The sequence below is a fragment of the Sorex araneus genome, chromosome 3 (genome assembly GCF_027595985.1).
Source record: "Sorex araneus isolate mSorAra2 chromosome 3, mSorAra2.pri, whole genome shotgun sequence".
NCBI lineage: Eukaryota > Metazoa > Chordata > Mammalia > Eulipotyphla > Soricidae > Sorex > Sorex araneus.
Genome location: NC_073304.1, coordinates 99,268,315 through 99,408,526, shown reverse-complemented (window position 1 = coordinate 99,408,526; position 140,212 = coordinate 99,268,315). Strand labels below are relative to the sequence as shown.

Sequence of the window (140,212 nt, the reverse complement as noted above, 5' to 3'; positions counted from 1 at the left end):
GGAAATATAATATTCCTCCTCCCTTAGTCAATGCTTTTTTGTTAAGGGGGTGGGGCCTGGGGCTGGAGTTATAGTACAGTGGGTAGAGCATTTGCCTTGCATATGATCGACCCGAGTTTGATTCCCGGGACCCCAGATGGTCCCCTGAGCCTGCTAGGAGTGATCTCTGAGAGCAGAGCCAGGTGTAAGACCTGAACACTGCTGAGTGTGGTCCAAACCTAAAAAAAATTAAAAATTATCTTTTTTTTTATAGATAAAGAGGTGGGGATAACAGGGATCAAACCAGAACTGCACGTGTGGGGCATACACTTTCCCTCTGAGCTCTATCCAGGGCCCTCCAATGTGCAATTTTGAACATCTAATTCATTTTTAGGGGCTGGGCTGACTTAGCTCTTGTCAATGTCTTTGGGTTGGATTACTATTTGGATGTGGGAATGGAGTCTGATGAGTGTGTGTATGTCTGTGTGTGTGTGTTTGTGTGTGTGTGTGTGTTAGGAGCACTTGTAAAAGTGTTCACAGAATGCCATTTGACGGCTGTGGCCTTGGAACTCAGGGTAATCCATCAGATGCAGTAATCTCTTGAGCTTCAGAAACCAGATGCCCAGGACGTGTCCTTGAATCAGATCGGAAACCTGTCTGCAGAAAAGTGATTTGGAGAGAGAGCCTCTTCCCTGGCCACAAGCATCTCCTTGAGACCCGCTGGGCTGAGCGCCATCTTAAAGAATGTTAGAGAAAGTGGGTGCAGACAAAGGGACAAAGGGAGGTAGGCTTTTCTGAAGAAGGAGCAGCTGGAATGGAGACCATGGCTTCCGGTTTTGGGGTCTGAGCCTCAGCCCTCTGGGACAACCCAATAACAACTTCCTGACTTAATCTCATGTTTCTAAGCATCGCTTCAGTCAGGAAATGTTTGAGCCCGTACTCCCTGGTGGCTGTGAAATATGCTTTGTGTTCCTGGAGCTCGAGGAAGTGTGTTTGGGTAGGTGTGAGAAGCAAGTGATGTCTTGCTGGAAATGCATTTCCCGGCCCTGCTAACATTGGTGCTCCAGTTAAGATGCTCCAGTGGGAAAGGGCTCTGTCTGCACCGCCGGAGACACCCTCTGGCCAGAAAGGAGCCCGGTTACGTGAGTGCAGATCACGGCACCCAGGGGAACTCGTTCTTTCTGGGAGGAGAAATAGAAAACGCCAAGCCCAGGTACCGGGGGCATAAGAGGGCCCATTTAGAGAGGCATAAATGGCTCACATATGACCTAAGACATTCCTTTACCCTGGGCATGAAAGTATTGACAAGTACAATTCTGCTGAAACACTGGGGATAGAGAAAGCCGAGCCTCTTCAGCTGTAATATGTCAATTAATTGATTGCATTTGCAACACACCCACCCACACATGTGTGTTCAATGACAAGACTTTGCCTTAGGGCTCAATAGAGAGTGACATGATATTGCAAATGAAAGATCCGCTGTGACTGGCATATAAAACAGATTGAATTACCAATTGTCTTACAATATCAGTGTTGAGTTTGATTATGGTCAGTGTCCCTAATGATACTTGATATGCAGGGGGAAAGGCCATCTGAAGACCCTACCTGGGTAGTAGCTGAAGTCTTTTTCTTGGGTTAAATCAGTCGGAAAGACCGTCATCCCTTGGTTCACTGAGCCGTTTGGTTCATTTGAGCATGGCCTGATATTTTAAATTGTGCTAATTGCATGAGCTTTGCCTGGACATGTGAACGGACGTTTAATAATGAAGTTTACGTCCACATGGAGTAAGAAGAGTAAAAGTGTTTATATTTTTTTATCAACTGTTTACTGCCTAAACATGCCCCCTTGTGTATTAGGAGTTAATTTGGTTTTGGCAAATTAGGTGCATTTTCTCCATAACACTCTAGCAAACTGGCTCTTTAATTGAGTCTAAAAGTCATTCAGAGCTTCCAGCCATGTGGGAGGGAAAACTGCCACAGTTCTAGAGATCAGAGTAAAATTGTAGTGCTGAAATTGGGAAAAAATAAGGATGGGGATTAATTATCAATTTTTATACTTTATTGTTTGTTTTATTTTGGGGCCCTACCTAACGGTGCTCAGGGCTTATTCCTGACTGCACTCTTGGCTGGTTTGGGGGACCATATAGGATGATGGGGATCAAATATGGGTTTGCCACAAGCAAGGCAAGTGCTCTACCTGCTGAACTATCTCTTCAGCCCCATCAATTTGTTTTCTGTTTTGCTTTTGTTTTTTTGCATTTTGGATCACACCCGGTGATACTCAGGAGTTACCCCTGGCTTTGCACTCAGGAATCACTCCTGGTGGTGCTCAGGGGACCATATGGGATGCTGGGAATCGAACCTGGGTTGGCCTCGTGCAAGTCAAATGCCATCACTCCAGTCCCCTCAATTTTTTTTTTTTTTTTGCTTTTTGGGTCACACCCGGTGATGCTCAGGGGTTACTCCTGGCTTTACACTCAAGAATTACTTCTGGTGGTGCTTGGGGGGCCATATGGGATGCCGGGGATCGAACCCAGGTCGGCCGCATGCAAGGCAAACGCCCTACCTGCTGTGCTATCACTCCGGCCCCTTTTTTTTTTTAATTGAATAACCATGTGGAAAATAACAATGTTTCAGGCTTAAGTCTCAGTTATACAATGCTGAAACAACCATCCCTTCACCAGTGCACATATTCCACCACCCAAAAAAACCCCAGTATACCTCCCATCCCCCCAATACCCCACCCCACCCCCCCACCTGTATGACTGATACATTTCACTTTACTTTCTCTTTACTTTGGTTACATTCAATATTTCAACAAAAAAACTCACTATTATTGTTAGGAGTTCCCCACTAGAGTCAAACCTGCTGTGAAGAGAAATGAGGTCTCGCAGCTGCTATTGCATATCAGTTTTGGATTTCTGTATTTTAGCAACTAAGTCCAGGGAAATTTCTTCCAGAAATTGGATCATTGCAAGCTTGTAACTCTCATCTGTGGTCATCATAATATGGCGGTCGCCATGCCCTTCCCCTTCCCCCTTCTCCGCCCCTCCTGCCCCCCAACCCCGCAAGGAAAAGACAAGAGAGAAAAACCTTTCCCCTCCTAGGCAGGCGCGGTTTAGTTCTCGGTCTGGAGACATTTTGCAAGGAGCTGCCATTATTAAAAGTAGTTTAGCTGGCCTCTGGAATCATGCTCGTGCAGCTGCGGTGAGGCCACACACGGCGGCCCCCAGGATCACATCTCGGCAGAGAGCCTCAATTTTTTAAAGATGTGTCTCTTCACACATTTTGGCTGGCTAAAAATGCTAATGGTCAGAGGGCTGGAGAGATAGTGAAGGGAACACTTAAGGCATATGCTTTGCATGTCACCAACAAGATTCCATTTGGTCCACAAAGACACCACATGGTCCCATTTCTCCAAACATCTTTGGTGCAGTCCCGCTGATCCCTGAGCATCGTCAGGGTGTCTGAGGCAATCCCTGGCACCCAGGAATCAAGCAGCACCGCACCCTTGGGTGCTAGCATTGTCTCGCCAGTCTGGCTGGTTACGGTGCATGATTTGCCTGCTAGAATCCTGGGTTCAATCCCTGGCACTTCAAGGCCCCCTGAGTATCACCAGAAGTGATCCCAGAGAATGGAGCTGGAATAGCCTAAAAACAAATAAAAACAAAATGTTAATGGTTATCTGCTGTTAATATCATTGTCACTGTCATCCCGTTGCTCATCAATTTGCTCGAATGGGCACCAGTAACGTCTCCATCGTGAGACTTGTTACTGTTTTGGGCATATTGAATATGCCACGAGTAGCCTGCCAGGCTCTGCAGTGCAGGTGGGATACTCTTGGTAGCTTGCCGGGCTCTCCGAGAGGGGTGGAGGAATCGAACCTGGGTAGGCCATGTGCAAGGCAAACGCCCTACCTGCTGTGCTATCGCTCCAGCCCATGCTGTTAATATAAATATGAATAATACCAACAGTTCAATAGTTCATTGAACTCTTTCCATCTCTAGGCAGCTACTATGGAGTAATTCTTGCAGGAATATTCCAAGGTGACAATATTATAATTCTAATTTATAGACAAAGAAACGGAAGAGCTACAAGGGCAGTAATCTCCTGAAGGCTTGGGGTTTGTACTTTGTTGTCTGACTTTGACTCCAGTGTCCCAAGCTACCAAGTCACACCCTGCCCCCCCCAACTTCTACACATCAGATTAAGTGAAGGACAATATATACTAAATATTGTCGATGTGCTAATTATGTTTTTTTTTAATTTCACAAATCAGTGGGTTCTCTGACTGTGTCTCATTTCTTTTATTTTTATTTTTGGGGTCATATCCGGCAAGGCTGGAGCTGTTGCTGCTAAGATAACTCTTGTCTCTTCAAAGAGCTTTAATTTTTTTGTTTGTTTGCTTTGGGGGGCACATCTGGCAATGCTCAGGGCTTATTCCTAGCTCTGCACTCAGGAATTACTCCTGGTGGTGCTCAGGGACTATATGGGATGCTGGAGATTGAACTTGGGTTCCCAGTGTGCAAGGCAAGTAATTATTGCTCTGACTCCTGTGTCTCATTTCTTTTTTTTTCTTTTTGGGTCACACCTGGTGATGCACAGGGGTTACTCCTGGCTCTGCAATCAGGAACGACTCCTGGCAGTGCTCAGGGGACCATATGGGATGCTGGGAATTGAACCCGAGTCGACCGCGTGCAAGGCAAATGCCCTACCTGCTGTGCTATCGCTCCAGCCCCTCTTGTGTCTCATTTCTTAAAACAGTGTTTCCCCTTTGTCCTCTCTCTCTGTTCACTGGGGGTGGGGCCGCCCAAGAATGGCTCAGGAGGTGCAAGGGTTGTGATCATTGTAAAGACCCAAGAGTGTAGTGTGGTGGGGCTGGAGTGATAGCACAACAGGTAGGGCATTTGCCTAGCACGCAGCCAACCTGGGTTCTATTCCCAGCATCCCATATGGTCCCCTGAGCACTGCCAGGAGAAATTCCTAAGTGCAGAGCCAGGAGCAACCCCTGTGCATCGCCGGGTGTGACCCAAAAAGCAAAAAAAAAAAAAAAAAGTGTAGTGTGGGAACTCCCACCACTGGGCTGCACCCAGGGATGTTTGGGGCACCATGTGGTACCAAAAAATCAAACCTGGGTCAGGTACATGCCAGGTCTATGCCTTAACCCTGTTACTGTCTCTAGCCTCTTGCTTATTCACTTTGCTGAGTGGGGCCTCAGTATGTCCTTTTTCTTTTCTGTTTTTGACTGTTTAATTCACTGGCATGAAATCCTCTTCCCAGCCCTGACCTACTTCTCGGGTAACGCTGGATGGTTCTATTTTAATTAATAACAGTTCTATTGTCAGTGTCCACTGGTTTAGTTTGTGTTTTATTTCGTTTTGTCCATTTATCAGTTGTATAGCTTTCTAGTACACACTTGGGGGATGCCATCCAATGCTTATCGTTCCCTCTGACTTATTCTGCTTTGCATAATTCCCTTGAGCTCCTGCCATTTGGTTGCAAATGGCAAGATTTCATTTTTTAAAAATAGCCGAATAGTACTTCCTTGCATAAATTACATACATGTCTCATATATTTATGAGTCATTGAAAGTCCCAACATAATGCATCAACATGATCTTACCCATTAAAAAGAGAAATTCCTGGTTAAGATCATAGGGGATGGTTTATGGAAGTTCTTCACCTTAAGCAGGTTTACCGAGAAACACTTCACTTTCGAGTTTAGATTTCCTTTCTTTAGTTTGCTATAATGGACATTCATTGATTGGAACTTACAATGATCAATTGGACCCAGTTTGTTCCATGGTTCTGGGTTATTCTTTTCTGCAAGGGGACATACCCAGAAGAGCCCAGAGATTATTCCTGGCAGGCTCGGGGGGACCACACAGGGTGCTGCGCTAGAACCCTGGTCAGGCACATGCAAGGCAAGTGCCCCTCCACCGTCTTCCCAGCCCTTTCTGTGTTATTTTTGGTTGTTTGTTTTGTTTTATTGGCCACACTCTGTGGTACTCATAGCTTACTCCTGACTTTATGCTCAGAAATCACTCATGGTAGTGCTCAGGGGACCAGATGGGGCTCTGGGGATCCAACCCATGTCGACCATGTGCAAGGCAAGAACCTTACCCACTGTACTATCACTCCAGATTCTTTTTTCTGGGTTATTAATATTTCTGTTTCAAATGATATCTGGATGCAACAACAGCAGACAGGTGGCATTTAGCTCCGGGGCTCATGAAGCTTGGGCACTTCTTAGATGGCTATGCAGTGCGATAGCTAAATCCCTGAGTGGGGAAGAAGAAAGGTCCAAATCTGATGGTGCTCAGGGGACCAGTTGGGGTGCAGTGGATCAAACCCAGGTATGTTGTATCCAAGGCAAGCACCTTGCCCACTATACTAGCTGTACTTAGTCTCTCTAGTCCCTAGATAAATGTTTTCCACTGAACCTGTGCACATTCCCAGCCCAATTTTTAACCATTTTATGCCTGAGAATGAGTGGAGGTCTGATTAACAGTTGAAAATGTGTAATGTCTCACATCTTTACCTATCTATTGATACTTTGGTTTCTTCCACATTTTACCTATTATAAATAAGGCTCCAAGAAACACTGGGGCAGATGTAATTTTATCTTTACTCACAGCTGAGTAATATTTCATTGTTTGCTTTGCATACAGCTGACCCGAGTTCGACTCCCATCATCCCATATGGTCCCCTGAACACCGCCAGGGGTAATTTTTTAATTTTTTTTGGTTTTTGGGTCACACCCGGCGATGCACAGGGGTTACTCCTGGCTCATGCACTCAGGAATTACTCCTGGCGGGGCTCGGGGGACCATATGGGATGCTGGGAATCGAACCCGGGTCGGCCGCGTGCAAGGCAAACGCCCTGCCCACTGTGCAATTGCTCCAGCCCCGCCAGGGGTAATTCTTGAGTGTAGAGCCAGGAGTAACCTCTGAGCGTTGCTGGGTGTGACCCAAAAAGCAAAAAAGAAAAAAATGTTTTTGTTTTTGGGCCACACCCAGCAGTGCTCAGGGTATACTCCTGTCTCTGCACCCAGGAATCATTCCTGGCAGACTCAGGGGACCATAAGGTATGCCAGGGATCGAACCTAGGTATGCCACATGCAAGGTAAATGCTGTATCCACTGTACTATCACTCCAGGCCCACAGTAATTACTTTTTTGGCTTGGTTTGGAGGTCACATCCAGTGGCGCTGAAGGACTACTCCCAGCTCAGTGCCCCTAGCTCCTGGAATTTCTCAGGGGGCCAGGCAGTGCTGGATCTCAGACCCAACATGCAAAGCCTGGGCTCCATCCATCTAGCACTAACCCCTCTGACCGTGGAGTATGTAGCCTTCTGGACCATTCTCGCACGCATTGGGAAGCAGGCGTGCAACCTGATGGGAATGTGAGGTCATGTCGTCAGCACCGACAGGCCCATGGACCGTCCACTGCTTCCACTAAGTGTGTTCGCCAGTGTGTTTGCTCTGCTGTCCACACGCCTCGAGGGATTAAGCTCTAGTCCACCTCTTGGCTCCTGTGGTCCTGGGAAGGTTGCCTGGGCCAAGTCAGACAGGGGGCCAGCCACAGTGTCTGTGCAGAGCTGACAGGTGCTCGCGCTGCTGTTGGAGCAAAGCTCTGACTCAGAGGAGCCTCAAGTCCTTCTGGGCCGGGCTGAGAGCTTGGGACAGGTGGGTAAAGACTGGGAGACCAGCTGGCATGGGAGGGCGGTGGACTCAGCTTCCACTGGGCATCTGTTCAGGGAACAGAGGAGCAGGGAACTCTTGTGAGGCTGTCCAGGAGCCCACTGGTAGCAACATGCCGTATTTCTCTTTGGGGAGCACTGTAGGCCGTAAGGCAGAGTCTCACTCTGATTCAGAACAATGCCGCTCTGTGTTTACCTTATACAATTTATTAATTTATTCATGGGAGGGGGCTCCTAAGCGATGCTTAGATAGCCCTAGGACCACTTCATTTTTTAAAAAATGATAAAGTTTTATTTTATATTCACTGTATTACTGTCAACCTGTTGATCATTGATTTTCTCGAGCGGGCACCAGTAATGTCTCCATTCGTCCTAGCCCTGAGATTTTAGCAGCATCTCTACTCATTCTTCCCAACAGTGCCGCATTGGAGGCTCTTTCAGGGTCAGGGGAATGAGACCCATCATTGTCACTGTATTTGGCATATGAATATGCTAGACTCTGTCGTGTGGGCAGGATGCTCTCGGTACCTTGCCAGGTTCTCTGAGAGGGAGAACTAGGCTATAGGAGGTCGCATGGCCGTGAATGCAGCTGTGTGCTTCCGGAAGCATTGTCTTATTGTCTCTGGATCGAGAGATTAGAGAGAGACTATTTAATATTATGTAAATTTTATTACAGTTAAATATACTACAGTATACTATATTGTATTAAAATGATTTGAATTTTCTTACTTACATAGATTAAAATCACATAGCAATTAATCATTTCAAATTGACTTTTATTGATCTGTTTTCTTTTTTTTTTAGCACTGTAGCACTGATCTTCCAGTGTTCATCAATTTGCTTGAGCAGGCACCAGTAACATCTCCATTGTGAGACTTGTTGTTACTGTTTTTGGCATATCCTATACACCTTGGGTAATTTGCCAGGCTCTGCCGTGTGGATGGGATACTCTGGGTAGCTTGCTGGGCTCTCCGAGAGTGACAGAAAAATAGAACCCGGGTCGGCCAAGTGCAAGGCAAACACCCTACCCACTGTGCTATCACTCCAGTCCATTTTTTAAAATTATTTTTAATTTTTTAATGAATCACCATGAGGTACAGTTACAGACTTACAAACTTTCGTGCTTATGTTTCAGTCATACAATGATGGAGTACCCATCCCTCCACCAGTGCCCGTTCTCCACTACCAGTATTCCCAGTACCCCTCCCATTACTCCTCCTCCCCCCACCCTCTCCTCCCTCACCTGCCTCTGTAGCAGGCACATTCCCTTTTACTCTCTCTCTCTCCCTTAGGGTGCTGTGGTCTGCAATGCAAGCATTGAATGGCCATCATGTTTGGTCTATAGTCTACTTTTGGCATGCATCTCCCATCCCGAGTGGGCCCTCCAAACACCCTTTACTTGGTGGTGCCCTAGGACCACTTCTGATGGTACGTGGCCAACCAGAGCAGCAGTTCAATGTGGGGAATGCGGCTCTGTTGGGCCCGGCAGTCCCTGGCGTCATCTCACTGATGGTGCTGGGGTGAAGACATGTGGTGCTGGAACCAAACCCAGATCCCCACCTGCCAAGCCTGCACCCCTGACTCCCTGTGTTTGCCTTTTGAGTTCAGTTCTTCAGTCATTAATTTTTAAAATTTCCTTCCTTCTAATATATGCTTTTGTAGCAAAATGGCCCTCTAGGACCCATTCTAATGTCATCCTCATGCCCCAGTATGGAGAGGAATATTTGCATACTCATCTGGTTTTAAATATTTGATTTCCATGAGATTTGTTCTTTGTCTCATGAATTATGTAGACAAGTACTTCTAAATTCACAAGCGTCTCTATTTTGGTTGGTTTGTTTTTCCCCCTGCCACTTTTGGGATTAAAAGAGAAATACTTATTTTATTAAGTTGTTTTCAGAGAATATGGACTCTGTGATATTGGTAATTAGATTATTATAACTTGCCCTGAGGGGGCCAGAGAGAGTACAGGGGGTTAAGGTGCTTGCCCTGCTTGCAGTCACCTCCGATTCCATCCTCAGCGTCATGCGTGGTATCCCAAGCACCATCATGAGTGACTCCTGAGCACAGAGCCAGAAATTGCAGGCCACCCCACCGAAACTACAAGGACTAGTATGTAGCTGGTAAATGTCCAGACATATTTGAAAGAATGCCGATCTAGAGCTGTTAGGTTTGCTGTACTTTCGTGTCCACATGTTCATTGGATCCATAGGTTTGCTTCCTGTGTTGCTTATCGCCTGTAATCTCCCCACATCTTTGGCTTGCGACTTCGTTCATTTGGGACCTCATACTCACAGAGCATGGGCCCTGCCCTGAACTTGTCTCTCAGGCCCATTTCTTCATGCTGTTGTTGATAGACACGTGAGCCGCTTCCAACTTGAAGCCATGAGAAATAACGCTGCAGCAGCCTTCCTGTACCTGTTTCATGGGGGATTTACAGACTTTTTCACTTCTCTGCCTTGGTTCCCTCCCCCATTCTGCTCTAGGTCTCTTAGGACTGCTGTTAATGTCCATTGGTTTGTCATGTTATTCCATGTTGCCAGTTTGTCTTTCTATCACATAGGTGGAATCATCCACACTCTTCTTTTCTTGAGCTCTCTCTTGCTCTCTTCCTTTTTCTCTCTTTCTTTCTCTCTCTCATTCTTTCTTTTTCTTACTTCCTTCTTTTCTCTCTTTTTTCTCTCTCAAAACTTTATTTTTTAATTCGAACATTGTGTTTTACAAATTGCTCACAATACAGCTGCTACCGGTATTCAATATTCCAAACCCAGTTCCACCACCAATGTGCCCAATATCCCACCTACCCCCCAAGCCTGCTCCCTTAACAAGCACACAATAATTTGTTTTATACTGTTTGTTCCAACATGTATCTCCTAATGGTGCTGTGGAAGTCACGGCCTGTGGATTTACTGAGCAGTTATGTGGTGTCTGGCTTTCTGTTACTGTTTCCACTCACTGAGCTTAGTAGGCTTCTACTCAATTTTCCCATTTAATTTTCTTGCTTTCCCCGGACTGTCAGTCAATTATGGAAAGTTTGGAGGTCCTATGCAGCCGCATACTTCAGGAGCTTTGGAGCTGAGAGGATCAGCCGCCAGGGTCTTTCTGAGATCAGTCCTGAAGCTGCGCCATTTCTCTGGCAGCTGCAGGAACTAGGTGTGGGTGGGTGAAGCTCTGGGCTGGGTCTTTCTTTTAAACTGTAGTTGAGGCAACACGATTACAGTAACATTAATGTTTTCCTATACAAAGTAACTGTATCTTTACCACCAGAAAATGTGCCAAAGACTGTCAGCCATTGTCCTTATGTCACTTCTAGCCCTCCTCTTCCTTCCTCACCAGTACCCAAAATTCTTTCACAAAAAGAACCTTATGGTCATTATCCCACTGGCCTTTTCTTTTCTTTTCTTTTCTTTTCTTTTCTTTTCTTTTCTTTTCTTTTCTTTTCTTTTCTTTTCTTTTCTTTTCTTTTCTTTTCTTTTCTCTTCTTTTCTCTTCTTTTCTCTTCTTTTCTTTTCTTTTCTTTTTCTTTTTCTGGCTTTTTGGGCAACACCTGGTGATGCTCAGGGATTCCTCCTGGCTCTGTACTAATAAATTACTCCTGAAGGTGCTCAGGGGACATATGGAATGGAATGGGGATTGAATCCAGGTCGGCCGTGTGCAAGGCAAATGCCCTACCCACTGCACTATCACTCTGGTTCCCAATCTTTTTTTCTCATTGATTTGTAGGAGCTTTTTACATATTCAGGTATACTTTGCATATAAAATATCTCTTCCCTCAGAGAACAAAAGGGAATACCTGCCACAGAGGCAGGGTTGGGTGGTGGGGGTTGGTGTTTTGGTGGTGGAAGGGATACTGGGAACATTGGTGGAGAAGAATGGGCACTGGTGGAGGGATGTAAATGATCACTGTATGACTGAAATGCAAACATGAAAGTTTGTAAGTTTATAACTGTACCTCACGATGATTCACTAATAAAAACAATTTTTTAAATATATCTCTTTCCTCTTTTTTTTTCCTTTTTGGCAATGCACAGGGATTACTCCTGGCTCTGCACTCAGGAATTACTCCTGGTGGTGCTCGGGGGACCATATGGGATGCTGGGAACTGACCCCGGATTGGCTGCATGCAAGGCAAATGCCCTACCTGCTGTGCTATCACTTCAGCCCCTCTCTTCCCTCTTAAGGCTTCTATTTCCACTCTTCCCACCCCCTTTCCTTCCCTTTGTTGTGGTGGTGCACTGGGAGTCACACAGAAACACAGACGTGCACACACACACACACACACACACACACACACACACACACACACACCTCTTGCTTTTGCTGCTCTCACACTCTATTGTGGCACCAAAGATCACACCAGCAGAACCAGGGATTGCCTCACACACAGAGCTGTGAGGCAATGCTAGAAATCAATCTCATGGCCTTATGCATGCAAGGCACAAGCTGGTACCCTCTTTTCTGTGGTCCTCTTCTGCGCTTTTCAGAACAGGGAGACTGGTAGTTGGGCCACACCCAGCTGTGCTCAGGGACAAACTTAGGAATGCTTAGGGATCACTCCTGGTGGAAATCATATATGGTGCTTGGATTGTGTTCAAGGCAAATGCTGTTCCTGCTTTACTGTCTCTGCAGCCCTTGCCTTTCCCCCTCTTTTAATGGTGCCTATTTATAAAGAACTGCTCTTAATTTTACTCTAAAGCAAGTCCTCACTTCATATCAATTGGTTCCTAGAAAATGTCACTGTTTCCAGAGGCTGAACCAGGCGACATTCCAACCAACAGTGAATGAGGATTCCTTTTTACCACATTTCTGCCAGTGTTGGCTCTTTACAATGTTTTTCATATATGTCGCTCTCACTGGAGTGAGATGATAGCTAATTATTTTAATTTGCATTTCCCTGAGAGGAAGTGATGAAGAACACTTTCTCATATGTCAACTGGCCATCTGCATGTCTTCTTCCAGTAATATCTATTCATCTTCTCTGAACCCCATCTTTGGATGGGATTACTATTTTTCTAGTTGTCAAGCCTGGTGAGTGCTTTATATGCCTTGGATATTAGCCCTTTATCTGATGTATTGTGTGCAGATATTTTTCTCCCACTCAATAGGATACCTTTTTATTTCAGCCTGAATTTCCTGTACCATAAGCATGCAGATTCTGTACATATTTTGTTAAGTTTACATGTATTTTGGACTGGAGTGATAGCACAACAGGTAGGGCGTTTGCCTTGCATGTGGCTGACCGGGTTCAATTCCTCCGTCCCTCTTGGAGAGCCTCGCAAGCTACCGAGAGTATCCCGCCCACATGGCAGAGTCTTGCAAGCTACCCATGGCGTATTCGATATGCCAAAAACAGTAACAAGTCTCACAATGGAGACGTTACTGGTGCCCGCTCGAGCAAATCGATGAACAACGGGACAACAGTGCAATGCTACAGTGCTACATGTATTTCATTTTCTATGGGGTGGTGATAAAGAGCTTTTTAATTTGGGGTTCTTCATGTTCATTGTTTGTATGAACAAATCATCAAATGTGATGATTTGGGGGCTAGAAGGTCAGTACAATGGTTAAGGCACTTGCTTTGCATGCCAGCTATGGCTGAGAGCCCTTTTGGATTGCCATGGTGCACATGCCCTCCACACATACCCTGGCCCACAGCACAGAGCCAGAGGTGGCCCCTCAGCACAGGGCTGGGTATGGCCAGAGCAGAAGGAACAGTGTGATGACTCTGGTATTTTTATTATTTTATATTCTATAATGCTGCTGAATTAAGTTATTTTTCTAGATTTTTTATAGGCATCTTAGAATTTTTTGATAGATATATACATTTTTATTTTAATTTTCCACATGCTCATGTTCTTATTATCATTCTTCTTTTATTTATCTAATTATATGATATATATGATACATATATATACACACACACTTGTTTTGTTTTGTTTGGGGAACATGTTGGCTGGCTCAGTGTTTTTTTTATTTTTTTTATTTTTAATTTTTTTTGCTTTTTGGGTCACACCCAGCTATGCTCAGGGGTTACTCCTGGTTTTACACTCAGGAATTACTCCTGGCGGTGCTTGGGGGACCATATGGGATGCCGGGGATCGAATCCAGGTCGGCCTCGTGCAAGGCAAACGCCCTACCCACTGTGCTATCGCTCCAGCCCCTATTTTTTTGCTTTTTGAGTCACACCCGACGATTCTCAGGGATTACTGCTGGCTCTGCACTCAGGAATTACTCCTGGGGATGCTTAGAAGATGATATGGGATGCTGGTGATTGAACCTGGGTTCATGCAAGGCAAACGCTACATGCAAGGCAAACGCTCTATCTGCTGTGCTATTGCTCTGGCCCCTGGTTCAGTCTTTCTAGTTTGGATTTTCTCTTTTACTAGAAAGATTTAATAAGGATATTTAAAACTCAGGTGGTTGGTTTTATTGTTGGTGTTGCCATTATTCATTTGTGTATTTTTTCAATTTATACATTTTCTGTTTCAGGGACCATATTGGTGGTGCTCAGTGCTGACTCCTGGCTCTGTGCTAAGGGATCACTCCTGGAAATGCTCTGGAGTGATGCTCATGTGTCGTGCCAGGGATCAAACCCAGGTTGGTTGTGTGCAGGCAAGTGCTTTACCAGCTATTTTATCTCTCTGGACCTAGATTACTTTTTTTTTTCTTTTTGGGTCACACCCGGCAATGCACAGGGGTTACCACTGGCTCATGCACTCAGGAATTACTCCTAGCGGAGCTCAGGAGACCATATAGGATGCTGGGAATTGAACTCGAGTTGGCCGTGTGCAAGGCAAACGCCCTACCCGCTGTGCTATCGCTCCAGCCCCCCCTAGGTTACTTTTTAAATCAAACTGCCTAATTATTACCAAAGCATTCATATTCTTATTTATTTTCTGTCTGGTCTCTGGACTTCTGAGAGATGTTAGAAATTGATCACTTTGTAGTTTTGGCTTCTCCTTAGATTTCTGTCAAAGCTGTGTTGGTGAATAAATAAGCGTGCTTGTCAATTTTATCTTCGGGGTAGACTATATTGTCTATTAATAAGAAATACCCTCCTTGTTCTTTTTAATAAATTTTTCCCTTCAGTATTTTTTTCCTGAGGTTAACATGGCAACATCTACTTTAAGAAGGTATATGCTTAATATAACTTTTCCAATTATTAAAATTTATTCACAGTGCATCATATTCAAAAGCTTATCATGGAAAATAACTCCTGATTTTACTTCCCTCAGTTAATCGTTCAACTTTTCAACCATCTCTTTCAATATTTCTTACCATATAAAAATGTTTTTGTCGGAGTGGAGCTATAGCACAGTGGGTAGGGCATTTGCCTTGCATGCGGCTGACCCGGGTTCGATTCTGAGCATCCCATATGGTCCCCTAAGCATTGCTAGGGGGTAATTCCTGGGTTCAGAGCCAGGAATAACCCTGAGAGTCGCCGGGTGTGACCCAAAAAGAAAAGAAATGATTTTGTTATTTTTCAGTGTATAAATTATCTTTCTTTAGGAGATAGATTTTCTACAGACATTAAAGATTCAAATCACTTTCTCCCCCCACACTCAACTCACTCTATCCTTCCAATGTGATTAAATTATAGTTTTTGCTTAAATCAGTGCTCATTGAGGCTTAAATCAGCTTAAATCAATGTTTACATTATGATAATTACACAAACTTTCACAGCTGGTCCACGTACTGTATTGTGCTTCCATTTCTTGTACAACCTTTTGTTCTCCTTGGAGTTGATAATTACTGTGTGTGTGTGCCTGTGTGTGTGTGCATGTGCCTGTATGTGTGTGTTATTACTTGTTTTCTCTGTTTCTATGATGGTATCTCTAAAGTATCTTCAGAAATATAGATTTCCTCTCAATACATTTTTGTTTAACTTGGCAGGGTGCAGGTTGGTGGGTGTTTCCTAGCAGTACTCAGGGGTCAAGCAAGGGGCCACTGCCGGAAACACTCAGTGCCTGGCTGCAGGTCTGATGGCTCCATGGCTGGCCCTTCGATGCAGTTCTGCTCAGTCTGGTTTGTTCAGGGGTCATCAGGACTGCACTTACCAGAGCTCAGGGCTACCACTGGTGGTGGCAGGGAACAAACATGATGCTTCAAATATGCAAAGATGTGCCCTACCTTTTGAGCTGTCATGCTGATCCCTCAATATATTTTAATGACATATTTAAAAAAAAACTTTTCTGTACTTGGTTACACTCCCCTGAAGCCCTCCATCCTTCCACCCCCATCTGAGTGGTTGTTCTTTAGAGCAGCAGTACAATTGCTGTCTAAGTCTTTTCTACATCCTCACCTCTTCAATTACCTTTGTCCTGTTCCACATCAGACCTCTGAGTGCCTGGATCCTCTCCTGAGCTTACTGACTCTTTTGGGGGTGGGCCATGCCTGGCATTGCTCAGGGCTGACTACTGACTCTGAGCTCAGGGATCACTCCTGAAGGATTCAGGGGACCATATGAGATACCGGGGATTGAACCTGGGTTCGCTGCAAGCAAGGCAAGTGCCCTGCCCACTATACTGTCTCTCTTACTGCTTACTGCCTCATTTTAATGATCCACATTCTCAAGAGAAGTGGAAGAGGGTACTGGTGTTGTGGAGGCTAACACAAGCAATTATACAAAATGATACACAATAGAGAATGTTAGAGATTTTTCGGGAAAAGAAATCACAGCAATTTATTTATTTATTTTGTTTTAGTAACTCTGCACTCAGGAATTACTCCCGGTGGTACTAAGGAGATTGTATGGGATGCCAGAGATCAAGCCTGTGCTGGCTAGGTGCAAGGCAAGTGCCTTATCCACATTGCACTATCTCTCTGGCCCCCAGCAATTTCTGGTTTCTAAAAACAGTAACACATACCATGAACATCACAAAATCTAGCAAATTGGTTGAATAAATTGCATGGCACACCCCTATAACTTTTCTTGTGATGTTTTCGCTGCATCTCTGATAGTTTATGTTTGCGGAGGTTGTTGTTGTTTTTTAAAAAAATCACACTTGAAGGAAATTTTTTCTCTATCCTTTATTCATCTATTCATTGAATGTCAATCTGTTCTCTACCTATGTGGAGAACACCTACTTATCTATCCATCCATTCACTTACCGAGGTACCTACACACAGAACAATTTATTACTCTTCTTCGGCCTCACACACTGTAGAGAAGCTAGTTATGCCTGTTTTACAAAGCTGTCAACTTTGCATCAGCAGCCAGAGCTTAAAGTGTGCAGAGAAGAAGGGAGGAAAGTAAACAACTACATGTAAAAGAGGGCAGGGGGAGTGGGAGGAACCGAAGACCCTGTTCTTCCAGGACAAGCTGCAACTGTCTCTGGCTGGTGAGGTGGGCGTCCTGCGAGGGAAGCATCCTGCCTCTGAGCCGCACACGGGCATGCAGCTCAGGAGAAGCAGAAACTGGCCCACACTAAGGAAGTAAGCCAGCAGGAAAGCAGAGCTCCAACTGTGCTGCCTCTCCTGCTTCCAAATCTCCCCTCGCGGGACTACTGTCATTGGAAACGGATAAGAGAACCTGGACATAGTCTAGCCAAGCAGATACAATCCGAAGCCAACCATTCTGCTTAAAGGGAATGGCCTGGAAGATCTTTCCATTTTTTCATAACAGGAATGAAAAACGACTCTCCTTGAGTCAATTGGTCCAATATGTGTTTTTTGAAACTCCCATTGGAGATTCATAAAACACACAGACACATACATTTCACATACATAGATTTCACACACATGGACTTGATGTTTTTCATATTGTTTGTTTTGGTGCCATGAATATGGGGACTGGGACAAATTCTGTTTTAGTCCCACTCAACAAGGGAAAAAATGTAACCTCTTGTTTAATCAATTCTTTGGCTGGGTATAGAATTCTAGGTTTGAGACCATTTTTCCTTAGTTTTAGTCTATTTGGTGAAGTTGAATATATATTCCTGATGGGAAAGACACTGAGGAGAAACTATGCCTCTCCTTATAATTTTATAGTCTTATGGTGGAACAATATTTTTACAGACCAGTTTTGGGTTCTATAGATCTCAAACCTTATTTTGTCTCTACCCCCCACCAACTGAATTGCCACACTCTGTAGAATAAATTCATATTATAATAAATTTGGACCTATTCCTCTAAGTGACAATGCAGGCAAGTGGGCCCAGTTGGCAGTGGGCATGATACCAAACTGAATTCCTACCTTTAGATGACAAGCAAGAGTGCGTCCATGTGGAAGTGACTGAACCATGCAAACACCCACCACTGAGCCTGAGGCAGAGGACCAGAAGGCTCGCTATTTTACTCTGGCCGTCACAAAGATCATAAAAAAAATCCCCCTGCACTTTAGAGTTTGGGTACCTGACTCTGACAGTTTTCACCTGCTTTTAGACCTACCCACCAAAAGGTATTTGAAAAGCTCTCCCATCCTATAGGATAACATTGATTTGTCCTTTCTGTCTTGCCACCAGGAGCTTAGGTTTACTGGGTTACTCCCATCACAGTGCTCCCATTCCTCTGTGTTTATTTGTAACCTCTTCCTTTGTGCTGTGCTTCCCCAACCATCAATCACCTTTATCTCCTAATTAGACTCTGTTAACTTGTAAATATTGCTTTTCTCTTTTCCATAAGTCCTTTGCATAGTTAATTCAGAGCAATGTTCTTTTTGTGTGGACACAAGAAGACAGTTAATGTTATGCTTTTATAACTCAGGAGTTAATTGACTCTAAATGATATTTACTCCTGGGCATCTGTTCTCTTGACTTAAGCCTCAGTTGCCCTTACTTCCTAGATCCCCAAAGGCAGGGTCCCAAAGAGGGACTGGATGGACCCAGGGCAAGCTGTGAGTACTCTAGCATCAAAATAGGCCAAGCCAAAGTGCCATAGTACTTAACTATAAGAGCACGGACAAATTCTGTCATGATCCAAAAAGTAACAACTACATTAAGATCCTGTTAGGGTTAGGAAAGAGTAATCTGGTCTGAGCACTGTAGTCTGAGATCTATAGTGAGATGTCCCCAGGAGAGCCACCCTACAAGCTTAATGTATCTCTTACTGTGTCCATGCAAAATAACTAGTATTCACTGTATCACCGTATCACTGTCATCCTGTTGCTCATCCACATGCTCTAGTGGGCACCAGTAATGTTTCCATTGTGAGACTTGTTACTGTTTTTGGCATATTGAATAAGCCACGGGTAGTTTGCCAGGCTCTGCCATACGGGCGAGATACTTTCGGTAGCTTGCTGGCCTCTCCAAGAGGGGCAGAGGAATTGAACCCAGGTAGGCCGCATGCAAGGCAAATGCCCTACCAGCTGTGCTATTGCTCCAGCCCATAGCTAATATTAAGAAGTAGAATTAAGATGTTAATTAAGTTATTGGGCTAAGGAAAGGAGTAAAACCCCTAAGTGGCATTTTGCCCTGAGCCTGATCAGGATCAGAAAGGGCTTTGATATGTTGATTGTGCTACCTCCAACGTGGATAGGGGAGGGGATATGTGGAGAGAGATTAGAGTGAGACCAAGGAGGCAAGCAGGAAGGAGGACAGCCAAGCGAGGGAGACAGGAGGAGCCGGGAATGAGGGGCTTAGTGAGATCGGAAGAGACGCGTGAGGAGAATGGAATAAACGGTAACTGATCACCAACCAGCCTGGCCCTCGTTTCCTTCTTTGTCCGCCCATGGGGAAGTGGCCTGATACCACCAAACGAAGGCGGTGAGAGAGAGCGAGCCGGGATTCCTAGTCACCCGGTGATTACACAACACCCCCTGCCCAAAGTTTAATGCCTTTAGGGAAAAAAGAAAACCACCATTAAAATTCATGACCCAAAGTCATGGGCACCTGTATAACTAAAACCAGAATGTCAACATGACTTATCTCTGCAGCCTGGGTCCTGGCCTTTACCCGTCCCAGTACATGAGCACAAATGTGACCACTAAAAGATTCATCAGTCACTATATGCTCATCATAAAAGCTAGTGCTGTGAGGGCCGGACTGATAGTACAGTGGGTAGGGCACTTGCCTTGTACATGGCTGACCCAGGTTCAATCCCTGGCATCCCATAGGAATCCCTGAGACCACCTAGAGTGATTCCTAGTGCAGAGCCAGAGTAAGCCCTGAACATTACTGGGTGTGCTCCTACCACTAGATCCCCAAAATCAAACAAACAAAAAAATCTAGTGTTATGGTTTTACCCTCCTAAATCGCCATGACAGTTTCAAAACTGCCAAACAAGGCAAAGAATAAATGGGGGTAGATGGGAAGGAGGACACCCTGATTCTTGAAATGGGCCTGGGTATTCCTAGACTAGACCTCCCATAATTACATACATTCCATTGCAGCGCCTTATTACTAGCCCTGTGGGTGCTGTTTGCCTGAACTTTTGCTCTCATCCATCCCTCCAATACCCACTTCCGCTTTGCAGTAGCTGTTACATTTTTCACTTGCTTGCCTCCCACATGGAATTCTTTCTTGCGTGAGGCAAGAACCTGGAAGAGGGGCTGGAGTGATAGATAGCACAATGGGTAGGGCGTTTGCTTTGCTTGCGGCCGACCAGGGTTTGATTCCCAGCTTCCCATATGGTCCCCTGAGCACCGCTGGGGTAATTCCTAAGTGCAGAGCTAGGAGTAACCTCTGTGCATCACCGGGTGTGACCCAAAAAGAGAAAAGAAAAGAGAAAAGAATCTGGAAGAAGTCCCCTACCACGGGAACCAGCCCAAACCCAAATGTAATGCCAGCTCAGTAGAGGCTTCCCCCAACCTCCGTGTCATTCTGATATGAGCTGATATGAGCTCAGTGCCTGGCTGCTTTGCCCAATCCCTTCTGGCAGGAGTGAGCCCTGACTTCTGAGCCTGGGTCTGATGTGGGCTCACAGCTGCTTCTCTCCCCTTCTGAGACTCCTTGATCATTATGCGGGGGAGAAGCCTTGTCCAGGCCCTGTAGGAAGACAGGTCACAGGACAGAATCAAGGGGTCCCAGCCAGCAACATCCCCAAGTGAGGCGTGTATGAAGGATACTCTGCTTGGCAGCCCCTGAGTCACCTCAGGGAAGAGCATCAAGAATTTCCCCAACCCCCTAGCCAATAAACTTGTGAGAAATGGGGACCCAGAAAGATGCCACAGGGCTTACGTTACTTGCCTTGTGGGCAACTGACTCCAGTTCAATCTCTGGCATGGCATATAGTCCCCTGAGCACTTCTGGGTGAGATCCCTGAGCCCAGAGCTTGGAGTAACCCCTGAGCACTTTCAGGTATAATCCAAACCACCGTCCCTCTCCCCACCTGCCACCAAGTTGTGAGGAATATCACAATCGTCTTAGTCTTTAGCTACTAAATCTTGGACTGGAGTAATAGCACAGAGGGTAAGGCATTTGCCTTGCACACAGCCGACCCGGGTTCGATTCTTTTGTCCCTCTCAGAGAGCCTGGCAAGCTACACATGGTGTATTCAATATGCCATAAACAGAAACAACAAGTCTCACAATGGAGATGTTACTGGTGCCCGCTCGAGCAAATCGATGAACAATGGGATGACAGTGCTACAGTGCTATAGCTACTAAATCTTAGAGTGACTTGTCTGGCATGAGGCACTCTGTAAATCACACATTATTGGATTTTTTTAAAGTCAGTCTGAATGCCTTCCTTTTCATGAATAACAATTGAATCACAATTTATTGGACTTCACAAACAGTTCAGATTGCTTCCTAAATTCGTATTCTGAGTTTTCCATGCTTTTCTTTCTGTGAGAGGAGGTCAACTTTTGTTTGTTGTCACCTATTTTTTTCCTTTCCTTTCAGGATCTGGGAATTGCAAATTCTATTCCCATTCTTCTGGCTTTTCTACTCAGGAAACAGTGGCCTATGACAGAGCCCCTTTCATTTTCCTTTGACTCTGGGGTATACTTGGAAAGTCATTAGGTGAGTTCTTTTGTTTTGTTTTGGGGGCCACACCCGGTGATGCTCTGGTTATTTCTGGTTCTGTTCTCAGGAATTGCAGCGAACCTGCTCTCAGGAACGGGCCTGGGGGAGACCACCTGAGATGTGAAGATAGAACCTGGGTTGGCTGCAGGCAAGGCCAGGTGAGACCAGCACCCCACCTGCTGTACTATAGCACCAGCCCCCTCTGTAGGTTAAATTTTACCCATCAGAAGGGAAGCTATTCTTTGTGGTCAAGGAAAATACAAAATAGAGAGTAAAGTGATCAACATCTCCACAGGCTCAGAGCACTGGGCTCGAGAGCCTGCAGCGTGTGAGCAGCTATGCTTGGGCGATGGCCCAGGACTCAGCCCCCAGCACCACTTCTCCCCACACACCATCTGGTGCTCAGTACAAGCATTGGGCCCCGGAGCTAGACCGAGAGTCTGCATACCCATCACTTCCCCTCTGCTTTGCCTCCTGGACCACACTCAAGATTTTTCTTTTCTCCAGGCCTTGAACTCTACTTCTCCTCAAGCCTAAGGAAGCCCAAGAGGGAGAAAATGCAGACTGCACTTGTTTCTTTTCTTTTCTTTTCTTTTTTTTTTTTTTTTTTTGCTTTCTCGGTCACACTCGGCGATACACAGGGGTTACTCCTGGCTCTGCACTCAGGGATTACTCCTGGCAGTGCTCAGGGGACCATATGGGATGCTGGGAATCGAACCTGGGTCGACCGCTTGCGAAGCAAATGCCCTACCCGCTGTGCTTTTTATTTATTTATTTATTTATTTATTTATTTATTTATTTATTTATTTATTTATTTATTTTTTGCTTTAGACTGCACTTGTAGTGCACTTCTTGCCAGGTGGTAGGGTCATTTCAGGCTTTGCTGGGCTTTTACTCAAAGATTCTGCTTGCCTCTCTTCTGCCCAGTGAAAGGAAAGGCAGGCTAGGATTTCTGGATTTGGGGATTTCTAGGACTGGATTGTCCTTCCTGTGGTCCCTGTCTTTCTCAATAAGGCCTTCCCTAGCTGAGTCTGGATGTGGTTTGAGTTGGCCGGATGTAGTCTTGCTCACAAACATGTGGCCGAGGAGAGAGTTCAACAGATGGGTGTGCTTTGTATTCAGGAGGTCCCAGCACTGCATGACTCTTGACCACTGAGCTGGGCCCCCCCGAGTACTGCTGGTGTGGCCCCCTCTAAAACACCAATAACATGGACAATAACAGAACCCCAGAGGGCAGACTGTGGGCAGCTGGAGGCCTGGGGCCCTGTCTGCTTTTTCCCTAACATGGAGGCCTGGGACGTGTAACAGGTGTGGGACGTGCACTTTCTGAACGAGAGGGTGAATAGACGGATGGTCCAAGAGGGCCGAGTGAGGGCACTGGGGGGCTCCAGAAGTGCTTTTAGAAGATAGTGCAGAGGCTGGGAAGCCCCAGGTCCCGCCCGCCTGGCCCTTCCTTGCCTAGGAGCTAGGATCTCCTTCTTCACAGTGGTTGTCCCAGGGATTCTGCAAGCCATCCTTTTCCTGGAAATAAATGTAATCACAGAGAAAAAAGACTTAGTTCCTCTTCTGAGACAAGCACACCAGTTTGATCTCTGATCAAAGGGCTGAAGCTCCAGGTCCCATCCCTGGCAGACACAGTTCCCAGGTCACCCTGGGGAAAGACTACAGAGTGCTGTGTTGGGAGTCGCAGCCAAACACTGGGGGGCTTACCCCCCCAAAAGAAATAGAAGGGAGACAGCAAGTCCTGCAGAAGTCAACGATGGATTGTCCATAGAGCTAACTACATCACTGTCCCTTACAGCTGAGACAACAGGCTGGAAACAGCAAACTCCAGGCACTTGAGTTTCCAGCTAGCCACCGGCTTGCTCTCCCCCTTATTTCCCTTCTTCTCTGATTTCTTGTGGCTTGACAGATCCATGGGTTGTAGCAACTGCTGACCTGTACTCATCGTGGGGACAGGAAGTAGTTCTGTGCATCTCAGCAGCTCTTTTTTTTTTTTTTTTTTTGCTTTTTGGGTCACACCCAGCTTTGCTCAGGGGTTACTCCTGGCTCTGCACTCAGTAATTACCCCTGGCAGTGCTCAGGGGACCATATGGGATGCTGGGAATCGAACCCAGGTCGGCCCGTGCAAGGCAAACTCCCTTCCCCCTCCCCCCCTGTGCTATCGCTCCAGCCCCTCAGCAGCTCTTTGTGGGAGATGGGGTTGTGTGTGTGGGGTGAGGGGGAGCAGTCACACCCGGCAATGCTCAGGGCTTACTCTGTTCTGCACTCAGGAATTACTCCTGGCGGTGCTCGGGGGACCATATGGGATACTGGGGATCGAACCCAGGTCGGCCATGAGCAAGGCAAGCGCCCTACCCGCTATGCTTAGCAGTTCTTGACAAAGCCCAGTCACTGCTGAGCCAAACACAAACCTTCCTCTGTGGCTGGGGGAAGGCCAGTCCCCACCTCTGGCGCACTTGCAGCCCTGCTTCTCTTTCCTCTCGGCGCTCTGGGGAACTATTTCTGGATTCCTCCTCTGTTCTCTGGCACATTTCCACCAGTGTCTGGATGTCTTGATGCTGGAGAGACATGCACACTGTGTGATGGGACCACACTCTCACCGGCCCCACTAGCGACGAACCTGCAGCCCTTGGTCCCCAGCAGCCTTCTTGGTGACCGGCCCTGTGGGTCTGGCCCAGTCTCTGTCTCCCAGGGTTCTGCCTGGTCCCACTCAAAGGAGATCCTGCCAGAGAGGGTCCCATCTGTGCACCCACATGCTCCCTCTGCCTTGATGGGGAGCTGCTTCCAGCCGCGCATCTGTGCATGCTCCTCCCCCAAGCTGAGAATAGAGGCTTTTCTGGGAGTGAAGCCTTCAGCCCTGCCAGCAGCTCCCTCCACCCCATCCCCCTTCAGTCCTGCTTTAAGCCTACAATTCTTGAATCCCAGGATTGCAGCCTCCTCGTGTGCAACTGATGAGCTGCATCAGCGGGGTAGAATCACCCTGAAAACCAGCTCTGATTTGGCCCCACTCTGATTTGTTCGCAAACACGTTTCTCTTCTGTCCTCGCCATCTGCTGTGGACCTCCAGGCTGGTTGTGGGGGAGGGGTGTCCACGGGGTGGGGGGCGGGGGGGAGGCTGAGTGCCCCCAGCCAGACTCGAGCTAGTACAGTGGAGAAGACACTTGGGTTACATGTTGCTGACCTTAGTTCAAATCCCCAACATCACATATGATCCCTTAAGTACCACCAGGAGTGATGCCCAAGCACAGAGCCAGGAGTAACCCCGGTACCCCTTTGGTTGAGGCCCCAAAACAAAAGAAAGCAAAAGCAAATATATTTAGCTATCCCCAGGCACTCTTTCCACCCTAATAAGAAATCAAAACTAAACAAACCCCAAAAATGCGCTGAACTCTTTAAAGGTACGGAAGCTACTGCAAGGAATAAATCTCCAGGTGGTCTTCAAGACTAGAGTTTATGGGCAAAGGTCAGAGTGTTAGTACAGCGGGTTGGACTCTTGCCTGGTGCTCTCGAGTTCAATCCCCAGCACACCATATGGTCCCTGAGCTCGCCAGGAGCAATCCTGGAGCTCAGAGCCAAGAGTAAGTTCTGAGCACTGCCGGGTGTGGCCCAAAAACATACAACAGTTCACGAAGAATTTCAATGTGTAATGTGACCTAATATATGTGTGTGTATTTATATTGGATTTATATTTCTTTCCCTTCTTTTCCCCATAGGGGCCACTACAAGTGTGGGGTGCCAGAGCCTGGCAGTTCATGCTCTCCCGGCAATCTAGAGCTGCTCAGCCTGGTGGTGCCCGCAGGGCTCTGCAGGGCCAGGGATCAAGTTCAGAGCCTCACGCGTGCTCTGCATTGTTCTGTCACTAATGCTAGCTTCTCTTTCTCCTTTTTCCATTTATTCATCATGTATTCACCCCCATCCAATTTCCTTTCTTTTGCACTTGTGTCATGGCTCTGGGGCCTGGCTTGGCATCTGTGGGCAGGGTGGGGATCAGACTCTCAGGGTCCCAGGGCTGAGATGCTGGTGCTTCTGCCACTGAGCTATTCCCAGGCCCTGAGGATTTGTCACCCTCCCCCGCAGGACACTACTGCTCCGTTGAACAGAGCAGTCTCTCAACTCGCCTGGACCTATCACAAAGATGAACTCGCCTTATGTTGTTTCTCTGCGGCTTTATGAAATGGAGTTGTTACTGCAAAAGTGGATTTTCCCCGTGCTGTGGATTCTCTATGGAAGTTATGCATGCAAAATTCAGAAAGTGAAGAAGCTAGAGGTTTTTGTAGAGTTCAAGTACACCCCCACCACCACCACCACTAATGTCCATGCCTCTCCTTTTACCCATGTACAATGTCACTTGTCCTATCTCACGATATCCAGTATATAATGTCCTATATTCTGTCGCTCGCCCTCTGTTTGCCTCTAATGTACAATGACCTGGTCTGATCCCTACGCTGATCTCTGTCCAGTGCGTGCTCCCCTAGTCTGAAATCGAGCTGCTGGACCTTTTGAGGACTCTGTCCCCAGGGAATCCCTGTTGTCCCAGTTGTCTTGCGCATGGCCGCGTGCACAGGGTTGAGACCCCTGAGCTCAGTGCTTTGTCTCTGTCCTGGTGTTCGAGCCCAGCTTGATTCCGCTCTGAACAATCCCTCTGGTCCAAGCCAGTCCTAGCTCATTCTGCCTCTGTCTGGGCCAGCGACCCTACCTGACTCTGTCATCTGTCTGGGAGTAGGTGAGTGGTGGGGGGCTGACTTATTTGCTACCATCTCCCACCCAGCCAACCCACTCCTATTTTGACCAGGTACCTTTTAAATGGGTGAGTTTTCACCTGACCAACTAAATTAACTAGTTCCCCTGGTGCCCCAACCTTTCCCTGTCTCCATATCAGAGGGAAATCACCTTCCCTAAGGCACACTGGTAGCTAAACTATCCTGTGGGGAAACGGGAAGCCAAGCTGGCAATCTTGTGATAAATGTGTTTTCTTCTGCAAAAGAGCAGAGTTTGTGTCAGGCAGGCTTTGCCACAAGTCTGTGTTCTGTATTACATTAGGCAATGTGTGGGGACATGGCAATGAAATGTTCTTGGGGCTGGAGCGATAGTATAAGTGGAAGACAATTGCCTTGCAAATGGATGACCCAGGTTTTATCCCTGGTTCCGCATATGGCCTCTTGAACCATGCCAGGAGTGCTTCCTGGGCACAGTCAGGTGTGGCCCAAAAAACAAAACAAGAAGGAAAGAAAGGATGAAGGAAAGGGGAAAAGAAGGAAATAAAGAAAGAAGGAAGAAAAGGAAGAAAAGGAAGGGAGGAAAAGAGAGAGGGAGGAGGGAGGGAGGGAGGGAGGGAGGGAGGGAGGGAGGGAGGGAGGGAGGGAGGGAAGAAAGAAAACCAAGTATGAATGACCACAAATCCTTGGACTCTTACCATAGAAATTAGGCTACCAGGTGGGGGTGGGAGGTGGGGGCGGAGCAGGTAATTGGAAAATGGGGATGTAGGTGGGGGTTAGAAGTGACAAAAGACAGGGCTGGGGGCCTTGGGCACTTTGGTGGTTGTGTAGGTGCAATAAATTTGTACATCAAAGCCACAAATTTTAATTACACTATTTGAACACCACTTCAATAACAATACAGTATAGCTTTTTTTGATTTGGGACATCAACCATCTGTATTCAGGGCTTACACCTGGCTCTGTGCTCAGGGATCACTCCTGGCAGTACCAAAGGGATTATATGCAGTATGAGGAATAGAACCAGAGTCATCTACGTGCAAGGCAAACGTAGGGCCTATGAGACATGTGGGTAAGGCACTTCCCTTGTATGTGATTGATCCTGGTTCAAATCCCAGGCATTTCACATGGTCTCCTGAGTGACTCCTGAACAGAGAGCCAGGAGGAAACTTCCCTCCCTAACTCTCATGTATTTTGACTTGAAATGTGGACTTTCCTATTACGTTTCTGATTTCTTTAAAGATTTTCACGAAATCACTGAATTTGTAAAAGAGGAGAAAAAAAAAAGATTATTGATATCTCATCCAAATGAAAACATCTACATATTAAGGAAATGCTATGCAACGCTGTGATGGATAAGAAACATATCTGGTCCTTGAGTGTAAATAGAATAAATAGAATATATTTATTATAAAACTTGATCTTCATTCACAGTTCCTGGTGTTAGGGCGCGGATCGAGATCTCCCTATAACGACAAAGAGACTCCAGAGACTGCAAACAGCAAGCAGGGTTTATTGTAAGACTGGCTAGCCAGGGTCCAGCCGCCTACACGGACACGCAGGTCCAGCAGGTTGGGCAAAAGACCCCGAGCTTCTCCAAAGGAGATCTTATATAGGCCTTCCCCGGCCGTTACAGCAGAGCCCGCGCATTTCATAGCCAATAGATTTGTAATATTGCAAACTTTCTTAACCAATCCATTTAAAAGGACATCACTCCTTAGCCTATGGTTTTAGAGATCAGTATTCGCGCCAATATTCAGGAATGTCCCGGTTCTGGGGGCAGTCCTGGGTCTTGTGATACGGGTCATGTGATATGGGTCTGGTTATCTGGTCTGACCACCACCCTTCTTGCGAACCGGGGTGCCTGTATCTGAATTCCTTGCTCAGGGGCAGAAAATCAAGTTATTCTAGAATTCGGGCTCCTGTAAAAAGAGTCTTAAGAAAGCTAAATAGATTCCTGTGGTCTGTCCTGGGCTAGATCCCCACACTGGTTAACAGCATACAAACCCCCAGAAATTTCCTGAGTGTTTGATAAGGTGTCTTTTGTCATGTAAATGATAGGAACGTGAACAGCTCCTCAGCTGGGAGGCTGGTTGCCAAGAGAACCAGCCTCACGTGATGAGAGGGTGTTGAAACTTGCAGTTACCCCCAGACCTTAGGAGAGGGAGAGGGGCTTAGAGTCCAGTGGCTAATGGCCAGTTGAGATCACTAGCCACACTTTCAGAATGAAGTCTCCATAAAATGCCCCCAAGGTGGGGGGTTTAGAGAGCTCCTAGGGGACTCACACAGTTCCCCCAGGTATGACACAAGGCTCCAAGCTCCACTGAGACCTTGCCCAAGGATTTCCTGTATCCCACAGTTGATTCTGAGCCTCTATTGTCCTTATTAAAAAACCAGTGCCCTGTAAATTAGCAGGGCTCCTGCATTCTGGGAGTTTCTTTGAACAGTGTTTCTTACTTCGAGGGCCACATGAGCTGCTGTGAACTCCTAGGTTACCCCAAAGGGGCCACAGGGGAAAAGTCACATTAATGGGGGGCACGGCGTGAGGCTAGGGGCCATGGTATGAGCCTGGGGTCCAATCAGTATGGCAAAGATTGAGAAACAGTGCTCTAGCACAGTCATCAAGGCAGACGAAAGCTTGATGATCAGAAAAATGCAGATTAAAAACTAGGACTCACCATTGGCAGCTGAAGTCTGCACAGGTGTTGTGGGTGATTGGTCACTCCAGGGACCATCCTGGAGGGTGGAGAGGATTGTCTCCGAAGTCAGAGCCTTTCTCCTCACACTCCCTGAGTGGACACTGGGAGAATTGAGATGGATTCTTGCATTCTCGCTGGGGTCCTGAGAGAGTAGGGTGTCTTCAAGCACCCTGGAATTGGGCATGTCTGGACCCCTCTGTACATGTGTGAATATAAATTTTAGAAAGTAATGTTCAGTCTATAAATTTCTTAGCAAAGACAGAATTTAATATCTTGTTCGAAGGACTAAAGCAATAGGACAGTTAGTAGGGCATTCGACTGCAGCTGACTAGATTTGACCCCTAGCACCCCATATGGTCCCCTGAGCACCAACCGGAGTGATTCCTGAGTACAGAGCCAGGAGTAAGCCCGAGCACTACTGGCCCAAACAAAACAACAGCAACAATAAAATCTTGTTTGTTGGAACTTTTTTGTTTTGTCTGGCAGGATGTCATACCTGGCGGTGCTCAGGGCTCACTCCTGACTCTGTGCTCAGGGATCATTCCTGGCAGTGCTTGGGGTACCATATGTGGTTCCAGGATTTTAACTGGGGCCAGCCGTGTGCAAAACAAGTGCTTTAACCCCTGTAATATCTCTAAGCCCAGAATTAAAAATCTTCCCTGCTGACTGTGCTGTCTTTTTACATAATACTGCTAAAAAGAGAGGGTCTGTCTGTGTGACTAAGACATCCCTTACTGCCTTTGGGAGACTTTTCCATTTCCTGGAGGTATGCAGAAGCACTTAATGAGCTTTTCTTATTTATAGAAATGGAAGGAGATGGACTCCTTAGACATATGCCTAGGAGATGTTTTTGTAGAAAAGATGTTAAAATGTTGGCCTGCTTTAAAGTAATTTGAAAATCTATTAAGAGAAGAAAGGGTCACTGTGAAATAGATCTTTATTTGCTGCTTTCCAAAAAAAAATACTTGGTGATCTTTGAAGAGACCCTAAAAAAGGGTGACTACGTTCACCTGTCAAGTCCCAGATAGGTTTAGTTGTGGCCCAGAATTTTTCAGTGAAAAAAATCTCATTTCTTAGAAATAAAGTTGCTTCTGATCTTAAAAAATTATCCCCAGGGGGAGGAGGAGATAGGATAGGGGATAAGACGTTTGCTTGCCTTGTACGCGGCTGACCCAGGTTGGATCCCTGACCACCCCAAGCCCTGTCAGAAGTGATCCCAGTGCACAACCAAAAGTAAACCCTGAGCTCTTTTAAACCAGGTGTGGTTTAAAATCAAACAACAAAAATTGCTTCCCTCAACACTGCTCCACCAAAAAAATGGGGGCAGGGGGAGAAGTGTGTGTGGAGCGATAGCACAGTGGGTAGGGCATTTGCTTTTCACACGGCCAACCCAGGTTCAATTCCTAGCATCCCATATGGTCCACCCCAGCATGGCCAGAAATAATTCCTGAGTGCAGAGCCAGGAGTGACCCCTGAGCATCGATGAGTGTGGCAAAATAAATAAACAAATAAAAAGACAGAACACACAGTGAGGGGAAAAAGGCCTCAAAGGGGCCGGAGCACAAGCCTTGCATGTGTGAGGCCCCAAGTTTAGTCTCTAGTCCTGCAAAGCCTCCCAGCACCCGAGGCCTGAGCTCCAAACAATAAGACTTGCACAACAGAGCCACTCTGGGCACCACGGCATAAATTAAAAAGAAAGACTGGGCTGGAGCAATAGCACAGCGGGCAGGGCCTTTGCCTTGCACAGGGCAGACCCGGGTTTGATTCCCAGCATCCCATATGGTCCCCTGAGCACCACCAAGAGTAATTCCTGAGTGCATGAGCCAGGAGTAACCCCTGTGCATCGCTGGTTATGACCCAAAAAGCAAAAAAACAACAAAAAAACCAAAACTCAAAACCCACAGAAGCGCCCATGTGTCAATAAGGAACATAATTAAGGAATTAGGGTCTTTTGCTAGCAGACCACGTCAGCACAAGGAGGTGTGTGCAAAGCGGGGTCATTTTGAGTATTTGGCGAAGGCACATTATTCTTTTGACAACAAGAATAAAGAGAGCAATTAGAAACTGCAGGAAATTCAAAAGCTTTACAGAAAAGCCATCTCCCAGATATAAAGGAAAAGTAACGAGGCAAGTCATTGACAATTGATGGAGCCTACGAGAATGAAATGCATTTATTGGACCTCTCGCTTCCTTCCTCACCCTGCAGGCAGCCCAGGTGCTGTGGCCTTGGGCTGAAGGGAAAAAAGGTAAAGCATGGCTCTGTGGCAGCCACACTCACAAGGGCGTGAGGAGGGCGTATTGACTGGTTTCTTTCTTTCTTCTCTCATTCTAGGGGACAATATGGGATTGAACCCAAGTTGGCTGCATGCAAGGTAAAGTGCCCTACCTGTTCTATCACTTTGGCCTGCTGTTTTTGTCTTTGTTTTTTGATTTTTGTTTTTTTACTTTTTGGGCCACACCTGGCGATGAACAGGGGCTACGCCTGGCTTTGCACTCAGGAATTACCCCTGTCGGTGCTCAGGGAACCATATGGAATGCTGGGAATCGAACCCGCTGTGCTATTGCTCCAGCCCGTTTTTTTTTTGTTTTTTTTTTTTTAACTTTTAAAGTTCTTTCTGAAGTCTCCTAGTCTGCCAGGTAACCCCACACATATCCACATGGTACACGCTCACACACACATGCACACATGTGCAGTCCCAAGTGCCAGTAGAGTGACTTCCAGAACCCCCTTTTCTCAAAAGCCCAGGCCAGCCCCTCTCCCAGGAGACACATGGGTGTAAACACCCATCCTTTCCTGAAAGCACCAATTAGGATGTGGGAGGGGGAAGATCCAGACCCCTCCAGGACCCAGACAACAGGACAGGGCAAAGACACTTTCAGAGCATGCGGCCCACCCGAGTTCGATCCTCAGGCTAGGAGTGATCGATCCCTCAGCACAGAGCTAGGAGGAAGCCCGGAGTACCTCTAGGTGTGGGCCAAAACAAAAAATAAAACAAAATACCCAAAAAATACTCACAAGACAATCTCCCCCTTTTGGCAGGAGGGCAATAGCCCACAAGCTAAGGGGGTCACACAGCTGATCCCACCGGCTCCTTCCCCGTGGGGCTATATAAGGCTCCCGCACACCGGGCTCTCTCCAGCTCCCTTGCTGGTCCTGCTTCTCCCCAGGCCTCTCTCCCCCTCCTCTCTTCCTTCTGCTTCTCAGTCTCTCCAGTTCTTTCCCTGCTGGATTCTGTCCCGAATGCTCTATTCCTCTCACCGCCTCCCTCTCTCTGTCTCTCTCTCCCCCACTCCCCTTCAGATCTCTCTCTCTCCCTCCCCACTCCTCTTCTGGATCTCTCTCTCTCTCTTCAGAATCTCTCTCTCTCTCTCTCTCTCTCTCTCTCTCTCTCTCTCTCTCTCTCTCTCTCTCTCCCACCCCACTCCTCTTCAGGATCTCTCTCTCTTCAGGATCTCTTTCTCTCTTCAGAATCTCTTCCTCTCTCCCTCCCCCACTCCCCTTCAGGATCTCTCCCTCTCTCCCTCTCTCTCTGCCCCACGCCCCCTTGCCTTCCAGGGAAAGCTGACGTGGCACCGCCACCCCTGGTCAGCGGGAGAGGGGCCTCTTTGGGGTGGGGGAGTCTCGGGCGCTCGCAGCTGAGGGATTGGTCGAGTGGGAGGAGAAAGGGCGGGCCAGGGCGTGCTGGAAGGGGGAACAGGAAAGAAAACTGTGGAAGAGTGAGCACATCCCCCCTACTGGGATGGCCAATGGCGGAGGTCCGCCTGGATTTTAACCCCCAACGTGCCCTGTCCTGGGAAACCTCTCGGCCTGCTGCTCTGGGCCGGGTCGCAGGGGGTGCTGGCAGGAGCTCCTCAGCCAGGGCCACCCCCATGTCCGGAGGGACAGGCGCAGTCCAGACTCCCCAGGGCCCTTCCTGGCACCCCTCCCCTCAGCTGTTCCCCGGGCCTGCTCTCGTGGGACAGGCTTTTCACGGGCAACTTCCAGCCTGTGGCAGCCTAGGGAGAGTGGAGGGGCTGTCTGGGAGGTAAAGACCCCCATCCTTGGAGGGGCCTGAGCGACGGGAGGTGTATGCGCGGCCCCTCGGACTGCAGAGCTTGGCCCTTGGCCAAGCGTCCTACTGGGAAAAGTCTGGGGGGAAGGGGCGGGGCCTCGGGAAGGGGTGGGGCCTCAGGGGAAGAGTGGAGCCTCAGAGGAAGGGGAGGAGCCTGGAAGGAATAGGTGGAGCCTCAGTGAAAGGGGTGTGGCCTCATATGAAGAGGAGGAGCCTGGGGTGAAGGGGTGGAGCCTCAGGGAAAGGGGTGGGGCCTCAGGGGTGGGGTGGAGTCTCAGGGAAAGGGGTGGGGCCTCGGGGGGAAGGGTGGAGGTTGGGAGTAGGAGTTGGAGCCTCAGAGATTGGGGTGGAGTCTCAGAGGAAGAGGTGCGGCCCTTGCTAGTTGATTAACTGGAGCATAGCCGCCCTAGTGGGCAGAGGCGGGAGCTGGGTGGATGCTGGAGGGCTATTAGTGACACCCTTTCCTCTGGGGGTGTCCCCTCTGCTCCCGCCCTCAGCCCCATGCAATGTTTGGCTCTCATTTCTTTGGGAACAAGGGTAGAATAAGCAAGGGGTCCCCTCCCCAGTACTGCCAAGACTCACTCTCCACCCAACAGAGTGCAGGTCCCTCACTTGCTGTGGGCTGTGGTGGGGAGCAGGGTGCTGACGGGGCCGGCTGGCACAGCGGTTTTTGGAAGTTTCTGTGTCTGGTGCCTGGTGTTCATCCAACTCATCAGTTCATTGAGTCAGGGGTGTTTCCTGAGATCCTGTGCATACAATTTTAATTGAACCCTTCCTCTGCGTCCTTTTCTAGTGGAACATCAGTGTATGAATGATTGCAGAGGACAGTAAGAGCCCTGAAGAGAAAACAGGATTTCTTGGAGGGCTCTTAAAGGGGCATCCGGCCCAGCGTGGGTGGTCTCGAAGGACTGCTGTTACACGGATGCCTGAGATGCCTCAGGGAGTCAGCCACAGAGGCAGGGCTGAGGACAATCTTTCATACTTGACCCTGCAGTACTTCAAAGAGGGTGACAGGGTGCTTGTCTGTGAGCTCCCTAGAGTCCCTCGGAAGTGGTATGGCCCCTGCATGAATGAGAATGGTGTGGTACACAGAAGCACAGTGAAGCCCCTCCATCAGAAAGTCCACCTTGACTGGCATTGAGATGGCTGATCGTCCCTTCTCGTTTATGTGCTGGCTGATCTACCACGTTCAGAACTGTCTCAGGAACTCTCCCTCGTGAGGACGATGCTGGATAGAGCATAGCACCTAGAGTGCGAATGGAACTCATACCACGAGACTATCCCTGGCATCAGAGTGGGGTGCTGTGCTTCCCAGGACTAGTGCAGACTTGCTGGGGGGCGGGGGATATGCCTGAGACAAGCTGGGAGGAAGGGGTGGAACTGCTTTCAGCTGAAGATCATGGCTGTCTGTCTCTGCCCTGCCAAGAAGGGAAGTGGAGTCATGAGTGGAATTCAGCCGGGTACACAGACGGGAGGCACAGACAGCATGGAGCTGGGGGCTGGGGAATACAAGAGGGTGGTGCTGTGGGGACAAGATTACTCCATCCACAAAGTTCCTGCCAGGGGCTCCCTCGTCCTGCGTTTCCTTCCAGCTATCTGGTCTGGAACCTTCTCACCATCTCATCCTCCTAGATCCTTCTCCCTGGGGAAAGAGATTCATTTTTATTTTTGTTTATTATTATTATTATTATTTCTTTTTGGGTCACACCTGGTGATGCACAGGGGTTACTCTTGGCTCTGCACTCAGGAACTACTCTTGGAGGTGCTCAGGGGACCATATGGGATGCTGGGAATCGAACCCGGGTCGGCCGCTTGCTAGGCAAATGTCTACCCACTATGCTATCACTCCAGTCCTGGTATTTTAAATTTTTATATATTTTTATTATTTAATTTTTAAAAATTAAATCACAGTGATACACACAGTTACAAAGTTGTCCCTGATTGAGTTTCAGTCATATAATGTTCCAACATCATGGATCTTTTTTAAAAAATTTGTTTTCAGGGGCTGGAGGTTGGGGTCACATCTGGTGGTACTCAGGGCTTCCTCCTGGCTCTGCGCTCAGGTGTCACTCCCAGTGGGGCTTGGGGGAATCACATTCACTGTAGGGAGTGGAACCAAGTCTGGCCACATGCAAGACAGGTGCTGTTACCCCGGTACTAGCTAGTCTGGTGGTAGAAATTTAGGACCTGTGTGGGGGCCACAGAGAATATTCCAGAAAGAATAAGGTCTCTCCTCCACACCACTGCCTGATAGATGAGCAGTGCAGGAAGACAGAGCCAGCTCAGAAACCCTCATGAGGAAATTGATGGCCAAGTGCTTCCGATCCTGAGCTTTCAGTTCCTCAGTTTTTCTGTTTTGTTTTGGGGGCCACACCCTGTGATCTTCAGGGAATTCTCCTGGCTCCGCACTCAGGAATTACTCCTGGAGATGCTCAGGGGACCATGTAGGATGTCAGGGATCACACCCACTCGGCCCCGTTCGAGGCAAGCGCCCTGCTCACTGTGTCTGTCTCTGGCCCCTGCTCTGCAGCTCTGAGCCTGTTCACCGGGTCCTTCCCCACCCAGCACAGTGGGAGCCCGGCTGGGACCTTGCCCCGTGGGTCCCCCTGCACCTCTCTGTGCACTCTTGTCTTGTCTTGGAGCTGTGAGGGTCCTAACAAGCTGGTTTCTCAGAGGTCTTGGAACCTTGGGAGGGTTTCCTGCACCTTCTGATCTTCTCAGCTTTTCACTGAAAGATACAGTTCCTCCCCCCTTTACCCCCCCACTTTTTTCTGAACGCCATAGTACACACATACATACACTCCAGCCACACAGTTTCATACCTATATAAACACACACACATACACACACGTTTCCTTACAGCTACACCCATACTCATCAACCACCCACTCACGCATACACACACACACACACACACACACACACACACACACACAGTAGTCCACACATATGGTCTCATACACAGTCACACAAACACACATGCAGAGGCCTGAAATGATAGTACAGGGGGGAGGGTGCTTGACTGTGCACAGGGCTGACGGGGGTTTGATCCCCAACACCCTATATGGCCCCCTAGCACCACCAGGATGATCCCTGTGTGCAGAGCCAGGAGCTAGCCCTGAGCACAGCTGGGTGTGGCCCAAAAACCAAAAGAAAAAACACACACAACATTGCAAACACAAAGCAGATGCATGTATGCACAGGAGAGTCACAATACGCGCACACAATCACACAGTTTGGAGAACACCCCCAAGCCCCCAACCCCTTCATCTTTTTCAATTCTTCTTGGAAGGGAGGTTAGAGTCTGTGGCCTTCTGTAAGATTCCGTTTCACGCCCTTCCCCCCAGCAAAAACCTCCTGGCCCCTTCTTTTCTTGGGTCCTGTCCAGATGGTGCTGTGTCTTTAAGGAAGTTGAAGCTGCTAAAAGTGAGTGAGAGAGAGAGAGGGGGGAAAAAAAACCACCACCGAAAATTTGGCATCTCTTCCCCCTCAAGTTTCTGGTGTCACTTATGAAACACGGCGGGTCCTTGTGGCTGGGGAGAGCAGTTGTTTCGCTGAAGGAAGGGGGTGCAGGGTTCTGGGCGCCCCCTGCCCTCTCCGCAGACTCCTCTCTGCGGGCTCCCAGGCACCCGAGGGGGGACAGGGCCAGGGAAACTAACTGAAAGTGGGACTCGCACCCACTCACCGCCCCTCCCTCCGGCTTTCCCGGGGCCCGGGTCCTGCAGTCTCCAGGGTCAGCCGCCTCCATTGCTGCCCTTTGGTTCCATCTCAGAAGCTCCCTCGGACGAGAGAGAGGTGATTCTGAAGGTAAGAAGCCCGCGGGAGGAGCTGCAGGGAGGCCCCTGCTGGGCTGAGGGCCCCGGGACTCTCCCTGCCTCGCATCTGCCCGGGGCGTCCTTCCCTTGACAACGGCATTTGTCTGTGGAAATACCAGAGGCATTTGGGCCTGATCGCCTGGCCAGCTTCACCCAAGCCAGCTGAGGGACCCCGGTGGGAGTTTATTTGGGCGGTTGCCGGGGGTCCTTTGAGCCCCACAGGCCGAGGCGTTTCCACGGAAGAGGTTTTGGGCTGCAGGAGCAGGAGGGACGGCGGGATGGGTGGGGGTGGTGCACACTGCACAGGGGGCCTGTCTGGGCCAGCCAAACCTATGGGGGCTTTGGGTGGGAGGGACGTGGGAGGGCAGAGGAAGGGTCTGTGAAGTGCTGGGGGAGGGGGCGACCGGGAAACAGATTTCAAGTCATAAAGTCAGCAGCAGGGGAGCGCTGCGGGGTGGAGGGGCCAGTCTGGGCCTCAGTTTCCTCTTCTGTCCCAGGGGGGTGGTGGGTCTCTGCTGCGTGACCTGGCACGGGTCCTGGGAGGGGCGAGTGTCCTTCGGGGCGGGGGGTCACCTGGGCGTGTGGCCCTTTCTGCAGGAGCGAGGATGCTGGCGCTGCGCCTGCTGTGTGGGGCCGTCCTCCTGGGCCTGGCACGGGCCTGCCCCGAGCCCTGTGACTGTGGCCAGAAGTACGGCTTCCAGATCGCCGACTGCGCCTACCGGGACCTAGAGGCCGTGCCACCCGGCTTCCCAGCCAACGTGACCACACTGAGCCTGTCGGCCAACCGGCTGCCGGCCTTGCCCGAGGGCGCCTTCCGGGAGGTGCCCCTGCTGCAGTCGCTCTGGCTGGCCCACAACGAGATCCGCAGGGTGGCGGCGGGCGCCCTGGCCTCACTGGGCCACCTCAAGAGCCTGGACCTCAGCCACAACCTCATCTCTGACTTCTCCTGGAGCGACCTGCACAACCTCAGCGCCCTGCAGCTGCTGAAGCTGGACAGCAACGAGCTGACCTCGGTGCCGCGCGACGCCTTCCGCAGCCTGCGTGCCCTGCGCTCGCTGCAGCTCAACCACAACCGCCTGCACACGCTGGCCGACGGCACCCTGGCGCCGCTCACCGCCCTGTCCCACCTGCAGATCAACGACAACCCCTTCGACTGCACCTGCGGCCTCATGTGGTTCAAAACGTGGGCGCTGACCACCGCCGTGTCCATCCCAGAGCAGAACAACATCACCTGCGTCTCGCCGCACCTGCTCAAGGGCACCCCGCTGAGCCGCCTGCTGCCCCTGCCCTGCTCGGCGCCCGCCGTGCAGCTCACCTACCAGCCCAGCCAGGACGGCGCCGAGCTGCGGCCGGGCTTCGTGCTGGCGCTGCACTGTGACGTGGACGGGCAGCCCGCGCCCCAGCTGCACTGGCACATCCAGACGCCCAGCGGCACCGTGGAGATCACCAGCCCCAACGTGGGCACGGATGGGCGCGCCCTGCCCGGGGCCCTGCCCTCCGGCGGCCGGCCGCGCTTCCAGGCCTTTGCCAACGGCAGCCTGCTCATCCCCGACTTCGGCAAGCTGGAGGAGGGCACCTACAGCTGCCTGGCCACCAACGAGCTGGGCAGCGCCGAGAGCTCGGTGAGTGTGGCGCTGGCCAGCCCCGGCGAGACGGGCGAGGATGCGCTGGGCCGCAGGTTTCGCGCCAAAGGCGCCGAGGCCAAGGGCTGCTACACGGTCGACAACGAGGTGCAGCCCTCTGGCCCCGAGGACAACGTGGTCATCATCTACCTCAGCCGCGCAGGGAGCCCCGAGGCCGCGGGGCCTGTGGGAGACGGGCCTCTGGGGCGGCCGTCCCCCGGGCTGCTCCTTCTGGGCCACAGCCTCTTCGTCCTTCTCTTCCTCACTTCTTTCTAGCCCCCCGCCACCTGGCAGGGGCTGGCGTGGCCCCAACTCCTCGCCCGAGCAGGGCTGCCCCCGCGCAGGGGTACGGAGCGCTGGGCTCCTGAGGTGCCCTGGGGCCCCACAGCTTCCTACCTCCCCTTCTCGGCTCCTCTGGAACCCTCGCCAACCCCTGTTTCTAGCTCAAAGCGAAGTAGGACAAACTTCCTGCCACCAGCTACGAAGCTCACTGCTGCTGGCGACAGGCCCTGGTGGCCCCCACTGGCTAATGTGGGAGTGCCTGGCCCCCGGGCACCAATGAGTGAGGGCACCAGGGGACGGGTGGCACCGAGGGGCTTGGGATCAGCCTGCAGAGGGGCCACAGTGGGACCTGCTTTAGCGCTGACCTGGCAGCTTGGCCCACATCTCTCTGGGACGGGAGGCCCCCAGGGGGGCTTCCCCTCCTCTGTCCCTCCGGTCAGCCTGCACCCCTCTACCCACTGACCATTCCTTTCTCTCAAGCCTGCATCTGTAGCCCATCCTCAGCCAGCAGGTTGGGGCTAGCGGAGGAATAAACAGTGTTGCTGATGCTTCCTCGTGTCTGCCTGGACTTCTGTCTGGAAGCCCCCCCACCCTCCCCCCCCCAGAGAGAGCAGCAGGAGGGGCCAGTCTGTGTGCACGTGTGGCGGCTGGGGAGCTGCAGATGTCCCCTCCGGGAAACCGCAGAACTGAGGTGTGGGTCTGAGCGCCTTGCTGGGCTGGGGGCGTCACCGTCCAGTACCCTGAACTGTAGCCTGAAGGGGTGTTTCTAGGGGAGGCTTGGGTTGTGGCCCCTTTTCCCAGCTCAGGAAGGAAAGGGGAGAAAGGCCAGGCCAGAGGGAGGAGGTGGGGGGCATAAGGGGGAGGAGGAGGAAGAGAGGGAAAGAGGCCCAGGGACCCCAGGTGCCCCCAGAGTTCCTGGGAGGGGAATCAGTGATTCTGCAGTCGATGAATCGGAAGCTGATGGGGTATAGGGGACATGGGGTGAGAGGGCATGTGAATGGGGTCAGACCCCGAGGCCAGCTCTGAGTGGGTCTGAACTGTGTCTCCTGCTGCCTCTGTCCTTCCCCTTCCAAATCCAGGTGCTCTCGGGATTAAGAAGCTCAGGAGGGGCTGAAGGGATAGCACAGCGGTTAGAATGTTTGCTTTGCATGCAGCCTACCCGGGTTCGATTCCCAGCATATGGTTCCCCGGGCACCGCCAGGAGTAATTCCTGAGTGCAGAGCCAGGAGTAACCCCTGTGCATTGCTGGGTGTGACCCAAAAAGAAAAAAAAAAAAGAAGAAGCTCAGGGCTGGGCTGGGGGCTTCTATGGCCTCTCCCGGAACCCCTCGAACTGGGAGCCCAGCTGGGAGGCCAGGGCGCCTGGGAGATGAGTGGTGGGCTGGCCCCCCTGCCCCCTCTGCTGGCTCTCAAGCCCTGCCCACTGGCTTGCAGGTCCCACTGGGCGGATACTGGTGGCAGGGACAGAAGTGGCGCCCAGCTGTGGTGAGTCTGCGCTTCCTTGCTGGCCTTCAGGGTCTGACCGACTTCCGAGTTCCTCCAGTGGGCAGCCGCACTCAGACGGGAACCCCGCGTCTCTGACTTAGTCTCTTAGAGGAGGACCTAGACCTCCTGGTGCTGGGCTCAGCGGCTGTGGGGAGCAGCTGTGGCCTGAGTTCAGAGGCCCACCCCCGTCCACTGCTTTCCAGTGGCTGGTGGTCCCCGCTGCTCTTGGGGTAAAGCCGGGGCTCCCAGCGAGGGCCGCCAAGGGACCTCCGACTCTGCCCCCTCTCCCACCCTGCTGCAGACGGACTGTCTCCTTTGTGCCTTTGCTTCTGCTGCGCCCCAATTCTCTGTTGCTCACTTAGCTATGTTGGCTCAGGCACCACCTCCTCCAGCAAGCCCTCCCGGAGGCTCTGCCTCCTATGTGGGTCAGGCTCCCTTGTGTGGCTCCTGGTGGTCCAGTGATAGTCCAGTGACCCAGGGACTATCCCTGTGTCCAGCAGAGACTCCAAGTGCCTTCACATTCCCCACACCGGGCCCAGGAGGACAAAACCCTTCCCAGGGGGCTGAGTGGGACCCGATCCTGTCCTCAATGGTCTGGCCCCCTCCCGCCACCCCTTCCGTTCCCCCTCGCCCGCCCCCCAGCCATCCTCTGCCTTTACTGCTGCCCACCCACCCTTTAGGCTCCATGGACTTCCAAACCCATGCCTGCAACCTCAGGGGTGGCACTGCAGAACCCCAGCTCCCCCCGCTCCCCAGATGGATGCAGCCACAGACCCCTCTCTACGGGCACCCAGTGCCCAGCCCAGCCAGCACCACCCGGGCCTCATAAACATGCACTTTCCGCCCAGGCAGGTTTCCCTGCGGCCTGCCCGTGGAGGAGGAGTTTCTTGGGGACACGTTTATTACAGGGAGGACACTGGCTCTTTCATACTCTCAGAGGTGAACCAACTCCAGACAGAGCGGGCCTGAGCGTGGGGGCGCTGGGGCTGCCAGAGGGAGCCCAGGGTGGGGCGGCCGGGTGGGGGGCGGGGAGACGGGAGATGTGAGCCTGGGTCCGTGGGCTGAGGTGAGCAGCGGGTCAGGCAGCCCCGTGGGGAAGGGCCTTAGCTGGGGCTTGTCCAGGGCTCCCTGCTTGCCTGGGCCAGGGTGGGCGCACCAGAGCCGGCCCCCAGATCCACAGGGGGCAGTTTGCTCCCGCCAACCTGCCCACACCGGCTGGTGCTGAGACGGGGCGAGTGGGAGGAGGCGGGGCGCCTCCAGCTGCGGGCTCTGCCCTGCCCTTCTCAGGACCCGGTGCACGTCCCTGCCTGGCTGCCCAGGGGCCCGGGCTTCCGCCAGGCCCGCAGTGCCGGGTTGCGCAGCAGGGAGTAGGCCAGGCCCCAGCGGGCTCGGCTGCGGCGGGCTCTGCAGGCGGCCCACTGGGCCACCGGGGCCTTGGCCTGCAGCAGCTGCATCCCTGGAAGGCAAGAGTGTCAGTGAGTCACTCAGCAAACAGCAGCGCCCCATACCCAGACCGCAGCGCAGGGTGACAACCTCATGTCGGGCGGGGAGGAGGCTGGTGTCCCAGGAGCCAGGAGGGGCGCAGGGAGGAAGGGGCACAGTGGCAGTCCTGGGTGGGGGGTGTCAGGCTGGGTGAAGGGGATGGAGGCAGGGCTGCCCCCGCCCCCTCACCACTCTCTGCCCACGGCAGGGAGGGCTGGGCGGCAGGCTCCTGAGAGCAGGAGGGATGGCGGGGAATGGGGGAGACGGGCTCCTGGGGGGGAGGGGCTGGGGTGCCAGGGCCCTGAGCCAGGCTGTGCCTTGTCTTCTGTGTGAGGACTGGGCTGTGACATCCAGAGGAGCCGGGAGTTGGTGGCTGAGGGGGCAGGAGAGGGGCAGTGGACAGGGGCAGCAGATAGGATCATACTCTAGTCCCCCTACAGCCGACGGGCACTGCCCGAGTCCTCGCCTGGCCTCCGCATGTGCTGGACGGGGGGCAGGGCGGCCCAGAGCCCCCCTTCCCAGGGCACGGACGCACCTTCCTCTTCCTGCCCTGGTTGGAGTCTGTCCTGGGGGCCGGCCGGGAGCTGGGGGTCCCTCCTTCGCAGGAGCAGGGCACAGAAAGCCGTCACAGCCGGGTGTGACTGACTGGCCTCCATCTTCAAGAAGCTGCAGTAGGCGTGGTAGCCTGGGGGGCGGGCGAGGGCAGTGCTGGGTGGGTGGGGCCCATCCCCACCAGCCCTCGGACTCCCGAGCAGCCACGGACTCCCGAGCAGCCACCGGATGTACCACGCACCCCCCCAGCCATGCGTGGGCCTCACATGGCCCCTCTGAGCATCCTGCGCCCCCCAGCCCCTGGCCTCACCGGGGTCGAGAGTGGCAGCTCTGGGAGGCAGCAGGCTGAGGTCCATCTGGCCGAGGTGGACGGCGTTGTAGAGGGCGGACAGGAGCACCCTCCAGGCCGCCACCATGGCGCCCACGAGCACGTTGATGGGGAAGAACAGGAAGGTGAGAGCCGAGAGAGCACGCCTGGGAGGGGAGACGGGGCTGTCCCCTAAGTCGGCCAGTGGCCCCCGCACCCCCTGGGACAGCCTCCCTCCCCTCCCCTCCCCTCCCCTCCCCTCCCCTCCCCTCCCCTCCCCTCCCCTCCCCTCCTCTCCTCTCCTCTCTCTTCTCTCCTCTCCCCTCCTTTCCTCTCCTTTTTGGGCCATACCTGGCGGTGCTCAGGACTTACTCCTGACTCTGTGCTCAGGGATCATTCCTGACAGTGCTCGGGAGGCCATATGGGACACCAGGGTCAGACCCAGGCCAGCACGTGCAAGGCCAACACCCTCCCTGCCACGCTATGACTCTGGCCTCATCCTTTCCTTTTCCTGGAGCACACCATGCACCCACCTAAGCATCACACCCATTCCTATCATCTCATGACAGCCTTGTGCACCCAAGCTATAGAGGGGAAACTGAGGCATCACCAGCAGCGGGCGGGGGAGAGGGGGTAAGCCGAGGATCTTCCTCAGACTCTGTCTCCCTCCTTTCCTCTGGGTCCCTTGTCCTCTCACTCCCTCCCAGATCTGATATTCTCCCGTGGCCTGGCCCTCTCACGTGGAAGTACTGTTCCTAGTGGCTTCCTCCCTGCAGAGCTGGGACCGAGATCTGAGGGGGCAGAGGAGCGTGGCACTGAACCCCACGCAGGAACAGCTCCCGAGGGGGTGCCTGGCCCCCTAACTGCTGTATGGGAAACTGAGCTGGCTCGTGCAGGGCATCACCTCTCTTTGACCTAGGACCTCCCGGAGGGGGAGGGCCCAGAACCCGTCTCACCGGTTGGTCAGCTCCGGGTGTCCGTGGCGAGTGTCCAGGAAGCCCCAGTGGGCCGCCAGTTGCTGCAGCATCACGGCCAGGGCCAAGGTCAGCCAGAAGGGCCTGTGGGAGGAGGGAGAGACTGTGATGCAGGGAGGCCCCTCGGCTGGGGGGATCACGCCCTGGTCCCTTGCCTGTCTCACCACGAGGACTCCAGGGACCGGAGGAGCAGCAGGTTCCTGCCGTAACGCACAGGCATGAACACCAGGAAGGTGAGGGCCGAGGTCCCCAGGAAGAAGATGACCTGCTGCAGCACGAGCCCTGCGGAATGAAGGCCGGGACAGGCATCAGCACCGTGGGCCTGTGGGAGCTCGGGTTCAGGGGGCCAAGGACTCGGGGCGCTGTGAGACCTGCTGTGTGCCCTTGAACAAGTGACTTTGCCTCTCTGAGCCTGGCTTTGCCTCCCCCTGTAAACCTGGTAGGGGCTCCCGGGCAGGGGCTGTTGTGATGACTCTTTGGAAAACCACCACGAGCTTTGCAAAGGCCATTTCCTCCCAGCTGCTCCAGTCCCTGGGGCAGGGCTGCCCTCCCGTGACTAGTGCCCAGAGCCTGCCGCCAGGGGGTGCTGTGGGCGGTGTGCAATAATGTATCAGAGAGGGGAAGTATCAAGACTTGCAGGGACCGCAGTGGGAGCTGGGAATTCCTCGGCTCCTTCTGGCCTCCTTGCCCTGGGAGGTGAGAACCCAAGGGCCGGCAGCCCTGCCCCCACTGCTGTCTCGGGGGAAAATCAGGGCTGAGAGCGTCCTGGGAGTTCATCTAGTCCAACTCCCACCATGGAGAGCCCATTTTCTGCTTGTTGGGGGAGGGAGAGCACCTAGCAGTGCTCAGGGATTACTCCCGGCTCTGAGCTTAGGAATCACTCCGAATGGTTTTCAGGGGACTGAAGCCACGTTGACTGTGCGTGAGCAAGTGACTTAACCTCTATACTGTCTCTCTGGTTCTAGGGTCTGCTTGAACACCGCCCCCCTCTCCCCGCCACACACACCAGTGTAGCGTGTTTGCATACCCCCAGTGACAGGGATCTCACTACCCTCCGACACCACTGCTCATTACTTCCTACTCACTATCCTCACTACTTCCCTAAGAAATTCCAGCGTGGGGTCCCCTCTGTGTGATCTCAGTCGCACACGGGGTCCATTCTGTTGCCCTGAGGGAGCTTCCTGAGGGCTGGGGAGTCAGGCTGGGTTGACCCTCTGGCCTGCCCCAGCAGCCAGGACCTGCCGAGTCCCCCCTCCTGGGCCCGCTGACACTCACCCAGGCAGGTGAAAGCAGTCTGGTACGCGCTGAAGCTCATCCAGCAGAATATGACCTGGCGGGAGGGGCAGGGGCTCTGGGCCAGGGGGCCCAGCTCCAGGGCAGCCCCTCGGTGTAGGATTCGAAGGTTGGCCCTGGGGGGGTGGTAGGGGGGTGGGGAAGGCAGCACCTCAGGCTCACTCACCGGAACTCCCAGGCTGAATACCACCCACAGTCAGGATCTGAGAGCCCAGAGGTGTCAGGAGGGCTTCCTGGAGGAGGGGATGTCTGGGCAGAGTCTTAAAGAGTGAATAAGCTGGTGGGATGGGTGGGGTCATGGAAGGAGGGGAACTCAGGCAGAAGGTGCAACCCAAGCCCAGTCAAAAAAGTGAGAAAACAGCAGGAGTGGGCAGGAGGCGTGTGGAGGGGGAGTATAGCTTGGCCCCTGGGGCAGGAGGCAAGTTCCAAAGGGCAGAGACTCAGCCCCTCCCCCGTTGCTCAGTTGGGCCTGTGCCTGAGGGTCGGTCCCTTAGGGGCTGAACCTCTGAGGCCTGACATGGGCACAGGGCACGTAGCTGAGTCTCCGGACACCCCCTTCCCCTTTTTTCCAACCTGTGCCCATCTAGAACCTTCTCTCTCTGTCATGATTCCCTGGTTCTCCCTGTCACGTGGTTACCAGGTGGCTGGGCAATCTGTGTCCTCTCGCCATCTCTTAGGTGACCCCTCTCGCCTCACCTCCCCCCAAGCCTCAGGGTCTCCCCTCCCCCCTCCCTGTGCTCTCGCAGCTCCCTGGGCCACTGTCCACCCCAGAGACCCCTCCCCGGGGGCCCAGCCCACCCTGCGGCAGCCATGTCGCAGACTGCCCACCCTGCCTGGCCGGATGGGCTGGGCAGGTGGACTCGGGGGAAACCTGGGCCTGCAGAGCCGTGGCTGCTCCCCGGGCCTCGCGCAGGGCTCCCACAGCTGTCCGAGCATCAGCCGCACTGACCTGTGTGCCGCCAGCGAGCGGGTCAGCACCAGGCAGCTGAGTGAGCAGGACAGGACCAGCGCGGAGACGTAGCACACTGCGGAGTGGAAGGGGCGAGGAGGGAAGCTGGGCACAGGGCCGCCTGCTGGGCATCCCTGTGCCCGTGCACACCAGCCTCCTCCTGCCCCTCTGGGCCACGCCCCGTGTCCTGCTGTCTCTCCAGGAGGATGGCCGCGTGCTGCAGCCGGCCTGGTGTTTGGACCAAGCAGGTGCGGGGCTGTCTGCACCCCCAGAGCAGCCCCCCAGTACCCCCCAGAGAAACAGGGGTCCCGAGGGAGCTGGGGCTCCCAGAAGCTTAGGCTGCGCTGCTGAGACGTGACGGAGGGAGACAGCGACCTTCCCGGCAGAGCAGGATAGCATCACCGGGGCTCCTCCGGGCACTCAGGAGCACGCTGGCGGAAGCAGCCTTGGGCCCACGGGCCTACAGGGGCTGGAGTGGGCGGGCCCTCGGGGGCACTAGCAGGACACCTCCTGCGCTGTCGGCCACCCACTGTAGTCCTGTCTGTCACTCAGGTCAAAGAAGTCAGGACCTCGGGGCAGGGAACCGATGCCCCAACTTTTGTGGAAGCACCCCAGGGAATGCCAGGGTGCAGTCAGGCTGAGCACTGACTCCCGAGCCTGGCTCTGACGCGGGGAGCCTGGGTCTCCCGTGGGCCCCACATGTGCCCTGAGGCGCACACACTGCACGCTGCGTGTGTGTCTCTGCCACGGCGCCCAGAAGGGGCGAGGGAGGCTGGCACAGGGCTGAAGGCTGAAGGGTCAGTCTGGGCTCCTGGGTCTGACCAGGAAGGTAAGGAAGGAGAAGGGAGATGGCCCTGCGAGGGCAGGGGGTGAGAACACGTGCCCCCACCAACCCCACCACACCCTCCCGCTGGGATTCGCTGCAGGCTTGGCCAGGTCCCTGTCACAGCGCCCCACCCTCACCCAGCAAAGACCCTGCGCTGTCCCCACAGCCCCCACAGTGCGCAGCGGTGCTGCTCTCGGGCCTAGAGGGGTGGTGCAGGTCCAGGGCTGGGGGTGGACACCTCACAAGGGCGGCTGAGACGAACCCCTAGGCCAGAGGCTTGGGACTGGAGGTCCCGGTCACCCCAGTTTGAGGATGAAGAGATCAGAGAGGGAAGGGCAGTGCCCACATGCTCACCAGCATGAATTCTGTGGGGTGAGGGGGCAGCTCACAGCCCGGGCCCAGCGGTCAGTCTCACCTTCCAGTGCCCACAGGTGGTGCTTCACCAGCTCCACCACCTCCTGCTTGTCATCCGACAGCTCGATGCCGAAGCCGGCCAGCACGTAGGCCACGTCGGTGTCGACGCCTGCCCTCACCTTGTGCACGGTGGGCACCACGCCCACCAGCAGCAGCAGGGCCACCTGGAAGGGCCAGGAGCGAGGCGCCCGCCTCAGGCCAGGGTCAGCAGCCCCCTGGGGAGCAGATGGGACATGGCCCCATGGCCCCCACCAAGCTCTGTGTCCCCGGGGGCTGAGATCAGCCAGAGGGTGTGTTCCAGGAACCCAAGCATGTGTCTGCCCCTCTATCCAGGAACCGCTCCGCCCTCCACACCACAGAACAGCAAGTATTCAGTATTCCCAGGGGGAGAGAGCCAAGCTGAGCACCGCCCCTGAACTGAGGCTCAGATTCTGGGTCTGACCTGGCCACAGGGGATTTCCCGCTCTCAGAGAAGCAGAGGAGGAGGAGAGGGGGCAGAGACAGGGATGGGGAAGAAGGAGAAAGAAGAGGAGGGGAGGAAGAGGAGGAGGAGGAGGAGGAGGAGGAGGAGGAGGAGGAGGAGGAGGAGGAGAAGAAGAAGAAGAAGAAGAAGAAGAAGAAGAAGAAGAAGAAGAAGAAGAAGAAGAAGAAGAAGAAGAAGAAGGAGGAGGAGGAGGAGGAGGAGGAGGAGGAGGAGGAGGAGGAGGAGGAGGAGGAGAGGAGGAGGAGGAGGAGGAGGAGGAGAGGAGGAGGAGGAGGAGGAGGAGAAGAAGAAGAGGAGGAGGAGGACGATGACAACGACGACGACGACGACGACGAGGAGGAAGAATCTCAACCATGTGGTCAAGGGAGTGGGGCTGAGCCTGGGGAGGGGCCATCATGATAAATGACAGCCCAGTGGCAGGACCTACCTGGTAAATGGCCGTTCCCATCAGGGTGGCGGAGAGCACCAGGCTCAGAGGGAGTCGGAATCCTGCAGACCCGGAAAGGATCGGCCACGTGAGCGCCAGCACCCCAGGCCTGAAAGCCCCCGAGAGCCAGGAAAGAGTCTGGGCCCCCTCACCACCCAAGCCAGGGGCTTCCCCTGGGCCAGAACTTGAGCTGCTCCGCCCGCTGTCCAGGAGGGGGTATCAGGAAGCAGCTTCCCTCTGCACTGTTCAGGGGGCACCTGCCCACCCCCGGGCGTCTCGATTCCTCGAGGGCCCCTCCTACCTGCCTGCGGAGTGTAGGCACAGCGTCGGAGGCAGCCCCGGGCCTGGGCCAGGAAGCCCTGCTTGGTGCTGTGTGACCTGCCGAGAGACGGGCGGTGGGGCCTCAGGAGAAGCCCCCGCGCTGAGCAGAGCCCCCGTGTGCGGTCCCTTGTCTGCTCACCTTACTTTCCATGCTAGCCCCTCGAAACAGACATCCCCCCGCAGCCTCTGCCACGGGTCCCCACCGGCACCCCCCGGGGGCACCTCAACCCTCACCTGGTCTCCAGCTTCTTCCCACACAGGAGGGTCCTCAGGTAGACCTCAGACTGGTCGCCCTGTGGCCACTGTGGGCAGACAGGAAGGAGGACTTCAGGTGTGGGGTGTGTGGGGGGGTCCTGGTTCAGGGAACCCCAGCGTGAGACCCTCTAACCATGTCTCAGCCTGTGAGCACCCTCAGAGCTGGGGGTCTCTCTCCATCCCCCCAGGTCCTCCTGCCTCTGTCTCCTGAGCACATCCCAGGCAGTGATGGGCACAGGAAGGGGCCATTCCGGGTCAGATCCGCCCCTGTCCTCCGCCTCAGCTGAGCCCAGGGGGACGGGATTCTGTCTAAGCCACATTCCAGGCTGCTGGCCGCCTGCAAGCGGCAGAGGTCCAGGGAAGGCCCTGGGCACTGCTGCAGGGACAACAGGGCCAGGGCCAGGGCGGGTCAGCTCCAAGCTTGGCCGGTGTCCTTCGGGGCTTCAGGGCAGCAGTGGCTGGGGTGGGGGACACTTAGTTCTCTCGAGGCTTCTCCAGGAGAGAGGCTGCCGGGAAGAGGGTGACACAGCCCTGCGGGAGAGTGGTGGGGCTTGGGGCCAGCTGCAAGATAGACAGGTGGCGGCTCCCCAGAAGCGAGAGGGCCTGAGGATGGCAGTGGCCACCAGGACCAGGCACTGGGCACCCAAGCAAGCATGGGAGGGACGCCAGCAGCTCCAGAGCCCCTCCCCGGGACGGGGTCCCCACCTTCTCGGCTTCAGTCCCTGAGGAGCACACACCACAGGGTACCTCCATGCCCTGCTCGCCCCAGGCCCGGGTGCCAGACACCAGCCAGGCCACACCTGCCAGCTGGCGCCTGTCCTGCAGGCCGGGAGGCCGCCTCTACGGCTGCCCCTCCCCCTCTGGGAACCCAGCACCCAGTACCCCCCTGGCCCTGGGCCCCGCTGCTTGATTGGCTTCTCCTCCTTGAGGCCCCGGGGAGCAGAACAGCGTGGGCATCACCCCCACTGTGCCCCCTGGCCTGGGCACACCCCGTGAGCATCGGACATGGCCTCCAGCTCGCCCCGCTCGCCCTGGCAGCTCCTGAGGTCAGAAGCAGGTCAGTGGGCTCCAGTCGGGGGCCCTAGCCCGGGGCCTGCGCGGAGGTGCCGAAGCATCCCAAGAAGCTTATCATATCTTGCAAGAATCCTCGCCCGCTGTGACGTGTCCACCCGCCCACCTGCCCACTCCTCCGCCATCCAGAACTTCAGAAGCATCTCCCGTGTCCGTAATGTGCTAAGACCTGCCCAGCCCCGTGAACCAGGCATGAGCAGAACAGACACGCCCCATGTTCGCCCTTCCCTTGGCTCTTCTTCCATGCCTGCTGTGCCTCCTCTTATTCTCCACCCCCTCCAGAGCTTCCCTGCCAAAGGCCGCCTTCTCCAGGAAGTCCTCCTGACCTGCCTATGGATTCCTAGCCCTCGCTTTATCAGACGTTATCCAACCTAGCGTGCATTCCCGGGACAGTGCTACTCTGGGTGCGTGGGGCTTGGGCCAGTCTCTGCAGGGCTTCCAGGACACCCAAAGCTTGTGCTCCCTGTGCTACCCGGGCCGTGGCTTTCCCGTCTCCCAACCCAGTTCTCTGCTGAGAGTCCCCTGGGCAGGCCTGGGGAGGGGAGACTCTGGTCCCTTGCGGGAGCCAACACTGGCGTCTGCTCTGTGCTCGCCCCCCGACCTCCAGGCAGGACCAGCGGGGCAGCATGAGGCTGGGGGCCCCGTTACCTTCCAGCCCGCTCTGGCCTCGTGTCGGAAGCTCCTCAGCAGCTGCACCGGGTACCAGAGGCTCAGCAGGGCGAGTCCCAGCAGGACAGGCAGGGAGGCCAACAGGGAGTAATACCTGTAGATCTGGACACACACACACACACACACACACACACACACACACACACACACACAGAGTTTTCCTCCCGTGACCTGCCTCTCCCAACCCCACACCCGGACTCACCACCCCTGCCTTCATGCAGGCTCTGTCCAGGGGCAGGCAAGGTGGCTGCTTCTGGGGCCGGACCCTCCCCCACATACCTGGCACTAAGGGGAAATGCCCCACTTGCCCCCCTCTGCCCTCCCCCAGGGTCCCAGCTCTTAGGAAAGCCAGAGAAGATGGAATGTTCCAGCCCCAGGGACCAGAGTGGAACCCGAAGTGGGAGACACTTTCTATGTCCCTACAGCCCTGCTGCATTGAGCACGGGCCCCTGAAGCCGAGACGGGACCTAATTCTGTCTATGGCCGTAGGGACCCTGCGTGCCTTGGCTGGGTCCCTTCTCTCATCTGTTGCTATGGAGCTCCTTAAGCAGCGGATGGAGGCGGTGGGGACCAGCCAGGAAGGCCCCCCCATCCCCCCGTCACAGCTCGGGTCAGGCACAGGCCTCGCATTCCTGAGGCCCCTAGTCTGATCCCCAGCAACACACACAAGACATAAAAGAGGGGCTGGAGTGAGAGCATAGCAGGGAGGGCGCTGGCCTCCACGCAGCTGACCGGCTCGATCCCTGACATGCCGTATGACTTCTGAGCCCCACCAGTAGTGATCCCTGGGCCCAGAACCAGGAATAGCCTCTGAGCACTGCCAGGTGTGGCCCCAAAACCAAACAACCAAACAAAAAGGACCAAGGCCAGAGAGATAGTACAGCAGGTCGGGCTCTCGCCTTGTACCCAGGAAACATGGACGCCTCATACGGTCCCCCGCCAGTCCTACCAGGAGTGACCTCTGAGTGCAGAACCAGGAGCAAGCCCTGGTGTGGACCCCAGAACACACACACAAGGACAGAAGAGCAACCCAGTCTCTGCACTCAGCAAGCACCAGCAAGTCTCTGTCACCCCAGAGCACTGGCACAGGAGTCGCTCCATCTTCCAGGACGGAGAGCCTGCGGGACCAGGGTGTGGCCAGCTCATCCCCAGGCCACTCGGCTAGTGTTCTGATTCTTTGTTTCCATTGTGTTTTTCCCACTTGGATGGGCAGCTCTTGGGCTGCGGAGTCTGTCTCGTTCATGGTCAAATCCTAGTGCCAGGTGCTTGGTGTGCACTGATAACGTGGCTGGACTGTGTTCAGCGAATGAATGAATGAATGAATCAATGAATGAATGAGTGAAATTATAAGCTGGATTCAGAGCCAGGGTTTCGGATCACCCCACCTGGCCTGTAGCTGGCTTCTGGGGCTCTGGGACGCTCTCGTTAGCCTTCTAAGCCGGCGCCCCCATTCCCTGCCCCCACGCCCCCACGTTTTCTTACTGCCATTCCCAGGGAGGGGGTGAGGTGTGGGGGGACTTCAGCCTTCCTCTCCCTCCTCTGTGCCCTCCCTCTGCCCTGCCCCGCCTGAGCCCGGCGTGCAGGGGCTCCTGTGCCGACACAGGCAGAGCGGGCCCCACGTGCGCAGATGGAAAGAGCCGGGCTGCCTCTCACAGGCTCCCCACGCGCCGCGGCCCAGGGTGCCCGGCTCACCTGGGGTGCCTCGGGACACTCTGCTCTCTGCCACACCTGCGCCCCGAGGTGAGCCCAGGAGAGCGCGGTGCCCAGCAAGTGTGCGGCTCTGTGTGGGACGGTGGCGCAGGCGGCCAGCGGGTAGTAGAGAAGAGGGTAGTAGAGCAGGGCCAGCATCTTCCAGGGCCCTGGGAAACGAGGCAGAGAGACACATAAGGGGGGCAGCCCAGGAGCCCAGGGGTCCCCGTCCAGCCCCTCCAGCCCCACACCTCCCAGGCTGTCCTGCAAGGCCCCGGGCTCATGTGCAGGCTCTGTGCCCGTGGGAGTTACCTCTTGGAGTCTCAGTAACCCCATCTGTAAAACAGACAGAACGGCCGTCCATTAGCCAGGCTGAAGTGCCAGGGTATAGGAGCACTCGATGAAGCCACTGCTACCTCCCCATCCCCTACTCGGACCCTCGACATCCTCCACTGCTGGGGGGTGGGAGGGCTGTCAGGACCACATGCTGCTGTCACTGTGAGCCCCGAGGGGCAGCCTCTCTTGGTGACACTTGTCTATGTGAAGCCAGAGCTGACGTGTCCTCGTCCTTCCTCACACCGGGCTGGGTCCAGGCCCACCGGCAGGACAGAAGGGGCAGAGAAGGTGCCATGGGGCTGGGGCCCACGGTGGAGCTCGGGCGTCCGGGAGGGCCGGTGACTGCGGGTTTGGCGGGGAGTCTGGCTGTCTATATAGACGGGGCGTCCCTGGCCTGCCCACACGTCCTGCATCATCCGCCACCCAGGGCCGAGGGCGGCTCGGTACCTGGGCTGGGCAGTGGCCCGCGGGTCAGGAAGGGCAGCGGGGCCTCGTCGGAGAGCAGCAGACACAGGGAGCTGAAGAGGACCATGAAGACAGCAGCGGGCACCACGCGGGGCTGGTCCCTCGCCAAGAAGTCTGCAGGGCTGGGACAGGGACGCGGCAGAAGGCAGCTGCTTAGACCCTCCCCGCACCTCCCAGCCCCGCTCACCTCCGACCTGGCCCTGGGCAGACAGAGGATGTCCACACTGTGGCCGGGGACACTCAGACGCGGCCTCCACCCATTCCACAAGTATTTGTGGGGGCCGATGAGCTGGTCCCGGGACTGTTCGCCAGCACTGTGCGGTGGGGGGGCAGGGGGGACACGACACACAGCCCTGGATGCGCCAGGAAGCAGCCGCCCCCACTCGAGCCTGTCCGCCTTGGCAGACCTTCAGAGCACGCACAAGTCACAACATCCTGGGGCAGCGGCTGCGGCCTGGGTGTGGCCCCGGGAAGAGGGCAGACAGCGGGCACTGGGCAGTCCCCCTAACCTCTCAGCCTGCCCCCTGCCTCTGTACCGTCTGCAGGCAGGCTTAGGGTCTAAGCGTGGAGGAGACGGGAGGGGGCAGTTCTGGCTCATGACTTCACCTTGGGCGTGGGAGGACCCAGGGACCAGCACCCAGGGGGTGCAGGGTGACCATGTTCTGAGGGAGCACATCCTGGGGCTGGGTCCTGCTGGGCTTCTGTGCCCTGGGCCTGGAACAGGACCCCTGGGGGGCCCCCTCTAGCCGAGGAGAGCTGGGTGGGGGCGGGGCACCCTCCAGGCTGAGATGGAGGGACTGTCCCTGAGGCCAGCATTTAGAGGCCTGGGCCCGGGGGTGGGGGCCCGGGGCAGAGCACCCACCTGGGCAGTCCGGGCCTGCCTTGGCCACAGCGGGGCCAGAGCCGGCGGCGCCGCACCAGCATGGCCAGCAGCAGCATTGTAAGGACCTGGAGGGAGCAAGGGCCAGTATTGGCGGGCTGGGACCCCCCAGGAGCCCAGGTCGACCGGATCCTCGGATGCCCTCCCACGTTTGGGGCTCCCCGAGACAGACCCCCGCCCCCGCCAGGAAGCAGGGACTCACGGACAGCAGGGCCAGGCAGGCGTGGAGGAGGCCGGGGGGCGCGCTGTGCTGGCAGGGGGGCACAAAGCTGCAGGGAGGCAAGAGCGATATCAGGCCTTGGCCGGGGTTTGGGTTCCAGACCTTGGGCCCTAGGGTCCCACCCACCACCTGCCTCCACCCTCTGACTCTCCTCACCCACTCCCACCTTCTCAGACTTCCCCAGGGCCTCTTGTCCCTCCATGGTGCCACCCCCAGCCGAACTTGGCGGTGACAGAGCTGAAGGAAATGGGACCCAGAGGAGAGACACAGAAGTCTATGGCCCGGCCAACCCCCATCCCCTCTTTCATCTCACCCAGATGCCTCTTATCCTTCAAGGCCTGCTCTCTTACCCCTTTCCTCCTCCAGGAAGCCCTCCTGATTGTTCCATGCCTCACAGACCTTGTCACAGAACTGTGCCTTTGCATATTGACCAAGACAAGCCACTGAGTGTTTGGTCCTGTCGTGTGTCCTCCACTCTCTGCTGTAAAATCTGCCCCGTGTCATCACTAGGGTGACCTTCCTTCATCTTCGAGAACATAGATCTCCTCTCGATTCCCTTGCATTGAAAGGTTTCTATGTACAGTTGAGCAGGTTGTGCACCGCACAAGGGTGGCCCAAGTGCGGGCTAACATCCAGGCCACATGGCTCATCGAGCTTTGGTCCTCACATAGAGCTAAATAGGAATCCCTTGTTCTAGTTAGCCCAGGGGTTCCCTGTGCCCTGGCAGTGCTCCAGCCCTCTCGACTCCCTAGCTGGGCTCGGAGGCAGGCCCATGGAGGAGGCAGCGAACAGATGAGGCAGTGAGGGCCCACGCCCCCAGCCAAGTCGTGTGGCTGGATCACTGGGGAGGCAGGGCGGGTAAGATACCCCCGAGCCCGTGCTCAGCGGAGGCCTCCCCCAGGGCACCCCCAGACCCCCGCCCCACCCTGGCACCCTCAGCTGAAGAGAAACGCCCTGACCTGGGCTGAGCTCAGGGTCCTTGGAGCCTCCATGAGGACTGGCCAGGACCTCCTGAGCCAGCTTCCTCCCTCAAAACGTGCCTTGCAGAGCCCCAGGAGCAGGGCTTCGTGCTGGGGGTGTGCGAGAGGGCGTCTGCCCAAGCCACTCCCCAAGGCAAAAGGGCCTCAGCTACGCCCCTGGGCGGAAAGGCTCCTGCCACATGTCCACTCAGGGCCACTGCTCTGGGCCCTCTCGGTCTGCACACCCACCCTGCCAAGGCCCGGACCTGGGCCCAGGCAGGCTCAGCGAGCGGTTCCTGCCCCAGGCTGCCCGTGCTACCACTTGCCCCAGAGAAGACCCACTCTGTGCTGGAGTGACAGCACACCGGGTAGGGCATTTGCCTTGCACACGGCCGACCCAGGTTCAATTCCCAGCATCCTGTATTGTCCCCCGAGCACCGCCAGGGGTGGTTCCTGAGTGCAGAGCCAGAAGTGACCCCTGTGCATTGCTGGGTGTGACCCAAAAAGCAAAAAAAAAAAAAAAAAAAAATGAAGACCCACTCTGCCCCATGGTCCGAGACTCAGCACATCTGGTCTCCTGAGAACCGCCAGGGTTCACTCCTAAGCAAAGAGCCAAGAATAGCCCCTGAGCACTGCTGGGTGTGGCCTCTAAACTTGATTTTTAAAAAACGGGGGAATGTGAGATTGGGACCAGAGCAATAGCGCAGCCAGTAGGGCACTTGCTTTGCACGCAGCCGACCCGGGTTCCTCCCTGATGAAGCCTCCATTCAGGGGACCGCTGAGCTGCCTGAGTTCCTCATGTGGCTTAGATGCAGCCACAAGGGTTGGGAGGAGGTGGAGGAGAGGAAAGCCCCAACACTGCTGGGAATGCAGGCTGGGGGCAGCCGCCCTGGGAAACAAGCTGGAGATTCCTTGGGGGAAAATTAACGGGAGAAACACCGTCTGCTCCAATGACCCACTTCTGGGCTCTGATCTGAAAACGAGGAAGATACTAGGTTATAGAGCCCGGTGCACCTCTGCGTTCAGCACCGTTATTCACAGTAGTCAAGATAAGTGAACAAGGGGCCACAGTGGCGAGGGTGTTTGCCTTGCACATGGCAGACTCTGGTTTGATCCCCGGCATCCCATGGGGTCCCCTGCGCCCCACCAGGAGTGATTCCTGAGTGCAGAGCCAGGAGTAAGTCCTGGGCACTGCCAGGTGTGGCTCAAAAACAGACAAACAAAAAAAGTAGGAGCTAGAGAGACAGTACAGCAAGCAGGGTGTTCCCCTTGCTCACAGCCAACCTAGGTTTGATCCCCGGCATCCCATATGGTCCCCTGAGCCCCACCAGGAGTGATCCCTGAGAGCAGAGCAGGTGTAAGCCCTGAGCACGGCTGTGTGTGGCCCTCAAACCAAAAAACAAACAAACAAAAGTAAACAACCAAATTGCTGACTGACTAGAGAAGAATGTGCAGGCGGCTCCCTGCATGCTACTCAGCTACTAAAAATAGAAAGAATTCTACCATTTGCAATAGCCTGGACGGTCCTGGAGGGTCTTATGCTTAGCAAAGTGGGTCAGATGGACAAATATTATATCATTCCACTCAAGAGGAAAATATAGAAACAAAAAAATGAAAGAAAGAGATGTAGAGAACAGATGGTTGGACACCAGAGGGGAAGGAGATTGCGGGTGGGTAAGTCCAATGAAAGGGTCAGCTACCCGGTGATGGACGCACACTGGACTTGGGAGGGGGCGGAATGATCATGTGCACACCAATGCGGAAGCATGATGCTGTCCGCCCGAGACTTAGCGCCTGATCAAAGCCAGCATTGATCTTTCTAAACAGGAAAGCAAGGGCAAGAGGCCCAGGGGGTAGGCTGGGATGTGAGTCTGAAAGACAGTTGGCATCTCCTTGGGTAAAGAAGGGGAGAGCGCCCCGCACCGGGGGATGAGCGGAGGGAGGGAATGTGGCTGAGACCACCGACGCTCTCAGCTTGCCTGGCCCCCACGGCTGAGCAAGAGCAGGTTGACACAGGCAAGGGGGCTTGAGCAGGACGGATCTCAGGGCTGTGGGGGACTGAGGCTCAATTTACACACAGACAGCAGAAGCCCCTGGTTATAGGGCCACACCGCTGGTGCCCTGCGTGAGCTCAGGTCCCTAAGTGGTGAGGGCACTGTCCCTCTCCACAGACCAGGAGACCCAGACCCAGCAAGGCTCAGGGTCTGGCCCAAATGGGCCAGGAGAGTGGAGGAGCAAGGGCTCAGTGGCGCCGCGGCTCCCCTGGGAGGGACACAGAGTGGCAAGTGTCTCCACTCCCGCAGCCGTTTCTGAGCCTCAAAAGGCCCGGCTCTGGGCATTTTCAAATGACCCCTCACATGCAGTGGCAGCAGCGGGGCGGCGTCTCGGGGGTGCAGGGGGAAGCCGAGGCTGCCTGGGCGTGAGGGAGCAGAGGAGAGGGAGTTTCCGATGACTGTGGGTTCCGGGCCTTCTTCCAAGAGGAGGCTGAGGGTGAGCGGCAAATCCAGAGGCCCAGGAAGCTGTGGCAGGTGGTGGGCGCTGGGGGGCAGAGGCCGGGCAGTGAGGTGACCCCCAAAGAAGGAGTAAGACAAGCCTCTCTGCGTGTGCTTCTGAGCCGGAGGGAGCCAGGGCTGGACCAGGAGGGACAGCAGGATGGGTCTCTGGGGTTGGGGATGGTTGCAGTCTGGGGTCTCTGGGCAGGAGGGACGGCTGTGGTCTGGGGTCCCTAGAGCAGGGGGACGGCTGTGGTCTGGGGTCCCTAGGGCAGGGGGACGCCTGTGGTTTGGGGTCCCCACTTCTGAACACTTAGTGTCCCTGCAGAAGGTCTGAGGGCACATGCAGAAGAGAGGTGAGTGACCCCCACCCTACCCTGGACAGCTGCCTCGGGCCCACCTGTATCCCCAGGCTCTGGCAGGCAGCGGCTGTGGCCAAGGATGGCGTGCATTCAGGCTGGGCTAAGCACACGGCCGGGCCAGAGACGCCGCAGGGGCAGCAAAAGCAGCTCAGCTTTCAGACCATCCACACTGCAGTGACAGCCCCGTCAGACTCACTCCCCTAACTCCTCCCTTGGGACAGCACGCGGGGCCCCGTGAACGGGACCAGCAGACAGAGTCCATCCCAGTCCTTGTCCCCAGCGGGGCAGCACACGGAGGCCCAGGGACAGGCGGGAGCGGCTCCAGGCTCCCTGCGGGGCCTGGCTCAGAGCAGAGGTGAGTCGGAGTTCATCCCTCAGGACTCCCCTGAGCGGCACTTCCAGGACTTCCAGTTCCCGCCTTTGATGGGGGCGGCGGGCAGGCCACAGCCGGGGTTAGGCTGAGTGGATTCAAACAATCCTCTTCATTCTTCCCTGCATGGGGAGGGGGCGGGGGCCCCGAGGGGCTGCACAATCTCAGCACCACCCACATTCCCACCAGCCCCGGGGCCGCGCACCCAGCTTTCCTCTGAGGCCCCGTCCACATACCTCAGCACAGAGCTGGCCGCTGGCTCCCGGCCCAGCCCGTGCCCGGCCCCGCGGGCACCCAAGGACGCAGGTGCAGATTAGGACCTTGACCCGGGTCAGCTGGGTCTTCCCGGGTTCCTGGGACTCCCCTCACCCCCATTCGCACACTCTCGGGGCTGTCAGGGGTGGGGGCCCCCCCTCAGGGCCAGCACGGCTGTAATCCAGGTGCCTAGCGCCGAGTCCTCCCCCGCCGGGTGACCGGGCCCTGGCCCCCGGGGAGGCACGCGAGCATTCCGACTTCTCCAGTTTCAGGGGTGATGGAGAACAGATGTGGACACATCTGCATCTGGTGCCAACCCCCGCCCCCCGCCTTACCTTTCCCCCAAGCCCTGAGACAGAGCAGGCAGCTGGGGGAGGGACTGAGCCAGAAACAAGGATGGGAGGATGAGGGGCCCCACCCCAGGGGCCTCCCGGGGGCTCCAGGCCAGCTCCCTGCAGGGTGCTCAGACGAAACAAAGAAAGGGTCTGGGCCCAGTGTCCAGCCCAGCCTCCCTCCGCCTCTGCCGCCAAACACAACAGCGGCTGCTTCCACCCCCCACCCCCTTTCTTCCTCAGGTCTTCCCCTGGCCCAGGCCTGACCCTGGTTAACAAAACAACCTCCAGGCTCCCCACTGGGACGGGTGACCCCTGGCAGGCAGGGCAGACTTCCTTCACCCCCAGACCGGCCTGGGGCTTTGTAGGGGACACCCCGGAGCTGCTCTGGTGGAGCAGAGGCAGAGATGGGGCCAGAGAGGCAGAGGTTTGTCAAGGGCCACACAGCAAGTGGGCAGCCCAAGCACCTCGTGGAAGCTCTTTATCCTGTGTCCCACGCCCACGGCCCTCTCCGGAGCACTTACGCCTCTGTTGGGGCCTCCTGGCCCTCCTCGGCCTCGTCGATGTACCAGCTGCCATAGGAATAGTCCTCCGAGGCCTCTGAGGCCGTCTGGTTCCCCGCCGTCTGCACCAGCGCCATGGTTCGGCCCTTCTGTGACCCCGGGACAAGCGAAAAAAGCTGGTACAGATGTGGAAAGAGGCTTAGGGGGAAAAAAACACCAGAAAGAAAAACCCAAACAAAGGAACGTTTCTCCTGAGCCCTAAAGGTTACTTTCTTGCCTTTAAGTCTCTGGGAAAGGCCCTTCCCGGAGCCGGGCTGGCGGCTGGCACTGGAGGAGGGCCTGGCCTCTGGGCTTTGCTGTCCCCTCCCGTCGAGGCCCGCCTGGTCCTGCAGGAGGGTAATCCCGGGGTCGGCGCCTGCCTGCGTCCCTCAGGGTCTGCGGCTGAGGCCAGGAGCACCTGTTTGTGCGCACCAGCCCCCAAACCGGCCTCGACTCCTGTTTTCACAGCCTGTCCAATCAGCGCTGCCCGCTGAGGCCTCCCCCCTCCCCTCCCTTCCCCAAACCCACCCAGATGGACCCACAGACACATTCAAGGAAGGTCAGAGGAAGGACTGCAGAGATGAAAGGGTGGGCGGGCTCCACTGCTCCCTCCAGGCCCAGCCCAAGCCCCTCCTGCTTCACACTTGAGGGGGTGAGCTCCTCGGGACCTCCCCACCTTAGCCTGCCTCCAGGGACCCCCCCCCCCACGCTCCTCAGTCTGTGTGCCCCTTGGGGACAAGAGGCCTCAGCTCCAGGACTGGCAGCGCCCACACCTGACTGCTCTCACATACCTGCCGTCAGCGCCGGCTCCAATGCTCCCTCACCTATGCCCACCACATCTGCTGTGCCCCACACACCGGGCCTCTGGGCGCGCGCTGGCATCCTGGCACGCGGGGCCGGGCTGGGGGCGGGGGCGGGAGCCGGGCGCCTTCCATTCCTTCCCTGGGGTGTCCATGAAGGAGGCAGAGCACGGTGCGTGTCTCACTGGTGAGAAGCTTTATGTCTCTCCAACTTGATTTCACAAGGAGATAACTCACCCCCACAAGCGGAAATTAGTCCCTTAAACGCAAACCAGACTCACGAGCTCTCCGCCTGCATCCTGCTGGGCCCCGTCTGTGGGATGGGTGGAGAAGGCAGGCCAGAGGCGAGGGGTGGAAGGGTCTTCTCCATCCTTCCTCTCTGCACCCCTAGACGACCCCCACCCAAGATCCAGCCAGGAGGGGACAAGATGCAGACAAAGGCTGCAAAACTTCCCAGGGGACCTGGGCTGTGCCCTTCCCAGCTAAGGTATTTGGTCACTGGGACTTTACATTGTTGCGCAGGGCCAGCGGGCAGAGGAAGGTGCTGTTCAGGGCCCAGTGGGTGGCACTGGGGGGGTGCTCAGGGTCACACTTAGTAAAGCTCAAGGGGGCAAGGAATGTGTGGTGGGGATCAAACCCAGAACATTGAACATGCCAGGCATGTGCTCTGACACTTGAACCACACCCTCAGTCCTCAACAAGATTTGAAAAATTTTTTTGTGGGTTATGTGGGGGGTGTTGGAGCCACATCCATCAGTTTCAGCAGGGCTTACTCCTGGCTGTGCACTCAGGGATCACCCCCGGTGGGCTCGGGGGATCCTACAGGATGCCGGGAATTGAACTCAAAGCAAAACAAGCACCCTCCCCTCTGTGCTATCATCTGACCCCAAGAAGATTTAAACTCTATCTTCCTGTGTCAGGTGATGCTGGGGATCAAGCCCAGGGCCTCGAGGACACAGCACCAATGCTCTGGGATAAGCTGGCCACATCCCTGGCCCAAGACTTTAAAGCTCATTTGTTGATTCTAGACAGAGTGAATCTCTGTTTTGCAGGGAACATCTGCAAAACCCACACTGGGTGCGCCCTGGGGGAGAGAGGTGCCAGCTCAGGGACAACAGGCCAGTCGGTCTGCAGGTTCCAGGGAAGGTTCTGTGTGCCACAAGCACCTTGGAAAACAGCTCAGGGCAGTGGTGTGTGTGAGTCTATGAGAGTGTGTATGAGTGTGAACGTGTGTATGTGTGACTGTCTCTGAGTATGTGTGACTATGGTTGTGTAACTATGTGAGTATGTGTCACTGTGACTTTGGGTAACTGTGTGACTATGTGTGGGTATATGTGTGTAACTGCGTGACTCAGTCTGAGTGTATGTGTGCGTAACTGTGTGACTTTGTGTATAACTGTGTGGCTCTGTGTGTAACTGTGTGACTCAAGTGTGAGTGTATGTGTGTATAACTGTGTGACTCTGTGTGTAACTGTGTAACTCTGTAACTGTGAGACTCAGTGTGAGTTGTGCATGTAGCTGTGTGACTGTGTGTAACTGTGGCTAAGTGTTTGTATAACTAATGACTGTGTGACTGTGTGACTGTGTATACAACTGTGCATGACTCTGTGACTGTGTGTGACTATGTGTAAGTTGTGGCTACGTGAAACTATGTGATGGTGTATATGTATTTAACTGTGTAACTGTGTGTAACTGTGTGACTTTGTGTGTAACTGTGTGACTGTGTGTGTCACTGTGTGACTATAATTGTGTGAGTGTGTAACTATGTGACTCTGTGTGAGGGTATGGTGTGTGTACCAGTGTGGCTGTGTGTGACTGTATGTGTAACTGACTCTGCGTGTGTAACTATGTGACTGTGTATATGTGTGACTGTGTGACTATGTAACTGTGTGACTGTGTGTGCGTGCTTGCTTCTTTCCTAAAGGAAGCTCCTTTCCGCAGCCTCTGAGGTCAGGGAGAAGTCAGAGGCAAAGGGGTTCAGGGTGGGGGTGGGGGGACCGGCCTGTTTGCAGCAGACAGATGTCATAGGGGAGGCTCAGAGGGGCCTAATTGTTCTTCAACTCAATGCCACAGACCAGCCCAGGGGCCTCCCAGGAGCCTGAGCACTTGGGGGTGGGGGTGGAGGCTGGCTCCTCCTTCCCAGAGCCCGTTCCTGGAAGAGGGCTCCCGCCCTGCCGGCTGCCCTGGCCTGTCTGCTGACTCAGCGCGGATGAGGCGCTATTTGATGCAGTGCAGGCGCTCACACCGCCAGTCTGATCCCAGGGATTTGGGGTGCCTCTGGGACTGGTTGTCAGCGTCCAGGGACACAGCTCTGCCTCTCTTCCTCCCCTGCCCTTCCTCCTCCTCCTCCCTCCCCAGCTGCATAGAGCCTGGCCCGGAACTTCAAAGATGGTTTGTGTCCTGGTGACCACTGCTCCACATTGCATTTGTCCTGTGCCATCACTGTGGTACCCTGGTTTCCTCCATCCAGATGCCCCCGAGCCCACTGCTTCCACACCAGGGTCCAGAATGCCCTGCGGCTTCAGGGAGCTGCACACCCAACGGAGCAAGCAGTTCTTACCTGATCTGATTTTGTTTGGTTGGTTTTTGTTCATTTTTGCTATGCTGTGGGATTACTCCTGGCTCTGCACTCTGGGATCACTCCTGGGGACCCTACAGGATGCCAGGTATTGAACCCAGGTTGACCATGTGCAAGGCAAGTGTCCTGCCCACTGTATTATCACTCCAGCCCCATAATTTGTTTTTTTTTTAATTTTGATTTGGGGGCCACGTTCAGCAAATCAGATCAGGGCTTCATCCTGGTTCTGTGCTCAAGGATCACTCTCAGTGATGCTCAGGGAACCGTATGCGGGGCCAGGGACGGAGCTGGAACCTACTGTGCGCAGGAAGTGGATTGCTGACAGCCTTCCCAGCTTCCCTTACCTTATCTTAAAGAAAACTTGAAGTAATTGGGGTCAAGTCTGGGCCAAGGTGTCTCCTGGCCTCGTTTGCTCATTCATTCATTCATTCATTCATTTTTTTTTCATGCTTTTGTTCATCCCACATATACTGGTCACATACTAAGTTCCAGGCACGGTGCCAAGGATGAGAACACAGCAGTAAGCAGGTGCCAGCCTCTGTGACGCAGCTGAGCAGGGCACAGGAGGTGGAGGAGGAAGTCTGGTCCCTGCAACCTGGTCAGGGAAGGTCAGGAAGGGATGAGCAGGGCCAGATGTACGGAGCACGAGTCTCTGTGGCAGTGGGATGTGGTGACCCACCAGCCTGGGCCATGGAATCTCATCCCCCCAGACCCACCTGCTGGCCTCAATGACTCCACGGCCCAAGAACATGTGACCAGCCCACTAGGCAGAGCCCCAAGGCCCAGGGACTGCCTGTCTGCTCCCTCCGCTCCTCACATGCCCCAACTACTCTTGAAGGGTCAGAAGGTGGAGGGGACAGAAACCCCAGGGTTACTTCGGGTCGCATGGCTCAGGCCAAGACAGGACGCTAACTTGTCCTTCCCAGTTGTACCTTCCCAGCTTGAAACTAGAAGGGTTTGTTGCTGGGATGTGCCAAGGGGAGCATTAGGGAGGTGCCCATGATCCCTCTCTGCCTCCAGAAGAGAGCCGGCCGCCAGGGTTCCAGAAATCTCCCAAAGCCTGGCCAGGCCGGTTCTCCAGAGGGGTCCCAACTCCCATCCACAGATTCAGAGATCAGCCTGGGAAGGACGGATAGGAGATGGGAGACTGAGAGAGATGGACCGCAGAGGTGGGGGACACAGGTGGCGGCAGCTGCCAGGGTTTCCTGGAGGAGGCAGCGAGTGGGGGAGAGCATTTGCAATGGTCTTAAGATGAGGTCTTCAGAGAAGGGGAGTCGGTGGGAACATTCAGATGGGGCAGAGGCCAGCACGCGGGAGCAGCCCAGGCCAGCAGGATTTAGACAGGAGTACAGGGCTGCAGGCCAACGCCACGCCTGCTCGCTGTGGGAGGGTCCCACGGAGCTGACGTGGCTGCTGGCCCGGCCCCTCCATCAGGAGGCAGCCTGTGAAGGCCCGGCCAGGACAGCCTTCCTTCCTGCCTGTGTTTTTGTTCAGCTTGATTAAATCAGAGGAATTCTGGTGTCCAGGAGCAGGGGCTGCGTGCGTGCCTTGGGTTGTGGCGGCAGATGCTCAAAGGAAGGGGGGAGGCACCCCCAGAACCTGCCTGGGGATCTCCAGTCCCCCAGAGTCCCTCCAGACCCTCAATAACACCCCCAGAATTTGAGAAATACCCCTAGAGGCCCAGGACCTCGTTATCACCCCCGTGAGTAATGTCAGTAATACGCCAGAATCCCCCAAGTCTGGGGAGCACTGTTTGGAGCAAGAAATCCAAAACCAGGTGAACAGCTTCAAGGAGACTCAGAGGACTCCCTCCTCTAGTGCTCACCACTCTCCCAGCCAACCCCTTGGCTCTGAGGCCAGCTGCACCTCCAAAATGAAGTTGCACAAACCCCAGCAGCAACTCTCCCCCCCACCCCCCCCCCCACACACAATCATCAGTAACACAGCAGGAAATGTCTAAGGTGTGTTTTGGTCTAGGAATGGGGGCGCACAGTCCCCCAGCAGCCCGGGGAGAGGACGGCCAGGCAGAGCTGCCCCATGCAGGCCTGGGAGCACAGGGGCGCCCCCGTCTGGATGGTGCCTGAAGGAGCAGCCTACCCCCGCACACAGGTGCCTGCCGAGCCCCAGACTGTGGGTTGCAGACAAGGTGGGGCGGGGCTCAGCCTCCCAAGGAAGAATGAGTGACTTGCTCCCTCCTACCTCCCTGGCCATGTGCTCATCACTGCATTACCCTGCAGCCCACTCCCTGCCCCCCACCCCTTGCACTCTTAGAGCATGAGGAACAGGCTGCTGCTTGAGGAGGGGCCGAGGGGAGGAGGCCAAGGAGGGGGCAGCTGTTGGGGGCAGCATGTTCCTTCCCCCCGCCCCAGGGCTAAGCCAGCTCTGACGCGGAGGAGGGCTTGCAGGGAGGCCGATTCCAGCCCCAGACAAAGGCAGCTTTCTTCCCCACACAGGGTAGTGAGCCCCCCGTCAGGGCAGGCAGTCAAGAAGAGATATCAAGATATCCTTTGCCTTCAGGGACATGCAACTTAGTCCAGTTCCCCAAACCTGGGGTCCCCCTTTTCAGCATGTCATTCTGGGGGAATGGGAGCGGGGGGTGGGCCCCAGCACCCGAAAGGTAACTTCCTGCTGGCTGCCGCAGGTGCCCCGAGCCCTCCCTCCTGCCTCCATCTCTGACCACAAGCAGGCTGCGGCTCTTGTCTGCTGCGGGCCTGGCTTGTGGACACAGGCTCACTCTGCCATCCCTCAAGGATGTCCGAGTCTCCATCCTCAGCCCTGCCACCGCCTCTTAGTGTGTGCTCTGGTCCCCCACCCTACCCCGAGGGCTGTGTCCCGCTCCCCTGCCTGTTCCTGTCCTACCTGGTCCGCGTGGCTGGGTTCTTGCTGCCTTCCCCTTAAGTCCTTCTCCTGATGGGCCGCTTCCTGTCTGTGGTGACCCCCAGAGTCTGGGCAGATAGGGTGCTCCCCTACCACAAGACCCTCCTCTGAATGCCAGCACTGGAGTTTTCGGGGACCCGGAGCCGTGGCCGGACCCCAGCGGTACTTCCAACACCTGCTCTCAAAGGTGCTGGATTTCCTGCCAAGGCAGTCCCCCTCCTCCCTCCACCCGCTCACGCCCTGCCCCTCCTCCCGCTCCCCCGCCCTGATCCCCCATCAGAGCAGCCCAGCCCACCAGCCTCCTCCAGCTCAGGCTCACAGCCGGGGGGCCTAGGGGGCCCCCCACTACACACCGTCTCCCAGGAGCCTCTCCACCCCAAACCATTTGCCAGAAACTTGATCTCCTTCCTTGGCCTCAGTTGCCTCTGCCAGGCTGCCTGGGGCTTTGATGGTGAGTGTCCCCAGCTGTGGCCCTGGAAGGGCTCAGAAGCGCCCCCCCTCACTTGTCACATCCATCACTCCCGGGCTCTGATGAATTGTACCAGGCCCAGAGAAACCACCAGCTACACTTTGAATAACCCCATCAGCAACCTGCTGGGGCTCAGCTAGGGGAGGGGGGCTGCACAGGGGGCGGTTGTCACACTTCCATGGGTCTCTGGCTCAGATTTCAGGTAGAGGCCATTTCACGGAAAGCCAAAAGGATGGCTTTCTGTTCAAGCTCTCAGAGCCAGAGCTGAGCCTCTCTCCAGCAAAAGGCGGGGCTCACCGCAGACCAGCCCCAGACTGCAGGAAGAGTCACCCCAGATCCCAGGGTTGGCTAGGCACACCCTACCCCATCCTCAGAGGGGCACAAAAGCCACAGAGAACAAAAACGGGCTTTACTGGAGTGCCAGGGAGGGAGGGAAGCGGAAAGGTGGGGCTGAGAAGGGCTTTGGGGGTACCTCTGTGGTAGAGCATGGGGCTTGTAGGAGCGAGGCTGTGAGTTTGATCCCCAGCACCCCCCATATCCCGAGTGTCCTCTCCCTACAGCCACAGAGTGTGCAAACTCCAGCATACCCCCACCAAGGCGTGCGAGGGCCACAGGCAGCGAGGAGGCAGCTGGAGAGGCATCTTCTGAATCCTGGATGGACAAAGGGGTGCAGGGGTGCAGGGGCAAAGGCCGGGGCGCCTGGGACACAGGCTGAGCTTTAGGGCTTCTGTGATGGCAAAGACTTGGGCACAGGAGGCCCAGTGATGCGGGTGATGCCAGAGCTGTGCCAGGTCTGTGAGGGGCAGAGAGGAAACCAGGAAGGAGTTGGCCAGCCCTGACCTGACCAGAAGCTGGCCGGTGGACAGGCGGGGGCTTCAGGAGAAAGGGCCACACATACAGAAAGAGAAAAATCCCTCTGGCCCTGTGTGCGATTCGTAAGCACCCGCTTATGAATGCAGAGAAGATGGCCAAGAGTGTTTGTTTGGGTTGTCTTTTTTGTTGGTGGTGGGGAGTGGGGGGTGGGGGAACCATCCCCAGCAGTGCTCAGGGCTTACTCCTGGCTCTGTGCTTCAGGGATCACTCCTGACAGGGCTCGTGGGACCATCTGCAGTGCCAGGGATTGAACCAGAGTCAGCCCTGTACTATCTTTCCTGCCCCCAAAGTGCTTGTAAATGGCAAAACTTGGCAGCAAGCCCAGTCCCCATCAGCAAGCTTTGGAGAGTCTTGGGGCTGAGGCGCCCCCAAGCTGTCACAAAGGAGGCACACCTGTGAGAGCTGGCCGTGATAGAACCTTCCAGATCTATTGCCAAGGAACTGGAACCAAGAACCAAGCTGCCGAACAACACATGAAACACGCTCATTGACGTTCCGTTCAACCAGGTCTGAGAGCGTGTACATGCATGAAGGGGCTTAGCATATATACAACAACCCGTTCTCGGTGGCCACAGCGTGGGGAGAATGGAGGGTGTTCCACTGGTTTGAAATGCATCACGCACACCTTGATGGATGTGAACTGGACCATGTGGTGATTGCTTTGCAATAGATGTAAATGTCACATTTTCCTATGGCACAGCCGCAACTAATATTTCATCTGTCAAACGGGCCTTGTTGGAAAACCAACTTTGCATGGACAATGATGTTTTTGTAAGCAAAAAAAAAAAAAATGACAGAAGGCTGCAGAGAAGCCTACCAGGCACGAGGCCCTAAAAAGGCATCCCATGTGGTGAGTTGGATTCCATCCCTGCCTCGGATAACAGCTTCCCCGGGGCTTTCTCCTATCACAGTTGTAGTTTTTGTTTGGGGGGAGCACACCCCGCAATGCTCAGGGGCTACTCCCAGCTCAGTGCTCAAGGGTCGCTCTCAGCGGTGCTTGAGGATGACCCCAGGGTTCCTGTATGCGAAGCCTGTGTCCCACTCCTGTGAGGCTGGCCCTGGCCCCACAGGTCCTCATGGAGCTAGATGCAGCTGCGAGATAGAAGGGAAAAGCTGCACCAAACTGGCAAAGACGCACGTTCTTAAAGAGAAAGGGGCTTCTTCCTTTGGAAAGGAGGGGCTTGGGGCTACTCCTGGCTCTGGGCTCGGGACAGTGTGCAGTGGCAGTGCCGGGGTGGAGGACTATCTGCAAGGCAAGAGTCCTTTTCCCCACTGTACCTTCTCCAGCCGCAGAGGTAGACCCAGAGGTGTCTGCTGGTACCTCCTGTCTACTCTGCTCGCACTCCATCTCTGTCCTTGCGGCCTGTCGGCCCTTCCCCAGCAGCCTCTCTTTCCATCTGATCAGTGTCTGTCTCTGGCCCACACAGGGTCGGTCTGACTCAGGATGTCTCCTGTTCTTCAGCTTCTTCTCTGTCCGTTGCTGTGTATCTGCGCTTCTCTCTTCTTCCTTCCAGCTAGCTGGAATGTGGCTGTGACAGCTGGATCTCAAGCCGCCACACCAGACTATGAGGTAGAAGTCCTGAGTTAGAGGGGATAGAGCGGCAAGTCAGCTGCAAAGACAGCTGAAGCTAAGGCCAGACCACAGGGCAGAGCAAACGTTGCTCTACCCACCCCGCTCACCTGTTCAGGGAAAACTGAGACCCAGTGAGGCCAGATGCTGCGGTGGGTCTGCGAGTGAGCCGTGAGGAGTGTGGCTAAGAATCAGCCCGTACCTACCTCATCCTCCTGCTCCTTCCCCAGAACTCTCCCTTGGTTTGGTTTTGGGTCACAACTGGTGATGCTCAGGGGTGACTCCTGGCTCTGCACTCAGGAATTATACCCGGCAGGCTCTGGAACCAAATGGGATGCCGGGGATCGAACCCCCGTTGGCCACGTGCAAGGTAAGTGCCCTACCCGCTGTACTGTCACTCCAGCCACCAGGGCCCAGACTTTGGGCTCTGCTCCGGTCTTTGGTTGGGGACCCCTCTGTGGCTCAGCTCCAAGGGTGACAGGCCTGGGTCACATCTCCGAGCGTTCTGTCTGATGAGGGCCTGGAAGACCCTCTACCCACCAGCGCTCATGGGCAGGTCTGTCTGTCGGGTCTGCCTTTCCCATATCTGACACTGGTCATTTCCTGTCCTGCGGCCTCTTCTCTGGACATTGCTGTGTGTCCCTGCCTCTGGTTTCTCCCTTTCTGTTCCTTACCCTTCTGTCCCTGAGCCGTAGAAGAGTCACCGCCTCTGAGGGTCCGGGCAGGATCCGTGTCGGGGCCCAGGCATGAGCTGACTTGGCCCTCCCTTGGCCAATTCTGAACCCCTGAAGTCACACACACACACACACACACACACACACACACACACACACACCGGCAAACTGCACATCTCCAACTCAGGGGGGTGAGGGCTGGGAGGCAGTGAGGAAGTGGGGTGACCAGGCCACCAGGAGTGCTATGGCATCAGCTTGAGGCCAGGAACCTATCCCCCCGCCTCCAGAAGGTCCATTTCTCCTGGGACAAATGAACCGGGGTCCTGGCATGGTCGAGGGGTCACCGATCCAGCCCGGGCCCCTCCAACTGCTGCTGCGTGCAGGAGGCCAGCACTAGCTACAGAGCTATAAGGACTCTCTGACAGTGCTCCGCACTGCAGCCTGGAAGGGCTCTGGACAGATAGAGCCTACAGCTAGACAGGGCAGGGGTGTGAGGACAGGAGCAGAGTCACCAGTCTGAGGGACAGTTCCAAGGTGACCAGGTCTCACAGCCACTGAAGGGATGAGACCAGGCCTCTGTATTTTTGTCTTGTTTGGGGGGAGGGGTGGGGCATCACAGCTAGCAGTACTCAGGCTTACTCCTGGCTCCATGCTCAGGATCACTGCTGGTGGGGCTCGGGGGGCCTTATGTGGTGCCAGGGATGGAACCCGGTTGGCTGAGTGTCAGGCCAGTGCCCTTCCTGCTATACTATGGCTCTGGCCCCTCTAATGTCTTCACCACTGACCATCTCGGGGACCAGAGGTCCCACCGGGCAATGAGGAGAGGCTGGTCAGGTTTCTGCGACTCTCTCAGTCCACAAGCACCTGGGACTGAGGACCTGGCGGAGGTCGGGAGAGGGAGGGAGCTGGGTGCTGAGGTCCAGTGGGGAGCCGCAGTGGTGACCACATGGTCACAGGGCTGGGGAGTGAAGAGGCCACCCCTTCCTCCCCCACCCATCTGTCCACGCCTGTTTCTTCATCTGTGCAGAAGGAAAACAGTCCCAGCTCCAGGCCCTGGGGGCACCGGAGCGTCCGCTCACAGATGGCCCTGCCACGGGACAGCAGGTCGGCCACTGAGGGGCCAGCGGCTGGGGGCTGAGCGGAAGCTTGGTCCTTAGGGGTGGGGATCAAAGGCCGCCAGGAGCCTGCAGGGGAGCTGAACTCGGCTGCTGTGAACAGCAGGAAGAGGCCCTCCTGTGGTGGGGGGTCCCATTCAGGCAGCTCAGACTCAGCACTGACCCCTCCCCACCCCAGCTCACCCCTCCTTCATCCCCTCCCTGCCCCCTGCCCCAGGATCATCCTCTCACATAGGTCAAACCTTTGAAGCCCCAGGAGGGAATCAGGGTGTGACAGCCTCTTGGGGCAGAAGCAGGAACCTGGCCCAGCTCCACTTCTGCTCTGGGGACCTCAGTTCCCCATCTGCAAAATGGGGATGGGCCCTGCCCTCGAGGATTCACAGAGGTCTCCAGGCCTTCCCCACGAGTTGAGGCCAGACCCAGAATTGCCTGATCATGGAGGGAGGGGGGTCACTGCCTCATGCCTGTCACTCAACCCATTCCCCACTGCTACCCCATTGGAGCACCAGGATTCATCTCTGGGTCCAAATGAGGGCCAAAGGTCCAGAAAGGGGATGGGTGGAGATAGAACACCAGGTAGCATGATTCCCTGGCATGTGGACAACCTGAATTCTATCCCTGACACTACATACAGTCCCTGAATCCCTTCAGAAGTTGATCCCTGAGCCAGGAGTAAGTCTTGAGCACTGACAGGTGTGATTCAAAAAAACAGAAAACAAATCAAAAAAGTCCCAGGGGTCAGAGTGATAATAAAGCAGGTAAGGTACTTGCCTTGCATGAGGTTGCCATAGGTTTGATCCTGGCCTTACATATGGTCCCTAATCCCTGCTAGGACTGAGCCCTGACACAGAGTCAGAAGTAAGTTCTGGGGCCGGAGTGATAGCACAGCAGGTAGGGAGTTTGCCTTGCACGCGGCCGACCCGGGTTCGATCCCCGGCATCCCATATGGTCCTCCAAGCACCGCCAGGAGTAATTCCTGAGTGCAAAGCCAGGAGTAACCCCTGAGCATCGCTGGGTGTGACCCAAAAAGCAAAAAAAAAAAAAAAGAAGAAGAAGAAGTAAGTTCTGAGCACTGCCAGGTGTGCCCCCAAAATCAAAAGAAACAAATGTCTAGAAAGAACTTCCCTTCTCACAGGTGAAATCTAGAGTTCTTCAAGATCCAAAGGACCATTTCTTCTTTTTTAGCACGGTAGAACCTGGATCAGGTCTACCATCAGATCATTTATTCATTCAAGCACCCATTCATCCATCCACCCAATAATCCAACCATCCCTCCATTTATCCATCCATCGCTCCATCATCCATTCGTCCATCCATCCATTTTATCCACTCTCCCTGCTATCCATCCATCTGTCCAAGCATCCAAGCATCGATTCATCACTCACCCATCACCCATCAATCCTTACCATCTACCATCCATCCATTATCCATCTGTCCATCCAGTCATCTATCCATTGCTTCATCCTTCCCTCCATCCATCTATCACCCCCATCTATCTGTTAAGCCATCTATCCACCATCCATCTATCCATCCATCCATCCATCCATCCATCCATCCATCCATCCATAATTTTTTATGTTTTGCTTTTTGGGTCACACCCGGCGTTCGACAGGGTTACTCCTGGCTCATGCACTCAGGAATTACCCCTGGCAATACTCAAGGCATCATATGGGATGCTGGGACTCGAACCCAGGTTGGCCACATGCAAGGCAAATGCCCTACCTGCTGTGCTATGGCCCAGCCCCATCCATCTATAATTCTTTAGCTATCTAACAGGCACCTATCCTTTGCCCAATCCTGTCCTGGGAATACAAACATGTTACCTGACAGATGATGCTATTGTGTGTGGAAAAAATCATCAGTTGGGACAGGATGGCTGGGGTGGGGAGGTCACTAACCTGGTCCACAGGCCAGGAGACTCTGAACCAGTGTGCAAATGTATCAGATGACACATTCTTCTGTCCACATGAGGTGGACAGAAGAAACAGTAGTAGCAAAGGCATCCGGCAGGGAAAATTGGCTGGCTTGGCCTGGGGCCAAAGCAGGCCTTCATGGAAGCCTGGGCCATCAGACTCAGGGAATTGAGCCACTCATCAAAAAGACCAACCTGAGTAATTGCACTTGCTGTGCTGCCCAAAGGAGCCACAGCCTTAGTGACAAACAAAACAGTGGTTTCCAGGGCCTGCAGGGAGGGGAACAGAGCTGCTGTTCTAGAATTTCTGTTTTACCAGATGAAAGGAGATCACAGATGGGTTGCACAACCGTGTAAATATATTTAACACTGGAACTGCAAACTTAAAATGGCTACGACAGGGACCGGAGAGAGGAGACAGTAGGTCAGGTTCTTGCCTCAGACATGGCAGACTCAATTTCCATCCCCAGTACCACATAGGGTCCCCCTGAGCACTGCCAGTAGTGATCCTTGAGTGCACAGCCAGGAGTGAGCCCTGAGCACTTCCCCATGGGGCTGAGGCCAGCCCCAGAGGGCACAAAGGGCCCCACTCCAGGTGTACCCTCAAAATGATGGCACATAGTACATTTTGTGTTAGAGCTATTCTAGCACAATTAAAGAAACACACATGCACACATGCCCCAAAATAGTAGTGGGGCAGGCCTGGGAGTCAGTGGCAGGGCACAGGCCTTGTATGAATAAGGGCAGTTGTCCAGAGACTGAGTAGGGAGGAGGGGCTAGGAGGTCAGAGGTGGAGGACGCTCACCACAGTCACCGCAGACCATTGGCAGGAAGCTGGAGGGAGGAGGAACCAGGAGGGAGGGGGAGAACAGGTATGTTGAGGGGTTCAGGGTAGACCACGGGGATATGCTGGGGGCACAGTGCACAGAAAGCAGAGGGAATTTGCTCCCCTCTTGTAACATTTCCGGGGGTCACTTTACTTTATTTCTTTTTATCTTGGGGGTCAGTAGGCAAAGCTCAGGCATTAGTCCTGGTTCCACACTCAGAAATTAGTCCTGGGAGTGCTTGGGGCACCACATGGGACACTGGGGATTGAACCCCGGGTTGACCACATACAAGGCAAGTGCTTAACCCACTGTACTATCTCCCTGGCCACTTTCAGGAAGGTCACTTCCTAGGGAAGAGAGCCACTTGGGCTGAGTCACTGAACCTCCTAGACGTGAGGCCTCTCAAGTTTCCAGGGAGCTTCCGCCAGCCACTTCCCCTGCCTTGGCCAGACTATGGCTTTCAGGATGCCTGGTGGGGCTGCCGACTGGCCGGGCTGGGAGAAACTCAGCCAGCCTGCTCCCGCCCACTGTACAATGAGGCCTCTGACACCCAGGTCAGGAAAGGGTCTTTCCATGGCCTCCTGCAATCCAGGTGATGTGAATGCTAATCTACTCTGGCTGAACCTCTGTTTCTCCTTGGGGAACCCGAGGAGGCTGAGTCTAAGAAACTTACTACACGGGGCTGGGGAGAGCCCCAAAAGACTGGAGTATGTGTTTTGCCTTTGGGAACCCCCAAATTCTATAGCCAGCACTGCAGGGCCCTCCAAGTGCTGCTGGGAGAGATCCCTGAGTATTGCCAGGTGTGGCCAACACGCCTACTGCCTGCATGAGTGGGGCTGGCCAGTCCTACCTCCAGGCAGACCCTTTCCCTTCTGAAGAGGAAGCATTCCAGTCACAGTGAGCCCGGAACTCTACTACAGGACTCTTGGTGCCCAGAAATGTGCACTCTAGGGGCCGCAGCCCTATACAGCAGGTAACGTGTTTGCCTTGCACACGGCTGACCTGAATTCAATCTGAGGCATCCCAGAAGGTCCCCCAGCACCGTGAGGAATAATTTCTGAGTGCAGAGCCAGGAGTGATCCCTGAGCATTGCCAGGTGTGACCCAAAAAGAAAAAAGAAAAAATATATTTGCACTGGACTCAGAACCTGGACAGCTTCAGGGGACAGGAGCACCTATTAGATTGCATTTAAGTCCCTAAGCCAGTTCCAAGGCATGGTTGGTAGAGAAAAGTGGGAACAGACTCAGCTCTGCTTCTTGCTGATTGTATGAGGTGAGGTCCCCTACACTCAGCGTCTGCCTCATCCATGTGTGTCATGATAGATCTCTCAGAGCCTGTGCTGGCCAATGCCCAGGAGCAGCATCATGTCGTCCGTGCTGGTGGCACGGGCTAGTGACGGCAGTCATGTCAGTGCAGGAAGAGGGTGTGCTCTTCCCAGGGAGGCTGCTGGTGAGGCTGATGGCTGAAAGGGGCGGTGGAGGTTGCAGGAATAGTCACTGCGGTGCAGGTGGTAATGGCGGGGATAGAGAGGGCGGTGGTGATAACAAGGTAGAGATGGTGATGGTGACTGTGGTGGTGGAGCCGACAGCAGTGGTGATGTTAGTGGTGGTGATGGTCAAAGGTGGTAGTGATGGCGGTGGTGATGGGTGAGTTGGGGGAGGGACAGCAGGGGTGAGAGTGATGAGAATGGGGATGTTGAGGGTGGTGGTAGAAGAGATGGGAGAGATGCTGATGGTGCAGATAGGAGTTTTGATTAAGATTTTTACTAAAGGCACATGAGCGGCCCCTCCGTTCCTGAACGCCCATGACCCCAGAGGCCAACTAATACTTTCGGCACCCAACAGCTTCTTGCAGAAATGCCTCTAGACTGTGAACTAAGCTACGGCCCCATGCCGCCCTGGGAGGGGAAAGGTTTTTCTCTCTCGATCTTTCCTCTCCCCAGCGGTGTGGTGACCGCCATCTTATACGGCCCACTAAGGAGAGGTACGAGCTTGCAGTGATGCAACTTCTGGCAGAAATTTCTCTGGACTTACTTACTAAAATACCAGAAATCCAAAACTGCGCGGGCTCATATGCTCCTCATTGAGACAGCAATAGAAAAGAAATTATCAAAGGATGCCTTTTCGGCAGGTCTGATTGCTGGGGGAAAATTCCGAATAATAATAATGAGTTTTCTGTTGAAATATTGAATGTAATCAAAGTAAAGAGAAAGTAAAGTGAAAATCATCAGCCACACAGGCAGGGAGTGGGGGGGTATACTGGGGTTCTTGGTGGTGGAACTTGTGCACTGGTGAAGGGATGGGTGTTTGATCATTGTATGACTGAGACTTAAGCCTGAAAGCTTTGTAACTTTTCACATAGTGATTCAATAAAAAAAGAAAAAAGATTCTTATTAAAGAGGGCTGGAGCAAGAGCACAGCAGGGAGAGCACTTGTCTTGCATGAGGCCGACTCAGGTCTAATCCCTGGCATCCCATATGGTCAACCGAGCCCCACCAGGAGGGATTTCTGAACACAGAGCCATCAGTAAGCCCTGAGCACTGCTGAGTGTGGCCCCAAAGCAAAACAAAAAGTCTTACCACGGAGAATCTGCCATTGAGTATCAGTGTGGAAGAGGGCTCCAGCCTGCTCCCACTGTGGGGTCAAACCCTGGGCTCCTACACGGGCAGCTGTGCCCTATATTGTGCTTTTTTTTTCTTAAGAAGGCAAACTGGTTCCGTAAGCAGGAACTAAGGGCGCGATCCCAGAAATGGCCACTGGGCCTCTTTCCCCAGGCCTCCCAGAAATGAGTCCATCGAGAGAGGCTTTTACAGCCCTGACCAACCGCATCTCATCTGTCCACACAGAGCTCCTCACCCCTGCAGAACTGCACCCCGACTTTCCCCAGAGTTCAAGTTTTTAGTGCACACTATCACTGACTTCTCTCTAGTTTTACCCACTTCCTGCCCCTCCCCAGGGCTTCCGGAGCTCAGGAGTCTTTGCTGGAGCAGCTGCTGCACGTCCAATGCCCGAGACAGCAACTGGCAGCCAGCAGCTTCTCATCGCGGCTTGAAGAGGGAACAAGGTCCGGCGGGAGGGAACCATGGCTGCCTTTGTTACCTGGTTTCTCCTCAAACAAACAGAGACGGGTGGGGTGCGGCCCTGAGCACCCAGCATGTAGGCCCTATGGCGAACCCCAGATGGGGACGGCGGGCAGGAGGGGGCAGTGCTTAGCTGTGGGGTTGTGTCTGCCATGGCATCCGGAGGGCCAGAGCCCTGGGTGCCTGCCCCGCTGCTGAGCCAGAGTCTGCGGACCGAGGAGAAGACCCTAGACCTGGAGTTCGAGGTGCTGAGCGTGGAGTTCAATGAGGAGGGCAGCTATGCCCTGCGCCTGTCAGCTGAGAACCCCCTGCAGGCAGGCTCTGGAGCTGGGGTGCTGCTGCAGGTGAATGATGAGGACCCCCGCCTTGCCTGCTCCACTGTCACAGAGGTCATTGAGCAGCGGGACCCAGGCCAGAGCCTTCCCCTCACCAGGAGCAAGTTTGTCTTTACTTTGCCCAAAGGTAGGAAGGAAGGGAGGGAGGGGATGGGGGACAAAGGGGTGCTGGACCCCTGTTCAGCATCCTCAGAGAGCCCCCGAGCCGGGGAGGGAAGGCCCAGTCCCGCCTGTGTGCTCTGGACAATGGTTGTCTTCCGTGATCCTGTAGCACACTGGTCAGTGTTGGGCAGGGAGGACATGCAGGGACACGTGGCAGTGGGTGAGCACTCAACAAAGAGCAGCTCTGGCACCAGTCCCGGCAGGGGGACCACACGGAGTAATATTTGGCCACATCCCCACACACTGGTATGGACACTGGATAGAGACCCCCAGCCCTGCCTCCAGGTCAAGCGGTTGGAGAGACAGGAATCCCAGAGAGAGAACACCTAAGAGATGCATTAAAAAGCAGATCTCAGAGAGATTGTGAGACCATCCAGTGAGGCTTCCTGGAGGAGGGGAAATGTGAAAAATTGGGGAAACCAAGTCCCAGGCCTTCAGGTGACCAGAGATCTGGGCAGGTGGAACCTACCCCGGGGGGGGGGGGGTGTTGTGGGAGGGGGTTAGGAACCTATTTGTTGCTAAGATCCTGCCTTTATCAGTAGGGGGGGGACAGTGGCAGGTCCTGGGTGGGTGTATGGGAGTCCAACGCCAGGGGAAACTGCCAAGACAGACTTCAAAGGCCCGGCATACTTCCCTGCAGTCTTTCTTCCCTGTTTGTGCCCGTCATCCCTAGGGATGGGGGTCACGCAGCGAGGGACACCCCAGACCCTCTCCCTGAGCCCTTCTCCCCGACCTCCCCCCAGGCTTCTGCAAGAACGACGGGCAGCACGACGCGCAGCTGCGGGTGGAGGCGCTGCGGCTGGACGCGGCCGGCCGCGCCGCACGGAGGGTGGGCGAGGGCATCTTCCCCATCTACCCGCGCCCCGACCAGCCGCGCATGAATACGCGCGCGCGCCGGCACGAGGACCTGTACCGCTACCGGGGCAGCCTAGCCCTGCTACGGCCCAGCGAGGACCCCACGGCGCGCCACTGCGGCAGCCTGGCCTACAGCGTGGCCTTCCACGAGCACCGGGCCCCCCCGCCGCCCAGCAGCCCTCCCGGTGCCGGCCGCGCAGAACCGGGGGCGCCCGGCCAGGAGGCCCCGCGGCCCGCATCACAGGTGGGTGCTTCCTGGAGGAGGGGGTGTGACGCGCCCCATCACCACTCCCCCAATTAGCACACCTGGCGTCTCTGGGCAACCTGTCCACCCCCTCAGGCCCTCACAGACCACTGCAGAGCTTCCCCACGACCCCCTCCCCCCATTCCATTCTGGAGCCTGATGGGGCGTCAGGGAGGTTCCCTTTGAAAGGGGCAGACAGTAACTAGAGCAATGACCTCTCGGAGCAGGGACACCCCAACTCCTGTAAGTGTCCCCTGACACCCTTGAGTTCCTCACATTCAATCTCGTTTGTCTTTGCCAGGTTCTGAGGGAGACTTGGCAGCATGATGGTCCAGAAGATTCTCAGAGTCCACCTTCTGATCCAGTCAACTGCCACCAAGGCCAAGAGGGGGTCAGCCCTGAAGAGGGTCCCAGGAATACCCAGGCCCAGGTGAGGGGTCTGTGCTCAGCTGCGCTGTCGGAGGGGCTCCCCAGTGGCTCCCCAGTTGGGAAAGGCAGCTGGGGGTGGGGGTGTCACCAGGGGGACACCAACATGCCTGACCCCAGTAGGCACCGGGAGGGCTCCTCGTGCTTCTAGAAGTCCCACGGCAAGGTGGGGAGGGTGTGACCTGGGACCTGGGGAGGGCCCGTCGGGAGGGATGCCACTAACGATTCATTGATTCACTCCCTCATTCACTCTCTCATCGCCCCCATGTTGAAGCACTGGCCTGGGCTGGACCCAGCCCGGGCGGCTGAGACTGAGGGACGGTGATTCTGGTTCTGGGTTTCGGGGGGCTGTGCCAGAAGCAGAGGGGCAGAAGCCCGCAGTGGGAGAGGGAATCAGGAGTGCAGTGGAGCACTTAGAGTCTGGGGTGCTGGGCCTGGTCTGGGGCTGCAGGGTGCAATCTGGATGGGTTACCTGACTGGGGCTGGGAGAGGGTCAGTGAGGGGGGGTGTGGGAGGAACCGGGGGACAGTAACAGGTCAGAGGCAGGTGTCTGACTCAGGATGGAGGGGATACAGAAGGAGTGTCTGCTGGAAACTGGGGTGTAGAGGAGCATGTTTCTAGGAGAACGGGAAGGACAAACCAGCCCCCACCCCCTCCGCCCTAGGGGACTCCCCCCCCCATCCTGCTCAGGTCTCAGCCCCCACTTTGGCCCGTCAGCTAATCCACATCTATTTCCGCCCCCTGCCTCTATGTCCCCTGGAGAGCTAGCTGGCTCCTCTGGGATGCTCTGCCCGCAGGCTGCAAGTTCCCTGTCCACTAAGCAGGGGGTGGCCCCAGGCCCACGGTCTGTCACACAGGACCAGGCTCACCAGAGGCTCTGGGAGAAGCCCTCCCTGCTTCCCGGATGCACTCTCGGCGGCGGGGGGTGGGGGGCAGCGCGTGCACCGGGCCCAAGGCCGGGGCTTTGCAGATGGCGGCTCTGAGCAACTGTGAGGGGGGAGGGGGAGGGGAGGGCCAGCGCAGGGCCGGCTCCAGAAGGCGCACTGCCCTCAGCAGCTCTGATTTCAGTTATTTAATGCCATCATGCCCTGCCATCCCCCTCTTAAAGTGTCAGATGTCTGCTTCGAGCAAGACAAGAAAATGGCTTTCAAGGGAGAGGAAAATCGCTTCCCTCGTGGGGGGTCAGCAATCACAGTCCTGACGGCAGGGCGGGGCTGGGGGTTGCGCCATGGTGAGGGGCCACTGGGGGGAAGGAGGGGCTGTGGCGCCTGGACCAAAGGAAGACGGGCTCCCCCTGCTGGCACCTGGCGGCAGCAAGGCCTCAGCCGCGGGCCCCACCCAGGCCTCTGGGCCTGTGGCCTGATCCCGGGGAAGTGGGCCCAGGGCCCCTGGAAGCAGGGTCCCTCTCCTCTTCGCAGTGGCAGCCCAGGGGGGACGACTTAACCTAACTAGGAACGGAAGTTTGTGAGAGGCGGGGCGGGTTGATGGCTCCTCGGGTGGGGAGAATGAAAGGCGGAGAGTATGGAGATGGAGAGGAAAGAATTATGTTCTTAGGAGCAGCCTGACTTCGCCAGGAGTGGGCTTGGGGCTGGGGAAGCAAAGGGAGAGAGGGAGGCTGCCTCCCCCAGGAAGCTTCCCCGCATTGTTTGTGCTTCAGCCATCCGACACATTTCACCCAGGCAGTCCTGTGGGTTCCGAGCTGTTCTCCACCTCACGTGTCACTGTCCTAACCCCCAGCTGATGTTGGTCCTAGGATGACAGATGGGGCGGGGAGGGGGGGGGCGGGAGGGGTTTGAGGGGAGGGGAGTGAGGAATGGAGTGAGGAAAAGGAAGCTGAGCTGGGCGGGGCTGGAACTGGAATCAAGGCCCTTCTCTGTCCCCCACGCTCCAGCCTAATCCTGGAGTGTGACCCTGACCTCGACCCACTCCGGCTCCAAGCTTGCGTTTGGCTCCTCCTCACGGGGTGGGAGGGGCAGTGGGCGGGGCTAAGTCCTTCAGTGGCACCTAGGGGACACAGGGATACTAGGGTCAGCCTGCCAGTTGGGGCCGTGTCCTGAGCTTGTTCCCAGCCCCGCAAACACTGGGAGGAGGGTCAAGGAGGGCGGGGGACCCTGCCAGAGAGGACTGAGCCAGGGGACCCACCTGCCATATGGAGTACTTAGAGTTGGCCTCCTCCTGTCCCTACAGTGTCCCCTGCCCCCTGCCCTGTCACCCAGCCCGGGTCAGGGGGAGTGTGGTGGCTGGTGGGTTGCAGAGGGGGCCTGGGGCTCCCCAAATGGGGACGGAAGCAGACCCCCAGAGTCCAGCTCCCTGCTGGGGGTCTCCACTCAGCTCTGGGGGCTGGGGGCGGGGCGGAGTTCTGGGACTTGGGGTACACACCCTCCGAGGAACAGCCCCGGGAAGACATTTCAAGGCATGACCTTAGCCATCTTCCCCACCTCTCCACTCCGCAGACCCTGAGTTTCCTCCCCAGGGGAGGAGCAGGAAGGAGGGGGAGGGGCACCCCAGCCCCCCCTTTTACTTCTCCCACACAATTGCAGTTTTGTTTCCAGAAATGATTCTGTTCCCCAGGAGCCTTTTAAACGAAGCTTTCAAGGGTCTTCTTTTTTTCCCTTTCCATTTAAAACACCTTTTTTTTTTTTTGCCCTGGAGGGAGAAAAGGGAAAGAAAAGGCTAATAAAGCAATCTCGGAGCACTTGGCTCTCAGCCTGGGGCTTCTGATTGTGGCTCCAGCCCTTTGGGCTGGGGCTCTCGCTAACTAGAGGCAAAAGGGGCAGGATCCTCAGGGATTTCAGAGTGTCACCTCTGCCTCAGTCCCCGTCCAGAAACCGGGGTCTCTTCACGCGCGCCCTTTGTTCCTCCCTCACCCCATCTCCCTTTCTACCCCCCTCGGTCCCCATCCCCCACTGGCTCAGATTCCAGCCTCCGGACTCCGCTGCGGCTCCAGGGCTGAGCCCAGGCACCCCCAGCCCCCAGCCCCAGGCGTCTTTCTGCCGCTGGGCCAGAACACTCCCGCTCTCCTCCGCTCCTCCCCTCCTTGCTCTGCTTTTAAATTCATTACGTCTTTTATTGCTCGCTATTGCATACGCTATTTCTATTGCCCTGGAGACTGGAGTGGTTCAAGCGGGAAAGACTCACAATGTGGTTTTCATTAACTTTACTGCCCATTCCATCTCCCGCCTGGGTTGGGGGTGGCTCTGCCTGGGGGTACTGGGTCCATCAGGGCCCGACGTCTCCCCTTCTGCTGTACTTCCCACTTTCCCACCCAGCCTCCACTGGCCCATTTCACAGGTGGGGCACCTGAGGCTCCAGGAGTGTGTTCCTGTAGCACCTGCTGACAAAGCTGGGTGGGGAGTTAAAGCAGTCTGTGAGCCCCGTAGCCGCCCGCCTATAGCCCAGCCCAGACGCTACTCTGGGCCCTCCTGCCGCCCCCTCCCCCCTCCTGCTCCTTCGTTCCATCCTACACCGGGCAGGAGCGCGGCCATTCAGCTCTTCCTGGCAAATGAGGCAGTTTTATAGGCTTTAGAAAAACACTTCAATTGTTCCCTCAATTACCCAGAGCAGATTGAATATATTAATCTCTCTCTTAACTGGAGGGGGAGACGGAGTGCCTGCCCCGCCCCCAGCTACCAGCACCTCTACATACATGTGCTGGGCAGACTCCCCGCCTCTGTCCCCCAACACCCGCTCTCCACTGCTGCCCCCCAGCCCTGGGGGCCCAGTAGGTCATCCAGGTAGCATGTTCTTCAAAACCTTCACATGTGTGCATGTGAACACATGTGCATGCACATATTCATATATCACACACAAACACACACTTCTACATACACACTCACATATCACACACAAGCACACACACATGCACACACTCACACACAAGTGCACACTCATACATGCACACACATGCACAAACACGCTCACACATAAACACTCACATATTCACACAAACACACACAACCCTTCACACATACACAGGCACAGATACACAATCACACTCACACTTACATACACAAGCACATGCTTACACATGCACACATAAACAAACACACTCACACATGCACACAAATACACATGCACATACTCACAAGTGCATGCTCATACATGTACACACATGTACAACACATATAAACACTCACATATCACACACACACAAGCACACACCCCTTCACATATACACAGGCACAGACTCACACAAGCACACATACATACACAAGCACACGCTCACACGTGCACACTCACACAAGCACATGCTCACACAGGCACACATACACAAGCACATGCTCACACATGCACTCACACAAGCACATGCTCACACATGCACACATACACAAGTACACACATACACAGACATGCTCACACACAGGCACACACCACACACATAAGCACACACTCACAAGCACGCACACGCGCACCCGGGCGGGGCAGGCGGCCAGCGCGCATCCCCATCAGTGCTCATTGATTTTCTGCTGGGCCGGCGCGGGTCGCGAGGCTGCCGCGGGAATCACGCGGGCAGGCGGGGGAGGGACGCGGGCGCGCGGCTCGCTGCCGTCTGCTCGGTGACAACTGCCTGCAGCTTAAACACGCGGTGCCGCAGGCAGCTGAGCCCCTTAAAAGCTACCTGAGGTTTCCCTTTGTAGCTCGTTTTTCCTTTATTTCAGGGGAACAAAGGCGCTGTCAAGGCGTTTCCAGAGGGCGCCGTCACCGGGCGAGGCGGGGGCGGGGATCCAGCTCTGCGGAGAGGCGGGGCTGTCCCAAGGAAGGGGCCAGGGGATACAGCCAGCCCCCCTGGGGAAGAGGACTGAAGGTGCCACAGTGACCCGCAGGCGCCTGCTGGCCCCGAGACTTCGTCCCTGGAGAGTGATGGGTGCTAGAGCAGCGGGCATCTCGGAGAGACCCCAGATATGCATAGCAGGGAGGATCTGTTTGTCTGTGCAAGCCCGTCCCTTTTCCCCACCTGCCTGATCTCCAAGTGCTCCGTCAGGATGTGCCTTGTGCAGTCCTGTCGGGATCAGCACCTAGAGCTCAGCCAGCTGGCATTCCAGAGGTCAGAGGTCCTGCCAGACCTGAGTTAGGGCAGTCTCCTGCTGTGCTTAGTAGCTGGACCCTGGGGTGGGTCCACAGCGTCCCTGTACCTCCATCCTTGCAGCTGTCAAATGGGGCTGGCCTGCTTGAGCTGGGAAGGGGAACACAGCTCATGTGGCCTCCTTTGATCCACAGCACAGATCCTAGTTAGGGGTTGGGCTGTGTCTGCTGGCCAAGGCAGGTGGATCTGGGCCTCAACTTTAGGAAAATACAGCCAGGGGGCTAGAGAGAGAGTACAGAGGGGAAAGCGTTTGCCTTGCATGAGGCTCACCTGTATTCGATACCCAGTATGATGCCTGGGGCCCGGCCAAGAGGCTCACTGAGTGCAGAGCCAGGTGTAAGCCCTGAGCACAGCCAGGTGTGGCCTAGGGGTGGAGAGAGAAGAGGGGAGGGGAGGGGAGGGGAAGGGAGGGGAGGGGAGGGGAGGGGAATGAAGAAGAAGGGAGGGGAGGGGAGGGGAGACAAGAAGAAAGGAGGGGAGGGGAGGAGAGGGGAGAAAAGAAAGGAGAGGAGAGGAAGAGAGGGGAGGGTAAGGAAGAGGAGGGAAGGGGAGGGGAGAAAAGGGGAAAGAAGAGAGGAAGAGAAGGGGGAAAGGGGTGGGGAGCAGAGGGGAGGGGAGGGGAAGGGAGAGAAGGGAAGAGGAGGAGAGAAGAGAGATGCACTCAGGAGAGGACCATCTGGGGCACAGGCCCGAGTGTCCTGGCAGGGAAGCTGGCCCAGCCCAGGGCCCGAGCGTGGGACAAGGCTGCAGGAGCAGAGAGTAGCAGAGCAGGCCAGCCGGCCCTGCCACCCGCCATCCCACCCACCCAAGGCTGTCACTGACACACCTCCTGGGTGGGAGGTGGCCGTGTGTGGTGTGTGCTGTGGGTGTGTGCAGGTGTGCCTGCGATCTTGAGGGCCACACAGGGCAGGGGCTGCCCACCTCCCCAGCCCAGCCCCAGCGAGAGCTGACACTCCGGGAGGTGTCTGTGGGCGCTCTCTCCTCTCCCAGCTCACCTTCACGGTGAAGGAGGGGGGAGGAGGCCGGAAGGGCCTTGCCAGCAGCCCTGGAAACCCACGTGTCCCCAGCAGACACTCCTGCGCTCAGCTACCCTCATGGACACAAGCGGCCACGCCCCTGTGGGCCCACACAGACCCACATCCGGGTTGTGCAGAGCCCAGTAAAGAGATCAGACCAAGCGGCCAGGAAACACGCACGGAGTGCCACACTGGCCAGGAAACACACACATGAGTGCCACACTGGCCAGGAAACACACACACGAGTGCCATACTGGCCAGGAAACACGCACGGAGTGCCACACTGGCCAGGAAACACACACGAGTGCCACACTGGCCAGGAAACACGCACGAGTGCCACACTGGCCAGGAAACACACATGAGTGCCACACTGGCCAGGAAACACGCACGGAGTGCCACACTGGCCAGGAAACACACACGAGTGCCACACTGGCCAGGAAACACGCACGGAGTGCCACACTGGCCAGGAAACACACATGAGTGCCACACTGGCCAGGAAACACACACGAGTGCCACACTGGCCAGGAAACACACATGAGTGCCACACTGGCCAGGAAACACACACGAGTGCCACACTGGCCAGGAAACATGCACGGAGTGCCACTCTGGCCAGGAAACACACACGAGTGCCACACTGGCCAGGAAACATGCACGGAGTGCCACTCTGGCCAGGAAACACACACGAGTGCCACACTGGCCAGGAAACATGCACGGAGTGCCACTCTGGCCATACTTCTTCAGCAGCCTCCTGGCTTCACCTTGATACAGACCCCAAGAATAGTCCCTACAAGAGGTGGAAGGCTTTGGGGTCTGACAGGTATGTGTCATGGGGTGCGATGGATACCCACCAGAACCATTTTAAGAAAACTGAGGGTTTGGAAGAGAGCTCAAGGGGCTGGGGCCTGTGCTGTGCGTGAGGGGGTCTGAGCTAGACCTTAGCACCATACGGTCTCCCAGGGACCACCAGAAACAGCCCCTGACACAGAGCAGGGAGCAGCCCCTGAGCATTCCTGAATGTGGCACCCCCCATAGCAACAATCCAAGAAGTCCTGCACAGTGGGTGTGTGGTGGGGTAACTGAGCCAGCAGGCTGACAGTCCCCCACTCTGGCCATGAGGGTAACTGAGTAACTTCAGGCAGGGTCCCAAGTTGTTCTGCAGAATCCTGAGTATCAGGAACAAGCAAGAACAGCAAGGACCCCCGTTCCTGGAAGAGATGGAAGATGAGTGTGTGTTGGAAGATATTTTCTCCATCTCTCTCTGCTGGCCTGCTCTGGATTTCAGTAGCCTCTCCTCTCTCAGTCCAGGTGCTCATTCATTCACCCATCCACCTGTCTGTCCACCCACCCCACCATCCATCTACCCACTCTCCACTCTATACATCATCCATCTACTCACCCATCCTTCCATCCATCATCCATCCACCCATCTATCCACCCACCCACCCCTCCATCCATAATCAACCCACCCATCCATCCATCCATTATCAACCTACCCACCCATCCATTGTCTATCCATTCATACATTCATCTACCCATCCATCCACCCATAATCCATCCATCCATCCATCCATCCATCCATCCATCCATCCATTCATCTACTCATCCTTTCACCCACCCACCCATCCACTTCTTCTTCTGTTCATCTATTTGTCTGTCCATCCATCTGCTCCCCACCAGTAAACAGACAGCTGTATCCCCAGCCCATTGGGAGCTTTCGGGCCGTGTAGACAGAGGAAGGAAGAAATGCTGAAGGACACCGCAATGCCTTTCCAAGCTGTTAGGGCTTGAGGAAAAAGTGACTAGCATGGCCTGGCTGGGTCTCCAGGCCGAGGTTTGCTATAGTAAAAGCAGTTCTGGTGGGGGTGGGGGTGGGGTGGAGAATAGGGGAGGAAGGGTAGAGTTCTCGGGGTGACGCCCTGGCTGTCCTTGGATGTAGAAAGAGAAGCAGCTGGGCTGGTCCTGTGGGGGTGCGGTAGAGGCCCAAGTTCAGCAGGCAGAAACGGGGGAAGCCCTGCTCAGCTGCCTTCCAGTTCCAGGACTTACCTGTTGTCCCTCTTCAACCTATAAAAAATTGGCAAGGGTGGGGGAAGGACCCATACACCCTGCAGGGCTGTGGCGTTGACTGGGGTAGACTGGGAGAATACTGTACCTGGACACAGAATGTTTTTGGTGGATCATGAGGCTGCTTTCCTCTAAGCACATGGGGGCTCCAGAGTTAAAGGGCAAAGGGGGAGGGCAGGCAGACGAGGGGCATGGGGGGAGGTGGGGGAGGAGGTGGTCATGCCTATCCCCACCCCCCACTACAGCAGGAAGTTGGCCTGGAGCAAGTGGGGCAGGCGGTGGGACTGAGGCCCAGTGGGGTCACGTGGGGGTGCAGGCAGCCTGCGTATTATTTTAATCTACCTCTTAAGACATAATTGCTTTCTGTCGGGGGCGATGGGAGGCGCCTCCCAGCCCGAGGTTGCTTTCCAGGTTCCTCTCCTGCAGGAGACAGGCCTCGGGCCCGCACCATGCTGCATTAATACGCTGCAAATGTGATTTCATGGCCTCAAATGAGATTAGGGCCAGGGGCTCTGCTCTCTGGCAGGGGCAGGCAGCAGAGGCCAGAGTGGGGAATCTCAGAGGGACAGGGCGGAACTGAGGGGTCCCAGGCCCCCGCTGGCCTGAAGAAGCAGTTTCTGGGAATAGCAGCCCCTGGGGGCTATGGGCTCAGCCCAGGAGGAGGGCTGGGGCAGGGCTGGGGGCCTGGCTGGGAAGGGGGATGCTCCCAAGCTTCTCCCACAGCCCCAAACTCCCGACAAGGACACAGAGGGCTGTGGGGACAGACGGATGCAGGTTCTGCAACTGAACAGCCTGGTCTAAAGTTTGTTTTTTTCTGGGGCTGAAGCAATAGTACAGTGGGTAGGGCACTTGCCTTGCATGCGGCTGACCCAGGTTCCTGAGCACAGAGCCAGGAGTAAGCCCTGAGCACTGCTGAGTGTGGCCCCCAAACAAACAAACAAAAAATATTTATTTATTTATTTATTTATTTATTTATTTTTGCTTTTTTTTGGTCACACCTGGTGATGCACAGGGGTTACTCCTGGTTCTGCACTCAGGAATTACTCCTGGTGGTGCTCGGACCATATGGAATTACTCCTGGTAGTGCTCGGACCATATGGAATGCTGGGAATTGAACCACGTGCCAGGCAAACGCCCTACCCGCTGTGCTATTGCTCCAGCCCCATTAATTAAAATAAAATCATAAAGCTTGGCTCTTTCTGTGAGAATCACACACCGTTTCTGACGTCATCCCTGACACAGGAATGGCAGAGAAGTCCCCAGGCAGAGTTCATGGCCCCTCAAGGTTTCGGCTCCCCTTCCGTTCCCTTTAGCAGTGGTGGTTGTGGTAGTCTGGGCACGTGGGGGGCTGTGCTCACACACTCTCTGGATTCTCCGGGGGTGGGGAGGCTGTACCCTCTTTTTTTTCCTTTTTTTTGGGGGGGTCACACCCAGCAATGCACAGGGGTTACTCCTGGCTTTGCACTCAGGAATTACCCCTAGCCGTGCTCAGGGGACCATATGGGATGCTGGGAACCAAACCTGGGTTGGCCGCGTGCAAGGCAAACGCCCTACCCGCTATGCTGTCGCTCCATCCCTGAAGCTGTACCCTCTTTAGCCGCAGTTCTCACACTCTGGAGAACACATACCAAGGGGCAGTGCCACATGCACCAGGCTCAACGCAGTGGGGCCAGTGCCAGGAATCCAACCTGCAGCCTCCCAAGAGCAAAGCAGGTGCTTTGCCTCTGTGCTATTAAGGTTCGTGTCCTGGTGGGGGACGTGGGGGGTTTGGACCCAGGGGTCTGGAAGGGGAATGTTTGCTGGCGGAGGGGAATCTGACGGTCTAGCATCACCCCACCTGCCCTCCAAGAGCAAAGTTTCATCTTGATTTTTTTGGGGAAGGAGCGGGGGCTTGGATTTGGGCCACACCCAGCAGTGCTTGGGGTCTCCTCCTGGCTCGGCGCTCAGAGATCACCGCTGGCAATGCTGGAGTAGTATGTGGTGCCAGGGATTTGAACCAGGATTCGCCACCCTGTGCTATCTCCTGGGCCTTGTGCCGTGTTGGGATTATCGTCAAGCCCCTGACAAGTGATGCCCCGATGAGCCCAGCTGGCTGCAGTCTCGCCAACAGGAAGGGCGCTGAGCGCCCACTGGCTTCCTCTAAAGCAGAGTTTGGACTATTTGCTTTAGAGCAACCAGCATGGAACTGGCCACACCAGGGGCCTCACACGCCTTTAATGGGCTCTTTGGGGTCAAGGGCAGGACACCTGCCACTGTAGCCCGCAGGGGTCTGTGTAGTTCCTGCCCTGTGATGTCACACAGTGTTGCCCCGGTGACCCTGGGTATGGGAAGGTTCTGCTTGTCCAGGTCTGGGCAGCGACAGGGCCAGCCCTAGCTTAACGTTCTGAGGGTGCCAGTAGCCCATTCTGGCTACTGGCCCAGCCCAGCTGGCCATGGCCAGAGGCCTCATGTCACCTCCTCACTTATGATGTCCCATTACTGAGAAAGTCCCCAGCCCCTGCTCCCAGCTGTCCATCTTTTCCCCTGTGCCTGTCCCCCCTGGAGCCTCACTGACCATCTGTGTATGCCACCCCAAGGTGCCAAGGCACCATCAGCTGTCCAGGCAGAACTGATGCTGGTCACCCACCAATAGCAGATCTGGTCCCTGAGATTTTTAAGCACAGCCCAGTACTCCTGCCATGGAAAGGAAGGAGCGGCACGAGAGCCAGGTGAGACGGAGGGTGAGAACTGGCCCGCCTGGACTCATCCCTCCCTCAAGCGCCTGTCTGCGGGCCGGGGAGGTGACCCCTAGGCTGTGCACTGCCCTGTACCAAATCCTGGGCCCCGCCCCCACGAGCCGAGCTGGCTGCGGTCTCTCCAACAGGAAGGGCGCTGAGCACCCACTGGCTTTCTCTAAAGCAGAGTTTGGACTGTTTGCTTCAGAGCAACCAGCATGGAACTGGCCACACCAGGGGCCTCACACGCCTTTAATGGGCTCTTTGGGCTCAAGGGCGGGACTGAGGGACACAGCCCCAGTAATAGGCAAAGAAGCTTCTGGTTCCACCCACCCACCTGCCACTGTAGACCCTCGGGGACATTCCCAGGCCACAGACTGGCACTACTGTCCCTCTCCCCAGCGGACTGACCTCCTTCCCTGGCACACGAGTGCAGGGCAGGACTGCTCTGCTCGGACCCTGATGGACCCCCACAGAGTAGGTGCCTGATAGAGGGGACAGGATGGGACAGGGGAGGGGATAGCAGGGGACGGGGATATCTGTGCTGGTCACTGTTGGGGCGGTCTGCCTTGGGGGCGGGGGCTGGCCCCAGACACTCCTGTTCCCTGACAGAGGAGGGCCCCCTTTGGGTAACTGCCAGGTTGAATGCCTGCACCCCACTCTGATACGTGTACTTTGGAGTCTCATTCCAGATTCCCTCCCACCCTCCCAACACACCCTTGACCCCTCACCTGACCACAAGGCGCCCCCTGATGGTCAGGCCCAGATGTTCTGGCCTACCCAGCTCCCATTCCGCTCCTAAAGCTCATTCCCATGGACCCATCCACACTGGATTTGGGGGTCCTCAAGGAGGAAGGAGTGCCTGGGAATCCCGACAAGGATCCAGGTTCCTTTCACTCGACTCGTGGCTTTGGGAGACGGCTGACTGAGTTATGTATGTGTGGGGTCCCAGTGGACTAAGTGCCTGTGGTTGTTCTTGGCATACTCAGAGAACCATGCAGTGCTGGGGATTGAACCCAGGCCTCCCACGTGCCAAACACGTGCTCTTTGAATCATCTCCCAGGCCCTGGGAAATGTTTTTACAGGCGGCATAGACTTTCCTGTGGGAACCAGACTGCTGGACCATTTATTAGCTCAGCACCAGATTCTTGCATACTTTGATGGCTCCTGTCTTTCTGTGGCCGCTTTCAAGTGTGGGTGCCCACCTCCTGAAGGCCAGTATCCAGGACGAGGGTTGATAGAAACAAGAGCTGACTGGATAGTGGCCAGCGAGGAGGATGAGCTCATGCCACCTCCACCTGCCAAACCATCTTATTTCTCAGATTGGGGCTGGGGGTTCTAACAGGCTGGCTGGGACAGTGAGTCAGAAGTTCAAGGTCGGGGCTGGAGCGATAGCACAGCAAGTAGGGCGTTTGCCTCTCACACGGCCAACCTGGGTTTGATTCCCAGCATCCCGTATGGTCCCCCGAGCACCGCCAGGAGTAATTCCTGAGTTCATGAGCCAGGAATAACCCTTGTGCATCGCTGGGTGTGACACACAAACACACACACACACACACAAGTTTCAGGTCGTGGGCAGAGCAGGGAGTTCTGTCTCAAGGCTGATCTGGCTTGTGTCAGTGGTTGATGACTCAGAGGATGACGGTCTCTCCCTTTCACCTGGTCACACTCATCCTCCATCTCCAGGGTCTGTGCAACACCCCTGAAGAATCCCTTCAGGGGTCTGCTGCCGAGTCTCGCTCACCCCCAACTGTAACTGGACCCCCTATCATCAACGTCAAGCACACGGACCCCTGGGACACCTCTTAGGATCGAGGGCAAGACAAAGAAGGGGTCGCCAGCAGCCACAGTTTGCTGCCATATGTAGCTCAGCATGGGCATTTTCTTGTTTGGCTTGGTTTGGGGCCACGCCCGGCAGTGCTCAGGACTTACCCCTGGCTCTGTACTCCATGATCACTCCTGATGGGGCTCAGGGGACCGTGTGGGATCTGGGGATTGAATCCGGGTCACCTGTGTACAAGGCAAGCGCCCCACCTGCTGCACTTTGCTGCACCCCAGAATTTTCTCTATACTCCCTGACTCATTCTCCGCTGTGTGTGTGTTGGGGGATGGACACCCAGTAGCCTGTGTGGTCCCTCCACCTGGTAGGAAGGGACTGGTGGGCAGACAGGAGGGCCCCCTACCCCCACCCAGAACTTCCACTTGGCCCCGGCCCCCCAAGCAGCAGGCACATGCCAGCAGCCCCACCAGGAGGCTCCGCCTGGCTGCTGGCCTCCTGCCCAGAGAGGCAGCAGGAATGGTTCTTGGTTCTTGCCAACAACCCCCCACCACGGGTTATTTCCAAGGAGTCTGTCCCAGATGGGCCGGCCTTGGAGTGAACCTCATGCCCTGAGGTCCTCCCTTCTGGGGCGCCAGGGACCCATGACAAGCCCTGGCAGCAGCAAGGGAGCTGGGGCAGTCATCCTGGGTTTGGGGTGACAGAGACATTGGTCACCCTCCTGGCCTCTTTCATCGGGTCGATTCCTGAGAAGGACTGAATTCAGAGACCCCTACAGCCAGAGGGCTGAGGGCACAACGGGGCTGATGGCAAAGCGGGGCTGAGGGCACAGCTGGGCTGAGGGCAAAGCGGGGCTGAGGCAGAGCAGGACTGTGGGCAGAGGGGGCTGAGGGCAGAGCGGGGCTGAGGGCACAGCTGGGCTGAGGGCAGAGCAGGACTGTGGGCAGAGGGGGCTGAGGGCAGAGCGGGGCTGAGGGCAGAGGGGGCTGAGGGCAGAGCAGGGCTGAGGGCAGAGCAGGGCTGAGGGCAGAGGGGGCTGAGGCAGAGCAGGGCTGAGGGCAGAGCAGGGCTGAGGGCAGAGGGGGCTGAGGGCAGAGGGGGCTGAGGGCAGAGGGGGCTGAGGCAGAGCAGGGCTGAGGGCAGAGCAGGGCTGAGGGCAGAGCAGGACTGTGGGCAGAGGGGGCTGAGGGCAGAGCGGGGCTGAGGGCAGAGCGGGGCTGAGGGCAGAGGGGGCTGAGGGCAGAGCGGGGCTGAGGGCAGAGGGGGCTGAGGGCAGAGCGGGGCTGAGGGCAGAGGGGGCTGAGGGCAGAGGGGGCTGAGGGCAGAGCGGGGCTGAGGGCAGAGCGGGGCTGAGGGCAGAGCAGGGCTGAGGCAGAGCAGGGCTGAGGGCAGAGGAGGGCTGAGGCAGAGCGGGGCTGAGGGCAGAAGGGGCTGAGGGCAGAGGGGGCTGAGGGCAGAGGAGGGCTGAGGGCAGAGCAGGGCTGAGGCAGAGCGGGGCTGAGGGCAGAGGAGGGCTGAGGCAGAGCGGGGCTGAGTGCAGAGGGGGCTGAGGGCAGAGCAGGGCTGAGGCAGAGCAGGGCTGAGGGCAGAGGGGGCTGAGGGCAGAGGGGGCTGAGGGCAGAGCAGGGCTGAGGGCAGAGGGGGCTGAGGGCAGAGCTGGGCTGAGGGCAGAGCAGGGCTGAGGCAGAGCAGGGCTGAGGGCAGAGGGGGCTGAGGGCAGAGGGGGGCTGAGGGCAGAGCAGGGCTGAGGCAGAGCAGGGCTGAGGGCAGAGGGGGCTGAGGGCAGAGGGGGCTGAGGGCAGAGGGGGCTGAGGGCAGAGCAGGGCTGAGAGCACAGTGGGGCTGAGGGCAGAGCAGGGCTGAGGGCAGAGCTGGGCTGAGGGCAGAGCAGGGCTGAGGGCAGAGCGGGACTGAGGGCAGAGTGGGGCTGAAGCGGGCTCTGAGCCCCCAGGCTGTAGGGGTGTGATGAGAAGAGACTGGGAATGTCAGTCCCCCTTTCTCCTTCCACGGACAGCTTCCTTGGGAGTCTGACAGAGTCGTGGGGGAGGGGCACTCAACACTTCTGCAGATGGTGACGGGCCCTTCTGGTGCGGGAGGGGGACCCTCATTTGGAGAAGCTGGGGGGTGTCCCCTGGGGCTGGCAGTTCTGAGAGGGGACGCGGGCCTGTTCTCACCTACTAGTCTGTTAGGCAGGTGACAGAGGAGTGGCTCCAGATGGTCTCTGTGTTGGTTAGAGGAATGAATGAAAACACTGAGTAATAAAAGTGATCAGGCTCAGAATTAGAAAGAATTGTTCTCTGAGAAGGAGGAGAGATGTGGAGAGATTGTACAGGGAAGAAGGTCACAGCCTTGCCAACAGCTGACCTGGCATTAATCCCTACGCTCCACAGGGTCCCCCGAGCACTGCCAGGAGTGATCCCTGAGTATCTTCTCTGGGCCTCAGCCCCCCTCTGTGAGGGAGGATGGTCTTATGGTCTCTATGGACCCTCCCCGCTCCAAGGAACCCCCAGTACACATATACACACACACTCACACAAAACACATGCACTCACACACGCTTACACATATACACACACACTCATGCTCACAGACATGCTAGCACATACACACATATTCACACATATACTCCACATACATATGCATACACATACACTGCCTCACACACACTCACACTTTCACCCTCACACATACACACATTCACACATACCCATAGACACACTTATATACTCACATACACTCTTATACTCACACAGTACTCACACACATACTCACACACACACATGCACGCACACACACTCTCACACACACCTCCCCACGAGGTCCTGTCCTAGGATGGACTCCGACTGCTGGGCTTCCCAGCCTCCCACAGTCCTCACTGCCCCCAGGTCCCCTCCCCGGGGTCAGAGGGCCTCTGTCCTGTGATCCGGACAGGCCTTCCCGAGGAGGCTCACTGTGCACCGTGGACTCAGGGCCTGGAGCAGAGGGAAGCTCGGACACCCCCAGCCACAGTGGCCCGTCCACGCCTCTCTCCACCCTCCCTGACTCTGCTGCCAACATCAGCCTGCCCCGACCTCCCCGCCCCCTAGACGACCTCACCCCTGTGACACGCTTTCTGGCTTCTGCTCTGGCCTCCACCCAGGCGCTCTCGCAGTCCTCAGGCCGCCTCTTCCTAGTGGCCGTCCCTGAATACCCTGGTCTGGCTTGGCCGCTTTCCCAGGGCTCGGCCGGGAATGCACACCCAGGTGCTGGGGGCCGCCAGCCTAGCCCCGGCCCCACAGCTGAGCCACCGCGGCGAAGGCCTCGGGAGGGACCCGCGGTAGGGATGGGCTCTATAGAGCATGGAGTGCTGTGCCCACTGAGGTGGCAGGACCCGGGCCTCACACACAGGTGGCACTGAGGACTCGGGCCGCAGAGCTGCAGGAGGCCAGACCTGAGGCAACCTGGGTGTCCAAGGCCCAGGGCCTGCTTCAGGTGGCTGGCAAGGGAGGGCCTGGGGGTGTGGGGAGGAGGGAGACAGAGTTAAGGGAGTGTCGCCGTCATTCCAGACTGGCTGTGGGAGGACCCTGAGGGGCCAGGTTCGAGGGGAGCACTAGAGGAGGTGAGCACCCCGGAAGAAACACTCAGTCCTGATTCTTTCCCAGGCCCCTGAGACCCTGAGGGTGTCCCCAGACCAAGATGCTCATGGCCACCTGTCCCCCTCGGATGGGGAGACCATCACGGTGACGCTGCATGGGGCCACCGGCCTCCCGCTCTGCAAGGATGGCGCTGTGCCCAGCCCCTTCGTGGCATTGTGAGTAGTGGCTGGACGGGGACGGGTGGGCTGAAGCCGGGACAGCTGCAGGGACAGCCGAGGGGACTGGCCAGGGTGGCGGCTGCACTCCCTTGGGTCCTTGGAGCCAGTGGGCCAGGGACACACGGCTTTGCGGATCCTGCCAGCCTCTCCCTCCTACAGAACCTGGGAGCTGCCGGCCCACCCCCGCTGCCCTCCACTCTCCAGCACCCCTCGGAGCCCTCATTGCCATCTGCCAGGGCCTGCACACCCAGCTCTTTCCTTCTGAGGAGGACTCGGTCCTCACCCCAGCACCTGCTGAGTCATGTCCCTGCCGCCGCCTCCAGGCAGCCACCAGGGGTGAGCTCTCCTACCCCAGGCCCGCCTGGACAGATGAGCTCTGTCCGTGAAGAGAGGTGCTGCTTTTTGTCCCTAAACTGAGGTTCCCTTTATCTGGTTGGGTGAATTGCAGATCTTCCCTGCCACTTCCCCAGCAGACATCTGACATTAAAGGCCTGAGCACAGAGCTAAGGAGAGACTGAGGCCTCCCCCTTCCCCCCACAGAGCAACGATGGGGGCACGTCAGCACACTGGGGCCAACAGGTGAAGCACTGGCTGGTGGGGAGACCCCCCTTTAGCGGCCCCCACCGACGGCTCCATTTCCGGGCGAGGACAGACAGGTGGCGGAGAGCTGTCTTGGCGGAGAGGCAGCTTTCTCGCGGGGCGGCTTCCCCCTCCGCTATTTCCATAAACCAATTATCACCGATCATCTCGGGAGATGGAGGCGCTGCCTATCACCAATCCCGCCTGGGCGGCGGCAGGGGGGCACTGCAGTCTCTTCCGCCTGAACCAAGACCCTCACCCTCACCCGGTTGCCATAGGAACGTGCCGCAGGGGAGCCCAGCCCGAGGGGGGTGGGGGATCCTGAGGCTGCACCCATCTCCAGGCCTGCAGCCTCAGTTCCCGGCTCCGCTCGGCTTGGGCTGCTGAGCTCAGAAACCAGCTCAGCCCCGCGCCGCTGTGCTAACGAGATGCAAATGAAAGCAGGAGGGTGGGTTTCTGGGACTGATGGCCCAGCTGGTGGGGCCTGAAAGGGGCTCTCAGTGTGAGCGCCCCCCTGCCCTGCAGAGCCCGGAAGCCTGGAAAAAAAAAGAAAAAATCTGATGTCCGCAGCATGTCTGACTGGCAACACCCAGGAACACAGCGCACGCGGGGCGGAAGAAAGCTTTACTCACGCGTGCCTTCTCCTCCCAGTGAATCTTTCAGTGTTTAAGATATATGTTAAATTGGGACCAGGATGTGGCCCAGCCGTGGGGCACATGCCTCACACGTGTCAGGCGCTGAGTTCCAGCCTCAGAAAGCTATATTTGGTGCCGGGATGTGACTCAGCGGGAACGTGCCAGCATGCGACCTGGGTCCTGTCTCTGGCACCGGAGAGAGGAGAGGTCTGTCTTTTTGATGGCTTCACACACTTTCCAACGTTGTCTCAGCCAGGGGAGATCGTGCAAAGGGCCCGAGCACATGTCTTGTCCTCACAAGGTCCCAGTTCCATCCGAGGTACCACATGCCACCCCCACCCCCAGCACGGCTGAGTATAGGGGCTGGAGTGACAGTGCAAGCAGGGAGGGTGTTTGCCTGGCACATGGCAGACCCGGGTTTTATCCCTGGCATCATACATGGTCCCCCCAAGCACCTCCAGGAGTGATCCCTGAGCTCAGAGCTAGGAGTTAGCCCTAAGCATCGCCTGGTGTCACCTCAGAACACAACAAACAAGCAAAATAGTTCTTGTCTCCCTCCCCGCGCCCTCCCCACTGTGCCTTCAGCTTGGTCTCCGGCAACCTCTGCTCTTTGCCACCCCTCAGACCTGGGGGCTGTTGGCACCATTCAGGGGACAGTAGGAACTGGGGTGCAGTGAGGGCCAAGGGCACATTCTGTCTGTTCACTTTAAGCAAGCAGATTTCTGGGGGCAGGGAACGGGGGTCTGCATGTTTTGTTTGGTTTTTCTGAAAGAGGAGTGTTAGGTCAGACCAGTTCGGGGGTCTCTGCTTGGACCTCCAGCTTGCTCCCAGTCCCACCTTGGGTCTCAACTGAAATCTCTTTCTCTGGAGTCACCGGGGCCGTTGCAACTGTCCCGTCCCCGTGGCCCCCTCATTCTGTGCCGTCTCTCAGGGACGTTCCCCCGCTTGCCCATCCTTGTAGAAGTGCTTTCTCTGCTCATTCTCTTGCCTTCTCTTCCCTCTGTCCCCCTCTGCTCTGCACGTCAACCCCGTCAACCCCGGGGCTCTTCTCTCCGTATGACCTCAGCCCTCTCTGAGGTCAGCTGGCGCCTTCTTTTACCTTGTCCAGTCCCTGCCCGCTGACATGCATGCCCCCACTCCCGCCTCACTGACGCTCCCCACCAGCACCCCCACCTTAGCTCTTGGGCTTTTCTTCTGTTTCACCCACTCTGGGCCACCCTCATCCCTTTCAAAAGCAGATGGTGGCACCTGGCCCGGTGCCAACAGCCTCCACCGCAGTATGGCAGGGACTAGCTGTGGGAGCCCTGGGTTGGTTTCTGGGGGCTCCCAGGGAATCCCGGGGGAGAGCGCGGCTTGGCCGAACCCTCCAGCCTCGCCTGGTCTCCCTTCTCTGCACAGATTTGTCCCTCCCACCCAGCTCCATCACTTGGCTCTGTTATCCGTCAGGTCCCCTAGAAAGCTGCCCCGGGGCCCTGCTGTGCCAGCACTGCTGCCCTGGCTGTTTCATGCCCTCTCTGAGCTGAGCACGGAGCAGCAGCGGCTGACTCCTCCCTGGCGTCTCCCCTGACCGCAGTGCTCTGCGTCTGAGCCCTCTGTTGGGCTCGGCCCAACACTCAGTTCCCAGGGACGGAGGAAACAGTCAACAAGGAATTGTTGGATCCGGAGAGAGAGTGCAGCAGGAAAAGTGCTCACTTTTTGCCTGTGACCGACTTGGGCACCCCACAGGGTTCCCCAAGCCCCGGCAGGAGTGATCCCCCGAACTGAGAGCCAGGAGTGAGCCCTGAGCACTGCTGGGTGTGGCCCCCTCCAGGAATGACGGAGCGAGGCAGGAATGACTTTGACTGATTGCTTGCTCTGTGACTTTGGGAAAGTTATTCTGCCTTTTGAGACATGAAATCCTCCCCTGCGAATGCAGAGAGTCAGACCAGGAGTGTGGGGGGCGGTATCTTCGGGTCAGAGCAGGACACGGTGTGTCTCTGGGACAGGGCCCGAGAAGTCCATAGGCTTTGGGGGAAGCAAGGGTGGGCTGCGGAAGGCCAGCCTGGCGGCCCTAGGCTGCTCGGGCTCCGCCTGGGAAACGTCTCTCTGTGGCGGCGCGAGAGCTCCAGCTCAGCGGCCACTCTCCTTCCCGCGCGAGGCACAGCCACGCCCCACTCTGCTGGGCTCACGCCAGGCCCAGGGTCTCCCCAGAGTGAACGGGGCCTGGCTCGGTGCTAGAGCCTGAGCACGAGCTCCCAGCCTGGCACAGGGAGACGTGCCAGTCAGAACCCAGCGGGGACCAGGACCCCTGGACCCCAACAGGTGGGGCCTCACAGCAGCCAGGGGGTGGGGAAGAAGACAGGGAGGAGACGGCTGGTGGTCCTGAGTGTTGCCCAAAGGCTGGGTGGCCCGACAGCCAGCTGGCGGCTGCTTCCCTGACCACCTGCTGCCCAGAGATAATGAGCAAGGGCTGGGCTGGTTTGGGGTAGGGTCAGGGTGTTCCTCTGGGCACCTGGGGTGCGGCTGGCTCAGCTGCTCATACTTGGAGGCGCCGTGGTTGTCCTCCCACCCCCCTCCTTCCCTCCCTTCTTTCCTCCCTCCCTCCTTCCCTCTCTTCCTCCCTTCCTCCCTTCCTTCCTTCCTTCCTTCCTTCCTTCCTTCCTTCCTTCCTTCCTTCCTTCCTTCCTTCCTTCCTTCCTTTCTTCCTTCCTTCTTTTCTTCCTTCCTCCTTCCCTCCCTCTCTCCCTCTCCTTCTCTCCCTTCTTCCCTCCCTCCCTCCCTTCCTCCCTCCCTCCCTCCCTCCCTCTCTTCCTTCCTCTCTCCCTCCCTCTCTTCTTCCTTCCCTCCCTCCCTTCCCTCCCTCCCTCTTTCCCTCCCTCCCTTCCTTCCTTCCTTCCTTCCTTCCTTCCTTCCTTCCTTCCTTCCTTCCTTCCTTCCTTCCTTCCTTCCTTCCTTCCTTCTTCCCTCCCTCCCTTCCTTCCTTCCCTCCCCCCATATCTCTCTCTCTCTCTCTCTGAGAGTCACAGCACGGCAGTGCTCAGGAGACCATGTGAAATGTGGGAGATTGAACCCAGGTCAGCTGAGTGTGCAGAGCAAGGGCCTTCCCTGCTGTCCTAGCTGGCCAGCCCTGGGAGCTGTGGCTTCCTTGGATAACCCCGAGAGCTCTGGCTCCAGTTTGTGACCAACCTTGGCCACGCACCGAGCCTGACCTGGCAGAGACAGTGCCTGGGCACACGCCGAGCCAGGCGAAGGCTCCGAAGGGGTGTGTGTGTGTGTGTGTGTGTGTGTGTGTGTGTGTGTGTGTGTGTGTGTGTGTGTGTGTTAGAATTCTGTCACCAGTGAATAGGCAAAACATGCCATTCTCCAGAGGACATTACCCCGACTCAGAGCATTTATGTCACTTCCCCAAAGCCTCTGCCTTACTGAAGACCCCAGCTGGATCCAGGATTCCCTAATCCAAAAGCTCCTTCCACCTTCCTTGTGGTCTTGGTCCTCAAAGAGCAGTGGCCCCTCTTGGTGGCACCAGGGCCCAAGCATGACTCCCAGAGATGATCCAGCAGTGCCCAGTGGTCCAGCTGGCTACGGATCGGCTGGACCCAGCTGTGAAGAGGGTTGGACTCTCCAAAATAACAGTGACTGGGCTGGAAAGATAGTACAGTGGGTAGGGCACTAGCCTTGCATACAGCAGACCCAGGCTCGATCCGCGGCACCAGATATAGTCCCCTGAGCACCAGCAGGGTGGCCCAAAACCCCAACTCAAGCACTGACACAGGGGTGGTGGCAGTGATAGGGCACAAGACGGGGAATGGGGGAGTCGGGGAGGCCCATGGTCCTGCCTGACCGGATGCTGGCCACTCCTCCCTGCACTCTGGCTGAACTCGAGCCCTGGGGACAGGCTGCATGGGGACCTGGAGGACACCAAGGGCCTGGGCCTGTCACATCACTAGTGGGTGTGACTCCACATCTGGCCCCGGCAGAGGCCAAGGCCCCTCCCCTTCCTGTAGGGCACACGCCAAAGGGGGACCATGTGGAGGGGAACCAGTGTCTCCCCCACAGGCGCAGATGCTGCGTCCTGCTGCCCCCCACAGCGAGCCCCACCTGCTCCAAGCGAACCTCCCTCGAGGCTCAGAGCCTCCACATTCCTGTGGAGTGAGCGTCTTGTTTCCCAGCGCTATAAACACAGCTGGTGCCGAGGCTCCGAGGGCTGGCCCCAGCGAGACCCCCAGGCAGGATGAGGAAAGGATTCTTTCCAGATGTTTCTCCATCTCCGCCGCCCAGGGCCCCGAGGTGTCTCATGCCTGAGACTCTGACTCAGATGCCTGAAGCACAAGTTCTGCCCAGGACGCAGTGCCCCAAGGGGCCGTCCAGGAGGGCCGGGCGGGCAGGACAGGCGAGGCCACAGGGTACGACGGACAGGCGACCTTCCTGCAGCCTCGCCCAGGCACGCACACACAACTGGTCAGCTTGGCGCCCATTCCTCGTCCCTCCCAAACCCGGGGCTGGCCTGGCCCCCGTTCCAGCCTGTCTGCTGCAGTTTAGTCATCCTGCCCCGGTGCTCCCAGGGCTGTTATCCTGCCTCCCTGCACGCAGCACACAAGCATGCACCACAGACAAACACACAAGTCACACCATCTCACAAGTTACCATATACACAGCAACACAATAGAGCCACAGCCATGCACAGTCTGACATGCAAAGTCACAGTCACATAGCACACAAACACATAGTCAAACACACATAGTCTCCACAGTCATACAACAATAGCCACAACCACAGTCACACAACACACACTCAGTCACAATAACAATCATATGACACACTATCACATGCATAGTCACACACAGAGTCACGCAACATAGCTATAATCATAGCCAAACAACAGAGACGCAGGCACAGTCACACAACAGAACCACAACCACACACACACACAATCATACACACATAGTCACTCATGTATAGTTATGCACAGTCACGCAACACAACCACAATCAACACAACCACAATCACAGCCATACAACACAGACACGCAATGTCATAATCACAGTCACACAATACACAATCACACACACATAGTCACAATAGACATACATACCTACTCACACAGTCACAACATAGCCACAACCACACACAGTCATACAACACACACAGTTACACGCAGTGAACAGTATAGTCACATACTGTCACACTCAGAGACACATGCAAATCCCATACAGTCTCACACACACACACACACACACAAAAAACTTCCCCAGGGCTGGTATATGACACAATCTCACAGAACATGCCAGGGCAACCCGAGGGCCGGCGCAGCCCCCGCCCACTGCCCGAGGTGCCTATAGCCTCCAGCCTGGATCTCCCAAGACACTGTGGGTCCACGCTTAGGTGTGAAATCATCTGTTTGCACCTGTACATCAGGGCTTGTGCAGGGAGGCTCTCTGGGCCTCTCTGGGCCTCTCGAGGCCGTCCTGCTCCCTAACCTCCCTGCGTCTGTCCTGCCCCCCAGCCTGCCCTGCTTCCAGAGCACTGCTCCACGGGTCCATCTCCCTGGACGCTCTGACCACCTCAGCCCTGCCCTGGAGCTCTGCTGTGGGGACCCCCTCAGCTCCATCCTCAAGGCCTCGCGCCTCCCTCCTTGCTTCTACCCCAGGGACCCACCTGGCCAGGGAGTGCCCCCTCCCTTGGCCCCTGGGGCCACCGAGGGCCCCTGCAGGAGACCCCAAGGCAGGTGTCCAGTGGGGAAGCAGCACATAGACATGACTCTGAGCCCTGGGTGCTGGGAGTCTCGGCCTCAGTACTGCATGTGCCGGCCTGCTCAGGAGGCTGCGGGCTCGGACCACAGCAGAGGGGGCGGGGACCCCACTCCTGCTCCCAGTCCAAAGTGTGTGGTGCGAGAGTAGGTGGCCCTGCCCTCCTCTGCCCCCTCCTGGTCTGACTTCCCAGGCACGTCCACGGCCGGTGGCCAGTGCCCTGCACAGTGCAGCAAAGCTGGGGTGCTGCATCCGGGAGCTTGAAGCAGAGCGGCCCCGGCCACTGCGACAGCGCCTGCGTGCGCTGAGAGAGCCAGGCCCGGGGCAGGCCGGCGGCCAGCATCAGGCTCGCCCAGTTTCCGGGGCCGCTGGGCCCCAAGGTGTCCAGGCCCCACCTCTGGGCTCTGAGTCCAGGCTTCCGAGGACAGGCTCTTGGGACCTGAGCCTGCCTCCTGGCCCCAGCACAAGCTGCTACCAGAACGTTCCAGAGGCGCTGAGGCAGTGAGGCAGGGCCCGGCAGGCTGGGTCCCGAGGCCGGGTGGGGCTGCCTCTGTCTCTGCGCGCCCTTCCTCAACAAGCACTGGGGCTGCAGTGATAGTGCAGCGGGGAGAGACTTTTCCTTGCATGTGGCCACCTGGGTTCAATGCCTGGCAGCCCACGTGGTCCCCCACGGACAGCCAGCAGTGATGCCTGAGTGCAGAGCCAGGAGTAACCCCTGAGTGCTGTCGGGTGTGGCCCAAAGATGAAAAATCAAAAAGCCCACGTGCTGAGCCCTGCTGCACCTCAGACAGGTAATGAGCTCCAGGCCCCCCAAGTGCCAGGAGCCCCGGGGAGAGGGGCGCCTATGGGCTCAGCAGGGGGGGCCAGGAGTCCAGGGTCCGGGTACTCCTTGTGAGGGTGACCCCACCCTGACTCTCCCCTGCCCCAAGGGCAGTGCTCGAGAAAGTTCCAAATGGGAGCCACGGAGGAGACGGGTCCGGGACAGCTGCAGGGCAGCCCCCCAGGTCCGCTGCACCTGGCCAAGAGGACTGACCTTCCATGGCCACCAGCCCCGCCCTGAGGAAGATGCCTCCTGGGGCCCGGGGTGCTCCGTGGGAGAGCACATGCCTGGCAGGGGGCGCCCGGGTTCCCTCCCGAGCTGGCCCTGGGGAGGCCTCAGGGAGACCTCGGGGGCCAGAGGTCCTGCCCCCATGTCCTGCTCCTCCGAGAAAAAGGTTTCTTGGGGAAAACAGAAATTCCCCTCCCAGGGGCACGGGTTTTGGGTGACTGGGCTGACTTGACTCCTGCCTGTCACCAGACACTGGGCTGCAGTGACCCCCGGGGCCTCCTGGGAACCAGGCCCTGAGGGACAGGGAGCCCAGAGGGCTCTGGACCTGAGAGGTCACTCCCCCAGGGTTCCTACCCCGTCCGCCCGGAGCAGCAAGCTCCCACCCACCCACCCACTGGCGTTGTCTGGCTTCCCGCTGGCTCCCCCAGCAGTGTTTGGCGGGGGGGGGGGGGTTACTTCCAAGCAGCCCTCCTGGAGTGTCATTAGTGCCAGTTCATTAGAGTCCAGTTAAGAAATGAAACCAGGGCAAGAGCCCATCCTTTGCCAGAGTAACGGGCCTGCGCAGGTGGTAGAGGTGGGGAGGTCTTGGAACTCGTAGGCTCGGCTGCACTGGGGACTGGGGGTGGGCTCGGAGGGTCAGCGGAGAGGGGGAGGAGACGCAGCTTCAGGCCGGAGCCCCTCGCCTCAGTCTCAGCTCCTTGGAACAGGCCGGGGGCAGCTGCTGTTCATTTGTGTTTGCACCACACCCGGTGATGCTCAGAGCTTACTCCTGGCTCTGTGCTCAGAGACACCCCTGGAGGGGTTGGGGTCCACGTGGGGTGCTGGGGATCATACTTGGACTGGACTGACCAGGCCAGCACCCTTCCTGCACTGTCTCTCAGACACCCACCACCGTGCAGGAGGGAAGAGGAGGACTTAGTGGCCCGCGCGGGAGGGCCAGGGCTGTCCGGCTGCCCGGCCTCCGAGGGGGCTCAGTGTGGAGAGAAGCAGCAGCGAGGGAAGGGGTCGGGAAGGACCCCCTCCTCCCTCCCACCTAGCCTCACAGCCCAGGCTTGCGATGACCCCCAGGCACCCTCTCCGCGATCTTGCTCGCCCCGCTCAGACAGACGCCCATCAGATGAGGGCCAAGCACCAGGCCCTGGCCCCTGAGGAGGGGGGTGGAGTGGGCTTTTCTGTGCCTTCTGGGGACGGGTGTCTGGGGCGGGGAGTCTGGTGCCTCCTGCCTCTGGAGAATGGGCAGGTGCTCCCCGGCCCAGGGGCCGGCCCGGACAGTGACGGCGAGAGCAGCTAGGTTTCAGGCAGAATGAGACGGTGCTATGCCCCTACACACAGACACATGGAAACATACAGGCCACAGCCACAGGGGTCCCGGCGGAGCCCCTGTCCCTCCCCGCTCCCACATGAGCGTGCCTCAGGGTGCCAGGACCCGGCCAAAGGTCACATAACCTGCCATTCCGCGTGCTGTCCCCTACCCACCTGCCACCCGCCACCCTCCTCAGTCTGCCCATCGACTCTTCCCTCGGGCCTCCTGGGAGCACCCCCTGGTCTTTCAGGATCAGCCCTGCCCCTCCAGCACCCCAGTAGCTAGAGTAGACCTTTTCCTGGCCCTCTGGTGCTGCCCTGAGATTGGCCAGCTTGGGACAAGCTGGACAGCCCATGTCCTGGGCTCCACGGCATGGAGCATGGAGCTTGGAGCACAGAGCATGGAACACGGAGCACCAAGCATGTTCCAGGGTGCAAAGGCCTTGAGCACGTGCATGCTCTGAGGCTCTGAGGAGGGCTCGACCTGGAACGTGGGCGGGCAGGGGGCAGGGGCCTTAAAGCTCCCAGGAGCATCTTGAGGGCTGGCAGACTGAGGGGCTGGGTGCAGAGATGGGGTGCAATGTGCACACAGGCCTCTCAGGACAGCCCTGTCAATGTCCATGTGTGTGTACATGTGTGTGTGCATGCATGTGTATGTGTGTGTGAGTGCGTGCATGTGTGTGTGTGCGCATGTATGTGTCCCACACCCCAGCCTGGAAGAAGCAGACAGAGCCCCACTCCCAGGAGAAGTCTTCTCCCTCCCCCTCTCTCCTCCCCCCTCCTCCCTCCCCCTCTCCTCCCTCCCACCTCTCCTCCCTCTCCCTCCTCCCCTCCCCCTCCCCTTCCCTCCTCCCTCCTCCCCTCCCCCCTCCCCTTCCCTCCTCCCTCCTTCCCCTCCCTCTTCTCCTTCCTCCTCCCCCTTTTCCCCTCCCCTCCCCTCTCCCCCTCCCCTCCCCTTTCTCCTTCCTCCCCTCCCCCTCCCCTTCCCATCCCCTTCTCTCCTCCTCCCCCTTCCCTCCTCCCTCCTCCCCTCCCTCTCCTCCCTCTTCCCCCTCTCTCCTCCCCCCTCCCCTTCCTCCCTTCCCCTCCCTCTCCTCCCTTTCCTCTCCACTCCCCCTCCCCACTCCCCCTCCCCTTCTCCTCCCTTCTCCCATCTGTTCTGTGCCGGCCTCTCCTCTGGCCCCACCCTAGGGGGTTGCCTGATAGGAGGCAGGGTGCTCACATACTGACCCCTTCAATATGTGGGGGGCAGGCCAGACTGAGGGGCCAGGCTGACTGTTGGGCGTCTAAAGGGATCCCCATTCCCACCAGCTGGGGCTGCCCCCATGTGAATGAAGTCTGAGCCCTAAACAGCAGGCAGCCCCCACACACAGTATCCCTCCAGGGGGGAGGAGGGGCACCCATCTTGCAGCCTGCCCCAGTACCTAAAGTGGGGGGAGCCCTAACACTCAGCTTCTGCTTGCCCAGCTGGAGGCCAGAGTGGGGTGGGGCGGGGAGAAGCTGTTCCGCTGTATCCTGCCCTGGGGAGCCCCCCTCCAATTTCTAGAGTAGCCCGGGGTCCCCTGTGCCAGGAAAGCCATTACCCTGCCAAGCTCCCTCCTGCTAAAAGCCTCCCTCCCCTGGGGCTCACCTAGAAGGCCTAGCCAGGCTTAACCCTTTCTCTGCCCCAGCCAAGCAAACTTGCCCACCTGCCACTACTAGGGTGCCCAGAGCAGGAGGGAGGGTCCAGAGAAGAAGATTGGGGGTGGCAAGCTCAGGAGAGAAGGGGAGGCTCAGGGAACCCCTCAGTTCGGGCGCTAAGATCAGTCCTGCGTCACACTCCGGGTGTCTCTGGGAGCATAGTCCCCTGGCTGACCCCTCTTCCTTCACCCCTCCCAGGCACTCCCCATCCTGCCTGCATTATGCTGCTGTCCTCTGGTCCTCTGTGGAGCACAGGCCTGAGGGAGGGAGCACGGGAGCGGATGGAGCGGAGTGGCAGCCTGGGCTGCTGGGAGCCCGAGGCCTCTGGTGGTGAGGAGGGGGGCTGGAGCACAGTGGCGAGAGGGGGCTCAGGTGGTGGCCCGGGCCAGCCCTCCTAGGGGCCCTCCTAGGGGCCTGAAGCTTCCTTGCTGGGAATTATTCTCCACTCCCTGCGGGAGGGGCTGCTTCTGGGGGCGCCATGTAAGGCTCAGTGTGGCGTGATCTGGCCAGGAGGCCTCTCCCCCTCACCTCGTTCAAACCCACTCTGTGTTCCACGGCCCAGAAACTCGGGCTAACTTCCCTTTCCTTTTCTTCTTTTCCCCTCTTCCTTTCACTTTTATTGTTTCCTCTTTTTGTTTGGGAGCTAAACCTGGCAGTGTTCAGGGCTTGCTCTGAGCTCTGTGCTCAGGGATCACTCCCAGCAGTGCTGGGGGATCAAATGGTGCATCAGGGACTTGACCCATCACGGATTTGAACCAGGCTCGGCACCATGCAAGGCCAGCGCTTCACCCTGTTCTGTCTCCTGGCCCCAATCCTTCCCTTTCAGTTGCTCTTGCAATGACCCAAGGTGACATACTGGGCTGCTGTATGGCATGCTGGCACGTGGGTGGGACTCAGGGTCTCAGGTTTCCCAGACGGGCATCCTTGCTACTGAGCCATCCAAGGCCCTGAGCCCTACGTCCTTTCTGGGACTTCCAGCTGGGCATCCTTGCTACTGAGCCATCCAAGGCCCTGAGCCCTACGTCCTTTCTGGGACTTCCAGCTACAGACTCAGAATTGCGGTCACAGTAGGGGAATCCCAGGCCAGAGTCGATTAAAACTATGATCATTGGGGCTGGAGCGATAGCACAGCGGGCAGGGCGTTTGCCTTGCATGCAGCGACCCGGATTCGAATTCCAGCATCTCATATGGTCCCCTGAGCACTGCCAGGGGTAATTCCTGAGTGAAGAGCCAGGAGTAACCCCTATGCATTGCCAGGTGTGACCCAAAAAGAAAAAAAAAAAAGCCAAAAAACTATGATCATGAACACTTCTGTTGTACTTAATATGGCAGTTTCATTACACATAGTTATTCCATTTATTTATGCCCAAAACAGCCCTGCATCACTGTGTGTTTCACAGAGAGAGGGGGAAGGATAGAAAGGAGGAAGAAAGGAGAGAGGGAAGGAGGGAGGGAGGGAAGGAAAGAAAGAATGAAAGGAAGGAAGGGGCGGAGGGAGGAAGGAAGGAGAGAAGGAAGAAAAGAAGGGTGGAAGGAGGGAGGGAGGGAGGGAAGAAGGGAGGAAGAAAAGAAGGATGGAAAAGAAGGATGGATCTTAGGTGAACTCTGGCTGGGTGCTTGATGGCTCAGGGACTCAGGGACACTGACCCAGACACCATGGGGTCCCCCAGCCTGCAGAAGGCTTAAGCTGCACTGTGTGGGGGGCCCTGCCCAGCCTGCTCTGCTGAGGGGAGCAGATCCGGTCGGGTGGGGGGACTGGGCTGAGCCTGGGGACTCTGGTCCACAAATTCAGAGAGAACAAATGTCACAAGAGAGGGACTGCCCCAAGGTGCCCTTGCCCTAGGCTTTGTCCCGCAGACGGGGTGTAGAGAAGAAGGCCGGGAGGGGGTGTATAGCACATGGGCACCTGGCAGGTCAGGTGTCTGCCCCCCACTCTCTGCTCTGTGCTCCCCACCCCCTCTGGGGTCCTCGGCTCTGCATAAAGGCCACAGCCACAATGGCCACAGCCTCCTACTGACCCGGACAGGAGAGGCAGAAGCACTATGACCACAGTGTCCTGGCCAGGGAGAGAAACCCCCTCACCAGCCTCCTCCCTCAGACTCAGCCAGCCCCCCATCTCTCCTCACCAGCCTCCTCCCTCAGACTCAGCCAGTCCCCCTATCTCTCTAGGAAGGCCAGTTCTGAGGAAGCCAAGAAGCCAAAAACCAAGGTTGTCACTGCGGTGACCCCAGAACCTACCACTAACCCCATCTGGGAGCAAACCCTGAATGTGGACATCCAGGCCCGGGACACAGTGGATGAAGGTGAGGCGAGCAGGCGGGGAGCGGGGTGGGGCGGGAGGCAAGCACAGCCCCCCCCCCCTCAGCTCAGCTGGAGGCCACCTGAACCCCTCCTGGTGCGCTTCAGGAAAAAAAAAACACCTCATAATGCTGTCATGCCTCATCTCCCCGGCCCGCTCAGAAAATAAGTTGCTCCACATAAATGAATTTCCCAGACAATAGGAGCCGATCTTTTTTATGCCTGTTGTCATTATTTTCACGGTGGCTCTTACTGCCGTCTCCCATAAAAACAGCCCCTTGCGGCTTCCTCTCATGCCCCCACGCATCGTTCAGGCGGACTCAGCCAAGGAGGAGCCGAGCACTCACCCGGCTGAGAGGAGACAGCGTGAGGCCAGCGAGAGCCCAGCCTGGCACATCCTCCCATCCTTCCCGCTTCTGAGTGGCTCCTCCACACACTGGCCAGGGGCTGCTGCCTACTTCACCCTCTTTTGGCCCCTGGATGCCTTTCCAGAACCTGCATGTGGGCAGATTCCAGCTCTGCAAATAACTTAAGGCTCCTGTGCCCACGGACACATGGGAACGCCCTGGGTACTGGGATTGGGCACTGTCACTGCAGACCTTCGGGTCCCCACAGTGCCTCTTCATTTCCTCAAATCTTTTTTGTGGGGGGGTCATACCTGGCAATGGTCCTGGCTCTGCACTCAGGAATTACTCTGGGCAGTGCTCGGGGGACGATCTGGGATGCTGGGAATCACACCCGGTTGGCTGCGTGCAAGGCCAATGCCCTACCCACTGTGCTATCGGCCCAGCCCCCATTTCCTCTCATCTTACAATTGGCCCTTCTCACAGAGGCCTCATCCGGCTGCTTCTCTAGAAATATTTTGATCTCTGGGCTATACCTGGCAGTGCTCACAGCTGGCTTCTGACTCTGTGCTCAGGGATCACTCCTGGCTGGGCCAGGATCACTCCTCCTGGGGACCCTATAGGGTGCCAGGAATCGAACCCAGGTTGAGCATGTGCAAGCTACATGTCTTACACACTACACTACCATTCCAGCCCCCAGGGCCTTCACCCCAATCACTGGGCTCCTCGTAAATAGTAGCCGCAGTCCGAGCAAGAGGGAGCGGGCCTGGGGGAGCAGCTGTGAGAGGGGACAACGGTCACTCTGGGACAAGCCAGAGGATTCAGTTTCTGCAGGGAAAGGGGGAGGTAGGGCTTGGGGGGGACCAGAAAAAGATGAGAGAGGAGAGGTGTGCACATTGAGGGGTTCACACTGATGCCCACGTACGCCTGAGTGTGTCCTTGTGAGCTGCTTCGTGCTGGCTCTGGTATGGATGACGAGCGTGTCTGTGAATATAAGCAATGGCAGGTGTGTCTTACCTGTGTGTGACTGACTGTAAGGGTGGGGTGTGTGAGCACCCTTCTGTGGGTGAGGTAGGCCTCTGTGGTGTGTGTGTGTGTGTGTGTGTGTGTGTGTGTGTGCGTGTGTGATGGCAAGGAAGGAGGGACGGTGGTGAGCAGGGCTAGGCTGGGATCCTGCCCAGGTTTTACATGTCTCACGTGACTAGAGGAACAGGTCAGTCAGCGGCCTTGAGGGCCTCTGTGCGGCAGGAAGAGAAGCAGGACTCAGGGAGGAGGGGGCTGCGGGAGGGGTGGGATGGGGAGGCTGCAGGCTCGGGGATATTGGCAGGCGCCTCCTTACAGATTGGAGTAGCTGGACACTGGTTGGAACCTGCTTGGACCCGGTTGCTGTGGTGATGTGGGCAGCAGGGGGTGGGGGAGATGGGGGCCAGGCCAAGAGGCGGGGGACAGGCAGGAGGTAACTCGAGGAGGTGGTAATGAAAAGCAAAGGGGAGTTGCAGGGCCTGTGTCAGGGCCAAAGCAGGCAGGCGGCTGAAATGGCTTGTTGGTCACACAAAGGAGTGGTGGGAGGCGCAGTACCCGGAGGAGAAGCTGATGGAGCGTGTTTGTAGCCCGGAGACAGGTCAGGGGAGGGGGCTGTCCGTTGCCCCAGTTACAGCTCCTCAGTCACACAGAGAGCTGGGAGCAGGGTGGGGGAGGTGCCACCCAGGACCCTGCACTCCTTGTTTAGCCTCAGCCAATGCCGCCCAGGTTTGGGGGCTCGGGCCCATGTCGGCTGCCCTTGGGGGCTACTTTCTGCAGCTATTGTTGCTTCTTGGCCTGGAAATGCTGGAATCCCCCAGCTGAGTTGTGTGTGTGTGTGTGTGTGTGTGTGTGTGTGTGTGTGTGTGTTTTCCCTTCAGGGTTGGGTGAGTGTATGTAACTGCAGATGGTTAATGAGGAGGAAAAATAGTGACAGCCACAAGGACCATTTGCATAGAATTTTCTAAGAAAAACATACCCCCTTCCTTATAACTATTTGAGGGGAGGGGCGGGGATTTCCTTTTTAAAGAATGAGCAGGAACCTGAAGTTCAGAGAGGCTGAGAGACCAGGGAAGGTCACAGAGCATACAGGTAAGTGGACCCTGGATCCCAAAGGTGCTGACTCAGACACTTTCCCTTGTCTTGGAGGCAGCCAGGACCCCTCTTGGTGGCCTCTCCCTTCTTCGAACAATGGTTCCATATGGCCCGCTCTCAGGGGGCCGTGGCAAGGGTCTCTCTCTCTCTCTCTCTCTCTCTCTCTCTCTCTCTCTCTCTCTCTCTCTCTCTCTCTCTCTCTCTCTCTCTCTCTCTCTCCCTCCCCCCACTCTCTCTGCATCTAGGGGAGCTGTAGGGAGGAGGGACAATGGGAGGATAATCTGCTTCCTCCTCCACACCCTAGTCCAAACGGGGCCCTAGATGCTGGAGCTGTCCATGGTTCTGAAAGTACCTGTGCAGAGAATAAAGGCAGAGGGCAGGGGCTGTCCAAAAGACTCCCGGGGTACGCACAGCCATACTCCCTCTGTCCTTCTTCTCTAATTCTCCCTCATCTCCTTCCCTCCTCTTCTCCTTCACTCCTTCTCCCTCTCCTCTTTCCTCCTCCATCTCCTCTTTCTCCTTAAATCATAAATTTCTGGGATCACGAGTCCAGCCTCTCCCATCAGCCAGTTCCATGTGGCTCAAAACTCCCCAGAACCAACATTTAAAAACAGACAGTGGGGACCAGCGAGATGGTAAAAAAGTGAAAGCGTTTGCCTGGCACACAGCCAACTCCATTTCAATCCCTGGCACCATAGATGATGCCCAGGAGATGCCAGGAGACATCCCTGAGCACAGAGCCAGGAGTAAGCCCTGAACACCAGCAGGAGCCCAAAACTTCTCTCTCCCTTCAAAAATAATAAAAGCAGATGGTGATGCCCACATGAGGGCTATGAAGGGAAGTGTGGGGACAATGGTTCTGTGTGTCCAGCCCAGACTCACGCTGTGATCATTTTCAAGCCATCGTGCTTGCCTCAGGGCTGGTGCATTTCAGGACAAAATATAGTCTCTCTGGATTGAGGTTCCCCCCCAAATTTATTTCTTGTTGCTGGTGGTGATGTACTGGGGCTCGAACACTTGGTTGTGGTTGGTGGGTGGGGAGCAAGTATGTCGCTTTATCAGGATCACACCAGCAGTACTGAGATCAGCCTTGTGGTCTCATCTATGTGGGAGTCTGCCCCTGCCCAGCCCCTGGAAGGGGTTTCCTAAGTGGAGATTCTTCTTGGTATTTGCCCCAGTTTCTTTTACTCAGAGCAGACTTCTGTGGACGTCTGCCTTGAAAGATTTCACAAGCCACTTTTCAAGACTGAGCATGTCTCACCAGGGCCATAGAAAAGACAGGACCACTCCCCCTGCTGACCCCAGGGCCTGGGGAGTGTGAGTGTGGCCTGTGGGGGACCTGATCCTGGACTGGCACTCTTGCTGTGCAAGTGGATCCGTGTACGTGTTGCCATGGGGGACTGGGCCAGCCCACGTCCACCTCAGCACTGGGATTTGGGGCCCAGGAGAGAATAACACCTGTGCATACTAACAGCACCTCGAATGGTCCTTCACCCAGACAGCATGTGGGGACATGTGCACATGCGTGTGGATGCTTGTGGAGCCCCCAGGTAGCCTCTGCTCCCTGCTCTCACCTCACAGGGTCTCACTGGTGGGGCGGGGGTTAACCTAACCCTTGCCCTGACGCCACCTTCGTTTTGTTCTCTGCAGAGCTGATCATCAAGGTGGTGGACCAAAAGAGCAAAGAAGACCTGGTGTCCTATAGACTCCCCATTAAGTTCCTGCAAACCTTCCACCCCTACCACTTTGAGCTGGTGAAGGTGAGGCTGAGCCCAGGGCCCACATGCGCTAAGACTAGGGGCTAGGGGTGCAGAGAGAGGGGGGAAGGGGAGTTGCTGGGAACCACCTGGATTCCCCAAGCTAGTTTTTTTCAGAGCAGCCCTTGGCACCCTTTCCTCACCCTGACAAGTCTCAGGTGTGTGGGCTCTGAACACAGGGCAGAGCGGGGGCTGGAGAGATAGCACAGCGGGTAGGGCATTTGCCTTGCACTTGGCCGACCCGGGTTCAGTTCCCAGCATCCCATGTGGTCCCCCGAGCACTGCCAGGGGTAATTCCTGAGTGCAGAGCCAGGAGTAACCCCTGAGCATTGCCGGGTGTGACCCCCAAAAAAAACACAGGGCAGAGCAGGCCAACAGGAATGGTTGCCATATTAATTTGAGGGTTGGGACCAGAGAGGTAGCACAGCAGGCAGGGAGCTTCCCTTGCAGGAGGCTGACTAAGGTTTGATCCCTGGCACCCCACAGGGTCCCTGAGCCCCTCCAGGAGTGATCCCTGAGCTCAGAGCCAGGAGTAAGCCCCAAGCATGGCCAGATGTACCACCCTCCAGAAAAAGGATGTGGGGGTTTCCTAAATGCAGCTCTGTGAAACAGCCCAGTTAGGAGAGGCCATTTCCCACAAGTACCAGTCACAGCAGTGAGAGATGTGTCCCGGTGCAACAGTTCAAAGGGCAGGACTGCATCTGAAATCAGGGCCACACGGCGTGGACAGACACCTGTAGGTGCCAGGTGTGGGTTGGACAGACACACGCCCTGGGGGAATACTTCACCTCCACAGCATGGGACTCAGAGAGAGGAGTCTTCACCCTGGGTCACAGAACAAGGAAGCAGCAGTGGCTGGGGGCCCAGTTCTTTCTCCTCTGTGGGCTGCCTTGCAGGAGAAGACCCTGGAGAGTTGGGGTACCTGGGAGATAAAGGGCTCCCTGGATATGCCATTGTAATGGGCAACTGAGTTTAAAGCCTGACGTGGGGAGATATTGGGTTCCTAGACCCAGGCCTGCCCCTCTGCCCTCTCTAGTGCTGACAGGGAGGAAGGAGAATTCACTCTCCTGTGGCTTATTAAGCACCTACTGTGTGCCAGGCTCCAGGCCAGAAAAGAATCAGAAGCACCCCTTTCCTTCCAACCCCCACCCCTCTGCACACTCTGGATTCCTGGAGAGGGGGAACAAGAACAAGGAGAACCTGTGGGGCTGGAGAGCTAGTACAGAAGTACTTGCTCTTGCATGCAGCAGACCCGAGTTCAATCCCTGATCCCATATGCCCCCCCACCAAGCCTTGCCAGGAGCTATCCCTGAGCACAGAACCAAGAGCAAGCCCTGAGTACTGCCAGCCATGGCCCCAAAAAGCCAACACAAGGAGAACTGAGTCCATCTCTCACCGATTCCTGGCCCGGCTATCTGCTTCCACATGACCTGGGTGTGCATCGGGAATGAACCCCAGAAGTCTCCCCCTGGTCAGCAAAATTGAGATGCTCAGAGACCCCAGTATGGCTGTTTGGAGGATCAAGTAGGACAGGCACGGAGCAGTCCATGAAGACCCTGGCACTTGGTGTGGGCGCTTCCTTCCTCCCCGCTGCCCCCCAGGGTCTAACACTGTGTCAGCACCTCTTCAAACACACACACACACACACACACACACACACACACACACACACACACACACACACGTTCTCAGGAATCTTGACCTTTCTAGTTCCCGGAAGAACCCCAAGCCTAGAGCCTGGAGTTGGGCTGCAGGAGCTATCAGGGAAGGGAGGGGCAGGAGCATGGGAGAGAGAGGGAGGGAACACTGGGGAGTCTCCACACCTGAGCTGTGACTGGGGCTTCCCCAGGAGCCCAGTGCTCTGTCTGCTCTAAGCTAGACCTCGTTATCACATCCTTACAAAGAGAGCAGGCAGGCGGCTGCCCTTGCGTGGGCGATGAAATATTCAAATAGAAAAGGGAAGATTTATAATATCGATCTCCTTGAAAGGGCTCGCAGGGACCATGAGCTTTAATTATCAGCTCCAGCCCCGGCGGAGCAATGCCAAGTGACGGTCTGCAGAGGGCTGGATTGATGGCGCGCACAGCCCCCTCCTCACCCACACTGGGTGTCTTCTTTCTCGCCCTGGTCCCAGCCCCCCAAGTCCGAGAAAAGCAACAAAGGCTCAGCCGCGACCAAACTGTACGTGACCATCACCCGCAAGAGCGGCTTCCTCCCCAGCTACACCGGCGTGGACCACACGGCTCTGGAGGTGCGGAGGACGGCGGCGTTGGCTGTGGGCTCCCATTGTCGCGGGGGGAGGGAAGTCTGAGCAGGTCTCCAGCCTCCCCTCTGCCTAGGTCTCTGGCTAACCTAAGGGTGTCGGGCAGGGGTGTCTGGGGAAGTAATTAAGAGGGAAAAGTTAACCAGCCCTTTGAGAAATTGTCAGGAGGGTTTGTAAAGAAGCAGGCAGTGGTTGGGCTGGGTGGATGGGGCGGGGGGAGAGGCGGAGGCTGAGTGCTCGCCCTGCCCCTCACCCAGCACCCCTCTGCTGAGAGAGCTCAGAGCCCCAAAACCATGTCCCGCTGAGTGTGGAGGTGAGAGAGGAAAGCCCCTCTCCCACACACACCACCTGGCCTCTATGTCCCATTTTGTCCCTACAGAGGAGTGACCTAGGGTTCACTTTGTACAAGCAAAAATTTATCCCAAGACTTGCCCAACCTTCTTGGCGGCTCGCTGGCCTTCCGACGAGCTGTCCTTCACTCAGTCGCCCACCTTCCTTTCATCTCTCTCCTCCTGCCTGCGTGGTCCAGCTGCCCCAGGCCTGCTGCAGGACTAAAGGGGTCCTGGATGGAGCCCAACCGCCCTTCCCCAGGCTTCAAACTTCCTGCCCAGCAGAAGTTTGGGGAGGGCTTTGGGGTGCAGATTCCAATCCCCCACAGCCTGTGTGTGACCAGCTGGAGCTGGCCCCTCCCACCAGATCATATGACACAGTCCCGAAATGGGTGCACCAGAGGGGCAAGAAGGCTCTCATAGCTGGTGTCACAGCGGGGGGCGCTCCTGGGCCACATCTCTTTCCCCTCGGCCAGCCCATGGGTGCCAGCAGGGTGGGTCAGACCTGCAGGCACCGTGTGACTCTGTTCTATCACACCCTGCCAGAGGGTAGGCTACAGCTTCCACACAGGCACGCACACGTCTCTCTCTCTCTCACACATGCACACACACTCACACATGCACACACTAACACACACTCACATACCTATTCATACTGATGAGGAAAGAGCACCCCCTCCCCCACCTTTCAAGCAGGCCAGAGAGGAGGAGCAGCCCAGGGGCAGCTGAGTCAGGGCGACAGAACCCTGGAGAGCAGGCGGGATGGCCTTGAGACGTCAGAGTCTCGCTTTGTTCCTTGGTAACCTGGGAACAGACGCCAAATGTGCTCGTGTCCTTGAGGTGGTCCAGACCTTGCTTGGGAATTTCTGCCTCTGTGCTCTCCCACAGCTGTTTACAAATGCCCAAGCCCACATCATATGTTCCCTCAGACAAAGCTTATGCCTTTGTTCCAGGTCCAGCTCTTTCGGAGCATGACCTCTGCTGGACACGATGTACTAGTGCCTTCCCACTTCTTAAGGCCTGTTGCTTGGTTTCTCACTGGCTTAATTAAGGTGGGGGTTTCTGCAACAATATTAATATGCACTCATCCAAGAATTCACACCCATACTCGCACTCACACTTGCACGCTCATGCCAACACTCACATTCATGTGTGTGTACACACACACATACCTGCATGTGCAAGCACATACATGCACATGCACACAAACACGGGAACAAGGACAGCATTAAGAGCTTGTCTGCCTCTGGCCTCCCCACTCTGGGGAGGGGAGCCACAGGCGCCCCAGGGCTGGGGAGAACCAGGGAAGACTTGGTGTCTGAGGTCAGAGTGTGCCCACGTCCCTTCTCAGATGCTCCACCCAAAGCTTCTGGCGGGAGGCAGGAAGAGGGGTTTGTGCCCCCTCTGACTGATGGAAACTGAGAGGAACCTGGCCTGAAGCCTGCACCCCGCCAGGAGCCAGGGGGTGCAGGGCAGACCTGGCTCCTGCCCCCACAGCGGCGCCCCCCCAGCCCCTGGCAGATGCTGCACCAGCTCTGCTGAACTGCAGGCGAGAAGCCAGAGAGGCGCTAGAGCGTGAGGGAGTGGGCCGGCAGGTGACCGCCGCGGGGGGCAGGGGAGCAGACAGGCGCCCGCTCCCCGGCCTCACCTGCTCCCCCTCTCCCAGGTCTTTGTCCACGGAGTCAACGACTTCCTCATCAACAGCCCCACCTCCCTGGTGGTCTTGGCCCGGGTGGTCCCCAGCTACAAGGACTTCCAGTGAGTGGAATCGGCTGGGCAGGGGAGAGGGCAGAGAAGCAGAGAGGGGAACCCTAGAAATCTCTCCCAGGGCCCTGGGGACCTTCGCTGGCCTGACGCCCTGGGCAGGGGCAGTTAGAGCCCTCCCGAGGGCAGGCCACAGGCCCTCCTCAGCCCTCCTCAGCCCTCCTCTCCCCCCCCCGCTCTGAGGCAGGGCCAGCAGTTGTCCCCCAAAGGGACCAACCTAAGGATCACCTGGGAAGTCATGACCTTCAGCCCAGGAGCACCCACTTCAGAGGCCTCCCTGGCCCCACCCAGGTCACCCCCTCCTCCTCAGATGCTCCGGGGGTTCAGCTGGTCAACCACCACACAGGGCACCCCAGGACATCTGTGACAGTGACGCTTCCAGAGGGCTGAGCTGTGCCTGTCACTTCACAGACTCCTCTGCTCCACCGTCTGGGTTCTGACCGCCCCCGTCCCTCTCTGAGTGAGGGAGGAAGAGGCTGATACATAAGGGCCTCTTGTGGGAGTCATGCATGCCCACACGGACATGTATGTATGCACGCATATGGGCACATCCATACGTGCATGTTTAGAAGCATGTTTGCACATGCATGCACAGAACATGCAGAGGAGCACACACACTGCACACTGTCTCACACACACACACATACACACACACACACACACACACACACACACCTGTGTGCTCTCCTCCTACTGCCTCCCAGATCCAACCCTGGACTTCCCCTGGAGGGTCCCGAAGGGAAGGCCAGATGACACCGGCCCATTTTACTTAATTTTTATTAGAATTTTTGTTTAATTAAAGAGCCATGATTACAATGGTTGCATTTTAGGCAGACACTTACATTTAGGCAGACACTGTGCTGCCAGTCCCACCACCTGCACCAACGTCCCCCCCCACACACAGTGTTCCCATATTCTGTCACCTGGACGGTCACATTCCGAAGTTCCGTGGTTCCAGTTTAGACCTCGTGCTCTGTGTTGTTGAGAGGCTGTTTTGTTTGGATATGTAGCTACCCCTCTCCCGCATCACTAGCAAAACCCAATCCCCAGCCTCCACCCGTTACTGCCCTTCTCATCTTCCTTCTCCCCATGACTTTTTCCTTCTCTGTTCTCCTCCTCCCTAAGCTTGGGGGTGGGGGGTGGGCACAGACCCACTTTAAAGGTGGATCCCTTGAGGCACTCTCATGTGACCAAGGCCACAGTGGGCCCCGGGGACCCTAGGGGACTGTTGCTCATCTCCTGATCAAGATGAAGTCATGAGCAGCCATCAGAGGACGTCTTGGAGTGTCCAGACCCCAGCTAGGCATGTCCCGCACCTCCCCCACCTCCCATCCAACCCAGACCCCACCTGGGTGCCCTTGGCACAGAGCCAAGAGAGCAGGACCCCCGCCCCCGCCGGCACGGTGCTGACCCGTTCCTGTGTCTCCTCAGGGCCAGTCAGGCCAGGCAGGACCCGGACTCCCTGGGACTGCCCCTCACCTCCATCTCCTTCCCCGTCCAGTCGATGATGAGCTTCAATGTGCCTCCCGACAGCCAGAACGGGTTCCCTCAGGTATGGACCCCCTGGCCTTCCCCTGGCTGCACCCCTCAGAACCGAGCACCCACCCACTCCTTCCCTCACTCACTCCACATGAGAGTCCGATCCCCAAGTCCTCAGGGCGGAGGAGCCCTCACGTACAAAGGCCACAATGTCTAGCCCAATGCCTGTCATCGAGGGGCTGTGGGGGTCCCAGGGCTCAGGGGACAGCAGACAGAGCAGGACCACAGTGCCGGATTCCACTGACATGTGGACCCAGACCAGGCAGGGCAGAGGGACCGGACATGGAAAAGTGGTTCCCCGGGGAGCAAAGAACAGGAGTGATTTTATCTAACAGGAATGGAGCGGCTGTGTGGGATGATGGAAACGCTCTGGAAATAGGAGTGATGTTTAGACATCATGAATGTGCTTAATGCTGCAGAACTGCACACTTAGAACAGTGACAGTGTTAACATTTATGTGATGTATATTTAACCGCCACCAAAAAAATTGTTTTTAATCAGAGGCAAGAGGGTTGTGAGCCTGAGGAAGGAGACATACAGATACAAGACTGTATCTTTTTGGGTTTTTTGGGTTTTTTTTTTTAATGTGTGTGTGTGGGGGGGGGGCATACCCAGAGGTGCTGGGTGATGGCAGGGCCACAGCCCAGAGATGGAACTCTGACTCCAACCTGCCAGGGGGCCCCAGGCCTGGCTCAGGATTCTGGAGTTTTCAGTGGGGCAGGGTTGGCACAGGGCAATTTGCAAACAAGAGCACCGGGAGAGGAGGATGCACTGGACCAGGTGTCCAGCCAGACTGGGGGGCGGTGCAGGGGGGATGGAGACGGTGGTGGGGTGCAGACTTGTTTCTCCCCATAGACTGCCTGTACCGGGCGCATGTCCCACAGCAGGACTCCAACATTCTTAGGGGCCTGTGGAGACCCCAGGGGTGTCTAGAGTCTTCCCTAATGTTCTCCCACCCGTGGCTCACCCTTGCATGGCACACTACAACGAGGGACCCTTTCGGAGTCCCAACCTTCATTCCAGACAAGGGCATTTGAAGAAGGCTCAGACACGGGCCAGAGGGGATGATAATGGGGGGAGGGGACGCCGGGGACCAAGGCTTCAAAACCGAACCTATCCTCGGCCTGATTTCCCCAGGGCCACCGCGCACACCGCCCTGCATTTGCCCAGAAAATTATGAACCAATCAGCCAGCATCCCGAGGGGCAGGAGCTTCTGCCTGTCTTAATGAGTGAACCCCCTCCCCAACCCAGGCCCACCCTGGCCGCCTGTCTCATCTACCAGAGACCCCCGCCCACCCCTGTGCCCACAATGTCCCCAAGAAGCACGGAGGCCAGAGCCAGAACACGGCAGAAGATGTTCCGACTCACCGGGCACAGGGCAGGGGGCCCGGGCTGGGGCTTGTGGGCAGCCAGCCGAGGCGTCAAGAGGCCAGCAGAGGGGGGGCGAGGCGGGGTGCGGGGCACAGGGAGGCCAGGCCACACCCTCCTCCCCTCCCCACAGGGCAGCCAGTGGGTGCTCCCCGCCGCCCAGAGCATTAGAGGGGGAGAAGCCCGGGGAACATGGGGCTCCTGTGAGCTGGTACTGCTGTCGGTCCTTTCCTGGGTGGGAGTGCTGCCCTCAAGCCAGCCCCCGGGCCTCCCAGCCAGCCTCAGAGCTGTCGGAGCAGCCCCCCTCAGGTGGGGTTCTTCCTGGGGCCCCCTTGTCCCTATCACAGGCAGGCAAAGTCTCACCTGTCCTTGCTCCCTCGAGTCCCTGGCTCACTGCTCAGATCCATACAGGCCTTGTCCTGTGTGTGCGCGCGTGTGTGTGTGCATGTGTATGTGTGTGTGTGTGTGAGTGTGGGGGCGTGTGTATGTGGTACTGTGAGACTGAGTGTAGTTGAGTATGTGTGTGTGGCTGTATGTGTGAGAGTGTATTTGAGTGTGGATTGCATGAGTGTGTGTCAGGTTGTGTGTGTGTGTATGGGTATACTTGAGTGTGTGAGTGTGTGTGCGCCTCTGTGGATAGATTCTAACCCCTTGGAGATCTTCGAGCCTCCGAGCAGGCGTGGCCCCTCCCCCACCTGCCACGGGCCATGCAGCACCTGACAGGCATTCAGCACAGAGCAGCTCCTGTGCGCATCTGCCGGTCAGCTGAACTGGACTTGTCCCTGCCCAGTGCTCTCTTGTTCCCGCCATCCCCTCCTGCCCTCACCACAGCCTGTCAGAGCAGGCACTTAAGACATGCCCCAGGGACAATGACAGAGCATGGTGAGGGACGGTCACGCAGTGAGTTTCAGGTGGACCTGGGCCCTGCGCCCAGAGGTCTGAGCACCCTGAAACTGCAGCATCAGCTGCCGGCAGCCCCCCTCCCAGTATGTGCCACGTGCAACAGGCAGTAATGGGGTGGGGTGGGGCACATGGGCGGGGTGGGGGGGCATGAGTCCGTGGGGTGAAGGCTCCATCGCGTGCCCGGGATAGCGCCCGCCACAGTGGCCAGCCGGGTTAATGGCTTTGCTGAAGGTCACAGCCGGGGTTAATCACATCCCTCCAACCACAGGGCCTTTCCACTGGCATTGTGGAGTCCTCCCGGCACCTGCTGTCCCCCAGACTAGGGCGCTCAGGTCACAGTGCCCGTGACTGCCCCCCTCCCCACCGCAGGCTGTTCTGCCTCAGTCTGGACTCAGATTCTTCACTCCCCCATCCGAGAGGCTGAACGTCCCAATCCTGGGTCTGGGGTCCCCGTGCTGGGAAGCAGCTGGGAAGGACCTGCCCTCCTGGGGGTCCTCCTGTGTCCCAGACTCCACTAGACACACGAGCCCTGAAGGGGTTGGCTGAGCCGCTGAAAGTCCCGTAGCCAGCAGGAAACAAGGCTGGGCAGCAGGGGACCAAGACCTGGCCGCCCCAGAGTGTCCCAGGGCCTGGCAGAAGGCCCAGGCCATGGGGGAATCATAGAGTGGCTTTGGGCTGAGCCGGGTTCAGGGAGCACTCCTAGAAGACCCCCCAAATCCCACAACACCCATGAACAGCTTCCCACACTTCTGGCCAAGTGGTTATCCTGAGCATCCTCTCAGCACCCTTTCAGCATCCCAGTACTGTCCCCATGCTCAAGGTCCCTGACCCTAAAGGATCTGTCCCACCTCCCAAGGGCCGGGGCTGGGGCGGGCACCCTTGGTGACTGACGGGGGGCCGGGGGGGGGGGGGGCTGCTGCTATTCCAGATCCTGCTGCCAAACTCCCTAGTGGCCGCCAGCATTGGTGCTGACCTTTTCAGCTGTGACTGATTCCCGACAGGGGAGTGAGAGCTGGGGGCAGGGGTCACCCTGACAGGCAGAGGCTCTGCAGTCCCTCAGAGTCTGTGTCCGGGACCTCCAGCCCCTCCCTGTTTGGGGCCTCAGGCTATTTTTGGGGGGTGCTGCAAGCTGAGTCCCCCCTGTTCCTCCCTCCCACCTCCCATCCCTGGTGCCCTCTGCCTTTCCACACTGCCTGTGCCCCCGACATCCCCTTAGCTTGGGCCACTCCCCACCACCAATGCCTTTCTCCCTCTCTCCCTTCTTGCTCAGTTTTCCTTCAGGGCCTTCCTCTGCTCCTGCTTCTTTCGAGATGCCTATTCTGGGCCTTTGTTTTGGGTTTTTTTTGTTTTGTTTTGTTTTTTGTTTTTGCTTTTTTGGGGGGTCCTCATTTGGTGGTGCTCAGAGCTGACTCCTGGCTCTGTGTTCAGGGATCATTCCTTGGTTGGCTGTGAGAGGGGGACAAGGGAAACCAATGAAGTGCTGGGGATTGAACTCAGGTCAGCTGTATGCAAGGCAAGTGCCATACCAGCTGTACTGTCACTCTGGCCCCTTTACCAGGTCTTTTAAGGGGATCACTCCTGGCGGTGCTCACGGCTGTAATCCCAGGGCCCTGCAGGATGGAACCGGGCCTCCTGCATACAAAGCATATGCCCGCTCCTGCCAAAGATGCCTTCTCTGTTTCTTTTTGTTTTGGCCCTTTTCCCTTGGGGTGGGGTTGGGGGCACACTGCAATACAGAGACTGTTCCTTGCTTTGTGCTTGGGTCATCCCTGGCAGTGCTGGGAGAACCGTATGTGGTGCCAGAGATTCGAACTCAGGTCGGGCAGCCTCAGTGCCTGCTCCGTCAGAGCCTCTGCTGAGAGCCCATAGGAATGTCTCCAACTGTCCCCTCCATAGTCCAGTCTGTCCCATTGCACAGTTTCAGCTTCACCCACGTGTGAACCCCAGCTCTGGGCCCCCAAGTGCCCGGATGGCACACACCATTGACACAGGCTCAGGAGACTTTCTCTGGCCTCTGCCAGCGCCCGGGGCCTGTTGGGGGCAGCGAGGGCCTGTGGCACACGCCACAGCATGCCCAGCCCTGGCATCACATGCCCACCATGGGCCCAGGGCCTTTATATCATCGTCCCTTCCTGTGCCGAGGGGATAAGCGGGCTCAGAGAGGCGAGTTCGGGAACTCTCTGTGTGATGTTGTCATAAGGAAAGTGGGTGAGGAGGGGCCATAGTGCGTGGACGTGACACCATCCTGCAGGCACTAAACCCAAGGGAGACCAGCGTGCCTGAGACTCAGGGTGTCCCGAGGTTTTCATGGCCAATGAGCAAGGCAAGCCGGTGGCGGAATTACATACACAACAGAAAAAAAAAACTCATAGCGAGTCACAGCAAATTTTAAGCCATTGTCTCTAGTGCAGGAATGTGGGTGTCTTGAAAGAATCTTTCTCCTTGTCTGTATTATACTGAGTAGTAAATGTCAGTCAACTTCGATCCTGGGGGAGAGTATGTGTGACGTGTGCAGATATGCATGTGGCCCAATATCCGGGTACCCCTTTTTTGGGAAAACTGAGTCCCACTTGATAAGATCCCACTTTCTGCTTCCAGGTGTCGAAGTCCGGGGCACCCCCAGAGCTGCCCTTGTGGAATCAGTCCTTCCTCTTCCAGAGCAGAGAGGGAGCCACCAACTTCTCCCGGGACTCGGCCCTGGTGCTGGAGTACTTCCCTTCCCCTTCCTGTACGGGAGGGGACGGGGCGGGCAGGCCTGGGGTGGGGGGGAGCCGGGGAGGGGCCCAGGCCACCGGCTGCTCAAGGCTGCAGGAGGGATCATCTGCCTCACCCACACTGTAGCTCGGGCGGCCCAGGACTCCTGGCCCACTCCCAGCTGAGCTCCCTACATTTGTCTTGCACCCCCACTTGCCAGAGAGCAACAGGGGGCGAAGCACACAGTTCAGGTGCCAGCTCCGGTGATCCGGTTTGAATTCCACCATCGCACACAGAGATCCACTTAAAGGCCCAGAGACAGGGCATGGGAGGAGCTGGGGGGAGCCCGGGAAGAGCACTGAGCAGTGGAGAAGGAAAGGAGTGGCCACACGGGAAACGCAAGCACAGCGGGGACAGGCGGGGGTGAGGGCGGGAGAGGCGGGTGCTGTGGTTTGAAGCCCAGGACCCTCAGCCAGCCGTTTCCTGGCAGTGAACGGCACTAACCCCACCACCTTCCGCAAGAAGCGTCTGGGCCTCTCCGTGTTGCCGCTGAACCGTCGTCTATACCGCAAGATGCAGGAAGAGAAAAACCTGCGTGGACTGAGGGTTGAGCGACTCCCCATCATTGTGAGTCCCTGCCCCTTCCCCACCCCCTGCCCCGCCTGGCCCTGCCCCCGGCCCAGGCCAGTCTGGCCTCCCCCAACCCTATCCTACAGGGCCCCTAGCAGGAAAGCCAAGCTCCAATCAGGCATGGGGCTCCCTGTGGTCCCCCCACGCTCCCTCTTGTCTCCAGTCTTGTGATGCGACTGCCCCAAGCTGAGGCCAGAGAGATAGTCCGGGAGTGAAGGCACTTGCCACGCATGGAGAGAGCCGAGTTAGAATTCCAGGCACCACCAGGAGAGATCCTGAGCACAAAGCCAAGAGTAAGCCCTGAGCACTGCTGAGTGTGGCCCCCCTCCAAAAAAAAAAAAAGAAAATTGCCAGAGCAACTTTTCCAGGGAGGCCCTAGGAAATAAATCCAAGAGCACAAGGTTCTTTCAGCCAGTGTCCCACTGCCACCCAGGCCAGCCCCTCGCTCGTCCCCATCCTCCAGATTCCTTCTCTAATGAGGGAACCTCCTGCCATGGAGAGTCTCTGAACCAGAGCCCAGGGCCAGGCGCCTGGATCCAGACTGGGGTCTGCCTTCGACCCAGGTTTCTGGCCTGTCCATGGTGAGGGGGGAACTGGCTCTCCCTATCAAAGGCTTAGACCAAGTTCTGAATGGATGTGATCGTATTGCTGTCTGTTCCTACACCACCTTGGCTGCTAACGTGCTCCTGGGCAGCTGAGCACGTTAGAAACGGCCACCATGCTCCCCTCCCCACACCCAGATCATAGGCAAGACTATGGGTGCCAACCCGGTATCCGGGGAAGTTGAGGGGTCATGGATGGCAGTTAGGGTGGGCGAGGGAGGAGGCCGCTCCTGACTCCCTCCCACTCCCGGGGCACAGCCCCCTCAGGCCAGGTCTGGGGAGCAGAGTGGCAGCTGACACTGCCCCCTCCACCCCCAGGACACCAACCTGAAAACCATGCATGGGGAAGTGCCCACGGTGGACGTCTCCTTGCAGCTGCATTCCCTGGAGGTAAGGCTTGCCGCACGGGCCAGCTCCTGCAGCCCCCCGAGACGGCTCAGTGCCTGTGGGACTGCTCTCCTGCTCAGGGGCTGGGCCGGGCCTCTGGGAGGGTCAGGCAGCTGCACTGGACAGGCATGTTGAGGTGCAGCTCCAGAAAAAAGAACCAAGTGAATACTGAGTTGTGCAGAGTCGAGAACTGAGGCCACCTGGAGCAGGCATGGGCCCGCCCCACCCTGCTCCCTGGGACCAAGTTAGTATGTTGTTTCTTTTTTCCCTTTTCTTTCTCTTTTTCTTTTCTTTTGAAGTAAGACATTTTATTTGAGGGTTATAGGAAGGGGAAGGAGGGAGGGAAAGTGAGAGAAAGAATAACGTGCTCAAGAGAGAAGACAGGTTTCCCCAAAGGCCGAGAGAGCCCACACATCCCAGCATTAGATATGAAAGCATGAAAGTACGCATCTAAAGAGGGGCGATGCGGGCGACACATGTTTTTCGCCACGTGGGCACAAGCAGCACATGGGCTCAGGCAGCATATGTGCCATAGTCTGTTGTTTCTGTCTTGATGATGTTGTTTCTTGTTTGTGTTGGTTTGGGGGCCACACCAGCAGTATTCAGGGGTTACTCCTGGCTCGGGGCATAGGGGTCCTTGGGTGGGGGGGGGCTCTGGAAACGGAACTCTGGCCTCCTGCACACAAAGCTGAGGTTCATCCTATGCATCTGTCCCTCCGGCCCGATGACTTCTGTCAATTTCGTGGCTGGGGAACAAACCATAGAAGAACGCCATGTGTGAGCTCCTATCTCGGGGCCAGACCCCCACAACATGTGGTCCCTCTGTGATCAGGTTGATGACAGGGTCATCCCTTTGTGGAGGCTCTTGGGGAGAGGTCACCTCCAGCTCCGGGAGCGTGTCGGGATCCCCTTCCTGCTGCTGGAGGCTGACTCTTGTTACTGGCCATCAGGAGCTTCTCCCTTGGTCCTTCAAGCCCTCCCCATTCCTTCTCATGGGGACAGGGAGTGTGTTTTGGGTGACAGCTGGTGGTGCTCAGGCCCTGGCAGGGCTCGAGGGGACCATATGAGATGCTGGGATGGAACTGTGTTGGTCACGTGCGAGACAGCACCTTACGGTGTACTACGTACTATGACTCGCCTAGGGGCTCTCCGCCTTTAAGCCCCCAGCCCACCCGCCCACACACCCCCTACAATATCCTCCTCAGCACCCATGGGAGGTTCCGCTCTGACTCAGTCATTGCCTGTCCCTCCCTGACCCCACTTGGTGCTGTGATGTTGGGGAATCACATATCTGGTGGTGACGTTTGTGGGGCGCAGGGGCCACTTCCCTTTACTGAGGTGCTCACACACTTTCTTGCTGTAGTGTTCCCAGGGCTGCTTTGGGGCTCACACATGCTCACCAGGGGCTGCACTCCTAGCCACAGTGCTCCCACATCTTGCCATGGAGGTGCTCCCCTGGGTCTCATCCTTTACCTGTGCCCGCACACACCTGGCTGACGTGCATCTGGAAACTGTGGTGCCGGGGATCTTAGACAGCAGAGCTGTCAGGAGCCTGACTGGTACATGTAGCAGCACTGGATATTGAACCTGTGACCTCATGTTTTTGAGGCAGATGCTCTAACCACTGAACCCTCACCCAGCCCCAAACTGCTTTTCTGGGAAGAGGAGGTTAGGCCACTCCTGGCAGTTCTCAGGGGACCATATGTGGTGCCAGGGATTCAGACTAGGGACACTGTAGGGCCGCAGCGATAGTAGAGCAGATAGGGTACTTGCTTTGCACAGAGCTCACCCCACACAGTTCCCTGAGCACCGTTAGGAGTAATTCCTGAGCACAAAGCTAGGAGTAAAGTCCTGAGCATCACTGAGTATGGCCCAAAACACACAAAAAAAAAAAAAAGAAGGAAAAAAAGCAGAACAGAAACACTGCAGACAGCTAAATGCCTATAGCATATATCTCTCATCACCCCCCCAAGTACGATTAGGTCAGGCCCACCCCCTCTGATAATGGGACATATAATCTCAGGAGTATCAGCTCATTGTACTTAGGAGTTGCAGGAATTGGGGTATAGACTCCTGGGGGCCCTTTGTTTTCTTCTTGCCTCCTGCCACTGGACAGATCCCGAGGGACAGGTCCCAGAGGCCTGAATCCTGCCCGAGATGGCTGTCTCTGGCCAGCCTCACCTGAATTCTGAGGCCATGTGCTAAAATTTTCTTTTCTCTCTGGTGCCAGAACTGACACAAGGTGGAGGTGTGAGCAGTTTAAAACCATGAGCTCAAGAAATTTCTGCAGACGCTGAGGCTGAGACAGCCTATTCCTGCCAACTTCACACAGAAAAAAAAGAAAATCATCACTCTAGGGCTAATTCTTGACAAATACAGGGAGTTCCTGGGAACGGGGCATGAAGGTCGGGCTGAGAAAATACCCATAGGCCTCAGGACAGTGAGTAGACCCCGCCCTGAGCACTCTCCAGGGCACTGAGATGCCTCATTCCTTTGGTGTTGCTGTTTTTGGTTTTTGTTTTGGGTTTTTTTTTTTGTTTTTTTTTTTTTTTGCTTTTTGGGTCACACCCAGCAATGCTCAGGGATCACTCCTGGCTCTGCACTCAGGAACTACCCCTGGCCGTGCTCAGGGCACCATATGGGATGCTGGGAACCGAACCCGGGTCGGCCACATGCAAGGCAAACGCCCTCCCTGCTGTGCTATCGCTCCAGCCCCTGGTGTTGCTGTTTTTGAGCCACTCGTGGAGATGCTCAGGTTTACTCCTGGCTCTGCACTCGGGAATTATTCCTGGCAGTGCTTGGGGAACCATGAGAGATGCCAAGGATCGAATGTGGGTCAGCCATGTGCAAGGCAAATGCCATCCTGGCTGTACTATTGCTCCAGTCCGTCCTCTCATTCCTGGTGAGAGGGCATCTCTGCCAACATGGCATACAGGGACTTTATATGTCCCTGAGATTCTATGCCCCGTTACCAGATGTGAAACACAATTCTCTACCCTAGGCCCGAGTCCAGACAGAGGATGATGCAGGAGCATCAAAAACCCTCAAGCTAGGGGTCGAGGGTCCTTCTGGCAAAAACTCACCGATTTCCCAGATTGAAGTTCAGCCCTCGGGGTCCATGGAGAGAAGACTGGCCAGGTCCCCGGGGCTAGCAGGCAGGCAACAGGCAGGTGGGCAGGGCTGCCCAGGCGGGCACAAAGGTCTCCACGATGAATTATTCACCCTGAGCTGTGCTAAGTGCAGAATTAATCCCTTTCCTTCCAGCTGGCGGCCTCACTAAATTATCCCTCCTAGTCATGCGGGAAAACACTGCCGAATTCATTTAGCTCCTGAGTGTTTTGATCTGGGGCTGGTGAATTTAGCTTCTCCTTCCCCCAGCCCCCTCCCCCTGGAGGCGTGTTTTTTTTTTTTAAAAAAAAAAAAAACCCTTTTCAGTAATGGATTTCTAAGAAGAAAGGAAAAGAAAGGGGATTCAGATGGGGCGTGTACTACAGGAAAATAGTACTAGAGGAAATTCAGATGCAGCCATCAAGAATTTACACAATTGGACACCTAAGGGTGCACTGGAACGTGCACCCCAGGCCCTTCACAGATTCATGTGTAGCACAGACCCACACATGCCTTGGCAAGGGTGTTCACTCCCACTGAACACACATACATGCTCCCACATGCATGCAACACACACACACCAGTGTGGACACAGAGGAGTGGGGAACGCTTCTTGGGGTGAGACAGTTTCCTGGAGAGAAACTCAGAGTGGGCCAACCTGGGTTCGATCCCCAGCATCCTATGTGGTCCCCTAGCACTTCCAGGAGTGATCCCTAAAGCCCGGAGCTTCACCAGGTGAGACCCAAAAACCAAGGAAACTAAACTATTCAAAGCTGCAGGAGATCTTTGGGTCCCCGGGACGTTCCCACTCCAGAGAGAAGTGCCTGCAGGCTCTCAGCGCATCTCCCCGTCCAGGTGGCTCACAAGGGCATCCCAGGGCAACTCCGTGTTCGAGGTTAGCAGTAGACTCTGTAGACCTTAGTAGTAGGGGAGAAGAGAAAACGTTTGCTGTGCCTGTCGCAGCGGGTACCTCTCAGTGGAGAATGAAGCCCTTCCCCAGGCTTCTCTGTGTCCTTGCGGTCTGGGCTTAGCCACCCTGCTCCCGTCACACATCTGTGAACACCCTGCCCTCACCCACTTCACCTGCACATCACCTGCACCCTCGTGGATCTGAGATTCTTTGGGGGGGAGGGGACTTAGGTACCACACCCATCAGTGCTCAGGGCTTACTCCTGGCTCTGTGTGCAGGGATCACTCCTGGCAGGGCTCAGGAGACCATATGGGTGCCAGGGATGCCACCAGGATTGGCCACATACAAGGCAAAGGCCTTAACCCTTGTCTGTCTCCCCACGTTCCCATATGGAATCCCAAACAGGCAGTGCTGGGCAGGTGGATCTCGAAGCTCCCTGACTGCTCCCACCAGGTGTGGGCATCCTGGCTTCTCCTCTTGCCCTGCCCTGTCAGGGGGCCTCACTACCTCCTCCCTGTGCTGAGACTCAGTGACTACAGTGCCTAGAAGTGCTCACCTAACCTGGAGCCCAGCCTGTTTGGGAGGAGGAAGATTCGGGGTGGGAGGGAAGTTTGTCCCAGGCTCCTGCTCTGTCCTCTGGGGCAGTGCAGCCCTGGCAGGTGACCTGTGCAGGATCTGAGGCCCCGTTTCATGGTTATCCAAACAGCCTGGCGGGCAGCCTACCCCCAAAAAAGACAATCTGTGGAGGGCATGAGGGACATGAGGGGCAGTCTCCTGGTTTGGACTGCTGGGTGTGAAGATCCTCTTGCCCTGGGTAGGGCTTCTCCCCAGGGTTCATGAGCTGGAGCCATGTGGTGTAGAACCACATACAGATGGTCCGAGAGATAATATTGGGGTTAAGGCACTTGCCTTGAAGCAGCCAGCCAGATTCCATCCGCTCACTCCCTGCCTGTGATCCCTCAAACATCACTAGGAGTGATCACTGAGCACAGAGCTTGGAGTAGCCCCTGATCATTGCCAAGGTGTGATGCCCACCCCCCCCACACACACACACACTACATGGGGCCAGAGACATAGTACAGTGGGTAGGACACTTGCCTTGAACTTGGCTGACCTGGGTTCTATCCCAGAACCCCCCCAAACCAAACAACAGAAACAACCCCAGCCCACATGGATGTGTCCACACAAAAGACCCTGTCTACCACGTCTACAGAGACAGACAGCTCCCCCCAGTCATGCATGCGGTGAGGATGATCCCTGACTTCCCGTGGCTCTAAGCATCCAGGGTACTTGTGACTGCCCCACGCACACAGACACGAATCAACCTTGGGTCTTCTCCATTCCTCTCTGAATCAGCCTCCTCTCTTTGAAGAGAGCGAGAGGGTTCCCCCGGGTGTCTGTGCTTCTCCAGGCTGCCAGCCAGCTGCTTTAATCAACTCTCCACCACCCTGCACCACCCTGATGCCCTCCAGCTTGCAGACAGCCTCTTTGAAGGGAGGCTGATAACAGTGCACGAAGACCGAGCACGCACACAGTAGGTGCTCACAGCTCCTCCTCCCCCTCAGCCGCCAAGATAGGCCAGAGGATATGAAGCTCTAGGATTTTTCATGAGGATGGTGCATTTGATTAAGGAGGAGACATCTCCCTCTGCGCCCCCACCACCGCTAAGGGAAAGGGCAGTGCCCTGGACACCCCCTTGGCCCCACTTCCTGTCCAGTCACTGTGAGGGTGGAGCAGGTCCTGGACCTCTTATCAATGGAGCCCCAGCCTTGTATTGCAGCCTGCTACAGAGATCCCTGGGGGCTGGTCTGGACTGGAGACAAGTGACTGTGATGTGGAGGGAGGAATGGCAGACTGAGACAGGGTTGTTCATGAATTTTTATGTATTTAGGGGGTGGGTGGAGATGCACAGGACAGCCCTGGCCTAGTCTTCAAAGCAGCCCTGAAGCAGAGCTGCCCCTCCCCCTTCTCTAGCACAGGCTCAAGTCCTGGACAGTCGGGACCCGCCTCCTCTGGCCTCTGGGAAATCTGCGTGCAGATCCCCTCTCCCCTCCCACGGCAACCCCCGGCCCTCTGGTCCCACTCTCTGGATGGCCTGAGACAGCGCAGCAGGGATCTTACGGAAGGAAAGGCACTTGCCTTGCGCATGGCCAACCCCCTTCCATCCCCGCATCCCACATGGTCCCCCAGACATGGCCGCATGATTCCTGAACACAGCACCAGGAGTAAGCCCTGAACAATGTCTAATGTGGCCATAAACAAGCACACAAACAAAGTGGGTATTTTCCCGTCTGGGTTTGAATCCTGGATTTTTTTTTTTTTTTGCCTTTTGGGTCACACCCGGCGATGCACAGGGGTTACCCCTGGCTCTGCACTCAGGAATTACTGCTGGCGGTGCTCAGGGGACCGTATGGGATGCTGGGAATTGAACCCGGGTCGGCCATGTGCAAGGCAAATGCCCTACCTCCTCTGCTATCAATCCAGTCCCCTGAGTCCTGGATCTTTTGTTCCATCTTAGCCATTCTGGGATTGTCATCCTTCATGGGTAGAGGGGAGGCAACCAGTCCCTTGCAGCCAGAAACCTGAAGAAACCCGTTGTGGATGCTGTGGCAGCACCGAGGTCAGCGGCTGCAGGCTCGGAGCATGGGGGCGTTTGGTATCCGTCACCCCAGCTGCTGACAGCGCATGGCCATCAGCGGGTGGACAAGGCTCTGGGGGAGGGGAGCAATGGCCTGACTCATCCATTGCTTGGCGCCTCACAACAGGGTCCTCCCCAGAGTCACATCCACGGGGACCTCAGGAGCCTTGTCAGTTGCTAGAGGCGAACAACACCAGCACACATGTGGACTCAGCAATTTCTCAGGGCATGGAGAAGGCAGAGGGGACACACAGTCCCCGCCACGCAGGCCTGGCCGAGCAGCATCCATGCAGGAGCTGCAGAGAGCATGGCCCCCTGTGCAGGCCCACAGCTCTTGGGCCAGGGAGGCAAAGTCCACCCAGGAGCTGCCCTGAATGGCACCAACCACAGGCCCTCAAACTCCACCAGGAGTGATCCCTGAGCACAGAGCCAGGGGTAATCCCTGAGCATCCAGAAGAAGGAGATGGAGAAAAAAAAAGAGAAGGAGAAGGAGGAAGAGGAGAGGAGGAGGAGAAGGAAAAGGAGAAGGAGAAAGAGGAAGTAGACAAGGAGGAGGAGGAGGAGGAGGAGAGGAGGAGGAGGAGGAGGAGGAGGAAGGATCGGCAGTGCAAAGCCACAGAAGAACATCTGAGTGAGTGGTCAGTGATCTTTACAAGGGAATGACTGGTGCCTGGAGCTCCTGGGACATTGGACACTGTGGTGGCCAGTGGAACTGGAGAGATGGGTCTTAGGTGTTGTCATAGAGTGACGGGAACCTAAGAAGGTCTTTGGGTACAGTAGGGCGTGATCTGACTGTGCTGGAAAGGTGCATGAATAAAAGAAAACGGGAACGGGAGAAAGCTAAGGGCAGCAACCAAAGCAGCGTGATCAGGCAAATACCAGCGAGCAGACAGCCTGTCCCCGAGCCCTAGCCAGGCTCTATTTCATACTAAAATCCCTGCTGGAATTTTTTTTATCCTTATTACTGACTCCCCTTCCCTGATCCTACAACTTGCTCTTAAATTAATCCTCCAACACTTTTCTGGAAAATGAATCATGGACGTATGAGGATTAACACAGGATGCTTCATAGCTGGTGAAGACTGGGAAGGAACTGCAAACCTTACTGCAGCTGTCAGCCTGTGCCATCTTGTGACCTGCTAGGGGGTGAGGGCAGCGAGCCCCCTTAGTAGAGCGAGCTGTCTGGGCCTTGCCTTCAGCTGAAGAGATAAGAACCTACAGCGGTGGCCACAGGAAATGACAAAGCTGGTGACTGATCGCAAAGTCACTGCACAGAGCACAGGGCTCATTACAACGCTTGCCAGCGGGCGAGACACCCTTATCAGGGAGAAAATTGCATCAGGCCTCCTGAATTACTAGAGATTGGAAGCAGATTTCTTGGGACGCACTTTGTTAGATACTTAATGAGCGGGATACAGGCGGGCAGAGCCCAAAGCCAGCAGGGCGGGGGACAAATGTCTTTGTTAAACAGAATTTGTCAGTTTCCGCTGCTGGCTCCCTGGGGAGGGTTCAGGGCCAGCTAATTGAATTAAGAGCATGTGGGCGCCTGTGAGCAAGCCCCGGGCGGGGGCGGGCGGTTTCAGCACCACGGACAGCAGCTGCAGCCTGGCACGTCTGTAATTGTCTGGGCCGGCTGAAACTGTTGCATTTTGCATGATGAGGGATCTAGGGGGTGGCGTGGGGAGCAGGAAGGTGGAAGATGTTCAGGGAGGAGGGGGAAACAGGTGACCCCCGAGACTTGCAGCCTGTGTTACCATTGGCCTGCTCTGCATCAACAGACTTTCTGCAGGCTACAGTGAAGGCTGTCTTATCCCCATGGAGGATAGGCACGTGGTGGGGGCAGCTGCAGCCATGGAGTGGGAAGAGGAGGGCCTGGCTCCAGTTTGAGCCCGTGCGTGGTCGTGCATCGCTCTGAACTCTCCAAGTCAGTCTCCAATTACAGCCTTAATGAAGCAGGGTGCGCTTCAGCCACGAAGCCCGGAACCAGGGCCACTTGTCAGCCCCAAGCTGTTTTCACAGGCAAGGCAGGGTTTGTTAGAGAAAAGCAAATAAGCAGGTTTGTGGGCCGGGTTGGCAGCCCCCACCCTCACCTGGAGGCACAGGGAAGAAGCAGGCAGGGCTGGGCTGGACAGGAGTTAGCTCCCAAGGTTCCTTTCTCTCCGGATTCCCAGTCCAGCCTCCCCTCCCCATTCCCCTGTCCCCAGGGGTCAGCAGCTCGGCTCCTCCCTGTCTCAGACAAGCTTTATTCCCAGGAAGAGCAAGGAGGGAAGGGGGAAATCTCATCTCCCAAACAGAAGCAGACAGAAGCCAGAAGGCTGCAGGGGCAGATCCTCTGAGAGGGACTGATGAAGCCGAACTCAGACTGTGAGTGCTGGGCTGTTCCAGAGACCCTGTACCTCCCCCCAGGTCAAAAGTAACTGCTGGGGCCTTCTGGCGGCCTGTGTTATGTGGAGGTCTAAAGATTTTTCCCGGGGCTGAGTGGTAGCACAGCGGGTAGGGCGTTTGCCTTGCAAGAGGCCAACCCAGGTTTGATTCCCAGCATCCCATTGATCCCCCAAGCATCACCAGCAGTAATTCCTGAGTGCAGAGCCAGGAGTAACCCCTGTGCATCACCAGGTGTGACCCAAAAAGGAAAAAAATTTTCCCTAATGGTGGTGGGAAGATGCACTGGTGGTTGATTAGCTTTGGAATATTGAATGTGATAAGTTATGAAAAACTTTATAAAAATAATAAATTAAAATTTTAAATAAGTAAATAAAGATTTTTTCCCATAAAAGTCAGCCACCAGAGCCCAGAGAAATGTCACAGGAAGTGAGACACTTACCTTGCATGGAGACTGTGTGTGAAGCACCCCTGATTTGAACACTTATCCCCTGAGCACTGCCAAAGTCACTCCTGAGTATAGAGCCAAGAGTAGCCCCTGAACCCTGGGTGTGTCCCCCCCCAAAAAAAACAAAAAGAAAGGGAGAAAAAGTCAGCCACCCACAGTACCCCCCTCCCTAGGACAGACTGGATCATGGTGATTTATAGGAGCAGGAGATTGGAAATGCAGGAGGAAGGGGGAGGAGGCTGGTGTGAAGGTTTTTGGGATCAGAGAAGGGGCAGGCTGCAGAGAGGGCAGGAAGAGCCGTGGAGCAATTAGAGCGAGAGCGGGTGGCGTGGGTTGAAGAGACCCCAGTTGGTGGGTGTGCAGGCTTTCCTGCCCTCGAGCTTGGGGGCACAAAGCACTGAGAGGTCAGCCTCATTTTAATTTTATCTCTGTGATGAAATGCCATGAATCAGACATAATCACATTTAGAATCCATGGAAAATGACCTTCCAGCACCCAGCACCAACCACATGTCCAGGAAGTGTCTGCCAGAGGTCCCGCTGCCTGGGTCACTCAGGGTGGGCATCTGAGAGCCGGGCTGTGGGGGCAGGGCTCCCTCATCCATGTGACCCCACTTTCAGAGGAGACAGGGATCCCCTCTAGAGACCTCGCCCTTGATTTCATTACGGCGACTTCCTCCCCTAAGTGGATTAGACAGCGGTCTATGAAATCTAGTCCGTGGAGATTGGCTTCCTGCCTAGGAAGCAGGGCAAATGACATTATAGGGTCTGAATCAGCAGCAGGATGCGCCTGGTCGGAGGAGAGTCCATCTCTGCCCTGTCTCGTTCTGCCCCACTGGCCTCGCTGGAGGGCCCCCCAGAGCCAGTGGCAGTGCTAACAGGATGGAGCTTTCCTCAAAAACACATCGGATGGGGCCGAAGAGATAGTACAGTGGGTAGAGCACTTGCCTTGCATGTGGCCAATCCAGGTTTGAGCCCCAGCATCCCATATGGCCCCCTGTTCCCCACCAGGCGTAACTCCTGAGTGCAAAGCCCAGAGTAAGCCCTGAGTAGTGCTGGGTGTGGCCAGAAAAGAAAAATCAAAACCCCAAAACACTAAAAAAAACCACTGGAGCCAGAAATCTTATCTGATTCCAAGGTGCACAGAGGTGCTGTGGTTTGGGTCATCTCCAGAGGCAAACGTCATCGTGGCGATTGAAGCAAGCGAGGGAGTCCATAGTTCCCATAGGAAGTACAGGCTGGGCGTGGTATGAAAAGGCAAGGCGCGTCTTGGCCCCTGGGCTGCTCTTCTCACCCCAAAGGGGCTCACCTAGCCACTCTCTCCTCAGAATGACCCAGAGGTTGGGGGTGGGAAACAGGCCCAGACTGGATAGAACACCCCTACATTTGTTTGACCACAAGTTACTCTCTTGGTACAAGTCTGGAAAGGCTCCATGCTTAGTCACTTATTTGCTTCTGTGGAGAAACTTGTTTACTTATATTTTCAAATTTTTGTTTTGGTTTGGTTTTTGGCCACACCCAGCATGCTCGGGGGTTTCTCCTGGCTCTTCCTCAGGGATCACCCCTGGCAGGGCGCAGGGGACTAGATGCAGTACTGAGGGAGGAACCCGGGCCTGCTGCATCCAAAGCAAATGCTCTGCCTGCTGGACTCTATCTCCATCTCCAGCTTGCATTTGTCTTTTTAGCAAAGCACTGTGATTTACAAGGTCATTCACAATTGCGTTTCAAACATACGATATTGCAGCGCTGATCCCACCACCCGTTTTCGCTTCTCTCCACCAACGCGTCTACATTTTTAGCATTGGTTTTTGGTTTGGGGCCACACCCGGCGATGCTCAGCCGATACCTCCTGACTCTGCACTCGGGGATCACTCCTGGCGGGGCTCAGGAGCCCATATGGGATGCCAGGGCTCTGTCCTGGGTCAGCCACGTACATAGCTGATGTCCTTAGTTCTCTTTGCCGCCAATACTGTCCTCTGGGGAGATGGGCTATTACCCCACTGTGTAACAAGACAAAGTTCCAGTCACTGATGCAGGGTGGAAGCGGGGCACTTTGAGGGTCCCTCAAACCCTGACATTGGAGGCAGGATAAATAGCACAGCAGGTAAGGGGCTTGCTTTGCATGTGATCAACCTGGCTTTGGCCCCAGGCTCCCCAAATGGTCCCCTGAGCCCTGCCAGGAGTGATCCCTGAACTTAGAGCCAGGAGTAAACCCTGAGCTAAACTCCCAGGTGTGCCCCCGCCCCAAGCCAAATGAAATGAAACAACAAACCTTGAAGTTGGCACGGTTTGAAAAATCTCCATGTTCGTTTGCTGAGCTCATTTTAGGACTAAGACTTCTCAACAGAACCTTAATGGAATTTCCCCTAAAGGGAACATAAGATGTGTCCCTACAACCAAGCAAGGAACTTAAAGTTTTGCCAGAAAATTGAAATGGCAAGGAAGTCTGGCGTTCGAGAACAAGTGAGGCACCACCTGCCTGGAAAGAAAAAAAGAGAAAAGCTGCTACCAGTCTGGATGGAGGACTTCCTGGAGGTGCTGGCATTTGAATTCTAGACACAGCGAGAGGGGAACCCTACACATGCTGGGCGAGGAGGACGAGGAGGAGGAGACTACGGAAAGAGGCCCTCCGAGCCACAAGAGGGTCAGCAGTGATAAGATGAGAGGAAGAATGAAGCAGAAAACACCTCTAGCCAGCAAGCGGGGTCAACGGAGCTTGACCACTTGGGTGCTTCAGTCTCAGCTGAGTGGGTGAGACGTGGATGGCATGGCGCAGTCTCCGGGCAGCATCTCCTTGAGGACCTACGGCGCAGGAGAGAGAAACGCCCTGCTTCCGTCAGCTTACTCTGGCGGGGCCCTCGGAGGAGGGAGCAGAGAGCGAGCACATTGTCCCCTGTTCTGGCAAGGGCTGGGGGTCACACCGGGGCTTGGTTGGGGGGCTGACATGCAGTACTGCTCCAGGGGCGCGCCTGGGGGCGGGGCTGCTGAAAGTTGTACGCTTTTGTTGGGGTACACACACATGCTGGCGAGGGAAGGCTCTGCTGGGGACGTGCACTCTCCTGACCATGGGACCCGAACTCATCTCTTAAGTTGCAGAACTCGGACTGAGAGTCATTACTCTGGATTTTTTGGTTTGGTTTTGTTGTTGGTTTGGCTAAGATGTTGGGCTGGAGGGGGGCACCCCCAACAGTGCTCAGGGCTTATTCCTGGCTCTGCCCCAGGAATCACTCCTGGCAGGTTCAGGGGGGCCATACGATGCTGGGGATTGAGCCAGGTTGGCCTCGTGGAAGGCAAAAGCCTCCCCGCTGTCCTAGTTATCTCAGGTAACAGATAACTAGTGAGACTCAGGCCGAGGAGAGGACACAGGAGGTAAGTCACCTGCCCTGCATGCATCTGGCCTCGGTTCTCTCCTCAGCACCCCGTATGGTCCCCTAAGCACTCAGCACTGCCAGGAGTGATTCCTGAGCACTGTGACAGGGAAAGCCCCTGAGCAATGACAGCTGTGGCTCCCAAACGCCAAAAGTCAAATCAGATCGTTGTGATGTCCAGCGGAGTCTGGCTCTAATGCTCGCAGGGCGCTGAAGTGGTTTCACTTGGCTCCCCAGCGTCACCCTCCTGGCCCTTGTGTGAAATTGTTTGTGGCAACGGGGCCCAAAGCTGCCAGAACTAGAACCTGTGCTGGGGATCGAACTCACAGCCTCATGCTCACAAGGCAGCATGAGGCGCTGAACCACCCCCCACCCCAAAATTAATCCCTAGCAGCTTTAACCCGATGAGCGCCATGGAGTGGGGCTGTGGGAATAGAACCTGCAGGCAGAGAGGGTGGTCAGCTAGCTCAGGCTTCTGCAAAGGGCAGGATCATTGTGAGCTTACTGTCGGGAGACACGGGCAGTGCAGGGCGGCAGCCACAGAGAGGCTCAGGGCAGAGAAAGGAGCAAAAGCAAAGGCAGGAAAGAGCTTGTCCCTGGATCCTCCCTGGATCGGCAGCTACTCAGAGGTCCAGGTGCGCCAAAACAGTTCTGGGATTTTCTCTTCCCAGAAGCCAGAAACCTTCTTGACACCCAGCAACACCCAGTTTCTGCCTGTTGTGGACTCCAACATCTTAGATGAGCACCTGGGTTCCATCCGCGAGTCCTGGTCTAAACCTATAGTGAGACCCAAGACGGAGGAGGAGCTGCCGGAACCCGCATTGGGCCAGGAAACAGTGAGTGATGCCCCCAGGGCCAGGAGGGCTGGGGGAGTTTGGGCGGCCACCAGCCTCATCATCCACGGGGCAGGAGGACGTCACATCTGGGGGCCCTCTGGGAGTCACCCCAAAATAACTGGTAGAACCTGTGGATGTCTCCTCCCCTTGTGAGTGATGATCTCTCTCCATACCCCCAAAACCCAATAAGTTGTGTGCGTGTTTCTTTCTCCTGCAATGCTTGTCTATCCCAGAGTTGCGACCACATCTTAGCCATGGGTGAATGGGAGGCCCCGCCCCCCAGCCCACCCTCACCCCACCCCAGGAATTAGTTTTAACTTTGGGGGGAAAAACACCAGTTCTTGAGTTAACATTTATTCTGACTTTGAAAAGAAGGGGTGGGGGCCGAAAAGATAGCCCAGTGGGTAGGGCATTTGCCTTAGCCACTAACTCAGGTTTGATCCCCAGCATCCTATATGGTCCCCCGAGTCCTGCCATGAGTGATCCCTGAACAGAGAGCCAAGAATGAAGCCCTAAGCAGCTCTGAGTGTGGCCCCAAGTAAAGAGACAAATAAAAAGGGGGGGGGGTAGCTGCTGGCCAGGAGAATCCTGCCTTGGGTCACTGTCTGTCTTTGACCTGGGTGAGCAAATGTTGGGGGTCGGGGGCTTGGAGGGCAGGCAGGCGGGTGTCTCAGGCTGGTGGGGGTGTCCACAAAGAGTCCTGGCCCTGAAGGGAGGAAGGACAGAGCAGTCCTGGACCCAGGGCTGCGTTCATGCCTGGTTCTCCCCTTCCTCCACAGCGCAGCCCCTGGGGGGCGCTGCTCTGCAGGCTCCGGAGGAAAGGCCGGCGAGTGGGCTGCAGGGGGGCCTGGGCTCGGGACCCCTCCCCCGACCAGCTCCTCATCTTCCCCGGGCACTTCTGCACCTTTCTGGAGCAGGTGCCTCCAGACGACTAGCAGGGGGCTGGCTGCAGGGCTCAGCTCCCGCGGCCCCTCCGCACCCCTCCGCTCGGCCCGTGACCTGCCCATTTACCCAGGGAAGGGGTCGAGAAGGAAGATCCCACCTGTCTGGAGACTTGGGGCCGCACCAATAAATGTCCTGCTGCTCTGTGGGTCCCCTTCCTGCGCCTCTGGCAAAGAGAAGGGGAGAGGGAGCCGGAGGAGGCCGGAGGAGAAAGGGCAGAGGAGGGAAGAAGATGAAGAGCTTCCCTCCAGGTCAGAGCCGCCTGCCTCCCACCCGTCACCCCAGCCTGCCAGTGCAGACCTCTGAGAGTGGAAGTCCCTTGCCTCAAGGGGCTTGGGGGCATTAGAAGGGCCTGGGGCACTGGGCCTGGAGTCTTTATTTCGCTGCCCCAGTGGGCTGAGTGCACACTTTGTATGTGGGGGACCTGGGTACCAGCCCCAGCACCACACGCCTCCCCAACCACAGCCAGGAGTGGCCTGAGCACCACCAGCTGTGATCCTGAACCTCTGTCCCCCAGAATAGCCAAATCTGTGATGGTGAAATAATGACTGGTGATGATGACGATGATGATAGGAAAAAGCTGAGCTGGGGAGATAAAGGGTGGATCAATAATCGGGCAAGTCCAACCTGATTTTCAGTCTCTGGAAGGCATTGAGCACCTCTCAGAGAGCACCCCCAGCTAGTCCTGATCTTCTCTTAAGGATGAAGTCCTAGAAATGGGCCCCAGGTTGCAATGCGAGCAGAAGGGCTGAGCCAGCAGGAGGCATTATTTGGGGGCGAGGGGTTCAGTGACCATTGTGGGTGGAGGGGGGATGAAGGGCCACCCCTAAGTGGCCCCAAAAACACTAAGGACAGAATTTGGGTTTTGGTTTTGGTTTGTTTGCCTGTTTGGGGGCCACACCCTGTGGTGCTCGGGCTTACTCCTGGCTCTGCACTCAGGAATTACTCCTGGTGGTGCTTGAGGGGCCATATGGCATGCCGGGGATCGAACCCAGGTCAGACGCATGCAAGGAAATTGCCCTACCCGCGGTGCTATTGCCCTGGCCCCAGAGATAGGACTTGGGGGCTCTGAGGGGAAATAAAGGAAGCTCAGGCCGCCCTCCCCCCCCATCTGACTGTCAGAGACCCTACCAGGGGCTCTTTGTGGAGTATTTTCCTGCACCCCCTAGCTGGGCCCCTGGCCAAGACACAGGACTAGTT

At 56.3% G+C, this 140,212-nt stretch overlaps 3 protein-coding genes across 3 annotated transcripts; 2 read left to right on the top strand and 1 right to left on the bottom strand.

Moving 5' to 3' along the window:
• The first annotated feature begins 36,562 nt into the window (after positions 1 to 36,562).
• ISLR (immunoglobulin superfamily containing leucine rich repeat) lies at positions 36,563 to 39,316 on the top strand. The gene is made up of 2 exons (XM_004611733.2): positions 36,563 to 36,856; positions 37,462 to 39,316. Exon 2 carries the CDS (start codon positions 37,470 to 37,472, stop codon positions 38,760 to 38,762), a length of 1,293 nt encoding a protein of 430 aa, XP_004611790.2. The 5' UTR covers positions 36,563 to 36,856; positions 37,462 to 37,469; the 3' UTR covers positions 38,763 to 39,316.
• A 1,863-nt stretch (positions 39,317 to 41,179) lies between these two features.
• STRA6 (signaling receptor and transporter of retinol STRA6) lies at positions 41,180 to 59,282 on the bottom strand. Its single transcript, XM_055132585.1, has 18 exons — positions 59,161 to 59,282; positions 53,849 to 53,915; positions 53,629 to 53,714; positions 52,749 to 52,888; positions 52,278 to 52,301; positions 51,969 to 52,135; positions 50,256 to 50,378; positions 48,516 to 48,583; positions 48,262 to 48,338; positions 47,961 to 48,022; positions 47,051 to 47,213; positions 45,810 to 45,885; positions 44,843 to 44,976; positions 43,735 to 43,849; positions 43,550 to 43,651; positions 42,597 to 42,760; positions 42,270 to 42,419; positions 41,180 to 41,708 (listed from the first exon to the last, which is right to left on the bottom strand). The coding sequence occupies exons 1-18, from the start codon at positions 59,274 to 59,276 to the stop codon at positions 41,536 to 41,538; spliced, it is 2,007 nt and encodes a 668-aa protein (XP_054988560.1). The 5' UTR covers positions 59,277 to 59,282; the 3' UTR covers positions 41,180 to 41,535.
• A 16,822-nt stretch (positions 59,283 to 76,104) lies between these two features.
• On the top strand, positions 76,105 to 139,005 carry LOC101549557 (coiled-coil domain-containing protein 33). Its single transcript, XM_004611840.2, has 14 exons — positions 76,105 to 76,414; positions 77,193 to 77,548; positions 93,765 to 93,819; positions 94,295 to 94,415; positions 107,558 to 107,691; positions 111,796 to 111,905; positions 114,037 to 114,153; positions 116,161 to 116,252; positions 117,690 to 117,810; positions 122,668 to 122,797; positions 123,254 to 123,390; positions 124,314 to 124,385; positions 137,906 to 138,070; positions 138,850 to 139,005. The coding sequence occupies exons 1-14, from the start codon at positions 76,105 to 76,107 to the stop codon at positions 139,003 to 139,005; spliced, it is 2,076 nt and encodes a 691-aa protein (XP_004611897.2).
• Positions 139,006 to 140,212: the final 1,207 nt, after the last annotated feature.

Bases quoted from the DNA above. Each gene is read 5' to 3' on its own strand.
- ISLR (XM_004611733.2), top strand. From the start codon at position 37,470: ATGCTGGCGCTGCGCCTGCTGTGTGGGGCCGTCCTCCTGGGCCTGGCA.
- STRA6 (XM_055132585.1), bottom strand. From the start codon at position 59,276: ATGGCGCTGGTGCAGACGGCGGGGAACCAGACGGCCTCAGAGGCCTCG. The intron at 50,379-51,968 runs GTGAGCCGGGCA...GTGTGTGTCCAG, and splicing joins AGTGTCCCGAGGCACCCCAG to ATCTACAGGTATTACTCCCT. The intron at 41,709-42,269 runs GTGCGTCCGTGC...CTTGCCTTCCAG, and splicing joins ACCAGGGCAGGAAGAGGAAG to GGATGCAGCTGCTGCAGGCC.
- LOC101549557 (XM_004611840.2), top strand. From the start codon at position 76,105: ATGGCATCCGGAGGGCCAGAGCCCTGGGTGCCTGCCCCGCTGCTGAGC. The intron at 94,416-107,557 runs GTGAGTAGTGGC...CTATCTCTCTAG, and splicing joins CCCAGCCCCTTCGTGGCATT to GAAGGCCAGTTCTGAGGAAG. The intron at 117,811-122,667 runs GTATGGACCCCC...TTCTGCTTCCAG, and splicing joins GCCAGAACGGGTTCCCTCAG to GTGTCGAAGTCCGGGGCACC.